Genomic DNA, 132,553 nt, shown 5'->3' on the forward strand with positions numbered 1-132,553 from the left:
ACCCCCTCACGACCCCCTCAGGGGTCCCAACACCCAGGTTGAGAAACACTGCTCTAGATCTTCCATTTTGCCTCTATGGTCAAGTCTCTCCAATGTGATTCTGTGGCCAGCTTCCAGCAGAAATCAACCATAGAGTCATGACAGAAGACCTAGAAATTCTGAGAGGGGTGATTCTACAGGTTTTTTTTTTTAAAAAAGCAGCATTGGGGAGGCCCCGCAGGCTGCACTGGCAGTGGCAGCAGGGCTTCATGGGCCACGTTCTTCCTAGATTGGGAGGAGCCCCTGACTCTGCTTTGCAGAGCCCTAAAGGCTCCACAGAGCACAGCTTGAGAACCGCTGGTTTAGACAAATAATTCTCTTCTGGGTATTATATTTTTGTCAGTCTGTACCTATCATCTCTCTCTGTCTGTTGAGAGACACCCACCTGAGATCAGGCCTCATTTCAAAGTACAAGACCAGAGATTCAGGTTGGGTCTAAGGAAATGGTATTGTATTCCAGGGCATGCATAGTTCAAGAGGCAGCATTGAAGGTCAAAAGGAAAAGAGATGTGTCCTGTTGCCCAAAATAAGGAAGATGTGAAGTTCCAAAGGCAACAGTCAAAGGAGGAAACAAAAGCATAATGAAAAACAATAAGTAAGGCTGTAGATTCCTAAAGGCAGCAGTACAGAGGAAAAGAACAATATCATCAGATGGGTCTTTGTAAGCCTGGCTTGATCAGACCATGAAACGAGGCAAGGCAAAACTTTTTAATAAACTTGAGTGAACCAAAATTGGCCTCTGAGGATCAACCAACGAGAGTATCTACTAAAACATAGTAAAAAAATACTAGATCCTAAATGATATTCTTGCAGCCACCATAGAGTTCTGTTTGCCAAATAGAGAAACCAGGTTAACCTCCAGATGTGCCATTCTACCAGCAGGCTTTCTATTTCAGGCAAGGATTGTATGTCTTGCATCAACCCTGGGACATAAATAAAGTCAAAAAATAAAGTAAATTTACATCTAAACTATGGGAAGATTTTTGCTTTCTAATTTAAGACGACCTTATGACTCAAACACTATTTTGTATTTTATTGAAAGAGGAAAAAATGTTTATAAGCAAAGCAATTAGGAATACTGAGAAGATCACTTTTAAGAACTATAGCCAAAAGGCACCCAAAATTTCTAATAGCACATTGGATTAAATAGTCTTGTAAACACTGGGTAGATGTTCAAAACAAAGACACCGAGCTTGTGGAGAAGGAAATGGTATTTCACCTGGCAATGCCACTCATGAACTCAGTATATCAGCATGTATGGGTGCAGTTTGGAAAAAAATATTGTGGAAGTCACAATCAGGACCAATGAATGTGACTGAGTCCCAGTCCCATGTTCCACAGACTGAAGGTCTGCACAGGGTTATTACCAAAATAACATCAGAGTGGCATAATGGTTACTGTGGGATTAAGACTTGGGAAATCCAAATTCCCTGCTGAGCCCCAGACCTTGAGAGAAAGTTTGAAATACCCCCCACAGGGCTGCTGTGAGGGTAATGCAGGAGAGACTGTACACAGCCTTCAGATTATGAGAGGAAAAGTTAAATATAAATGTAATGAACCAGAAAACCAGAAAACGTTTAGAGGGCTCTGAAATATCTACAAAATTGTAGGCTTTATTTTGGAAGGACGTCAAAGAAGTATCCATAACAATAATTAAGTAGCTTGATTTCATCTTGTTATATGCCTTCTAGGCAATTCTGATTTATGGCAATTCTATTATAGGGTTGTCTTGGCTACAGTAATTATATTCAGAGGTCTGCCAATGCCTTTCTCTAAGGCTGAAAAAGCATAAGTCAGTGAGTTTCCATGGCAGAACAGGAATTCCAACATTATTCTACCAGAGTCCTAGTCCCAATATTCACACCACTACACCACAATAGCTGTCAGATTTCATCCTCTTGATAGAAAGTAGCCATTGGATTAACACAAATAGTATTCTTGAGCCTGATGAAAGTATCAAATTATTTCTTGAACTGTTTCAGACTTTAAAGATGTATCAAATGAAAATATATGAGCCCAAGATACTAGAATAGCAGTTTACAAATAAAATGATAAGAATTTTAGCATTGTGTATTCTTTTGATTTTGTATAATAAAGTGGTGCTGTTGGCCTTGCTGACTCTTCTTCCTGATAGCTTTAGATGTGAGCCTGTGTTGTCTATTTCAAATTGTCAGGAAGAATATGAATTATTTGTAGTTAAATGGCTTTCTTATTCAATTATATCTGTAATGATTTCACTGTCGCACAATATCCAACACAATTGCCATTTGTCCCTAAGTGATTTCTAGAGAATTCTGGTCACCGCAGTAGGAAGCTGGTGAAAAATCTCCATTGTTTACATTCCTCTTGGTTCTGCCATATTGTTTTATTTTTCTACTGTGCATGAACCACCACATTCATTGGAGGGCATAGATAAAATAAGCACAGCAGATTAAGTGGAAAAATAATGTATTAAAAAGCTTTAACTCTTTGTAAAGGAAAAGAACATCCTTACAGAAAATCTGCTATATACTACCCACCTCTAATAGATGCTACTGACAGTAAAAGTTGTAGGTTCTTGTGGCTATAGGGCCATGTTCTAGAGGCATTTCTCCTGACGTTTCGCCTGCATCTATGGCAAGCATCCTCAGAGGTAGTGAGGCCTGTTGGAATTAGGACAATGGGTTTATCTATCTGTGGAATGGCTGGGGTGGGGCAAAGAGCTCTTCTCTGCTGGAGCTAGGTGTGAATGTTTCAACTGACCACCTTCATTAGCATTTGAAGGCCTGAATTCAAATTGTTAAATCACTCACAGTATTTTTGACCTGCCCTTCTTATGAAGAAACCTTGTGTGGTAACATAGTCTGTTCTTTCCACATCACTTTATCCTGACACATTTGAAGTACAGTTACTTTAGGTTGTAGGAGGGACTACCTAAATATTATCCAATTATGTACATGTGCTTATCTACAGACAAAAAAAATGAGTGCACTGACCTCTTATTGGCTGCTATCCAGATACACAGCATTCGTGACAATTCACATCGCAGCCAGTTGTTTGGACTTTAAAACTTTTTTAAAACTCTGCATTCTGGCCAGAAATACACTAGTTGGTGGGAGGTAATGTGGATCAGCAGGCCATGTGATTTTTTTCATCAGAAAGTAAACTTAGTCTGTGGTAGCCCCCCACCCCCACCCCCACCCCCACCCCGGACTCTGGAATACCTTCCCAAAAGAGACTCGATTAGCTCTCACACTTCAATCCTTCCATTCCAACCTGAAAACATGGATGTTCAGGCAGGCCTTTCACCTTAAGTAGGCTGAATGGGCCCATATGAAGCTGATACTTGGCACTTTGTGAATTGAGGGCAGTTAGTTTTTTTTATTGTTGTTTTAAAATTGTATTATTTTGATTTTATGCTACAGGTGTTGACGGGGGTTGTAGTTATAATTCTATGTGACTTGTTTTATACTTTTGTACCGTTTTTACCTGTTGTATGTTATATGTGCACCCTGGAGTGTCTTGTAAGCTGCCCTGAGTCCCCTTGGAGAGATGGTGGCGGGATATAAATAAAGATTATTATTATTATTATTATTATTATTAGTAGTAGTAGTAGTAGTAGTAGTAGTAGTCATGGTTGAACTTATCATTTTATATTCACCATCAGTATTTTTAAAAGAAAATTGTATGCAGATATTGGACTTGCAGATCAGTATAGCGGTCTATCAGTGTTAATGCACCCCCCAAACAGAATGGCTAAAGGCAACTTAGGTTTTTTTTTTTTTTGTCGTGTCAGGAGTTGCTCCTGTTGTGAGAGAATTGGCCATCTGCAAGAGCGTTGCCCAGGGGACGCCCGGATGATTTGATGTTTATTATCATCCCTTGTGGGAGGCTTCTCTCATGTCCTCGCATGAGGAGCTGGAGCTGATAGAGGGAGCTTATCCGCCTCTCCCCGGATTCGAACCTGCGATCTGTCGGTCTTCAATCCTGCCAGCACAGGGCTTTAACCTACTGCACCACCAGGGGCTCCTTGGCAACTTAGGTGGAAAATAGGCATAGTTGCATGCATGATGGAAAGAGGGAAAAAAATGAAGTGACTAATGTCCTGTGGCCGATAATGCAAATGAGAGTTTTCCAAAAGCAAACTTGCATAAAGGTGGGTTCGTCCAGGGGACATGTGGCTACTTGAGACAAACTCACATGAATGTGTGTGCAGGAAATAAGATTTTTTTTCAGGTGTAGACACTGCCAATGTGTTGAATAGTGTCGGGACTATCCTCAGACAGATCACCAGCAGCACTCCTTCTCAAATCCCAAAGGACATAGAGCAGTCATTTGGATACAAGACAGGCTAGTTGGGAGGTGGGGTTCAAAATGAGAAGGTTGTTCTCCAAATATGAATTTTTGTCCCCAGGGTGATATGCTGAAATTAATTAGAACCTAAGATACTTATATTTGCAACATTATATTTGATAATTTTGTCTGAATGCTGTAATTCCTAAATGCATATCTGAGGTTTTATGTTACAGCAAAACCTGAAATCCAAGAAGTGAAAGAAAATTTTATTTGAGAGTGCTACCCCGCCCCCCCCCCCCCCCCCAAACACATCCTCATGCACCAGAAAGAAGAAATCTTGATTGCTTCTTCCTCTTTATCTGGTAGTGACAATGGAATTAAAAATAGATTTAAGAATCTGCTGCCTAACACAGATTTCTTACAATGCACAAGTCCTGAATGATTTGTTCACTATATCATCCTCCTGAATCTGATTAAAGCATTTTGGGATCATTATATTTTGTACATTCGTAGCAGTTTGTACCATTTTCTGTTTGCTTATCTGTTGATCTTATCTAATTCCATTAATATATGAGTATCCTATCGCATTTTGCTTGAAAATCTATTATCAACTACACCTGATAACTCCTCAAACATCCTCAATAAACAACCTAATAGCTTTGCTGGGTGATACTATCTTGTAATTCATCATTCTGTTTGTACAATGCCCAGGCAGTCATCTGGGTAAACTCTGGGTAAACCCAACCATAGGGCCTGAGGGTGCCACTGCATTCATGTACAGGCAGTTCCCAAGTTACAAACAAGACAGATTTTGTAGGTTTGTTAAGTTGCATTTGTTTGTAAGTTGGAACAATACATTTTTAAAGTGTAACTCCAGCCAATATTATATATATATTAGCTTTGAATAGCACAAAAGTTAACACCCCTAGTGATTTTTTTGCCAACTGTGGCCCTGTTCAGAAGATTTCACCTCATTTTCTGTCCTCCTAAGTATATTTAACTAATTGGGAATATTAAATTAATTGGCAGTTATGACTAAAATTATTTGATTAGATTTTCAAAAATTTGGCTTGTTGTGGAAAAAAGGATTGGTGATAAGCTTCAGCTTTTTTGTTTTTGTTGTGTCAGGAGTGATGCCTGGTGTGAGAGAATTGGCTGTCTGCAAGGACGTTGCCCAGGGGACGCCTGGATGATTTTGATGTTTTTATCATCCTTTTGGGAGGCTTCTCTCATGTCCCCGCATAAGGAGCTGGAGCTGATAGAGGGAGCTCATCCGCCTCTCCCCGGATTCAAACCTGCGACCTGTCAGTCTTCAGTCCTGCCGGCACAGGGGTTTAACCCACTGCACTACCGGGGGCTCCTTGAGACACCTTGAGAAAGCTTCAGCTGAGACACCTTTTCCCTGTGATAACTCTTTCAGGAGTGATTTTCCCTTCCTAGGGAAATATCCCGCTCATTTCCTGTTGTCTCACCCATACTTAACTATGAGTCATTTTTAAGTCGGATGTTTGTAACTTGGAGAGTGCCTGTACATTGTTCTTTTGAAATTGATCAAATCAGGTATTCATAGTTTTTAAAAAGCTCATTATCTATTTAGAGAAACAATCAAGTAGCCATAGTTGTTACTTCTATTAGTGATTTTTAAACATCCATGCTAAGTGGCCCAGTATGTTCTAATATTTCAATATGTTGCACTTGTAGAAGCTGTTACATAGGAGATTTAGCCTATGATTTGTTTGGCTCATTACATGACAATCTCAAATATTTCTATTTATTAGTCCCATTGTGCTTGGTAATTTACTAGAATTTCCTTCAGTTGCATTATCTGCAACAACAGCTAAGAAAATTCAGGAAATTGGAGAATGGGGCAGTCAATCGCAAATATCAGTATTTAATTTGAAAATAAGTGAAAAATTTGTTGTGGTTTAATACTTTTGTACAATGAGAACTGTAAAATTCAGCCACCAGTATTTGTCATCATGGAACATGTAACAACGTATACATACAGGATCAAAAGAGAAGTAATGAAATGCTGGTGGCAATATGAGCCCATTGGCAGGTCCTGACTGAGTTAAGGATGCATTGTTTCGCTTATCAGTTCTGTCAAGCTTGTTTTGCAACAGAGCTGTAGAACCTAGAATGTTATTTATGTGACTAGGTTTCTCAGTGTAGAACGTCCATACGAACACCCCCCCCCCCCCCCCAAATATTTGTCATGAAAATGAAATAAAAAGCTTGTTTCTATTTACTGAGATATTCTAGACTGTTTCTCGGTTATCAAATGTTACCAGTGTGCTTTTTGAAAGTAATGGCTAGACATTTTTCCAAATCTTGCAAGGGTGGCATGTGCAAATACATCTGTAACATGTTCTCCTGTGTACACAAGTGTGGTTGGAGGCTTGGACAGCGGAAGCATTAACCTTAAGAGGGCTAAATCCAGATCTCCTCTTGACGTAGGCAGCGCAGATGGAGAATTAAAATTCTTCAAGCCCTTAAGCAAGCTCTGGAAAAGGAACTGTGAAAAGATGGCTTGTCACTGATTAGGTGATAAGCTGCTAACAGAGGTAAGTGGATTTTAATGGATGAAATAGATAGGTCACCACCTTGTAGGTGTAACATCAACAACTCCTAAAACAAGGGCAAACAAGCTATCCAAAGTGAACATTTCAAGTCAACTCCTTTTATTCCCCTACATTTTTGGCCCTCAGAAAGATGCCTATCTTTCCCCATTACCCATGTATTTATTCTACTTCTTAGTCTCCTGTCTTGTGCAACAGCAACCTGTGCTTGCAATATTTCCATCCTGTTTGTCATGATCTTCCCTTTTGACATATTAATTCCTTGCCAATGTTTTCTTAAGGAACTAAAAATTCCACAAACCTTACCTATTATAACTCAGCTTTCTTTCAGACTTGTTTCTTTTATACAAAGTAAATAATATTCCCACAAGAATACTGAAGATAAATGATGCAGATTCAGAACTATGATAAAGTACAGAAAACATCAAAATGACACAATTAGAAAATTTGAGCTTTGATTAAAATATTCTTTACTGGCCATCATATCTTTTCATAAGGAGCATGTGCAACTGTGTTGTTTATAGTAGTTAATATAAAATCAGAACACATAATTGCAGTGACAGAAGAACAACAAAACTGCTGCACTTCCTGTCCATGATTCCTAACTGGCTAGCAATGTAAAGAAAAAAAAAGAAACTGCGGTGACATACACATCTTGGCAACTTCTTCCATTGGTAGGATCATCAGCTGAGGAGTCAGATGCATGAGCTCCTGACCCACCAAAATCAATTTCATTACATTACACAATATGTTGAATAAGTATAGTCTATTAGTAGTTGTTGACTATTTCACAAGGCCATGGTTATTGCTCCAATGTAACTTGAGAATTCTTCCCAGCATGGTTGCAGAATACTGCAGCATGCCATCAAAAATGTTCACCATTATAGTGACATTTGAAGATCAAGCACACAAAATTGTACACAACCAGTCTCCACACTCTGCTTCAAGTATCACTGCCCTGTTATCAGTGTATGCAGCAGCTATCATGTCAAGATGGTATGAAAACAGACTCCCAAACTATCCCACATTCTAGGAACCAAACAGATGTTCCTCATGTGTTAAGTAAAGATGCATGAAGTAGCCCATCACATTATGCCATTGTGTAGATATATTAACTGCTTTGTATATGACCTGGAATAAACATTTTTGCTCTTTCCATGCATACATGTATTAAAATGCACACACTTGCATTTGATTTAAATTTCCAGACCAAAAAGCCAATATAAAACACTAACGTATTCACCTTTTGAATATCACTTTGTCATTGTCCTGTGTCAGCTACACTTGCAATATAATCTTTATCATTAATTACTTTAAGTTTATAACAATATTTCTTTTCCATGGTAGCATGATGTATTTACTCATAAACATCATTGAAAAGTGTTTATTTTCAAATATCTCAAAAAACATACAGACAAACCCTATAAAAAAGCACAACTCCCATCCCAAAGTTCATGCCATAAATCTGGGAACTGAACAAGAAAGTCTCATCCTCGTAATCAGTTTGTTCTACAGCAAAAGGCATGAATAGGCTTTAGACAGTTTTTTATGTTTGGCAGCATAAGGCCAAGGCGAGTCTCAGAAGTCCTGTTGGATGTTTTCTTTGTTGGCTTCCCCATGTTGCTGCTTAATTTGAGAAATTTCATTTTCCAGCTGCACAATAGTTCGTTCAATCTCATAGTTTTTACTGACAAGAGACACCCAACTGGAGGGAAAACACAGAAAAATATACTTAAATCACTGTTTCCTTAAAGTTATGCCATTAACAAGAACATCAGATGGTAGTAAATGGGATGCTAAAAAGATTCTTAATAGGGAGGGAAATGGATAGGATGGAAAAGAGGGCGACAACTAGAGGGGAACAAAACCAAGGCAGATGTTTAACATAAATATATATGTACAGAAAGGAAGATGAGAAAAGACAGGACGAGATGGTTTCAAAATTATTATAAAATCAGTAATGAGCAGAAGTGGAAAGCCATGCAAAGCAGGTGAATGCAAAAACTGATACCTTATCACTGTTTTTCATTCTCATGCTAAAGACCCATTTATCTGCCTGACCTTTGTTGCAGATGTCGTTCTGTTTCTCACAAAATTTGTTTTTAATGTAAACGTGATTACTCATGATTTAAACCAGAAAAAAGGTTTATCACTAGATTATATAGGGCACAGCAGACCAGTGTATAATCCAGTATTTCTCATTAGGCCACATGGACATATTTAAACACACATATGATGCCTGTAATTGCAACTGTTTGGGGTAAGAGCACAAGATGTGCTTCTTGGTACACTCCAATGTGGTACACTCTATGTGTTAGCTCAAGCTAACGTAACTCTGCTTTGTTACTATAGGAAGAATGATATGAGGTATTTTAAAGAAATCTTTTCTGAAGAACTCACAAACTTTCAGCTATGATAGATTTAAAAATATATATTCCTTGAACTTCCTTTTCGCAGTCTGTAGAAACAGCACTGCTTTTCTAAACTCTCTCTCTCTCTCTCTCATATCTATAGATAGATAGATAGATATATTCTATGATAACACACATAAGGATCAGTTCTGCAATGGCACTGTCTTCAATCACAAAACAAAGTACACAAGTCAAGGAATTAGTCTTGCTGCTTCTCAACTGAGTAACACAGATATGTTTATTGAGGAGCTTCTAGAGACAGAAAAAATTGCACTGTTAAGTTCTATCTACTTACGTTGACTCCATCTCCCGAAGTTTAGCACCTGCTGTGAGCTGCATGTTCTTCCGCTGCCAGTTAAGGTCCTGAATGTGTTTTCTGGAAGAAAAATACAATTAAGAAAACCACTGCTAGAAAGTGTACATTCAGGACCCTTCCAGTTTGCCACCTTGACCAATCCCCACACCCAAAGCCATGCTGAAAACCAGTATATTTTGAAAACTAATGAGCAAATTAGAACAATTTGATTTAATTAGATCTAAATGAATGTCTAAGTTTGGTAATACACCTAAGCTAGGGTTAATGAGATTCTAGCCAGTAGAAGTCCAGAATCTGACCTGCACCTACTAGCAGGTTTAGTACATGTCGCAATAAACCAGATAGGAGAACTGTAATTCAGCAACTTCTGGAAAGGTGCAAAATGTGAATACAAAAATATAGAATTCAAGATATATATAGACTGTTCTTTCCCCCACCTCTCTATATATATCTAGCAAAACTGATATACATTGAAATCCTAATTATTCCAAGTCAGACAGAAAAGGCTGAACTTACCTCAAACTCTGTAGCTCTTTCTGTGCTTGTTCAATCATATGAACTAAATGTCTGCAAAATAAAGATTACATAAAATAAATATTTAATAACAAAGAAGTAAAGTAGGCCACTGATGCTAGTCAACCAAAATCAGATTTTGAACTCATTTTCCTGTTTACCTTTAACTGAATTGTACTTTTTTGTACATAGAATGAAAAAAAAATCAAATAAATGTAGTACATTTGACACATAGCAGTCATATTTAAGTTTTATTTAGTTTTTCCATTAACTTGTAATAATAGTGTTCCTTTAACATAATGTCAAATAAACAAACCATTTTATATAGGTGAAAGACAGTAATCACAAAAGCATTATTATAATGCAAAATAACTAGCATTTTTTAAATTCCTTTCTTCTCAACCCCCCCCCCCCAAAACTGGATTTGTGTTCTCACAAATGTTTGTTGAATCTTCCCAGTTTAAACGTGAATTTAATGAATTTAATTTTAAAAATCAGCAACAAGATACTTATTCTTGACTTGAAATATGAGTTTCTAACAAATAAGTTCCAGTCTCAATAACTAAAATGTGTCACACCTTCCATTATACAGCCATGAGAGTACTATATATAAAATGACCCCCTACTGTGGTTTATTATTTTCCAAACTGGCAGCTCATCATAATCATATTGGGGTGTAGAAAAGGCAGCAACGATAATACAGAGAACTGGAAACAATTATAAATCTGGCATGGGAGTCATGTAACTCTCCAAAAACTTTAGGATTTCACACCTTTTGACTATCAATTTGGAAGGTAAATGTATCAAAGGCAGCTGTGGTATATTTGCCTTCCAAAGCTTTTCAAGCAACTCCTGGAGACCATGAAAAACTTACTCATTATATACTTTCCAGGCATTGCAGCCATACTGAGACATCAACTCCAAATTCTCAATTCGAACTGCCTGGTGTTCCAGCTGAGCCATTGAGTTATTAACACATTCTTGCCATGCTGTAATGTCATTCTTCTGCCCAGAAGAGGGTGCAGGCAGTTCATACCTGAAGCCAAAGCAAGAGAAAGACTACTGCCCTCAAACAAAAATGCAAGTATTTGTTTTAACAGATTTGCGACACTAATTCTGATCATGACTCATTTTTATTACAATTTTTTTTACACATTATCAGTTTTGAACAATGCTTTACAAACTAAATATTATTTAAAATTGGAGATTACAGTAACAGACATATGCTTTCCGAATTGCACAAGTATCACTCAAAGCTGACTGTCTTCAACATAACAATCCTTAAGGCACAAAACTTTAGATCTATCCTCTTATTTCAGTAGAGTAGACTGACATCATGAGGCCAGAACTGGAATGCCGCTTTTAAAATATTGTTTCCCAAAGTCTCAGTCTCTATACCCAAGCCTCAGTCTCTATACCAGTGGTTCTCAACCTGGGGTCCCCAGATGTTTTTGGCCTTCAACTCCCAGAAATCCTAAGAGCTGGTAAACTGGCTGCGATTTCTGGGGACCCCAGGTTGAGAACCACTGCTCTATACCCAACATGTTGCCTTAGCATGGATGGTGCACTTTACTTCAGAATTTAACACTTACCTCTTCATACTCAGCAGTTCTATGGGTTGCCGGGCTGCAAGACGCTCAAACTCATTCCGCATTATTTCAGTCTATGAATCAAATTTACAGGATATAGCTGAGACCAGGAAGATATTGCATGGAGATTGTAATTATGACTGCTTGTGAAAAACTTTTGACAATTCTAATTTAAATGCATACATGGACATGAACAATGGCAAAACACTATTTTATCAACCATAGCTACTACTTAAAGTAGGAGAGACCCTTGGTGTACCTTCCTATAGATTCCTGACATAGTTTCAAATGATCCAAAGACTGAAATGCTTTTGGCCTTTATCCAGATAATGGAACAGTACCCAGAAGTTTTTCAAGAGGTGTTTTTTTTGGTTTTTTTTTTTGCATCTCCATACATACATTATGGATACTCTTTCCATTAGAAGACGGTTTGGGACCCACCTACCTTTGTGACTGCATCTCCTACCACAAACCTGCACGATCTCTTCGATCTTCTGGAGAGGCCCTTCTTTTGCCTCTTCCTTTATCGCAGGCTCGACTTGTGGGAACAAGGGAGAGGGCCTTCTCCGCTGTGGCCCCACACTTCTGGAACTCGCTACCTGGGGAGATCAGGCAAGCCCCTACCCTAGCAGCCTTCAAGAAACATCTAAAAACTTGGCTCTTCCAATGTGCCTTCAGAGAGTGACCATTCAACCCATTTGTTTGTTTCCGCCTACAGTTGTCCTCATGATAAAGCACCTTCCCCTGTCCTTTATAGAGGCCAAAACTCCACTGCTCCTCCTTCTTGGGCTCCTTTCTCACAAATACACTTTTTTATTTCTATCTCACCCAGGGTTTTAATTTTTTAACATTTTATCTCATACATCTGGCCCGCCCTTTGTATTTGATTTTACTATGCTATTTTATACTATTTATTTTATTTGTTGTTTTATATATTTTGTTGTAATGTATTTCTCTGTTGTTTTGTGTCTATTTAGGTTGTATTATTTTTGGGCTTGGCCTCATGTTAGCCGCCCTGAGCCCCCTTTAGGGAGATGGTGGCAGGTTATAAATAAAGTTTATTATTATTTATTATCATCATTTGACATTGGTGGCTTTTATATTAGTCAAGTCATGCAGTTTATTACCCTAAAAGTGCCCATTTAAACCTCTGAATTTTCTTACTTTATTATTATAAGACATTTAAGTATTTCATTGAAAGGAAATATTACATCACAAATAAAATCCTTCATTGTCTCAGCAGATGGTTCCTAAAAGGCTTATGCCACAATACTTCACTTCACCTTATTTCTTAATTAGTCACTCTCCACCAAGGTGCTCCGAGCGACTTACAATCTAAAATAGCATTTATACAATATAAAAACATTCAACATAAAAACATTCACTTGTTTCTAAATTGTGTTCGTTTAGGAAATGCAAACGGGGTGAAAATAAATGTAACAACAACAAGGTGCTTAAAGAACCTTTTGGGGAGATGTTTTTTTTCTTTCTTTCTTTCTTTTTTTGCTACCGGGCTCAATTCAAAGTGCTGGTCTTGGCCTATAAAGCCCTAAATGGTTCTGGGCCAACTTACCTGTCCGAATGTATCTCCCCTTATGAACCATCAAGGACCTTGAGATCGTCTGGGGAGGCGCTGCTCTCGGTCCCGCCTTCGTCTCAGATACGTTTGGCGGGGACGAGAGACAGGGCCTTCTCAGCCCCCCCCCCCCCGCTATGGAACGCCCTCCCTAGAGAGATTAGATCTGCTCCCTCCCTCCTCACGTTTCGGAAGCAAGTCGAAACATGCTTGAGCAAGCATTCTCAAACACAGAGTAACGGATATGGATAAATGATATAGGAATGGACCATTGACGATAGAACTGGACAATGCTTGACAATAAGGAGACGCTAATGATGTTGTTTTTATTGTTGTTGTGGTTTATGTAATTGAAATGTTTTAAAATGTTCTATGATACTGTGTATACTGTTTTGTTGGAAAGCTCCTTGAGTCGCTGATAGGCTGAGAAAGGCGGTATACAAATACAGTAAGTAAGTAAATAAATAAATATTTTGTTGTTTTGTGTATCCTTTGTCAAGAGATAAAGCAGGGTATAAATAAACATCGTAGTAATAATATCACACCAATGCCTCCACAATTTCTAAAGAGACACATAGCCTTGCATAGAAGTGGGAATCTTTGGACATCTCCAAAGCAGTGCCTCCCAAACTATTAAGTCTTTTTGATGTTTTGAACTTCAACTCTCAGAAGCCCCTGCTGCCTTGCGACTTGATAAGGTATTCTGGGACCTGAAGTCCAAAACAACAGCTCTCTAAAACAGGCATGGGCAGACTTGGGCCTTCCCTCCAGGTGTTTTGGACTTCAACTCCCACCATTCCTAACAGCCTCAGGCCCTTTCCTTTTTCCCCTCAGCCGCTTAAGCGGCTGAGGGGGGAAAGGAAGGGGCCTGAGGCTGTTAGGAACGATGGGAGTTGAAGTCCAAAACATATGGAGGGAAGGCCCAAGTTTGCCTATTCCTGCCCTACAACAATTAAGAGGTTCTCCTGATCCTTGACGTGAGGGAGGAAGCTGCAAACCGGTCTCCTAGTCAGGCCTTCCTCACCTCAAAAGCGCCGTAGTCAGGCGCCGGCAGGTAACTGAGGTAGTTCTTGGTGGGCCGGTACCGCCGCGTCTCCTCCTCGACCAGAGCCCCGGCCTGCAGAGAGAGACAGAGAGAGAGACAGGAGGGGGTCACCTCCTTGCCCCTTACGCCTCACCCCTCGCCCGCCCACCGGCGCCCCACTCACCGCCTCCCGCACGCCGGTGGCCTCGTAGCCTTGGTCGAAGTAGGGCAGCGCGTCGACGGCCACCTCTCCCGCCACCAGGCCCGGCCCCGACATACTGCTGTGTCTCCTCCTCACGCCGGCGACTCAACTCTCACCGCGCCTGCGCTGTAGCCCGGGCTCTCCACCGCGCCTGCGCAAACGCAGCAACCCGGCGCATGCGCAAAACTCGACAGCCCATTCTTTTTTTTTTCTGAGTTAAGATTTTTATTGGTTTACTAGCCGTCCCCTGCCACACGTTGCTGTGGCCAGTCTTGTGATCTGGGAAATAGAGTAATTAGAAAGTGTTGGTTTCTAATATTTGTAATTTCTTTATGCTTGTGGGTAAACAGTATTTCTTGCTGTATCTTTTGTCAGTGTTGATATGGAGATTGTCTGTTTTGTCGCAACCCCCAATGGGGCTGCAGAGCATTTATAGTAAATGGAATATACATTTTCATTGGTTCCCAAAGACAAATCATTTCATTGGTCTAAGTTAGTTATGCAGTTGTTCATTTGTTTATGATTTTGGTTGACATTATAGCACACGTGGGATCCTAACAATGGCACAACTATAACATAACTATGGTCCATTGTTCTCTGACCATGACTGTATCTTATCTGTTAGTCTATTGCAAACATGGCTTCAGAGAGACTGGGAAACTTGGGGGTTCTAACTAGCTAGCTGGTTTTGTCCGGATATACTGTTATCCTTGAATAGTAACTTCTTCTTTGGAGCGCTGATTTCTCAAACAATCAGCATTTTCTGTGAACATAGGCCTACTGCAGAAATAGGCCAATATGGCAGTAAATCATGACATATGGGCATTGGGATGATCTCTGAAAATTGTCTTTTTAAAACTACGTCCCCTCCAATATCATTGTCCTTCTTTAGGGGTCCATTTCAAATCTATGCTACTATATCTCTGTGTGTGAATCATATTTCTATCTATCTATCTATCTATCTATCTATCTATGGCTGGATGGCTCTTTGTCAGGAGGGTTTTGATTATGTTTTCTTGTCCTGGTGAAGGGACTTGGACTGATTGGACTTAAGTATGGGAGTTCTGTGTGGGAAGGTTGCCCCAGTTCTGTCGTTGGTGGGGTTCAGCATTCTCTTTGATGAACTATAAATCCCAGTAACTACAACTCCCAAATGTGAACGTCGATTTCCCCCCAACTCAATCTGTGTTAATATTTGGGCATATGGAATATCTGTGCTAAGTTTGGTTCAGATACATCATTGTTTGAGTCCACAGTACTCTCTGGATGTAAATGAACTACAGTTCCCAAACTTAAGGTCAATGCCCACCAAACCCTTCTAGTGTTTTCTGTTGGTCATGGGAGTCTTATCTGCCAAAATTGGTTCAATTCCATCATTGGTGGAGTTCAAAATGCTCTTTGATTGTAGCTGAACTATAAATCCCAGCAACTACAACTCCCAAATGACAAACTCAGTTTTTTGGAGTGAAGGACATACATTGGGTTGTTAGGTGTCTTGTGTCCAAATTTGGTGTCAATTCATCCTGTGGTTTTTGAGTTCTGTTAATCCCACAAACGAACATTACATTTTTATTTATATAGATATCATTAATAAGTATCTATATATCACACCAATGCCTCCACAATTTCTAAAGAGACACATAGCCTTGCATAGGAGTGGGAATCCTTGGGCATCTCCAAAGCAGTGCCTCCCAAACTCTTAGTCTTCCTGATGTTTTGAACTTCAACTCCCAGAAGCCCCTGCTGCCTTGCGACTTGATATGGTATTCTGGGAGCTGAAGTCCAAAACAACAGCTCTCTACGACAGGCATGATCATGGAGCCCCCGGGTCATTCTTGTTGCAACAGTGTAGTAACAGTGAAGCTGCGGATCATATTTTAGTCCTTGTGGACCACTGGTGGTCCATGGACCACAGGTTGGGAACCACTGCTGTAAATGGTCAAAGAATGTCTAGACCAGGCATGGGAAAACTTCGGTCCTCCAGGTGTTATGGATTTTGAATCCCACAATTCCTAACAGTCCCAGGCCCTTTCCTCTTCCCCCGAGGGGAAAGGGCCTGAGACTGTTAGAAATTGTGGAAATCAAAGTCCAAAACACCTGGAGGGCCAAAGTTTGCTCTTTCCTGGTCTAGAATGTCTTTAATTCCATCATTAAGTTAATGTGTTAAAGGTTTTGTATTGCCACTTGTACTGTTTTTAGTGTTGTGAGCCACTTTTGACTCTTGTTAAGAGAAGAAAGCGAAATATAAATAAATATAATTATCACCATCAGCTGACAGGAATGTTATTGTGTTGGAAAATGTAACCTTCTTCAAGCCTCCTCTAGTAATTTGTTTATAATCCTGTTGCTTATCTATTGTATGTATGTTCTGATATGTAGCTTTCTTTCCTTGCTCTGTTTTTCCTGATAAGTTGTGGGAGGGGTTGCAGATCACGTGACCCGCTCTGAGACTTCTTTAGACTTTAGGACTACTCAGATGGCAGACTTGCAAACACTTGCCTGCTGTTTATTATGAGAGAGATGTTCTGACCGGATGACACAAAAACTATCTCAAACGTATCTGTAACTGACTGATACATTGTGTACCTGTGTATGCTGAACACATGAAGGTTATGAGTAAAACAAATATGTTATTTATTTATTTTTACCAAAGTCTTATTTTGTCATTTGAGTACATAATATAAAACATGTTGTTTTATGGGAGAGTAGATATGTTTTTGCATATGAAAAATTCATCTGAAGAACTGCTGTTCTTATGCACTGACATATTCCTAACAACTGAAGCCAATTGCCTTGCATAGTTACATTTGGTTGTATACCACTTGAGAAGATTCTACTGAAACAGGTTTTTTGGCTCTTCTTTAAAAGATCATGATCTCTAAAAGGTTGTGCTTTTCTAAAATAATTGAGCAATAAGGAGTATGTTGTGAAATACTTTTGACAACTGGAGAATGATGGTTATTAACTGTTTGACAGATAGTGGCTGCTGAACAGCAATGTACTAAGAATGCATCCACACTGTAGAATTAATTCAGTTTCGCACCACTTAGACAGCTACAGTGCAATGTTATGGAATCATGAGAGTTGCAATTTTTGACAGAAAGACCTTGGGAGAGAAGATTAAGGACTTTGTAAAACTACAGCTCCCACAATTCCATAGCTGCTGTGGCAGTTAAAATAGTGCCAAACTGCATTAATTCTACAGTGTAGCTGTACCCATAGGGACAGAAACAATCCTCCAGCAGCTTGTTCTGGCCCATTCATTGAGTCACATCTATAAAGTTACAAAGAGCCACTTCAAACAATCCACTTCTGTCATCCAATATCATTCATGAGGCAGGCAACAATATTCTGCACAAACTACAGCTTCCAGATATTAACCGATCACCACCCCTTTAAACATTTACGTTATATTTCCAATGAAGTAATGAAGAGTGGCCCCACTCCTGCTCTGATGGGCCTTTTTGGGAGACCAAAGGTGTAAAGAGCACTGGCTTTCAGGACCAAAAGATACAATGCCATACACAAAAATCCAGTACATTTTATTTGAACCAGTTTCAGAAGGAACGTGGTTTATTACAATTCTGTTACTGTACATTAAAGTTTTGGTTTCATCTGTACACCACAGAATATGGCTTTATCCAGAATGCAGAAAACAGGCTGTATAAAAGACAAAGGAAATACAGAGGAAAAAGACAAAACACTGACCAGAAGGAACATGTTTGTTTGTTTTAAATCAAAAGTGAAGGGAAAATAAGGGCACGAGGAACAGCGTGGCTGGAATTATAAAGATTAGGTTACACATTTCAGGGGCTGAACTGACCCAAGGGAGGACCTGAATAACAGAACCACTAAGGTGCTTCTTCCCGCTCTTCTGATCAAGTGCAAGTGTTCAAGTGCTAATACAAACTTTAAAAACATTGACCCAAGTCTTGCTTTCTTAGTAATCTGTTTATGCAAGAGCAGCGGAAAAACACATTCGAAACAAAACTGCAGTATCAAGCTAGGCCAGTCCATGATTCTGAAACACATAAAATTATTTCCATTTTTTGTTTAGGTCTCACATGCTACAGCATGATGCTATGCACATTTACTCAGAAGATAATTGAGATTGTGGTATTTATTCTTAGCTTAAGGCTAAACTCTTACATAGAAGCACTTGCTTGGGTATAAATCCCACTAGATTTAGACAGCCTTAGTGCTGAGTAAATCTGTACAAGAGTGAGTGGTTTGTTTTGCACAACTATACAAAGAAAGAAAACATTTCCTAAATCTCCTGAAACACCTTCTGCCCCCAAGGTTTTGGCAATTCATTCTGGCTGCAATACTGTAAACACAGGTAGAAGTTCAGACTATATGCATTAACTCCAATAATGGTGAATTATCTCTCATGTCTTCATATCGTGAAAAATGTTTTCTCCTTATGTTCTGCAAGAATTATGCCTAATCTCTATGCAGCACCTTTCAGATCTAGGCAATCTCTCTGTACATCAATTCATCACCCAAACTGAGAGGGCCAATTTGGCTGCACTTTTTGGCATCCAATATATCAGCATATCAAAGCGTCAAAACAATTCCTCTTCTATGAACAATTTTGTACTCACTCCAAGGCTGAACAACAGTACTGTGCGTTACACCTGAGTCCATTTGTTACATGTAAACATACAATGACGATCCACTGAAGGTCAAATCCACAGAAGCAACCGGAGTAAGTCCAACAAGAATAATGATGCCATGCATTGTATTTGAGTAAATGCATGGAGTGGTTATTTGCCATTTTAAAACAGTTATTTTATATGGTGTGCAAATCACAAGAACAACTGAAGGGGGCTGTGTTGGTTTGCTTCCTATAATAGTGGCGACAAAAGCTTGTAATATTAGGCAAAGGTTTAGATGAAGAACATATTGTAGTGGATGTTCAGCTATGATAAATCAGTGGTACAATGCACCCAGGAAGTTTTTCTAACCCATTCAGGTTTCACAGCAAACTGGAACTATAAGAAACTCATTTTTTTACAAACTTTCTGCATTAAACAATGAGCTCATTTACATTCTGTATTTTTTAAAAAACATATTGATGGTCCCAGTTGGGATCAAATTGCATTCTCCTGACAGAGGGTATGTCCCTTAACGTAGTAGAGATGATCTTGTAAAAAAGTCAGAGAACACGTATATTCGAAACAGATAACACAGACTAAGTTTTATAGTATAAAAAAGGAGGACAAACAAAGAATTTTGTTATTTTGTTTTCTCTATCTACAAAATATACAGCTTTGCAACACATCACTAGAAGAAGTAATGAAACAGATAATGGCACAAACTAGGCCAATGGCAGAGTGACCTTTACAGGGCTACTTTTGCAGATGAGGACGGAAGAACATCTTCAACAGGTTTGCCTTTCCAGTTTAAGGGAACATTTTCTTGTGAAAAGAATATCCATAGGGCTATGTGACAGCTGTGGGAAAATGTCATATTTCTAGGCACATTCTTCTTTTTTTACTGGTATCAACTTAGTCCTTAAATCACTCAAACAATGGGTGACCTGAGAAAGTCTTTAGGCCAAGCAGCATAAACAAAGACACCGTTCACAGAGTTAACCAAGTTCCTCATTACAGACCAGTTTTACAACTAGAAGCCCAGTTTCTCCCAGTAATACTCCAGCAGGACCAGGCAAAGTAAAGATCAGTAATTCCACCCAGATCTGGTGCACTTTTTTTTCCAGTCGCTTGAAGCTCATCTTGAGCTGCTTCCCAGAAATCCGATCTGACACCACAATGACAGGCAATGAGATACCCCTTGTCATTGCGGATTGGGAACTGAAATCCATGCTTAGCAGAAATTCTGCAGTGAACTTCTTACTTCTTTTGCAGAAACTTCATTTTGTTACCTAAAAATATATAAAATATAGATTTACAAGGTTGACTACATGTTTAATCTTTGCCTTGTTGCCACTTGCACATTATAGAAATACATTTTAATACGTGTATTTATAGAATCTTTACAATAATAATGTATCTTAGCCTGACTTACCCAGACTACGAAGGATTTTATTCATCCCACTTGGCTCAGACTCTGGAATGGTTTCCAAATATTCAAAAGCACGGACCTCAAACAACCCTGCAAAAAGAAAAGCATCACTTAGAAACACACTATATTTCTTTAGTCTGAATTATGTTCATACACATACACTACACAAAAAGGACTTCTGTAAAACAACAGCATGAATCATGGAATTATGCAGCATAAAGTGTGCCAATTATACACAGGCTTCAAGATGCAAATACCATCCTTGTGCATATATATCTATATATCTGATAACAGATATCTGCACATTTTGTAACATATGTTTGTGCAATCCTGAATTTATTGTAACATATGTTTGTTATTTCCACACCAAGAAGGAAAAGAAAGGACTTCTTTCCATCATTCTGATATGTATTTACTTAGCTGAGATTAAAAAAAAAAACCTATAAATTATGTTAATGTGCATAGATATGTAAAACTTTACACAGATTATCTACAATGAAACTCTGAAACAACATTTGTAGACATTTGCTGTGCGGCTAAAGACATGTTAAAAGAAAATAAGGCACCTTTTTTCCTCATGCCTGGAGCAACTTGAGAAACTGCAAGTTGCTTCTGGTGTTAGTGAATTGGCCGTGTGCAAGGACGTTGCCCAGGGGTCGACCGGATGTTTTACCATCCTGTGGGAGGCTTCTCTCCTATCCCCACATGAGAAGTTGGAGCTGACAGATGGAAGCTCACCCTGTTCCCCGGATTCGAACCACCGACCTTTTGGTCAGCAGTCCTGTCAGCACAGGAGTTTAACCCATTGTGCTACTAGGGGCTCCTAATAAGGCAACTGAGGCACCTCAAAGAAGTGAATATTCTACTCAGTAATTCAACTTTTTCCCAAGACAAGTTCATTAAAAATGTTTTTGGTGGTGCTGGCAATGAACTACCAATGTTGTCACGAGTGTATAAAGGTTCCCAACAAATTGTACTGGAGTACCTTTCAGAGGACGTTCTATAAGCATAAAGGCATTTGGGTTTTATACGATTTTTAATTTCCCACGGAGAGAAATGTAAAGCTGAGTTTGGTAGATCTCACCTTTAACGGCACTTTTCCGGAGCTCTCTGTCCTGTATGAAACCAGCAAACATTTGTGTTTCCATGAAAATTTCAAGGAAATGGCGCACATTGCGAGAGGTGTGGGATTTCCGGAAGGGTTCCCGCTGGAATACCCGCTCCCCTTTCTCAGTGACATGCATGTGCAAGGAGTAGTGCCCCACAATCTCCACGAAGAAGCGAACAAAGGCCTCAGATACAAGAGAGTCCAGAGTCACATCACCTATTAGAAAATAACAGAAAAGAATCACATCTCTCTTCTAGAAAGACAACAACCTCTACTCCTTCCCCATTAGTTACAAAACCTACAGAACCTGATCTCTGGGTCACAGCCTGCATATCTGACTACCAAAATAATGACATCAGCAGTCATAGTTGATAAAATAATTGCATCCAAACACCAAATAAAGTACAGACACTTAACCAACATAAACACTGCATGCTGTGCAGGAGAAAGGATGTCTAGAAGCACAGGAAACTACTCCTCTTTTGTAAAGCAACACCACAGTGGGCCTCATTATTCCTATGGGGGTCTGATTCCAGACACCAAAAGTGCAGATGATCACATCCCATATTCTTGAATGGCAACATTTCAAGCAATTTTAATTTTAATTTATTTATTTACAGTATTTATATACTGCTTTTCTCACCCCTAGGGGGACTCAAAGCGGTTTTCAGACCATTAAGAAGGCTTGCGTACTTTAGTTTAAGAATTATTTTTTTTAATGTTTTAAATAAACATTTCCAAGCGCCCCCCCCCCCCCCCCCCCAAATGGGGAAAGTCAGAGGAAGAAAGAAGGATAAAGAAGGTGGAGGTAATGGGGTTATTGTTAGTGAATTAAGTCTTTACAACTATCTAGTGTGGCATAGAGAGAGGGAGGGGGTCAGAAGGAGGGGGAATACTGTACAAAGTTAAAATTGATACATCTAATTCTTCATATCAGTTACAATTTCACACATTCTTCAAAATATTAAAAATTCTATATATTCTCTACAACAGAGGACAAATATTGTCCTCTAACTTTAAGCCCGGTCTTTTTATCTTCTTGTATTGTCCTATGTTCTTCTTGTCTTCTCTCCCAGCTCTTCACCACTAAATCTTTTATTTAATTTTAGTTATTACTGAATAAATCTAACAGTTTAATTTGATCTGTTAGTAAGGCAGTATTGTATAGGAAAACATTTACTATATTTCACTATTATCTTCTCTTTCCTTTTTAAGCATTACACAAATTTTATATATTTCTATATAGACAATCTAAATCTCAGTGGGAGGTACTAATACATCAATCATCTAAAATGTCTTAAATGTATTTTAAGAATTCTTGAATTTACACAGGAACTTTCAAGTCAGAATTAAGTTATACAGGCATAATTCTCTAATGCAGTCACCTTGTGTAAACGTCCGCTCCTGAGACAAGATATCATTCCTTTCTTCCAAAATTTGTATGAGTGCAGCTTGGAGTTTGTGAGGTAGAATTTCACCCTCATCTGAAACCTTTAAAATACAAAAGCAGGAAGAAAAGTCAACAATAACGATTACACTGCTGTGTTTAAAAGTGGGAACAGTGATTCATTTCAGCAGCTACCATGCAGAAGAATTATTCCAACATGTAATGTCAGTGTGTATGCCTTGTGACTATATAAAATGAAAAATAATGAAATTAATTAAAACCAACACACTGCTCCATAAAGATATTATCAGAATTTTTAAAAATTGCAGAAGTAGACTGAACTACAACAGAAACTCACTTCTAGTTGTGAAAATACAAAAACTAAACCAAGTTTAAAATATCTCAGAGATGGTGAAGATCCAAGATCCATATCCTATGATCAATTATTCTAATTTTCCACAGCAGGTCAGAACAATGAGAAGAAAGAGGGGATATTTTGCTTGATCGTACTGATAGATCAGGCATGGGCAAACTTCTGCCCTACAGGTGTTTTGGACTTCAACTTCCACAATTCCTAACAGGCAGTAGGTTGATAGGAATTGTGGGAGTTGAAGTCCAAAACACCTGGAGGGCAGAAGTTTGCCCATGCCTGTGATAGATGATAGCACGATAGCAAAGATACTAGAGCAGAGGTGGGAATCCTATGACCTTGCAGATGTTACCAAACTGTAATTCTCAGAATTCCTCATCACTGATGGTGTTGGCTAGGGCTGCTGGCAGTTGCAGTCCACAACATCTGGAAGATTACATGATTCATGTCCCTTCTTGAGGCCCTCTATAGCTTTTATGAGATTGCTTAAGACTGAAGAACACAACTCAATCAACCACATAGACATGCTGTAGACCAGTAAACTGCTTCCAGTTCTTTCGGGCTATAGAGCCATGTTCTAGAGGCATTTCTCCTGACGTTTCGCCTGCATCTATGGCAAGCATCCTCAGAGGTTGTGAGGTCTGTTGGAAGTAGGAAAAATGGGTTTATATATCTGTGGAATGGCTGGGGTGGGGCAAGGAGCTCTTCCCTGCTGCAGTTAGGTGTGAATGTTTAGCTGATCACCTTCATTAGCATTTGAAGGCCTGCCTGAGCCTGGGAAAATCTAGAAAACATCATTGCCAATGTTGAATCAGCAATTTATCGCCTCCCCGAGGAGGAAGCAGAAGAAGTACGAGCAGAAACAGCAAGGATCCTGAAAAAGGCAAAACTTCCCTCCAGTAACATCACTAGGTAGGAAAGACAAGCCATCAGAGAACTGAATTCAGATCCTGATATCCTCGTTATGCCAGCAGACAAGGGGAATGCCACAGTTATCATGCATACAGAACAATACAAGGAGAAGATCAGAAAACTCCTGGACCCTACTATATACAAAAAACTCAAGCAAGACCCAACTGCCAAAATAACCAAGAAAACCAACACCCTGATTAAGAACTCCTCCATAAACTTTGACATACGACAACAGCTATGTAAATCGGAAGCCCATCCACCCAGGCTTTATGGACTCCCAAAAATCCATAAGGACTCCACCCCACTCAGACCCATCGTGAGTGCCATTGGATCCCCCACATACGACCTAGCAAAATTTCTTGCTGCACAGTTACAAAGCCATATTGGTCTCACTACACACTACATCAAGGACTCAGCCCACTTCATAGAAAAAATCAGCAATCTCAAGCTAAATACAAACGACAAACTGATCAGCTTCGATGTGGTATCTCTATTTACCATGGTCCCGGTAGCAGACACCATGGCACTCATCAACCAGAGGTTCCCAGAAGACATCACGGCTCTGTTTCACCATTGCCTTACCACCAGTTACTTTCAGTGGGACAATGAATTCTACGAACAGAAAGATGGAGTAGCTATGGGGAGCCCTCTCAGCCCGGTCATAGCTAACTTCTACATGGAACACTTTGAAGAACAAGCCCTGGAGACAGCAACCAAAAAGCCCACGATATGGTTCAGATACGTGGATGACACCTTCACCATTTGGAGCCATGGAGAAGAAGAACTCAACAGGTTCCTGGACCATCTTAACAGCATCTACCCAAACATCCAGTTCACTATGGAAAAAGAAAATGAAGGAAGACTGCCTTTTCTAGATGTCCTAGTCATCCGCAAACCAGATCAACAATTGGGTCACACCGTCTACAGAAAACCCACACACACAGATAGATATCTACATAAAAACTCCAACCATCACCCAAGTCAAAAAAGAAGCACCATTAAAGCCTTGGCAGACTGTGCAAAAAGAATCTGTGAACCCCACCTCCTCCAAGATGAACTGAACCACCTCAACTGGGCTCTCCAGGCCAATGGATACTCCACCTCAGACATCAGAAGAGCTGCAAGACCAAGAACAAGCCACAAGAGTAAAGATGAAGATCCACCCAGAGGAAAAGTGTTCCTGCCATACATCAAGGGAACCACTGACCGCATAGGGAAGCTGATGAGGAAACACAACATACAAACAATCTACAAACCCACCAAGAAAATCCAACAAATGCTACGTTCAGCAAAGGACAAGAGGGATCCTCTCACCTCTGCAGGAGTCTACCGTATACCATGCAGCTGTGGACAAGTCTACATAGGGACCACCAAACGCAGCGCCCAGACACGCATCAAGGAACATGAAAGGCACTGCAGACTACTTCAACCAGAGAAGTCAGCCATAGCAGAGCACCTGATGAACCAGCCTGGACACAGCATATTATTTGAGAACACAGAAATACTGGACCACACCAACAACCACCATGTCAGACTACACAGAGAAGCCATTGAAATACACAAGCATGTGGACAATTTCAACAGAAAGGAAGAGACCATGAAAATGAACAAAATCTGGCTACCAGTATTAAAAAACTCTAAAATTATAACAGCTAAACAACAGAGAGGAAAAAACCAGGCACAGATTAGCACCTCCCAGCAACAGATTTTCCCAGGCTCAGGCAGGCCTTCAAATGCTAATGAAGGTGATCAGCTAAACATTCACACCTAACTGTAGCAGGGAAGAGCTCCTTGCCCCACCCCAGCCATTTCACAGATATATAAACCCATTTTTCCTACTTCCAACAGACCTCACAACCTCTGAGGATGCTTGCCATAGATGCAGGCGAAACGTCAGGAGAAATGCCTCTAGAACATGGCTCTATAGCCCGAAAAAACCCACAAGAACCTAGCGATTCCAGCCATGAAAGCCTTCGACAATACATTGCTTCCAGTTCTGTTTCATAAGTTCCTGTTTCTGTAACATTCTCCAGTGTTTTGTCATATTAAACACATCACTTTATGTTGTCAGCATTTATACCCCTGCCCAAAAGTTAGTTCCTCCAAAAAAAAAAAAAAAAAAACTTTGGCCGAATCCCTTCATATTCATTTTAAACTTAAATAAAGCATAAAATCAGAGCCCCAGTTTTTGCTCCTGTGCAATCCATATCACGTCTCTCTCCTTCTGATTTATTCCCTGCTCCTCACACTTCAGTCACTGCCTATATTTTGAATGTGAAATTCCTCAAGGCACAAGTCTGATTTTGGCTTATGTTCCTCTGTAAAATGCTATGTATACTGAAAGAGATCTAAACATTTTCATTTTCTGAAGGCATTGTATTTTCACCTTATGGAAATCCAAAATTCAGCAGGGTTTCAAAATGAAACCGAAAAACATAATGGCCCAGTGTGAGAGCTGCATACCAATTACATCTTATGACCACATGCACACTATGACATCGCAAGTCACAATCCACTTCCTTTTCCATTGCTTTTTAAAATGTCTTGGCAGTACTTCCGAGGTTTTGAAAACTTACCTTGATTTTATTCTTGTTTGCTTGGCCAAACATATTTTATTTTTTTATTTTGTATCAAAAGCATTGCATAACAAATAAGTTTAAAACTGCTAAACTAAAGGGATCACAAGCATCTAAATGGTTTTAGACCAAAAACGGGCAACAGCAACTGCATTGTCTGTAGCTTTAAACAGTTCTTCCTCTGTGCGTGAGACAGAGCATTGTGGGCAAGCATACAGATGCTGAGTTGTTTGTTCTGCTCCACAGTCGCACAAGGTGGAGGATTCTTTTAGCATTGCCAAACAAAGCTTTCACCATAATGGAATTTAAGACATTCACTGATAATTATATAAAAACAACAACCATCTAGAGATAGTTTTATCTTTAACACATGAAGGATCATTGCTAGAACACATGTTTGGTATGCAGAAAGCTCTAGATTCAATCCTTTAAATCTGCAAGTAGCATTGGTTAGGTAAAATCTATGAGAGAGCCACTGTCAGTCAGTACAGGGTTAGATAGACCAAGTGTCTGACTCAATTCAAGGCAGCTTCCTATTTCCCTGTTCAGAGACTAAGCATCTCCAAGGCTAAAAGTAATTCTAAGTTTGAAAGATATGCTAGAACCACAAAGGGGAACAGAACCATTTACTTCTGCTTTTGTGGAATGTTACACAAAAAAAGGTTTGTCAATCTCTGCTTGTTTTGCCTGTGGGAGAGGTGCTTTCAGCTAGCAAATAATACCAGAGATTGACATCATGAGGGGGTTATTTTAAGAATAGTTGTCCACAGGAAGCTCTGACTGTCTAGACAATGAAAGAGGAAAAAGTATTGTGTGAAGGAAATGCAGAAAATAAGGGAGAGAAACAAAAGAGAGAACTTTCTAAGAGCCAAACTACATGTTACACACTATGTGTCCTGAACATGTTTATGATTTTGTTTGTAATTAGAAGAACTGTTTGGAAGCTTTTGTTTCTGGGCAAAATGTGGCCTAATCTGAGCAATGGTTTACAAAGCTGGTTTATTCCAGCTAACCACAGTTAAACATAACCACAACTTCTGGTTTGAACAACACACTACATTGTGGTTGACCGAAAGCATGAGAAGTTCCTGTTTACAACTCTATGGCCATATTGGAGGAGACAACAAAGGGAGTGTGCAAGCTGTATGACATGTTTTTGAACACTAAGGTATGAATGAGTACAATATCTTAATGAATACAATGAGTAACTTGAGCCCAGTAACTTCAGTAGTAATGGGAAATAGCCCTTTCTCACACAAAACACAGCATCACACCTTCATCTAGCTTGCTTCCTCTTCCTATACTTGAATCTAGATAACAGTTTTGGTTATGGCTGTATTATGTCCAAGTGTGGTCATTAGTTTTCTTTCACATATTTATCACCATGACTGAATGGCACCATTAAGGAAATACGTTCAACTTGCCTACAACGTAATCAGTAGAAATAATTTTATTTACCTGTTGCAAAAATCGATCACCACAGAGATCAACAATCAGTACCTACGGGGAAAGGAAAAGATATACTGTTATTATATGCAGGATCAAGTATCTATATTCCTCAAGTCCTCCAAACACACCCAACCACTATGCGTATTCTTGTGGCCAGCTTTCTCTGCATGGTTAAGGGTTGAATAGTAGTTTGACTGTATAAAACAGTTAATCAGAGCTTAAAATACTTGCTTTTGCTGGACAACAAACAAGTCTAGAATCCCACACTCAACAAAATTTAGGAAAGTAACTTCTCTAGGCTGACACCGAGGAGGTAACCCAATGCAACACTTCCTTTTACTACAGTTTTCATTGATGGTTGGCCATCAAAAATGTGGCAAATGTTTATTGTTTTATAACTTTTCAGTTATGGTCCCTTGGGAAGGGAAGGAAGGACATATGACAAGATCATTATGCTCCAAATAAAAAAAAAATTAGGGAATGGTCATCAAATCAACATTTAGACATTTCCGATTTTTTAACAAGTCCTGCTTAAGTTAGTTGCATGATTGGGACCTTGAAAAAAACAGTGCTCTCAGTGAAAAAAGAAAATAAATATTCAACAGGTATATCAATGTATAATGACAATTCAGTGATAGAATAAAAAGAAGTGTGCTAAATTGAATAGTTCATATACATATTGCCATAAATCCTCAGTCTCTGTCTCAACAATACAGTACTGTTCTTGCTGTTATGATGCCAATACCTCTTGCATTCCATTTTAAAGTCTTTTCAGGACTCACCTCTTCTATAGGTAGATCCTGGAGCTGGGGTAAGGAGCAGGAGAGAATCCCAATAAGGAATGGGGTGGGTGAGCAGACAATGTCTATCATGGAAGTTGGAAGAACAGGAATATAGGTGTGTTGCCAAGTGAATGGGTAAAGCGTTGCAACCACAGCATGGCCACATTTGGACAAGGTGCTGTAATCATAAAATGTAATGCAAATATTTATTAATGTATGGTGTAATGGAAAATACCTTTTGACTCATGAATACAATTCATTACACAGAACTAAGCAGTGAAACACAATTGTTCAGATTTTTGGTCAAACACTGCTAGGACATCGCAGTTACAGGCAGTCCCCAAGGTACAAACGTCCGACTTACAATAAACTCCTAGTTTAAAACAGGGGTGAGACAACAGGAAGTGAGAGAAATCTGCCCCTTGGAAGGGAAATCCACTCCTGAAAGAGTTATTATGGGGAAAATGTGTCTCCACTCAAGCTTGTTTATCACTAGTTCTTGTTTCCACAACAAGTCAAATTTCTCAAAATCCAGTTATCAGAAAGTGAGGTGAAATTATTATTATTATATTTATTTGTTTCCCACTTTTTCTCTCCCGAAGGGAGACTCAAAGCTGGCTAACATAAAAGCATTAGCATACAATTTAAAATATACAAACATTAAATCAGAATTAAATATAAAAAGAATAAAAAGTCAGTTAAAAACAATGAAAACATATTCAAAGTTAAAAACCACAGCACCCTCTGAATTGATCTTCAAAACCTTCTTTAAAAGCCTGTCGGAATAAAAAGGTTCTTCTGAACAGGAGCACAGACAGCAAACAAACACCACAGAGGTGCTAACCCTTCCCTATTCTATCCAAAGCTTGCTTGTATGTATGTGTGTATGTATGTGTGTGTGTATGGAGTTACACTTAAAAATGTACTTGTTCTGGCTTACATATAAATGTAACTTAAGAACAAACCTACAGAACCTTGTTCATAACTTGGGGACTGCTTGTATAAAGGTTTCTGAAATTCATAGTACCTCCTTAATATTCCAGAATTTGTATTATCTGAAGGATGTGTTTTCTGAAGTCTGCATATACACCAACAAGAAAAAGTGCAAACGTTTTGCAGGACAAATTGTTCAAAACCAGAAAACAGAACCAAAACTTATTTTCTCACCTTAAACTGTCAGCAACAAAGATTACTCTCCTTTCCAGCAGGAGAGAAGCACAGACTTGGATCAAGTGAGAGACACTGAGACACTTAAACAGATATTCAAAATCAACATGCTCCAACCGGGAGTCTAATGGGCGGCAAAGCTCAATCACCTGAAAGCAAAGAGAAGTAAAGGAGTCACAAGGAATTTTTGAGGTATTTTGTTCTGGTTGCTTTCCAAAGGTACCCAAAGTATTCAATGGAGGCTCAGTTGAGAGGCTGGGACACAGTCCGGAGCTTGTCCCAAAGATAAAGGATGTCCATTCAGTCCATTGTATGTGAATTGATTACACTACAAAACCAATAAATTTTGCTGCTTGAAACAGAGTAACACTCTTCCTGCAACATCAAAACTCAAAGTATTACTCTCAGCCACCCACTTACTTTAATACCTGAAGTAGAAGAATCTTACAACACCTTGCCCCTCTCTTTATAACAATTATCTTAATATACATAAGTAACCATGTCCTGCCTTTTCACAAAGCAAAAGATTTTCTGCTCAAGGCAGCTGTCTCACTCTGAATAACTGTACTGCTGGTCCTGTAGTAAAAGCCAGGGAAATTAGCCTTCTGTAGGGTCAGAGTGAACATTCATTATTCTTTTGCCAGAATGCTAACCATGGTTGCTTCGAGACAGAGGATTCCCAACACGGTTGATCAGAATGCACTGTGCAACTAATTAAACTCTTCATTTTTAATAGATTCTTCATGGAAAGAAAAAAGATAGAAGCAATACTGCTAAAACATGCAGAGGATTGCAAGTGGAAGACATCATCTGGTCACTTGTAAGACTCTGTGAACACAGCAAGGAGTTAACTTGATCAAAGCTTGCCTGGAAGCACACATTGTTTTTTGCTTTACCTCATTTCCAGCTCCTGGCAGGAAGCTCTTTACAGTGATGGTGCGCCCAGGAGCAGGGAAGGGTGCCTCCATGACGCTGCGCATGAAAGGGTGCACAAGGGCTGGGGACATCTCACGCCTCTTCTCCACCTCATCTAATATCTGCGTACAAAGGTTTTATCATCACTGTATTATTTCAGCCACAGCACAAATGAGAAACAGCTTAAAACAGTGGTTCTCAACTGCGGGTCCCCAGATGTTTTGGCCTTCAACTCCCAGTAATCCTAACTGCTGGTAAAGTGGCTGGGATTTCTGGAAGTTGAGGCCCAAAACACCTGGGGACCCACAGGTTGAGGACCACTGTCTGAAAAGATTGAAATTGGTCTTTGGTGGCACTTCTATACACTTTGTAAGTGAGATATGCAGAAAGCAGTTTGGTAACAAAAATGACGGTGTTTACAAAAAAAAAAAAGAAGTAGTAGTGGCTGTTTGACATTTGCCCATTGAATTTGTGGGATTTAAAGACCAATTGAGCTGATTCTAGAGGGCAACTTCAGAAAATAAAATACTGCATGTGACTACACTGGCAGTGCTTGGTGACCTTCAGTGGGGCAAAGAGTCTACTTTTGCTTTTTGCCTGGACTTTAAATAAGATATCCAAAGTGCCAAACTGATTTTCTATATAGGGTTAATCATACTCAACAACTGTTTTAAAGACTGGACTAAAGTCCAAAGAGGATTCAACACCACACTTAACATGAAAACTACTAGTCATTATCAGACTATATTCTCCATATCACACAAAGTAAAGTCTCCTTTTCAGAACAGAAACAGAAGAAGAAAAGACGATCCCTCATAGACCCCGTTTAGGAACCAACCGAAACCCCTGCCTAATCTGTGCAGCATCTACAACAGCCTTCAGCCTGGACCTTTCTGGACATATGGAAGCAATCACGAAGAGTGATGGAAATCAATCTGCCAATGGCTCCAAGTCTATGTATGGCTGGAGGTATGAAGCAGAGCAGGCATTTCCTAGAGTAACAAAGATAACTAGGCTCCCAGGGAGCAGACAGCTGTGGTGTGATGAAATCTCTTCCAAATAGGATACAAACAGGATTTGCAATGCTTATCTGCCAAACACATGACTTTGTTCTGTAGTCTTCCTGAAGTAGCTCCCCCTCTTTCAGTAGGGAATGAATTGAAAACAGGTTTTAAATACACTTCACTAAATCAAGGAAATCACTCTTTCTGTCTATCCCTTTCCAATCACAGTCCTTGAGGAAGACAAAGTGGAAATGACTTTTGACGAACTTTTACTGATATGGCGTTGCCTCCACATTGCTGGAAGTGCTTTGACAGTTGTTTATTTATTACGTTTATACCCCACCCTGTCTCAAGGCATCATATATGTGCTTTATGTGTATAGTCCATCTTTATCCTTTACGACACACCAGTCAGGTAGATGAGGCTGAAAGGCAGTGACTGGCCCAAGGTCACTCAGTAAGCTTCATGGCCGAGTGGGGATTTGAAGCAAGGTCTCTCCAGTCCAACACTATAACCACAACCCAATACAGGCTTACTGTCCTTTAGATTTAGATTTAAACCCTTTAGATTAGGGTCTACATCTCCTCAAATCCTAGAATTGCATGTAGCTACTGCTCTGATTTCAAAAGCCTTCCACAAGCAGCAGAATTTTTGGCAAGAGAGATTTCTTCTTCCCAGTAGGACAGCGGTGAGTGGGGGGAGAACTGGGAAAAGAGGTGTCAGAAATGATTCAAGTGGAAATAGAAAGATGGAATGGCAGAAAAATGTCCTTCCAAGATGAAAGGTAATTTTACTATTTAAGGAGCTGTATTTTCTATGAATGCAAAAGTTGTTCAGTCACCTTGGAGAAAAGGTTGAAGCAGCCTAAGCGGCTCACCATGCAGTATACTTCAGGTAGTCGTTTTCCCTTTCCTTCTGGCTAAAAAGCAACAAGAACAAAAGTTGCATCTAAAACAACAGAATATGCAGGATGATGTGATTGCTCTTACTTCTCCAACCATCCGCCCACCTTCTCCATCAAATAATAGGTCTCCTTTTTCCTTTGTTTTTGATATGCCAGTCTAAAGCAATATTTGGCTTGTATACTTTGACAGCTAATCACTGTTATGGCATTCAAAGCTATCCAGTTCATAAGACTTCTGAGAAGCTGTCACTCTGCCCCTGAAATGGCACAGTTTCCAAACTGGCCCCAAAGATCTGGAGTTACATACCAAGAGCTTTTTGCAATATCCGAACCAGCGGCTGCCGTCTTCACCAGTCAGTACAAAGGAAAAGGTTTCGCTGCAAAAGAAAAAAATATATATTTTACAGATTGATGAAGCAGGTAAGGCAAGAGTAAGCCTTGCCTGCAGAGGGCTCTGTCTTCCCAGCTTCTGCTTAGCACTGGACATACACAACACTGTTTTCTTCCAATTTCCACACACAAGAATTGTCCAGGGGCTTCTAAATGTTTAGAGCAGATATTTTGCAGCCGCACTGCCTCCCAGCAATGCTGCTACAGATAGATCCCAACTGGCCGCCAATAAATGACCTTCTCACCACACCCATCGAGTAGGGACAATGGGGGGGAGAGTAAGCATGATGTGGAAATTTGAGCTGGAAAATATCTAGGACATTGTGGCAAAGCAGTAAACAAAGAACAGAAGGGGCCTAAAGTAACAAGAAAGCAACAAGTTCACATTCAGGTTGCTTTATATGTATATATTTTGTAATTGTATTTAAGTTTCTAAAATGTTGTTTTCTTAATTCAAACCTAATTTATATTCTGCCCCACACTCTAAATTTGGAAATAGCACAATTATATGAAAAGGGGGACATGAAATTATTACTGAAGGTAGATACATTTCTCCATAATTACATGATAATCTCTTCTACTCCTTGTATCAAAATTTGTGATGTACTGTTCAACTTGATTGCCAGATCTCAACCCAGATTCTCAGAAAATAAGATCCTCTGTTTTTAAAGTGACTCACCTTTTTAACTCTGATGTTGGGAACCAATCTTTGGGGTCAGGGAAACAGAATTTGGGGATGACCTTCAACCTTTCTTCAGTATCCTTAGGCTGCCGAAAGGGGTGGTCAGGCTGCAGAAGGGAAAACAAGTCATGTCACTGAACAAATTAGTGTGTGTGTACATGCCTTCAAATCACCCACTGACTGGAGCCCCCGGTAGCGCAGTGGGCTAAGCCCCTGTGTCAGCAGGACTGAAGACCAACAGGTCACAGATTCAAATCCGGGGAGAGGCGGATGAGCTCCCTCTAACAGCTCCAGCTCCTCAAGCGGGGACATGAGAGAAGCCTCCCACAAGGATGGGAAAAACATCAAAACATCCGGGCGTCCCCTGGGCAACGTCCTTGCAGGCGGCCAATTATCTCACACCAAAAGCGACTTGCAATTTCTCAGGTTGCTCCTGACACGACAAAAATAAAAACACCCACTGACTTATGGTAACCCCTTGAATTTCATAGGTTTTTCTTAAAGAATACTCAGAAATGGTTCTGCCAGTTCTTTTCTCTGAAATACAGCCAACAGCAGATGCTATTTCTTGGTAGTCTCTCATCCAAGTACTAATCAAAGTTGAACCTGTTTAGCTCCAAAATGAGACAAAGTTTGTTGCCTGGAAGGTATTTAGGCCCTATACTAAACAGGCACGGGCAGGAAAATTCTTCTTTTCAGGATGGATGCAGCACGAATATGGAAGGCCAAACATGGCCATGGCAAATCTCACCTCCCTATCAGTTTCCTCTACAACTTGCTTGGATTCTTTTGTTTTTAAAAAATCCATTTAAAACAACTTCATTTTTCCCAAGCCCTTCACAATATTTTCCGGATTTTGTAATATTAATGTCACTGCCAGAGTATGCAAGTTAGCTTCAAATCCCTGTTATTTCTATTTCTAACGCTGCTTTTAGTGCAGAACAAATTACCATCCCGATGTGTCCTGACTACTATAGAGACCTGTTAAGGCTTCCCCAGAGCCTGGGTTCACTGAAGTATCCATGCAAGAACTGGCAGATTGTTTGGAAACAGAACTATTTTCAGAGTTGTAATCACTGAGCTCAGATTATAATCACTACACCATAATTACGGGGGCAATGCTTCCTGCTCGATGCCAGCCTATAAGACCCTCCTGTGCAGCTCTTGTTAACATCCTACCAAAACATCTCCCAGGCTGAGTGAAAACAGTCAAACTGGCAAGGTGCCAGCCTCTTTGTCAGCACTGCTACGAAGAGCGCAACAGTCAAGGGAGGCAGTGGGCCATCACTCATTGTGTCTTCTGAGCAATGTAGGCCAACTCATTCCCTCCCCTCCCTGTTTTTGTTATCAACACCCCAGTGTGGATGAAGTCAGTACAGCTCTCGGGATTACAGTTAACTCAGCTGCACTTCCTTCCTTATATCCACCCCCAACTATGCAGTACTAGAAACAAGAGTATGTTTTCTCGAAACAAACTAAAGCGTTTCTCTGGCTTTCCGGCTAACTGCTCTGCCCTCATCAAACATGTGGGACTGAGCCAGTGTGGTAGAGCGGTTCGAGCAGTGGACTTCGATTCTGGAGACCAGAGTTCGAATTCCTGCGTAGCCATGGAAACCCACGGGTCACACTCTCTCAGCCTCAGAGGAAGGCAAAGGCAAACTGAACAAATCATGTAAAGAAAACCTTTAGAGTTGCGGTAAATCTGAAACAACTTGAAGGTACAACAGGGGAAACAACAACACAACTAGGGATGAAATCAGCTCTTGGCAATTCCCGTCACTTCCAGAGCACAGCCCTTGTGACTTTGAAATGATTCTAAGTGATACACAATACATCAGCAATAGACCAGCACCTCAGTCAGTCTTCAGGTGCTCCTTTTTTTTTCAAGGGGTGAGCATAGCGTGCCCCTTGTTATCAAAACTTCTGATCCAAATCCATTTATTATTTATTTATTTACCACATTTGTATACCGCCTTTCTCAGCCTCAAGGCAGTTCACAGTCAAATATTTAATTGTTGTTTTTTTAAAAAAAATGTATTTGCCTTATTTGAAATGTTTATTAAGTTATAACATATGATAGTTAGCCGGCATAAATCCCCATGTGGAGAAGGCACAATAGAAATAAAATTAATTAATAATTATAATGATGGATTCCTCCAGATCCGCTGGACTGCCCTACCAAAAAAGAAGACAAACTGAAGATTATTCCTCTTTTCTGGAAGTATTCAGGGGAGGCAATTCAACATTTAAACATTATAAGGGTGGAGAGGATGACGTTGTTTTACCAAATACAAAAAATATTTATATATATATATATGTAAAAGCTGATTTCTGGCTACCTTTGATTTTACTTTTGGTTTTGTTTTGGCATTTTGGGCTGTTTGTTACACCAAATTAGTCTAGTTGTTTATGTACTTCTATTCATCTCAGGATGTGTGTGTGTATATGCATATGTGGTGGGCAAGAAAGGATGGAATGGCAGAAAATTCTTCTGGTCTTTCTCGCTACCTAACTGTAGCACCGTGGTTCCACCTTAACTACCAAGGCAAAAACTGATGGATTTCTAGGTTTGTAGTTGCAATTCTTGTTCCCTGGCTAAGAATTCTAAATACCCACCAGCCATGTGCATTACCAGTAATTATTTCCATTGACATACGAGGAAGGACACCTTTCTCTTGGCCAAACTGCCATATAGCAAGAGCATGCATGTTTACATTTGCAGAGTGAGGATAGAAGCAAATTGTGCAACTCACCTTGCTAGGAAACTGCTGTATAATCAGAGGGGTATAGGTTGCCTCTGTTGGCTTCCTATGTAGAGACACCACCACAAAGAGCTCAAAAAGCTGCTGCTCCTGAAACTCAATCAAGTCCCGTTCCAGCGTCTGATAGTGTGGGTTCCTCTTCGACTGATTCTGTACCTGCAGGAGGCGTTTATGCCGACCTACAAATGGAAATGCAATTCTTTATTTGCTACAGCAAAGGAGACAGCATAGTTTCCACTGAAGAGACAGAGCTACAAGGCCAGAGCTAACAAAAAACAAACCAAACAAAAATGGAACCATTTAGTACAGTGGTTCTCAATCCTGAGGGTCCCCAGGTGTTTTGGCCTGCAACTCCCAGAAATCTCAGCAGTTTACCAATTGTTAGGATTTATGGGAATTGAAGGCCAAAACACCCAATAACCACTGACTTAGTAGAAGATGTAGCTATGTTGCCCAATCCGAGATAAAGCATACAAACAGCAGCAAAATTCTGCATCAGAGCAGAACTTGTTTTCTTCCAATCATCAGAAAGGAAACTATTATAAAATTGTAGAATTGGAAATGATCTCAATGGCCACTTAGTCTAACTGCTGCCAATGCAGGAATTCACAGCTAAAGCATCCCTAAGGGATTGCAAAGCCTCCCATTTTGTACAAAAAGGACTCCGATGTAATACAAGGCTCAAAATCCCCTAACCAACATGGCCTTATTGGATGGGGGGATTACATGAGCTCTAGTCCTAAAAAGCAACAAGCTGAAATAAAGGATATTTTAGAAACTGTGGTGACACAAACTAAGCAGGATGCAAACAAATGAAGCTTGGGCATTTGTTTAAAACTAGGTTCCTCTCTAACACCTAGAATTCTAGATGTGTTATTGCCTTTGCAAGCCTGTTTGCAAGAAGAAAAGCAAGGGAAATACCATAACTGACTTTCTGATGGTGGATAGTAGTAATATGTTGCTTGGCCAGGCCAGAGGCAGAGCTTTGCTCCGGACAGTTTCCAGGCACAAACATCAGGAAATGCTGGTGCGTCCAGGGCCATTGGTGCCAACTAGTGCAAATGACTCATGATGCAGAGCCAGTTTGGAGCCTGTTGCTCTAGTTGTTCTTCCTCCAGTGTTTACATGCAAACCCTGGATGAAGGGCCCAGCCATTATGTATAATTTCACTACAGTTGCTCCTTCTTTCCCAGCAAAGGGCGTTTCACAATCTTGTAGGAGCAAATACAGTACAGGAATAACTGGGCTGTAGCTCCAGCAGGAGAGTTCTCAAGAGGCAGCCCTGGAGAGGCCCTGAGAAGGGATGGGCGACCAGACACAAGAAAACAGCCCCATAATTGGTTTCACTGTGAAAAGCTTGCTAATCCTTTCACAGAGTCTTAGAGCTGGAGAGAACTTCAAAGATCATGTAGTCCAGTCCCTGAACAGCAAGAAACCCTGCATGTAACCTCCTGTCACCATTTTGGGAGGGACTGCAGAGGAAGTCAGATATTGTGTGTAATATGGTATCTTAATTGCTTTCATGCATTTTGAGAGGGTTCCACATAGGTTTTTCAATGTGGGGAGTAAATTCACAAAAGCTATGCTGATTTGGGGGGGGGGGGGGGGACTGATGGTACAGTCAATATTTAGCTTTATTACATAAGTAATTGAGGAGTCCCCGGTGGCATAGTGTTTCAAACCGCTGAGCTCCTGAACTTTCGGACCGAAAGGTTGGTAGTTCAAATCCAGGGAGCAAGGTGAGCTCCTGCTGTTAGGCCCAGCTTCTGCCAACCTAGCAGTTTTAAAACATTCAAATGTGAGAAGATCAATAGGTACTGCTTTGGCAGGAAGGTAACAGTGCTCCATGCAGTCATGCTGGCCACATGACCTAGGAGGTGTCTATGGACAACACCAGCTGTCTTAGAAACGGTGACAAGCACTACCCCACAGAGTTGGACATGTCAGGGAAAACCTTTACCTTTACTTATGCTGATTCCCCCCCCCCCTTTAAATTGGGGGATTGGCAGTGAGTTCAGAACAACAATTCCTGCTCTGAACCCAATTCCTTCATCCTTTTCTCTTGCCAGTCACCCCAAACTTTTATTTGCCTCACTGCGATGCTAGGAATGCAACCCTTGTGCCAAGATTTTTGTACACAGGGCTGGCAAACAAATTATAATATCCCTCAAGGTGCAGGAAGAAATACACTCCAAAGCCTCTCAAGCAGCCATTCTACATTCATTGTGAGTAAATCAAATAGTTAACATATCATTATGACTTGAAGGGCTCTTGTCCTGCAAATCATCCTAAGTCTAACAGGCCAGAAGCTGTGTGTAACACAGCCATTCCCAACAAGCATGCCCAAAAATGCTCTGGCAGCAATAATTTTGCCCATGAGCTGGCTCTGCCCTAATGACTCACTCATTCACTTACTTTTCGGCAGATTCTCTGGTTCGCTGTCATACCCGTTGGTTTCACCTGAAACGATAGAAAGTTTCCATCAAATTTTGCTAGATGGGTGGGAATAGGAAATGCTGGAAGGTAACTGACAGGCAGGTGATCCATCATGGGCCCATGGCGATGAAAACTGGGCACAGCCAGAAAAAGGCATCTGTTACAACACATTCACCCATCAACTAAAGCTCATTACATGGTTCTGTACAGTCATCTTTTAAGCTGTGCAGGACAAAGCACCAAGGAGGATGCTCCACATTATACATTGTTCAATACTGCTTCACAAATTTGCAATGCTGATTTGCAGGATGCAAGTTACATAAAAAAAAACACACCGCTATTACAGGGCATATTAACCAATAGGTGAAAGGAGAGCAATGTCAGAACAGGAAGATGTAGCTGGTAATGCATATATTTTTAAAATAAAACAAAACATGACACTGTGCGACTTCTTTCTTCTGTAATTTTAGTCTAGAGACCTCAACACCACCCTAAGGTCCTTGAATAAAAGGTGGCATCAAAAAGTAGAAAATATTGAGCAGAGTTTTATGGTATTTTTAGGCAATACCCAGCATTTCAGGGGTCCTGTCTATTATGTTAGGGCATGTAAGAAATCAGTCGGTGAGTGTGTTAACTGTAAAATGCAACGAACCAAGCTGATTGTTTGGGCCACACTAGGGAAACTAGCTCAGCCTGGGAATTTTGGCTACAGTTACATTTTCAGGCTTGAGCTGTGCAAGTGCAAGAGAGAGAATGAGACAGTGTTCTTGCTTCATGAGCTGCTGGAAGGAGACTTTCCACATGGAAACCAAAAGAATGTTTCTAAAAGGACATTGTGTGAGTCAATGCAACTGTTCACATGATTGTATATATGTTGCTCTGCATTACAAACAGTAAACTTCTTGTTCTTTATTGATAATTTGTATGGCATATTTTTCCCTCTGGCAAGACAGTGTGTGGACAGATAAAATATGAACTACTTGTGATTTTCTTTATTCCATGTATTATTACAGTAATTTCTCCCTAATATTAGGTATCCCGTGAGTAGAAATATACACATCTCATTCTCTTTACCTTTGGTAACAGAAACTTCTTTTCCTGTCTGTGACACCAATTTCACCCTTTTCTTCCCTCGTTTGGAGTCAAATATCTCTTGTATCTTCAATACAAGCTGAAATCCAAATAAAAGAGTGGAAATTAAAAGGGGAGGCATGCACGACAAGTGTCCTGGAAGGACTAGAAAGGCTGTCACCCACAGATTTCTCTTATGTAAAACTATGGTAGGAAACTTTACAAGGATGGTAGTCAAACTCACACTAATGCTAAAATGATTGATTCAAAGAGCAATCTGAATAACATACATTGGTATATGAGATCAACACAGGAAAGTATACAGTAATCTGCAATGTTCAGAACAAGTGTTGCATGTGGACACTGTCAACATACATTGTCTACTTTTTTGGGGCATACACTTAGCTTTTTTGCCCACACCACAATTTTTAAGAGCAAGCCAAAAATATTCTATTTTATGCTGAAACCGAAATGCAAGCAGTCCCCGAGTTACAAACATCTGGCTTACACACAACACAAAGTTACAAACTGGGGGTGAGACAATAGGAAGTCATAGAAATCTAAGCACAGGAAGGGAAATTCACTCCTGAAGGAGTTATCAGGGGGGAAAGATGCCTCCAGTGAAGCTTTCTCACCAACCCTTGCTTCCACAAAAAAGCCAAAATGTTCGAAGTTCATTTATCAAAGAGAAAGAAAGTGATGTGAAATATTCTAAACAGACAGCAAAACAAACACCACAGGGGTCTTAACCCTTCCATATACTATACTTGAGGAATGCAAGGCTGGGGAGAAAATTGCTGGAAGAAACATTAACAACCTTAAATATGCAGATGACACCACTCTGATGGCCCAAAGCGAGGAGGAGCTGAGGAGCCTTCTAATCAAGGTGAAAGAAGAAAGCACAAAAGCTGGGTTGCAGTTAAACATAAAAAAAACCAAGATTATGGCAACAAGAATGATTGCCAACTGGGAAATAGAGGGAGAAAACGTGGAGGCCGTGACAGATTTTGTATTTCTAGGTGCAAAGATTACTGCAGGTGCAGACTGTAGCCAGGAAATCAGGAGACGCTTACTTCTTGGGAGGAGAGCAATGACAAATCTTGATAAATTAGTGAAGAGTAGAGACATCACACTGGCAACAAAGATCCGCGTAGTCAAAGCAATGGTATTCCTCATAGTTACCTACGGATTTGAGAGCTGTACCTTAGAAAAGGCTGAGCGAAGGAAGATAGATGCCTTTGAACTGTGGTACTGGAGGAAAGTTCTGAGTGCCTTGGACAGCGAGAAGATCCAACCAGTCCATGCTTCGAGAAATAAAGCCTGACTGCTCATTGGAGGGAAGAATCGTAGAGGTAAAAATGAAGTACTTTGGCCACATCATGAGAAGAAAGGAAAGCTTAGAGAAGACAATTATGCTGGGGAAAATGGAAGGAAAAAGGAAGAGGGGCCGACCAAGGGCAAGATGGATGGATGGGATTCTTGAAGTGACTGGATTGAAGGAGGTGGGGGTGGTGACAATCGATAGGGAGCTCTGGTGTGGACTGGTCCTTGAAGTCACGAAGAGTCAGAAATGACTGAATGAATGAACAACAAAATACTATCCAAAGCGTCCCTCCCTCTATACATACATACATACATGGGTGGAGTTACACTTAAAATTCAACTTAAGAACAAACCTAGAGAACCTATCTTGTTTGTAACTTGGGGACTGCTTGTATGCCAAGGTTTTTAGGGAAATCAATTCTCATTGTTTCAAAGAAAATGTAATTCCTGCATGATGGGATGCAGGAAGAACCACTTCCTTGACAGGATGGAAAAAATAAATCCTTCAGACTTCAATGAATATGAGATGGGAAGATGGCTCCCAGTTCCTAGGCGGGCAAAGTAAGATATATGAGATACACGTCACTTTGAGTGACTGGTTTCTCCTCTCCCCCACAGAGGCATCCGTGAGGGTTAGTAGGAGCCCAGCCTATCTAATACTGTTGAGGTGTCAGGTATCTCAAGCCACAAGCAGAGAGCTCTTTGCCTCGACATGCCAAGTCAAAGCCTGCTGACGTTCTTGTCTCAACTGCCTTACTATTTTGAATGCAGCATCCAGGCTAGTCTTCTCTTGCTGGGCTTTAAGAATGTATTCAGCATTCCAAGCAAAGGCAACAGGGTGGAGCTCAGATCACCACAAATAGCACATAAATACAAAAATGCACATACGCACCAGGTAAATCTACTCATAGCCCCAGCCCTTTCCTTGACCGAAGGAACCCAAGCGAGGTCAGGAGCAGAGAGGCAAAAAGGAACTGCGGAGATCTAGTCTGTTGCCCCAGGACCAGGGCGGCACACATGGAGTGTGACTTGACCTTAGAGCACTACTGCCCTTATGCAGGAAGCACTGTGTTTCCTCCATGAGCTTCCTTCTGCCTCTTTTCCGCTCCTACAAAGTTTTTCCAGCCTTGATCTTAATTCTGCTAAGCCATTGCACAATTTACACAACGGCTTAGTGTTTGTATAGGTAAAACATAAAAAGCATGGCAGAAGGAGATACAAGTGTCTAGGAAACACACACTATGGAGTTGTGACCATCAGCAACACAACTGTGCTTATGAAAATGCTCATCACCTCCGAACACAGTGACAGCAGAGAACCATCAGTTATGAAGCCTGCAGAAGTTTCAAGAATCCACAAGTAGTCAGTCATTCAAGTATGGTGTCAGAATTAGAACTTGGAAAAGTCGTTTATTTGGACTGTTGCTTTCAGGTGCCTCCAGTCTTTATGGCCTGATCAGAATGGTGGAAATAGCAGCACATGCTTTTCAATCTGGGTTGACCCAGATGTTTTCCTGGCTTGTTTGGGCATCCCTCCAGCAACGGCAGCCAAGTCCTACAAGTTCAGGGTGAGAAAATAACATGCACTTCCTCTCTGAGCAAATCACTCCCATATTTTTGGAGGCAATCTGGGGGTCTTTAGGCAAGGTCAATTTGTCTGAGGAAGGTTGCTCATGTGGGATATTTCATCATTCCTGGCTGAATGTTTCTAATAAGCTTTGCATGCTGAAAGTAATACTCAAGTGTATTTACACAGCAAGCTTGGCTTGGGATCTCTGTTAGCCTCCACTTCCCTAAATTTATTATTTTCTCAATCATAACAGAAATGCATTCCCACTAGGCTATATTGCTCAAATAGATGCCAGGGTTGTGAATTGTTATTGTTCAAATGGCTAGATACGCAACGATGTCTGAACTGTGGCTGCTTCTCTACAGTGCTTCCTTACTGGAACTAAGTTAGTAGAACTAGGGCGTATTTGTCCTTCTGAGCTTTGTTAGGAATGACTACGAGCATCTGGAAGATGATCTAAAAAGCATCAAGTAGACAAAAGTCCAATTTCTTCAATGCGTAGGCAGCCTAAAATTCAATCACTTCATGATTCTCTGAGTCCACTATGCATCCATCTCCGCTACACACTCACTCGCAGGAAGGAGTGGCAGGAAGCATGTCAGGAAAATTATTTTCATGTTTTATGAAAGTCTCATTCTTAACAAGCTATTCACCAGCTTTAAGCCACAAAATGGTTTGGAGGTCAAATGTTAAGTCGGGAATAAACAGCTACAAAGAAAGCCCAGGCAGAGCAAAATGAACTTGGGGTCACTTTGATCCTTTGTAAAAAAAACCCCAAAAAACAAAAAACAAACCACTGAACAAATGCAAATAACTGTGTGTATGAATCACACATTGCCCCATATTGCTTGCCCGATACATAGAATGGGACAGCAGCACCCAGATAAACAAAGGGGTGAATTTAATCCCTGCCAAACTTAGTTCCAGATGTTCTCCTGATCCATGGCACTGAAGGAACATTTTCCTTGCCAAAATTCCAAGAGCATGATCTTGACCTCAATAAACAACAAAAACGTTTTTAAGCCTTTACATGGATCAGATAACTTGAAATTAGCTTACAGTTTTTGAATACTGTGGAATTAAAGTTCCAGCTCATTTTATGGGCAAGTTCCAGCACACATCACATACCACACTCCTTCGAAAAGACATCAGTGCAGTGTATATTTGAAAAAGAAGCACGTCTTTCAAAGAAGAAAACGAAAACTTCCACAGTGTGCTAGATTCACCCCAAGCAAAGCCAGGGTCAAATCCCTACTCAGACATGAAGTTTGCTAGATAATCTCTGACAACAGAACTCTTGCAAACTAACTCATTACACAGAAAGAGCAAAATAGTTTTGATGGCCCACTAGAAAAAAAAGACAACATACTTAGATGTTTAGTACAAGTTGAGTTTCCCTTATGCGACATTATTGAGAACAGAAGAATTTTGGATTTCAGGATTTTGCATTTACATAACGAGATATCTTGGAGATGGGACCCAAGTTTATATATGCACAGGCTGAATGTAATTTTAGACAATATTTGTGTGAAACAAACAAAGGTGCCACTATCCCAGCCATTTGTATGGGTAATTTCAAATCTTCACAATTTCAGATTTGGAATTCTGGATGAGCAATGCTCTATCTGCACTGTTAATTAGGGAGTGTACCAGCAAAGAGAGGGTTCAGATGCTTCCTAAGCTTACCTAGTAGACGCATCTTACAAGTGTGATCAATGAAATCAAAAGGATTATAAAACAGAAAGGTACAGGTAGTAGTGTCTGAAAAAATACTCCCCTTTTCTGCAGATGTGCTGGATTGGAGCTTCTGGGACAGTATGTGGGTTTTTGCACTACAAATCCTAGAACTGAGATTCTATAAATTGTCGTTCAGAAAAGGAGAGATTTTTTTCCACACACTACTACCTGGGAATTTATTGAGAATTGATAATCCATAAAAGGGAACTTTTCCACACACTGGAATTGGAAAGTGATCAACAAGAACTACCTCAAAGATGCTTGTGACATTCAGAGGAGAACGATAGGGAAGAGGAAAGAGAACTGCATCTGCCCAGCAACAAAAATATTAATATGTTGTTTTACCCGGGGAAGATTCTTCCTCTTCCTGCTTCCAGCCTCGCCTGCTTTGAAGAACTTCCATTCGGTCAGCGTAACGGGGAGAGTCGTGTCTTTCGCCAGCTTCCCACGCAGGCAGATCCGGGTGGTTTTCAGTTCTAAGGTTTTGCGATGAAGAAAGTGTGGTTTTGGGGGAAGCTGAAGAAAGCAGGGAGAAATGGAAAGGGAGAGTGGAAAAAAAGGAGAATGAGCAAATGCTTTCCTACGAACTGGATGAAGACATGTTCCCACAATTTGTAAAACAGAGTTTTGCCAGTAGACTGCTTGGTTTTTATGGCAGAAACAATATGGAAGAACAATCAAAACAGAGGATGAAATAATTCATGGGGAAAACAGCATAAGCATGGAAATCTCCTTGTCTGTTTTCCTATATTTTACAATACATTTATTTATTATAAAGGCTAAATGCTACAAAATGCCAAGCAAGTCAGTACAAGTGGATCTCATTATTTCTCTCCCTCTCTCTCCCTCCCTCTCTCTCTCAGAGGGATGTGCCTTGTAGGCCCCATGAAGCATATTAATCATCATTTTCATCCTATGCACTACCATTGGCCAATCCTCCCAATAGCTAAATAACTGGGTGCTTTGAAAAACCTGTCCCAACCCACCGAGAGAACAAAATCTCTAAAGATTTCATGATTTTCAATGTTAAGGCTATTGCTGGCTGGCAGGTCATTTTGTATCTAAATACACTTTTCCTCCTAAAACCAGAAATGAACTTTTCCTCACTTCCAGTTTTGAAACAAAATGAGCAGGTGTGTACATGTGCCTTCGGGTTGCCTGCTAGTTTATGGCAACCTCATGAGTTTCATTGGGTTTTCTTAGGCAAGAAATACTCAACAAGTAATTTTGCTAGTTCCTACCTCTAAAAGTAATAGTTTCCCAGAGAAGTGCTAACCAAAGCTGCCTCTCCTTAGTTTCAGATCAAATGTGAGCTGAGTCTTTTAGGGTATTTAGGCTCTGAAAAAGTGGGTAGATATGTTGGACCCTACTCAACTGTCCATCTTTAAACAAAAAATGCATGGTTCTTATGTACCTTATTGGTTTCTTTTTAATTTGGTCTATTTTTAAGACCAGCAGTAGAGGGGGTGATGGCAGTACATTGTGGATTAGAAAGATGGAGGTGGAAAATCAGCATGCAGACCAGTAGTTCTCAACCTGTGGGTCCCCAGGTGTTTTGGCCTACAACTCCCAGAAATCCCAGCCATTTTACCATCTGTTAGGCTTTCTGGGAGTTGAAGGCCAAAACATCTGGGGAACCACAGGTTGAGAACTACTGCTATGGACCCTTGAACATTTCAAATTTCTAATCTAATCCAAACACTACAAAAGTCCCACATCCACAAGAAGGTTTGCAATGGGCTGCACAGAAACCCATGAATCTTTGAGGAGAAAAACAATCATGGGTGGCCTGAAGAAAAAAAGCTTTTATCAAAATTCAACAATGATTCTCACTACTCCCTCTCCTACTTCCATGTGCAAAAAAGCATTCACCCCAAGCTCTTCCTCCTTTTCAACAAACAAGCTTCATTCACTAGGCATAGTGGAAAAATACTGAAGTTGGACAATGCTGGTAGTGAATTTACCTGGTAGCATTGTGATGGTCAGTTTCTTCTTTCAAATTATTTCAAGACAGAATAGTGACTAATTTATCACGTGAAAATCAGAAAGTGAATTTTTGGGGCAGGGAGAGAATTTTGAATCAGAATTTTGTAAAGAAGTGCCATGGAAAAGTCCTTAGCCTAAGTGAAGTGACCATCTAATTGTGAAGGAGTTTCAGACTTATGAACCCCAATGGGAACACGAGGAGCTGTCATACGCAAAATCAGACCAATGGACTGAACAGCTCAGTATGGTTAACATTATTGTTAACAGGGCTCTAGAGTTTCCAGAAGGAGTTTTTTCAACTATTATCTGAAAATTCTGCAAACTCAACTTAGGAAGTCTTATAAGCAGACTATGAGCTATCTTCTTCCCTCTTTCATCTGTAGGCAAGAGTGCTACACAGAGAAGTTGTCAAAATGTGTCTTTACCTTGGGTGGCTTGATGGTGTTACGGGGTGGAGGCAGCTTCCAAGCAGAAGGGATCCTCCAAAGAGGCTTCACTTTGATATCCTCATACAGGTTCTCCTTCGCAGGATCTAGGGAAAAGAAGTGTTTTGAAAGTGAGAGGTGGAGGGAGAGAGCACCAACTCTATCACAATTGCTGGCAAAAAAAAAAAAAAAAAAAGAGGGGGGGAGGGAGGGAAGGAGAGAGAGAAAAAAGGAAATGAACGAAACCTACATCTTACATCAAGTACTGCAAGCAAGAATGAAAGAAGAGGAATACTAGGAAAGGTGATCCTTACACATAACAATAAACAGGATTTCTATGTTATCCTGGTTTATTAAAATGGGCTCCATGTTAGTACAAGTAATTCATTCTGCTCCGATGCTGTCTCTTTCTGCTACATGAGCAGATAAATAAACCAGACATTGAGATTTTTGTGTCACATCTGAAGTGACACCATGATTTCTTGACTCCAAAGACAACAATGTTTGTGAACCAACAGTAAAGTTTGCAGGAGCAAGCAGCTTTTTGACAGTAAACAAAGATAAAACAGGGATCCTGGTTTACTGTTATGTGAAAATTGGAGCAAGAAAAAGTAATGAGGCAACATACACAAACTTTCACCTTTCTCCTCCATCTAGTGCTTTCCAGAAGAAAAAAAGTATTTAGTGGCTACACCAGGCAAACTTGGGCCCTCCCTCCAGGTGTTTTGGACTTCAACTCCCACCATTCCTAACAGTCTCAGGCACTTTCTTCCCCCCCCCCCCCCCAGCTGCTTAAGCTGAGGCTTACAGCTTAAGAAGCTGAGGGAGAAAAGGGAAGGGTCTGAGGCTGTTAGGAATGGTGGGAGTTGAAGTCCAAAATACCTGGAGGGCCGAAGTTTGCCCATACCTGGGCTAGATACATATCAATGATGATCTACAGCTTAACCCTGGCAACCCAAAGAGCCAGTGAAGTGGCAGATAAATGTATTTCAAATAATGTAAAAACTTACCAATAATGTCCTCATAGAGGTTGTCCTCTGACTGTGTGCAATAGAGGCGGATATTTGTGGTGCCATTCAATTCCTCGTGGAGTTTTTGGAACTCCATGGCTGCGAGTCGGTTTCGGTAACCTTGAATGTCCTCAAACTCAAATGACTTTCTGCAAACAAAGCAGTCTTGTAAGCCTCACATGCAACAATGTAGCACAGCCTATCCATCTCCTATCTTCTGTTAAGGCTTTATTGCACTAAAAAGAGCTAATTGAAAGGTTTATTTTATGTTTGGGCACAAAAAATATTTTTCTAGCCATTTGAGTAAAGGTAATATTATACACCATTTGAAAAAGTTCAACTTTCATTGGCCAAGTGTATAATAACAAAACAAAGCAGGGGGGTTATTTTTATTCAGAATCTCTCATAGCCATTCATGCACACTAAATGAATAAACAGCTGTTATTGATTCTATATCAGCATTCCCAATCCTGGTGTTCTCCATATGACCAAGCTGTCTAGGTATGATAGAAGTTACTGTCCAACACATCTGGAAGGCACTAGGTTGAAAAAGACTGTTCTACGCCATGAATAAATACATGTGGAGGAAAGACGTGAAAATACATCTACTTTCACTCAAATTGCAAAAGCCATAATCCAATGGAGATACACTTATGGCAATTCCCTCTGCCGAGAATTAGCTCTAGCTACTCACATCATGTGTTTTATATTAGAAATAGCTGGAAAACAAAACCTCTGTGGCTCAAGCATTTCTTTTGCTTTCCCTTTCATTGCAAATACAACAAAACATTCATGCAACCCAGTTATATGTTTATCCAAGATTACATGTGGCTTCCAACGCAAAATTTGTAAATCTCCATGCAAGAAAGTCAAAGACGATAACACTCTTTGGTAAATAGTGGCTCTACACCTGGAAGTTGGCCCAGAATATTCACTTGCTGCCTAACCTGCCCCTTGCCAAGATGGGAAATATATGCCTCAAGGTGGAAAACATCTTTTTCATTAATATTGATGGATTCTTTTCCCTGCATTTTGACTGCTCTTAATGAACCGGCAAAAGGCTATGCTCTTGCGCTGTTTCTGCCATATGGCTATTTATAGAAGAGATAAAATTAGTGCTAGATCAGTACTGGTGCAAAAAGACTATATCATCAATTTAATAAATAAATGAAAATGAAAATAAACTGATAACCCACCTTTTGGATCTGCCTCGGATTCCCCGGCTGGCCACTTTCTGCTCTGGTTCATGGGAAGTTGCTCGAGAGCAACTGCCATTGCAATGAGGTTCAGGGGGTTTCCTCTCAATGTGGCCTACATTAGAGCAGTTCTGATGGTCCTTCTCAGAATGATAACGAAAAGTCCTTCGTGGTTTGGGTACCGGATTGATGGCTAGTGGCCGCTCCTCATGGCCCTCAACGTCACAGTAGATGTTCTCCGAGCTCTTTGTTGGAGGAACTGTCAGGACCTTCTCTGTTGAACCACATCTTTCCCAACTCTCTTTCAAATCCAAAGCTACAGATGGAAAAGTTTCTAATTGTTTCCAAAGGTCCCGTGAGGTATAGAAGTTTCCTGGTGGCAACCTTTCCCCTTGCCAGTTCGGATTGACCTCTCCTTCAGCCAAAATGCCATTGAGGAGCTGCCCAATCCTTGGGCTCTCTGAAGCCTCTTGGAGTCTCTCGTCATCTTCCTCTGTCACAGAGCAGAGCAGAGAATTTTCCCGGAAATCTAAGCCGAGACTCTGAACATTTGCTAGCCCTATTGGCTTCCTCCTGCTGTCCTGGCCATACTTGACCCCAAAGTCCTTGGGTTTCTGCCTCTCCTCCTGGCAGTCCCCTGTTGTCCGCCCCTCCCACTGCGAGATCTTTTGCTTTATGTTCCGGCAATGGCTGCGAGAGAGGGTTTGCACAGCAGAACGTGAAAAGGTGGCATCTACACTCCCCATGGGGTGCATGGCAGGCAGTCCAGCTACATTTACTCCAGTATGCTGTCTCCCGACTGGATATCAGAGATTTGTAATCCCAAGAATCAAGGCTTTGTTGATCTTCAATCAAATCCAATTGACAGAGTAATCCAAACTTTCCACTGGAAGGTGAAGCATAACCAGAGGCCACTCTGCAGGAAAAGCCAAAGACAGAAAGAACATCCATCAGAATTTGCAAAATCTATTAACCTTTAAAGTGCCACAAATCTTATTCTACCCTCAACCCCCAAAGCTAATTTAAGTGCATTTCCACATGTTGTGTAGCATTAACGACAGTTTACAGCTCAGAATTCATCTGACAGACAACTGCGGCTGACTTCAGTGTCTGATAAGTGAATCAGTACACTACATGCATACTTCTCCCACATTTTATTTTTGGCTAACACAAAAAGGCCAAAAATGTGAACTGTCCCTAAAGACACCTCACTTCTCTCAAAGCTAGGAAACAAAAAGGAGCTTAACACTTCCCAGCTTGTGAAGGAGACTCCACTACATAGTTCAAGGCAGCATATGGTATTTCACTGTCAAACAAATCTTACTGTCAGGATATTTTTAATGTTCAGATGGAACATCATTTCCCGTATAAGATATGCAACCCCTACTTAGCAATACCTAAAGAAATAGTGCACCCACTCTATCTTTTATAGGTGAGTGAATTTTCCGATTGAAAACACGGGAAGGTTACAAATGGGAACCAACCATATCTAGACCTCGCATAAAATTATGCAAATGAGGCCGAATAACCTTTTCATAAAGATATGTCTGAATGTAGTCCTATCAATTTCACAGAAGCAACAAGCAGCCATTTTTAATCGCTTTTTAACACAAACTATGCGTAACACTGCAACACAAGGAAAGTAGCAAAGCTAATCTTAAAGGGAATCAGTACATCTTAATACAAGGCCCGTTATTCTCTTCACTGGACCTTGTTGTCTCTTTTAATATAAGCCAAGAAAATAAATTACAATGCAAAGAAATTTTCACTGTGAAAAAAAAAAACAACTTTAGTAAGTGACAACCCATATCAGAGGGGTTTTAAACCTAAGGATAACAAAAAAGCAAGTCAAGAGAAGCCTGAGTGTAATTTCAGCAGATACTTTTCAATATATAACATGCTCCCTCAAAAAAAGCTACACAGATTCATAATGCTGACTATTCTCAACCTGGTATCATCCACATGAGTTAACCCAGAAATCCCATGGGAATGATGATGATAATAATAATAATAATAATAATAATCTTTATTTATACCCCACCACCATCTCCCCAATGGGGACTCGGAGCGGCTTACATGGGGCCAAGCCTGGACAACATATTACAGCAAAAATAAAACCAAAACATAAACAACAAGCAACAACATCAAAATTACATGAGAAAAAATGAATACAGTAACAAAATAACATTACAATAAACACAATCGCAGTGACAGTGGGCGGGCCACATGTACAGGATAAAATGTTGAAAAACTCTAATGAGATAAGAATAGGAGCAAGTTATTTGCAGGGAGCTCATAAAGAAACACAGGGTTGTGAACTAAACTCCCCAATTGGGGGCGTGATAGGCACCATAGTTCAAGCCATAGTGAGGCCGTTAAGTCTGATTGCTCATAGATCACTCTAACACTAGAAATATCCATGAAAGAATCCATTACTTTCATTTATAAGGGTTTTCTGAAAATACAGAAACTTTTGAGTATCAATATTTGGCTGCCCTACCCTTCTTATTTCTAGAAGAAGATATAAATGAGATGATGGACACAAGGTAAAGAAATCCAGAGATAACAGAAGCACAGGATTAACAGAGAGCATGACAAGAGAGAGCTGGCTGATAGTGAGTGTGCACAGTGTAAACAACTGGTGAGCCTCAACCACATAGCCCAACTGATTAGAAAGTGGATGGGAATACTAGATTGCGTGTGACACACCATCACTCTCATGGTCTCCTTTGGTTCAGCCTCAACCTCTTACTGAAAGGATTAGCACAGTAGCACTTGTTGCCAACGCTGCCTTCCTTTCACAAACAGGAAAACAGGGTGAGACCATGATGCAACCCACCACCCACAGAGACAGAAGGCAGAGGTGGTAGAGGTGAGGCTTGAACCCAACAGGTTATTTGCAGACTTCTGTTCAGTCCACACCCTGCATGACGACAGAGCAATGTAATATTTTCCCACCCTCTGCACAGCTGGCTCTAAGTGTCTTCTCAAGTCCAGAGTTGTTTCAACATTCAATACTGCTGCAACAAAATATACCGAAGTTGGTGGAATTTGTTACAGAACACCCACTGGTACCAACGTCTTTGCCGTTGCCCCTTCAGGGCGGCCTCAGAGTCAGTGCTAGAAACAGCTGCTAATGCCTAAAAAACCCACAACAAGGAGATTTTCCTGTCACCATAAAGTAAGACAGGTGCACCCTCTTCCATACAACTCTTCTGCACAGCATAGATTAGCAAGAGCAAAAGCATGGACACTCCTCACAGTAACAGCTGGCATCAAGTGATTGTGGAACAGCTATTAAGATCACTGGAAGAGCAAGGAGGGGAGGGCTACCTAGAGCAGTCGGGGGAGAAACTATGAATAACACAGTCACCAAGTGGGAACACAGCTGAATATCCCCCCAGAGTCTCATCACTCCACATAGCAGCCTAATTTTGACTTTCTGCTTTAGACTTTATGTAGAGTTCCTGGTCATTTTCCTACAGCTGCGTCATTTATCTTGTCCCTCGCCTCTTCCCCTTTCAGAATCAGACTCTGCCTCATACGCACGTGGTTTATCAGTCAGATTTCCACATCAAGGAAAGTGGGAGTAGACATTGTAAAAGCCTATTGTTCCCCCTCCCCATAAAATACTCCCTGTAAGCTGTCATCAAGGAGAGGGTTAGCATATAACCTTTCCCCTGATGAAACAGATTTCTGTTATCTTGAAAGTTTTGTTTTTGGTTTTGCTTATGTCCTTGAGTTTAAAGTGGCTACAGAAAAAGGAGGAAGGATTTATCATGTAAGTTAACTGCTAAGGTAAAGGTAGGTAAAGGTTTTTCCCTGACATTAAGTCCAGTCGTGTCCGACTCTGGGGGTTGGTGCTCATCTCCATTTCTAAGCCAAAGAGCCGGTATTGTCCATAGACACCTCCAAGGTCATGTGGGCAGCGTGACTGCATGGACTGCTGTTACCTTCCCATCAGAGCAGTAACTAGTGATCTACTGACCTTTGCATGTTTTCAAACTGCTAGGTTGGCAGAAACTGGGGCTAACAGCGGGAGATCATGCCATTACTCGGATTCGAACCTGTAACCTTTCAGTCAGTAAGTTCAGCAGCTCAGCACTTTAACCCACTGCACCATCTATTAATAATACCCTTCATCTTTCCACTTTTCCAAAGGATGGACTTTCAAGATGACATCAGAAATCTAGAGCAATTTCTGACATCAATTTGCAAAATGTCCTGCCATGCCATTGTCAGGCAGAACTAGAACTTACAAAAATAATTTTGGTGACTGCATCCTCCAGAATCCTAATTGTCATGTTTGTTAGAAAATCTTCTGGATAGAACAAAAGATGGAGAGTCATAAACTGGATGACACTGAAAATTAAACTCCAGTTCCTTAGAAGTAAAGAACTAAACTCACTTCAAAACTGGGGAAATGCTCAAGTGTCACATGTGACAGCTGAATTATAATCAGAACCACATAACCAAATAAGAAAATGACTCAGTACTCAAATGTTTCATTAGAGAACTATGCAGCCTACGCAAGTGAGTTGGCCAACAAGCAGTTACGAGCTGTCTTCTCCATGTCAGTTGTCGAAATAACGAAGTTATTTTTGTAACAAAACCATGGTTCTTTATCCAGCCCTCCCCCCCCCCTCCAACCTTGCTTTCTTTTAATTTTGGTGATGAATTTTCAGGAAAAAACTTTGGTCCCGAAATGGTCATTAAGAGCTTAAAACTGCTTAAAATGCCTTAACCCCAGAATGTACACCAAATAACTCCCCCCCTCCCCCAAAGAGGCTCACTGATGCAGCTTGACGGACCAGCATAGCGGGCAAAATGCAGACCAACGCTAGAACAACTGACCACCACCCTCTAAAAATGAATACATTCTCAATGTCTGCAAGATAAAATTCAATAGGTGGATCCTGGACACTGAAAATGGAAGCCAATTAGATCCGCCTTGCACAGCATGCCACTTTCAATCAGATGGACAACAGAGTTTCCATTCAACTCAATAAAATCCAAGTGGACTCATGCCAATGGATCAACCAGCCAGTCCTGCTCAGGTAGACATGTAACACTATATGTATCTTACATCAGCTGGGAAATGCAGGTACATGTTTAAGTAGCCACCCTTTTTGACAAAGTGCGTGGATGCAAGAGATTAGACTTTTTCTCAAAATGTTTGCGTGGCGTATTGAAACATGTACCTGCCAGGCCAACTGCCAAGGAATCAGGCACAGTTTCCTTTTATCATCCTGTTTTCACTTGTACACTGAGGGTATCATACATAAGGAAAGAACATCAACAGTTTAAGATTGCAGATGACACCCTAACATTTGTAGAAAATAGCAAAGACTTGGGGTGACTACTGAAGACAGTCAAGAAAAAAAGTGCAAAGGCAATGTTACAATTGAACAAAATTGATAACCACAGATGATTTGCGTTACTTTAAAGTAGGTAATGAAGGCACTGAAATACAGTAGCTGATGGTTTTCCATACCTTGGTTAGTCATTAATCAGAATGGTGACTGCAAGTAAGAAATCAGAATGGGTCCATCTACACTGTAAAATGAAATATTCCTGCTTCTTGGCAGGGGGTTGGACTGGATGGCCTATGAGGTCTCTTCTAACTCTTTGATTCTATGATTCTAGGACCATATTAATTGCCATGACTCAATACTATTGAATCATGGGAGTTGTAGTTACACTGCCAAATAGTGTTGCCTCACTAAACTACAACTCGGATGATTCCATAGTCTTGAACCATGGCAGTTCAAGTGGCATCAGACTGCATTACTTCTACAGTGTATATGCATTTATAGCATCATCCTAAATTGAAGTTAACTTGAAGGCAATTAACAACAAACACATCAATAATTTGCTATTCATAACAAATGCAACATGTAACAAATTTATTATTACATACTTTATCACAAGTACAAAAGAAAATAGTTTAAGAAGCTGGGAAGCCAAGCAGTTGGGAAAGTCCATTAAGTTATAGCCAGTAGTCAGAGATGATGATAAATAAAGTTCAACACCATCTGGAGAGCTAGAAGTTCCTCAACTCTACCCTAAGGTCAAAGTTGTGGATCTGTGACAGTAATAATCTGGCATTTTTTGTCTTTCAGTAATATCAAGCTTGTTATAGTTGATAGTTACCAATGGTGCTGTGGATTTCAAAGAGGCCGGAATGGACGGCAAAAGAGAGAAATGTGTCAAGTGGAAGGCGAGTCAAGCCAACCTTGGTTGGGACTGCCTTCCATCTGAAAATTGATGTCCTCACTGAGAAATAACATGTGGATCCAGCATATGTTTCTACAGTCACCTATAGACCCACCACCAAGACTCTACACTTGGAAGGAAATAATAATCGGCCACAAGTTATATCCTATGATGATGATGATTTATTTACTAAACCATCATTGAAAAGGCATGTAAAAGAAATATTTTATCTTCTTCTTGTCACAGATGCAGGTGAAACTTCAGGAAAGAATGCTACTGGAGCCTGGTCATACAGTCCAAAAAACTCACAGCAACCCAATAAGAGAAGACTTCACAATGTAGAAGTAATAATATCATGATGGAATAACTACCTCTCAGCCGACTTGCACAAATGTACAAGTAGTAGAGGTGTAGTAAAGAAAATGGGTTAAGCATCCACATAAACCTTTGTTTATTTACTCTTTGTTTGGTCCTGAGAGTGAGAAGTAGAGAGTCCAAATGAATCAACTAAGAGCACCATGCAAAGCTGGTTCAACTTCTGTTGGTTCCAGCACATGCCACAATGAATGATGCACAAAAGCAATGGGGAGCTAAACTTTAAAACAAAAAACATGAGTGAGATAATCCCATCAATCTGTTGCAAATACAAAACAAGAGACAAACAAGAATCTATGTGTGCCTATTAAACATGTATATAGGGTCTTATTGTTTAAAAGCACAATTCTTTTTTTTTTGGCGGCGGGGGGGGGGGGGGGTGGGCTTGTGGAAACAGGGCATGATCCAGCACAAACAGGTTGCACGGACAACCAATACACTGTTATCATTCCATTTTAACCACAATGAGAGCAACCTATGTAATCCTGAGATTTGCAGTTTAAGATCCTCATTCGGAGATTCTTGGTCCCTACTAAACTAAACTAAACTACAAATCTCAGAAAGTTAAAACTGAGAATAGTGCTATAATAGTATAATGTGAGAAGAACCCAAGGAGTTCAGTAGAAAGAAAAAACATTTCCTCACACTTAAGCATATTGGCATATCTCTGTTATCAAGTCCTCTTGCAAAGAAGCTTGTTTCTACAAAGTCTTTCTATATCCAGACAGCCAATTTTCCTCCTAGCCCTCTGTTTATCAGCAAGGTTTTTTTTTAGCAGCATCAAAATTGGGAAGATGATGAAGAAGGAGTTGTCTTTAGTCTTGATCTTGCCTTACTTGGATTCCTTCTGATTGGTGAGAAAAATAAAGTTCTGCTCACAGGAGTCTTACTTGGTCCAAAGTGTTGACAGAGGCAAAGTGGTAAGGGTACAAAATTCATATACCTGGGGAATAAATCTTGTTACGGAAAGGTACACAACTAGTCTATGACTGCTGCTCCTCATCTCCTACCCTACACATACCCCATGTTCCCTGCCTTCTCCTACTAAATCCCCAAATCTCCTGTTTTCTGGGAGTGTTGAAGTTCTGTATTAGGGTGAAGGCAGATCTAACAAAGGAAAATAGCTCACTGCTATGCAAGGCCATCATGAGAATCAAACTCTTAGGTAAGCATACCAGGAAATCCAGGGCTATTGAATGCTATCTACCTTGTCTCAATCTTCCCTTTTGCCTTTATTCCCCTACTGATATCTATTATCCATGGCTGCAACTTGAGGAAAATGGCAAACCATTCCACTGCAAGGTGTCTTGCACCATCTTGGTTATGGAGAATACTGTTGATTGTCTCTATCTAAGGTGGAAGAAGCATTGAATGAACAAGAAGAGTCTATCTCGAACTAGCATTCACTTTGCTGGCAAGATTGTTTGACACTAGTGTGTGTTAAATGCTCAGCTAATCAACACACACAAGATAAGAGCTCAGAAAATTTACTTTTTTGGACTATAACTCCCAGAATCCTTCAGCCAACACTAACAATGCTGCTGAGGACATTCTGGTGTAAAAAAAAAGAGCCCAAATGAAATTTCTCAGTTCCTATACAATATTTCTTTTTATATTACATCTGTTTTCAGCCTACAGTATCTTCACACTCTGCAAAGAACTAAAATTAGAAAGCAGCAACTGCAGATATGTCTGTTGTGCTGACATGCTTGCTGACACACCCTACATCCTGTGTGAATTCTGGCCTTTGTTACCAACAGCCTCAGCTGGAAAAAAAGCTGGATAGGTAAAAAAGGATACTACAAAGTACATCCTGCAGTAAGGTTCCATCTATATTCAGTTCCCTGCCTGCAATCCTTCCAAATTCAAAGCTATGAGTACACAACCGCATGAAGCAAACAAGCATTACAGATTCTCTTTAAGGAGAAGTAAACAAATATTTCACAAGGCCCCAACATCTTATTAATATAGCAATATTTTAGGAGACTACACATAGCAAGACCTTTATGAAGAGAGCTGTCAGACTGCATGCTGTCTTGGAAGACCTACCAACTACTCTGGAAAGAAGTTCCTGAAAGCAAATGGAAAGGGAGATGTTCAGTTTTAATTGGCAAGTCACACTGCTCACATTCCTCTCACTGTATACTGGCAGACTCCATAAGTATGATTCTGGAAGGCAATATACATGTTAGGTAAATTGGTACATAAGTAAGTGGGTGGATGGTAGAAAAGAGTGTGTGAGGACATACTATGGTTAGAAGGTTGTGAGGGAATGCACAACGCAACAATCCTTTACATCTTCCAAGATCCTCCTCTGGCTTGGACTGAACTTTGGAACAAACAAAAGCCCTAGATATAGATACTGATAGGATGTGGTAATGCAATTGTGAAATATCCTACTATTAGACCATCGCTGGTGTTATTTTTGCATTTCTTGCAGCATGATTCATTTTATCCAAATCTAAGCATGAGTTAAAGTTTCAAATTGTTTAAACAGTTTCAACTGATTTCAACGGTCTTGTTCAAACTTGCTAAATTATGTAAGATGCTTTCAGTCTGCATAAATTACTGTTTTATATTGTTTACATTAATTGAATTGATTTTATAGTACATCACTCTTGACATGCTGCAATATAGAGTGGGATATAAATATTCAGGTACATAAAATGAATTTTAAAAATAGGAGCAAGAACTTCTCATCACATTTCCTGATGGATAATTAGAGTTATGCATTCATAACTGATTCATACTCACAATCCCCACATAAAGTGAAAGGAATACCTAGAGATTGTAAAAAATCCTCAAATCCTAATTTAGAAGGCAGCAGTTGCTGCATGTGACAGAAGTCTATTCCCCTCTTGAAAGGGGTACAATAGATTGATGTTTCCAGCTTTCTCATGCAAAAGATCTGTGGAAGGAGGAAGAACTGCAGTAAAGACCAACTGGCTTTCACAATGAAGATCACTTACAGGATGGCATGGAAGCACCAATCTACTGTGCCCAATTGACAAGAGAATAGTCCCTTGCTGCTTACATCAGCTGCTACCTTTTAACTCAGAATGTGGGGGGCATATACCTAACTTGCCGATTTAGAGTCTTCCTCCTCCTCTGGCAGGAAAACACAGCTGACAAGACTGATTTTTCGGAAAGCACAGAAAAGTTACTTTTTTGTACTATGGGTCCCAAATTCCCCAGTCAACATGAACAATAGTGGATTTGATGAGTTATAGTCCAAAAAATAATATTGCAAACCCCATAATATGTATGAGATATTACATATTGGCTTCCTGGGTCAGCAAGTTTCTGGCATAGCTATCATTCAGATCTGGTTCATACTTAGATATAGGAGACCACCAATTAATTCCAAGTGCTGTATGCTATATTTCAGAGGAAGTAAGTTGGAAAACCACCTCTGAATATTCCTTTGTTTAAAATACCCATGATATCTTCATTGGGTTGCATAAAGTCAACAGGTGACTTGAAGGCACATACTCACATCAATGCATCTGCCTAGCTGTTCACTAGCTCAAGACAAGTTATTTCACCTCTTTCAGCGCAAGCTCCTCCACTTGTCTTTAGCATGTTGTCCCTGTGATATGATAAGGTCCGCAGAGATATCACATTCTCTTCTGTCTCTGAAAAATAACCAAATCAAAAAGCTGCCCTTTCCTCCTAATTGAGGCACAGCCCTCTATGGGTGTCTAGTAAATCTCCACACCCAAAGGAAAGAAAACAGTGCTAGTGTTTGAACTTGCACAGGCTTGCAGACCTGGTAACTGTGGTTGTCATCAAGGTAGGTGACTTTTCTCTTAGAAAAAGTCTACTTTCGTGTTCTGGAAAAGTGCTTAGCAGAAACCAGCTAGCACAGCCTTTACTTTTCTATGGACTAGTTGCTGTCACAACATGTCAGCCACATCTCCAAAAGAATTCAGGCTCTATGTAACCCTATCAAAAGTCCATGTTCACTGGTATGCCCATCATTAGGACACAACACACACCAACATTCAGCAACAGTCTCACAAAGGTTTTCTGGAGTCACTAAAATTCAACAGCCTTCTTTCTCAGGAATCACAAATTTGACATGGAATGTTTCACTCTATCAACCTGCAAGCAAACCCCTTTTACACCTAAGCATGGCTAAACCCAAACTACTATTAGACACACATCAAAATAAAAGATCACCCATCAAAGAAAAAGGCAAGGAATGCAACAATCAGCATCCTGTCTCTATGTTTCTCCTGTGTGGTAAAGCCACCAGATACTGTCTGATCTTGAAAACCAAGCAGGGTCAGCCCTGATTAGTACTTGAATGGGAAAGCGCGAGTGAACACTGGATGCTTTAGGCTCTATTTCAGAGGAAGGAACTGGCAAAACCACCTCTGAATATTTCTTACCTAAGAAAACTTCATGGGGTCATCATGTGTTGACAGGTGGCTTGGATACACACCTTTCCTCAATTAGCTTCAATGTGGGAAAGCTTGGGCTATCACTTAAAAAGGTTCCTGAACTTTAATGAACTTGACAGTTTAGGAGAAACCATAACTCAGTGCATGTACAAAACCTGAATGCTTAGCATCCCTAGGCAACAATGGAGAAAACTGGTATCTGAAATTGTAGAAAGTAGGCTTGTGCATTGATTCATTTTGGATGTTTGCCTTCAGCTTGCTCAGCTGGTTCGGACTAACAGCATGGGCTCCGCCGCCATTTTTTTTAACGGCCACAAGAGAACAGTGGTTGTCGAAAACCGTTTGCTTTTGGTTTCTTTCTGTTACACATTGACTGCAGAAGGGAAAGGATCCTAGGATGTGGTTTCTTAAGCCCTTGTCTCCTCTAGAGACAGAAGGCAAGGGACCTCAGGAAGCAAGGTTTCTTAAGCCTTAACTTTAAACCCAGGTATCCTCTAAAGACAGAAGGGAAAGTATCCCAGGAAGTGAGATTTCTTAAAATCGGAATGAATTCAGACATCCTACTGTTTAACAAGAGCAAAGGATTTGGTTCTCCCTCCAAATTAGACTGCTGTAACCAATGAAGTGTAGAAGAAAATCAGGAGTGGATTTGTATATAAAAGAACAGCAACTCCTGTTTTGATACTAAAACATGTTCATGGACTAAACATGAGTCCAGAGACGTGCTATTCCATAATACATGTATGTCTGACACATACACTTCCACTCTCATACACCACTATTTTGCACCTAATTGACATTAGAGTTCTTGTAAACAAAGAAGCAAACAAATCTAGTAGATCTAGCAAGTCTGAATGCTGTCCATTCAATGCTACAGGACTCCAGGAACCAATGATCTAACTCAGTATAATAAAGAATTGATGTTTCTAAATTATTCTTACACTTTCAAGACCATTGTGAATGCACGAGCGGAGTGCCAGATGATGTGCCGCTCCCTGAAAGCAATGGATGGGGCATCTGTGATACCCTGCTGATTCAGAATTGCCTCTTACTCTGCCAAAGACAGAGTAAACTGGGTCAGCCACAGAAATCTGGGTCAGCTAAACAAATGCTGCAGGTCCCTTATGATAAGAACTGTTGTCATTCCTGCTTCAGACCATGGCTCAGGTCAGACAGCCTATAGAAAATCGTGTTCAGCTTTGACTACAGTGTGCTTTTTTTATCTAATTTACACTGTCATGTGTTATGTGGGTTGCTCTTTTTCTGAATTTATGATTTTCAGTACACATGTCTCCTGAAATATCATACAGGAATCTTCAATAACCGGTTTTCCAGATTCTATCAAATTTTTATAACTTGATCCATTAATCAAGAAAATCTCACAGACATGAACTATTATTTATAGTGGCTGCAGAAAGTTCTTTACTTTTGGATGCTGGACTTGGCAAGGCATGAATAGATTTTTTTAATTCTGCTGCCCCATGCATTCCAGTTTATATCTTCTTTCCCACCAATCCCAGTTATATTTTCACAAACTAAACCAGATCTGCAAACAGTTCTAGACTGTAAAAGGACACCAGTATGAGTCCATACTAAAAAAAAAGGGGGGGGGGATATGGGTGCACTACCATTTCACTTGGCACTAATTTTTGCACCACAATTATTATTATTATGTGAAAAAACAGTGAAATGAGAGCCAGCATGCCCATGATATGTACAAGGATTTTATCCCTAGTTAACCTATCTATTACCTTGCCTTCTCTCTTCATCAGTATGCTCAACACAGCTAAGAAAATACAATCCATCAACATAAATACGTATCAAACATGAAGGATCATCATAATGTAAAACTGCAGATCTATATTTGTTCCCCTGACTCTGTTTTTACATATACAAGGTTGAACATCCCTCAGCTGGAATTCCAAAATCAAAAATACTTCAAAATTGGTTGAGATGGTGACAACTTTGCTTTCCGATGTCTCAATGTACACGAACTTTGCTTCATGCACAATTTATTAAAAATATTGTATAAAGTTACCCTCAAGCTAGGTATATAAGATGTATATGAAACATTAATAAATGTAATGTTTAAACTTGGGTCCCAACTCCAAGATATCTCATTATGCATTTATGTGAAAATTCAAGTATTCCAAAATCTGAAGAAAAAATCCAAAATACTTCTGCTGCTCAGCATTTTGGAGAAGAGATTCTTAAGCTGTATTTATTTATTTATTACTTCAGAAATATTGTTTTACACTTGCCTTACCCAACCTGCTAAAAGCTGAATATGGTGGAAACTATATTCCAACAATGAGAAACCAATTATCTTAGCTTATTGGTTCAGTGTAAAGTTAATCAACTAAACAGCATATGACAAAAATAATTAAAAATCCTCTAATCAAGTTCATAACTAAGTAGTTATGACAAAAGATACCAGTTCTCTAACACAGAAGATTTTTAATGCATGAGAATATAAAGTATCAGCCTCCAATTCAGACTGAAATCACATTTGAAATGTAGTGGACATTATATATTTATTACCAATTTTTGCAGCACTTTGCAACATTTTTTGTCTCAACTTGTTGGATTTTCACACAACAGTGATGGCAAATGGATGATGCTACATCAACTGTGAAACTAATTCTCAAGACAGGAATCTGGAGAAGGATTCGCAAAGCAGTGAAGGGAAATATCCCACTTGCAGCAGTGACAGGGCTCAAGGAGAGAGCCTTTTTCCTGACATCTTTGTTCAAATGAGGGAAACTGAGGAATGATCTTGTCACATGACAGGCAATCCTCCTAACCTCTGTCTAGCAGGGAGAGCCAGAACACATTTTAAACGTTTTCCAGACACAAATTCCCAACAGGATTCAATTTCCTGAAGCCACGAGTTCCAAAAGGATAGTGCTGCCAGCATTACTGGCTGTGCCTGCTGCTCTCTTCATTGTTGAGGTCCAGCCCACCCAATGAAAGCGGTCCAGCCTCTGCAAGAACCTCTCTTGCTACAATCCTGCTATCACAGCAGAACGACAGAACAAAAGCATTGGCCCACGTACACACCGTCTCTAGTTTCCAGGCAGCAAAACTGCAGAAGCCAGCGGAACGGACACAGATTCATTCCTTGCATCGATGTTAGCTATCCAAGTCCATTTCTGACATTCTCTTTTCAATTTGCAGCCATGATTTTCTTAACTGTTTGAGAGCAAGCAATTCTTCCTGGCATTTGAGAACTGTGTTCAGTTGAAGAAGAACAAAGCTAAACATTGTTGAATCCCCAACTACTTTCAGAGGTCACCTCCCTGAAGTCCCACTCTGCCTAGATGTATCCACCTCATCTGTTTTGATCCATTGTGCTACTTTGGGAAGGTGGTAAAGTATGTTAAAGACACCGTACTGATTCCCATTTGACATAACTAAATCACAGCTAAGTTACTTTAATGTATGCAATATAACAAGTGATAACTGAACTTGTTTTAATAGTTTTCCAGTACTGACTTGGAAACGATTGAACAAATAAACCACAAACTGATAGTGTTAGACTCATGCCCCTACTAGTTGTATTATATATACATTTTTTTTCTTTAATTAAGAGTATTTATTTATTTATTTATTTATTTTCAGTATTTCTATTCCGCCCTTCTCACCCCGCAGGGGACTCAGGGTGGATTACAATGTACATATACATGGCAAACATTCAATGCCATAAACACACAACACATATAGACAGACAGTCAGAGGCTATTTAACATTCCAACTTTTTCTGGCCACCAGGGGACGGCTTCACCCTCACCGTCCATCTGCGACACTGATGAAGTACTTCCTCGTTCCCGCATGCTTGTTGGAGATTTTTTTATGGCCTTGTAAATTAGTTAAATTAGCCTCCCCACATTTAAGTGGTACCTAAATTTTCCTACTTGACAGATGCAACTGTCTTTCGGGTTGCAAAGGTCGATAACTAGCTACACAATTGGTCGGAAGCTCACTCCGACCTGGGCTGGCTACGAACTCATGACCTTCGGTCAGTAGTGATCTTAATGCAACTGACTCTCAGCCAGCTGCGCCACAGTCCTGGTAAAAGTAAAAGTAATACAGGTTGAGTTTTGAATTTTGGAATACTTACGTATACATAATATCTTGGAGATGGAACCCAAGTCTAAATACAGAATTCATGTATGTTGCATATCACTGCAGGTTGAAGATAAGAGTGAGTCATTAAGAGCAAAACATTTCAACTTCTACTCATTTCTTCTGGGCATAACCTCTCTTGCATTTTTACTCCATTTCAATTTTTTTCCCATGTCAGGGGCAACTAGAGAAATTGCAAAGGTTCTGGTGTGAGAGAATTGGCCATCTGCAAGGACGTTGCCCAGTCGACATCCAGATGTTTTGATGTTTTATCATGCTTGTGGGAGGCTTCTCTCATGTCTCCACATGGGGAGCTGGAGCTGACAGAGGGAGCTCATCCACACTCTCCCTGGATTCGAACCTCCGACCTGTTGGTCTTCAGTCCTTTTAATCCACTGCACCACTGGGGGCTCCATCTCCATTTTAGTGCACTACACTGAAATTCAAGCTATTCGCAATCCCTGACACTTGGGTCAATAATACATTTCAAATGTTATGTATGCTATTGACTATTATTTTTACTGACAATTACATCTTTTAAAATGTTTTAATTTGGCAGTCGCCCTGAAGTTCCAATTTACGGGGAGAAATATTACACATCATAATCACAAGAAGGGCATAAAGCAGAGGAAATAATAGAAAGAAAACACTATATTTATTTCCTTGGCAATAACATGTTTCAGCATGGATAAAAGTTTCCCTCAGTTCCTGTACAGTATTGCTTCGTTTTATCTATATGAGCCTAGACTGCAATTCGTTCACTATGGAAAATCAGAGATAAGGTGTGAAATGCAGCCAACCCAACCTTCAGAGCCAGATCCTTTGCCTCAAGCAACACAGCTTGCCAGATGGTTAAGTAAAGGAACAAAGAAGAGAAGGCGTCAAGCAGCCTTCAGATCAAAGCTTCATTTGAGAAGTATCATCAGGAAGAAAAAAAATTCTCCAAGAGACAATTGCCCTCCACCCTCTCAATGTCCCTTTCCACAGCAGTTTGCACCCACCTGTGAAAAGTCCAGGATTGATAACAAACTGGGCAATCCAGGACTCTCTATCCGTTTCATCCCCTGTAACCAAGAGAAATGCTAATGGCTTTGTATACATTATGATACAGTTTATATTTTGTTTTCTGTATCCAAGTGTGCAGCCAAGGAGGACTGGGGACAACCCATCCAACTCTACTCTGCTATAATTACCAGAAGTGTTGCTAACTTTATTCATGGGCGATAGGGGCTGCAGCTGCTTGCCCACAGAAAAAAAAATACTATGAGCTGACTATAGTTCCACATATTTGGGAACACAGTAGAAACTGAATGTTTACCATTTCTGTTTCACTTCCTATAATATGCACCTTCAATCTAGTATCTATATGTGTTATCAATCAGAGATATGCTCTGTATAACTGGCAACTTGAAAAAGTAACTTTTTTGGCATAAACTCCCAAATCCTTTAGTAAATATGTCTTAGCCTGGACTCTGGCTTCCCTAGGACTTAGCTAAGGAGCATTCATGTAGTGGCTCTTTTCTTCTAGCCTCATTCCCCTCCTTCTATTTGAACTTTATTATTCAGCTCCTACCCTGAAATGAACCTACACATTGAATCTATCTCTTTGGGGAATGGGAAACTGTGGCAAATGTGGGAGGGGGTGGCCAAGTTTCTGACTTTCAGGGGCCATATGGATTGCCCACATTGACAAAATATACAAGTCCTGGTATGTATAATGGCATAGTATAATGGTGCCCTTGTGGATTTAAAAAAAATGTTTTCATGCCATGAATGGCTGAATCCATAGATGCCAGATCTGTGGGTACAGAGGGACAACTGTATAGATTTACATGCGTTGTGATGTGTGATTGGTGTGTAGCAGAATGAAAGGACTAAATCTGAATTCTTTGTAAAATTTCGCAAACCAACATTTACAAAGTTGTATTTTGCCATAAAAATACAAGTCATGGCACCATCTCCATGCAAACAACTGCATGAGAAAATGTTTTTAGAACAGGATAAGCTATGCACCCTTTTATTTTCATTTACATTTAAGCATATGAACCTCAATCCAGGAAATATGCTTTTAAGAGGAGGGGAGAGGACTCTAGAAATATCAATTGAGTTCTCTTTTTTTAAAGCAGTGTGAAATGTAGTGGGAAACAGGTGTAAGGAAATATAAACCTCTGTTACCCATGCACAATTGTGCTAATCTATACCTGAATCCCACACATAAAAAAAGAGGCCCATATGAATCTACATATATAACAGAGGATATAATTTAAGCCGAAAGTGAGAATGAAAGAAGCGAGAAGCCTCTCCCTCTTATGAGAAGTCCACCTTCTTTTGGCAAAACCACAGACATGCTGAGCAGGCTCCACAAGCCACTTTGCGGCAGCTGTTCGTGGTGGCCTCTGTGTGGGAGGATAATTGACTCTGATGGGAAAAAAGGTCAGTTGAGTCGCTTCTTTTGGTCTGCAAGCCACCCATTTCAATCAGCTGTCAAGATCCTGATGCTTTCTTCCTGGCTGCAACTGCTGTCCTTGTTGAGAGTACAATATTGCAAAGCGTGGTAGAACCAGAATGATTCATACATCTTCTATGTCTGGCCAAAGATCTTCAAGCTCTGCTCCAAGAAAACAAAAATGCTGAATCACCAATTCGTATGCAAGGCCCAGCACCAGCAAGTTCCCTCTCCAGCACCAGGCAAATGATAACTTCTTTATGTACTATTCTTGTAAGCCACTCTTCTTTTATAAAATTCTGAACAACTTACTTTTATGTCCCAGGCACTGCCTTACAGCTGGATGGCTTACACCAGGGTTGGAGAAATAATACTCGAGACATCGTTTTGACCGCAACCCTCCAGGAGACTAGAAAAGACCCCCAAACTCACAAAAACGTGACTTTGGAAAGTCATTTTCAACCAAAAATGCCCCCAATATCCCAAACCACTATATGCAAGAGGAGGAAAGAGATGGAAAGATGGAAGAAAGGAGTGTCTCTCTGCCCATTTTTTTTGTTGTTGCCCTCCCGAGCTGACTTCAGGCTGAGCTTATAAGGTGGAGTCAAGGGAATGTGGCCCTCAAATGAAAGAAAGATTCCCAATTACTGTTTCAAAGATATTTAGTATCTGAATTTTGTAGACTTGAATAGACCTCCTTTTATCATCCCAAACATTGAAAGGAGGATGGAAGAGAGAGGCAAAAAGAAAAGAAGCACTTTTAAGTCTAACTGCTTTTTATTTTTGCATTCAAAAAAGTAAATATGTCCACAAAATCTCATGCAAAAATAAAAGCCAGTTAGTCTAAAGGGTGCTCAATGTTTCTCTTTTTCTCTCCACCTTCCTTCTCCCTTTTTACACTGCAAAAGTATAATACGGCAACTTCTTTGAAAACCACCAAATGACCAAGTCAGCCCAATTGCTCTTCAAGGTCTTCTTTTTATATTGTGGCCTTCAAACCCAGCAAAACGTTCTTAAGCCCAGCTGGTACCAATCTGAGACATTATCCCAGTGGAACATTTGCTGTTTATGTGGCCACACAAAGAGTGAAACCAAACACTAAAGATGGATGAATCAAGGAACAGAAATGCTAACGCCAGCTGACAAAAGTATATAACTCAGCTTTGCCGGAGCAGGCAAGATCACAAACTGAATGACACTTCCTATGATGAATCTTTCAAGTTGCAAGAATTGCTAAATGCATAAGCTTGCATCACAGGCACAAGACCACATTGATCATTCATGCTTGATGACAGTCTAACAGCTCAGACTGCAATACACTAAGACAGTTCATCCATTTGTGGGATATCGACCAAAGCAACCACTGAAATAGTCATCTCAATACATATTGCATTGTATTAAGATGACTGGAACCTCTTGCAGCAGGTTCCTCACAAAAATACAGAGAGAAACATGCTTATCTCAAAAAGGAAGCAACAATACACAACCCCATAAAACTGTCCAAAAATTTTCAATCTGTGTTTGACCCTGGAGTTTCAGTTCCCACTCTTGAGTCCTCATTAAATATTTGTATTTGTATACTCATACATGCAAATGCTCCCAGACAAAAAAGAAAGAGGATACAATAATTAGTACATGTAGAGTTGTAGATGGCAAAATCGAACAGGATTTATGAACCCAACATTCACACAGATTCACCCTGATTATGTGAAAAGCTACAATTATTTCAAGGTCACAGCTAAACTAGGAAGAAATACAGGAAGAAGGAGCAGAGTGAGGAGGTATTTATTTATTTTATTTTATTTACTGCATTTGTTGACCGCCGTTCTCAGCCCTAGGGCGACTCACGGCGGTGTACAACATATAAAAACAGTTTACAATAAAGCAATAGCACAACGAAATATCAACATAACTATTAATAATACAACAATAATATAATTACACTAAATCATCCGCACCGTCTCATCGTAGAATCACAAACCAAGATTTTGCTAATCTTGTGTCTATATATGTGTCACCCTAAATTTACCATCAACCTCAACCCATGATCATGAAGATCAGGAACATTGGAAATTTGTTGTTAAATGCTCTCAAATTCACTTATAGTTTGGAGTCTTGCAGTCTCAGGGCTGACTGAGTCTATCCATCTATAATGGGGTCTTCCTTTTCCGCTACTGCCTCCCACCTTATCAGTCTTTTCCAGTGAGTTGTCTTCTCATGATATGTCTGAAGTACAACAGTCTAGGCTTCTTGGAATGAGTTCAGGCATGATTTTCTCTAGGGCTCATTCATTTGTCTTCTGGCACTCTATGATATTCATAGAACTTTCCTCCAATACATTTCAAATGAGTTGATTTTCTTATCTGCTGCCTTTACTACCCACACATAAAAATCAGAAATATTATGGAACGGACAATCCTAACTTTGGTACTCTATTCAATTTTATATCTTTACATATCCAGGGTTGGGAGAGCTGAATAAAACGCACTGAAGTGCAGATTATTAATGGATGTAGCACTTTCTCTATTAACCACCTCCCTCCAAAGAGTGAGAATTCTCCTCACATACACACAGAAACATCATTTTCTCCCATTTTCATTTCCCTCAGGAAATCTTCACAGTGGTTGATTTTTTTCCTATTGGACTGTCTTGAACCGTTTCCTTTTTCTACGCAGAGAAAAAAGAATGGGAAGCAATGCAAAATGTTATTGTTCAGCTATAAACATCTTCAGGGGCTGCCCTTCCTGACAAACCCACCAGATCGTTCTGGGGACAAATACAAAAATCCAAGGACCTTGATATTGAAAAAGCTTCCTTCCAATACTTGGACTTTCATGAAGCCTCCAAAGCAGTAGTCAACAAGACCTTCAACACCAATGTAGATGTCATACATAGAAATTTTATCACTGTTCCATATGATATTGCCATTATAAAGTCCCACTGAGGCCTTAATACAGTTTACTAATACATCTGAAGAAGTGAGTTTATATCAATGAAAGCTCATGCTAAAATAAGAAAAAGCTAATCTTAAGGGTACTGTATTGTTTCTTTTTCTCCTTTTCCTTTCCTCCTTTGCAATAAATTCAATAAGGCACCCAAATAAGTAAATATAGCACTGCTGAATCTAGCAAGCCCATCCTTTTTATATGAGTACAAGAGGAAGTTAGGCAATTTTAAGACTTGGCTAGCAATGCAAGCTTCCCAGAGTTGATGTTTTGTATTGTTTAATTATGATGCTTACATTACTCTCTGGATTGTTTTGATTACTTTTCTGAATCTTTGTTACAAGTATTTTACACATATCACATGAAACAGACAACAAAATTAAGGAATGCAACATCACTTTACTGTGTCTCCTTTAAATAAGTGCCTGGAGTAGTAGTGGGTTGAATGAGGGAATGCAGACAATATGGAGGTGGTTACTGTCAAAGGCCCTAACTTGTGTTTGGATGTGTATCAATTAGCACTAGATGGGGTTATACTTCCCATGAAAGACTGTGTTCGAAGGTTAGGGGTGCTTCTGGACCCGTTCTCCAAATTAAAGTTCAAATCGATGTGATGGCCAGGAAAGTTGGATGTTATGCCAGCTATGTACCTTCTTAGAGACAGACGATCTAAAGGTGATAATACACACACTGGCAACCTCAACGTTGGACTTTTGCAATGCACTCTACACTGGTCTACCTGTGTGTCAAGTTCAGAAAGTTTAATTAGTTCAAAACAGCCAGATTAGTGTTGTTGTTTATTTGTTCAGTCTCTTCTGACTTTTTGTAACCTCATGGACCAGCCCATGCCAGAGCTCCCTGTCGGCTGTTGCCACCTCCAGCTCCTTCAAGGTCAAGCCAGTCACTTCAAGGATAACATCCACACATCTTGCCCTTGGTCTGCCCCTCTTCTTTTTTTCTTCCATTTTCCCCATCATCATTATCTTTTCCAAGCTTTTCTGTCTTCTCATTATGGGGCCAAAGTACTTCATCTTTGTCTCGAATATCCTTCCCTCCAATAGTGAGCAGTCAGGCTTTATTTTCTGGAGTATGGACTGGTTTGATCTTGTGATCCAAGGCACTCTCAGAATTTTCCTCCAACACCACAATTCAAAAGCGTATATCCATATATTAATCCATAATTAAAATTATTGTATTGCTTGCCAATTAGTTTAGAGTAGCGGTTCTCAAACTGTGCTTCATGGAACCCTTATATATGCATAGTACTTTCTCTTATTCTCATTCATAAAGAGTATGCAAAGAGCCAAAGGGAGGAGTTCCTGCTCTGCCAAATAGGCATTTAAAAAGCAAAAGGTAAGGATCCTAGCCCAGGAAAATTATCACAAGCCTATTCTAGGGCTACTTCATCTATGGCAAAAAGATACTGCAATAAAAAGGTGGATATATCTAAACTTTAATTATACTTTCAACACTATGAGTATGGGGAAAAAAGAAGGGTTAATCACATTAAAGCTTCACTAATCTACGCCAACTGATTGTGAGAATAACACAATCACAGATTTCAAAACCATTCCAGCCCATCATTGTAAGCCAATACATTGAAATTGCTCAATGATGCCTCATTCTTGTAGATGATCTGCTAAGAAGGCATGAAAGTTAAACTTTACCTAAAAATATCATTCTCTGTTGGTAAATAGACATATCTTAAGAGCCACCCTGTATCACTCATCCTCAGCAAAGGTGTGGGCACAGGAAGAGTGACTCATCCTGGGCACTACGTTGGGCTGGAACTGGTTTCGGCTCCCATCCCGTGGTTCCTCCCCCAGAATTCATCCTCGGCCAGTAGTGCTCTATTACTGCCATGTAGTAGATGACGTTCTTTCCCATCAGACACACAGTCAAGGATTTAGTGGATTGAACAAGCACAGAACTGTCTCCTTGTGAAAGTATCTGAGAAGAAAATACAACAAAACACCCTACACCAGAGACAAAGAGCACTCCCTGCTTTTACTTTTTCTTTCCTGCTCAGCTCTTTCCTCAGAATATGTCCACTGCTGAAAAATGAAGTACACTGCTCAGGCCCGTAGCCAGGATTTTAATTCGGGGGGAGCTGAGTTTGATGGGGGGGGGGCTGAATCTGAGTGAAAGAGGGTCTACCCTAGCAAACCTTTTGCATCGTTACCCCAATACCTCCATGCATATGGGATATATTGAGCATGGTGATCAGATCATGATATGAATAAACATAACAGTTTAAATAATGTAGCAGTAAGGCCTTCTCACGGACCACCATGAGAGCCCCCCCCTCCCCCCGGCTACATGCCTGACACTGCTTGACCTGTGGAAATCAATAAATGTAGACACTTAAGATTATTCTTAAAACTCTTAAGATTGTTCCCTTATTTCAAAAGGTAAAAGCAGGGAGATCCACAGTCTGCATCTAGGTTATTGTTTTCTTAATCACTGGATGCCTGCTTTTTCACCTTCAGGTTTGTGAAAGGCGGGTTAGAAATATTGCAAATAAATAAATAAATTTTCACCAGGTGGTTGTTCCTTCCTTTATGTTGCTCACCAAGTAAGTTGCCCTTTGGAAAATATCCCAAAATTTCAGCATTTGTGGCCAGCTGAATTTTGGGAAATAAATTTAGTCTAAACACAACACATATTATCAAGTTAACATGGTTCTATACAACTTCCTGGTAAGGCTTCCAGTGGGGGCTGGTAAAAGGATTGATGTCAGGTCAAAGCAAATGAGAAAGAGGTAGGTTGAAGGCCAGAATAACTTGCTTCACTCTGCCCAAATAAAATACATGTTAAGTCCTGCACAATATGTAAATAAGTTAAAATAATGTTCATGTTCTATTACACATTCAGAATTATTTTTCATTATGACAGAAGGCAGAATATTATGGCACAGAATTCTATTTTCCTTACATTACCAGTCCTCAGTCTGTGTATTGGTATCAGATGCTGGTCCCTACAACATTTGTGCGACTATGATAATGAGGCACAAGCTCAGCAGTAGAAACTAATCCTTTTTATCACTGTAAGGCACTCCAGGGCGTGTTGTATTTATACATTAATATACTTCTTGGGTGGTGGAAGTATCGTATGAATTAATAGTTCCATAAAATTTCCCTGGTAAGTTGTCTCTCTTTTTAGCAGCAGGAACTAGTCCTGACCTTTGCTTGTCTATCCTTATTGCTGGATACATGCCGCTGTCAGGGCGGGTGGAGGGTTGCACATCCTCAGTATGAAATTCCAACATTTCCTCAGCCTGAGGTCAAATTGAAATGCTATGTATTTCACAGGTAGCCATGGGATCCCACGAGTGAAATGGCAAATACAGTAGAGACTTGCTTATCCAACATAAACAGGCCGGTAAAATGTTGGATAAGCTAAAATGTTGGATAATAAGGAGGGATTAAGGAAAAGCCCATTAAACATCAAATTACGCCATGATTTCACAAATTAAACACCAAAACACCATGTTTTACAACAAATCGACAGAAAAAGCAGTTCAATACATGGTAATGTTATGTAGTAATTACTCTTTTTATGAATTTTGCACCAAAACATTGCAATGTATTGAAACAGCTGTGGATTTGGGTGGGAGGCAGACTGCGTTGGATAATACAGAAGGTTGGATGAGAGAAGGTTTGATAAGCGAGACTCTACTATACAACCTTACACCAACGACCTTTCCATATTTTCAAGACTCAAAAGAACAGAACCAAGCAGGGTAATATCTGAGATAGTCTAGCTAATAAAAAAGTAAACATACTAGTTTCCAGTTTCTATTCCACAGCAGGTAGAGAAGTTGTACAATAAGACAGAATTATGGAGAAACATTCATTCAAAAAGCAATTTAAAAGTGGTTCCCAAGAAGGAAATTTCTGACATATGAATGGATGAAAAACAGTGTGTGCATGTATATACTTTCACATTGTCTATCAACTGATGGTGACCCCATAGATTTCAAAAGATTTTAAAGACAAGAATAGTGTATTGCATGTTGCTTTCTCTGAAATATAGCCTCAGCACCTGTTATTTGTTGCCGGCCACCCATCCAAGTACAGTCAGCCTCCCACATTCACTGAGGTGTGGGTCACAGGTCCCCCATGAAAGTGGAACAGGCACAAATAAAAACACCCTACTTTTTCAACCCCAGAGAACACATATCTAGGGATCTCTAGGTCCTCTAGAATAATTAAATTGTCAAATTCTCCTAGAGTCATAGAATCATAGAGTTGGAAAAGACCTTGAGAGCCATCCAGTCCAACCCCCTGCCAAGAAGCAGGAAAATAGCATTCAAAGCACCCTCGAACGATGGTCATCCAGCCTCTGTTTAACAGCCTCCAAAGAAGGAGCCTCCACCACACTCTGGGGCAGCAAAGAGCTCTCACAATCAGAAAGTTCTTCCTAATGTTCAGATGGAATGTCCTTTCCTGTAGCTTGAAGCAATTGTTCCACGTCCTAGTCTCCAGCGCAGCAGAAAACAAGCTTGCTCTCTCTTCCTTGTGATATCCTTTCAAATATTTTATACATGGCTATCATGTCTCCTCTCAGCCTTCTCTTCTGCATGCTGAACATGCCCAGCTCTTTAAGCCACTCCTCATAGGGCTTGTTCTCCAGATCTTTGATCATTTTAGCCGCCCTCCTTTGGACAACTTTCAGCTTGTCAACATCTCCCTTCAATTGTGATGCCCAGAACTGGACACAGTATTCCAGGTGTGGTCATACTAGAGGACTTAGAAATTCCTTGAGAAAGTACTTTAATCAAATCAATGAATAATTAAATCCACCAATGTGGAGGGCTGGTTGGATTATCCAATGCTTCTAAATCCACCAATCTATAAATCCCAGGCTTCCACAGACTGTTGCCAGGGCAGTTAAAGAGAAAGCAGTGGAACTCTCTGCGTGGTGGAGGCTCCTTCTTTGGAAGCTTTTAAACAGAGGCTGGATGGCCATCTGTCAGGGGTGATTTGAATGCAATGTTCCTGCTTCTTGGCAGGGGGTTGGACTGGATGGCCCATGAGGTCGCTTCCAACTCTTTGATTCTATGATTCATAGTGCTATCATTTTGTAATGTCAAAGGTGCCCAAAACATACAATTCACATGCTTGTTTGCAAGCAAATCCTGCTGAACTCAGGGATGAAATCATCACCCATTCAGTATATATTTAAAAAGGGGGAAGTGTCATGCTACAGTGGATGAATGAACCACTTTTTCCTGTTGAGACCATGGGCCACTACTAGAAATAAGTGCCAGAAGTTTCCAAAAGGAAGGACTGATTATTAATAATAGAAAGTGCATGTTCACTTGGGAAAAAAGTATGGTCATGATACCTCTGTTCACCATAATGCCATACTGGACAGATTATTTTTTAATAAGTCACCACAACTTGACAGTTGTACTAACAAGAACAGCTAGAGAGCAAAAGTGATTCAGCCAGGTTTTAGACCTCAATCTCATGAGCAAATGTAGTAGTATCTTACATCCTCACAAGAAAGCCAGAAAATACTAAACCAAATTGATCCTCCTTTTGATTAAATCAAACCAGAAAAACAGATGCAAACTAGGAGGTGGAAAGAGCATCCCAAAATGGAAATAACCAAAGGGCCTTGAGTGAGCTAGACCCAGAAAGCAGCTTTACCATCCTAATCCGGAAATGAAGTTTGGGAAAATGGTACAAGAGGAACCCAAATGTCTAAATCCAATTGTTATTTCTAAGGGCGCATCGACACTGTCAAATTAATATAGTTTGGCACCACTTCAACTACAATGGCTCGATGCTATGGAATCCTGGGATTTGGAGTTTGATAAGGCACCAACACCCGCTTGTAGAAAAGGCTAAAGACTTTATTAAACTACAGCTCTCACGATACCATGGCATTGAGTCATGGCAGTTAAAGTGGTGTCAAACTACATTAATTAATTCAGAGCAGATCCATGCCCCTTCATCAAAGAAGACATGGAAGACATAAACAGGGGCTACAAAAAGAGGACAGTTGTCAGTAAACCATTTATATCATGTATTTCCATTAAATCATTTCAAAATGAGTAGAAATAATAAATTGTTCTCTAATACTGCTATTTTTATATTGTATTCTCGAAGACTTTCATGGCCAGAATCACTGGGTTGCTGTGAGCTTTCCGGTCAGTATGGCCATGTTGCAGAAGCATTCTCTCCTGATGTTCTGTCCACATCTACGGCAGGCATCCCCAGAAGTCTGTTGGAAACTAAGCAAGTGTAGTTTATATATCCGTGGAACATGCAAGGTGGGAGAAAGAACTCTTGTCTGTTTGAAGCAAATATTAATGTTGCAAATGGCCACCTTGATTAGCATTTAACAGCCTTGCAGCTTCAAAGCCTAGCTGGTTGCTGCTTGGGGAAATTCTTTGTTGGGAGGTGTTAGCTGGCCCTGATAGATTCATGTCTGGAATTCCCCTGGTTTTTTTTTTTTTTTTTAGTGTTGCTCTTTATTTACTGTCCTGATTTAGAGGGTTTTTTTAAAAACTGGTAGTCATATTTTGTTCATTTTCATGGTTTTATATTGTTTTAATTTGACTTGTTTCTCACTTTTTTTAAAAAAAAAAGTGGCTGTATGGAGAAATGAATAACCTCCAATCTTTATATCTTCACTCCTACAAAAAGGAGAAAGTTGGGGTATAGATCCAATAAATAAAGTATTTAAAATAAAAAGAGAAAAAGCTTCATCCAGAACTTGTAAAACCTGTTCACTGTTACAGAAAAGAAAATAATTACTTGGAAATAAAGATCAAACATTATACCTGAATGATGTAACCTATGAGACTCAGATAAATTAGTCCTGTCCCTCCCCCTAGGCCTTTAATAAACACATTTAATTAACTTTTTCTTTCAGTCCCTTTGATGAACCAGTGCAAAAACAAACTGATGCAGTGAGAATGAGTCAAACTAGTGTCATAATCTAGTGTCAATGGGTAGCAGATTCTAGTCTACCAGAGACATTTGAATTTTCAAACAGGATTGCAGAGCAACGCTGACAGCTAAGTTTCCCCATGGAATAATGGAACTAAAAATGCAATATGAATATTTAGAAGAAATCTCAATTTGAATGCCCTCTGCAATTTTTTAAGCAATAGGTGATAACCACACAGGAATCCAAATATCACATAAAAATCCAAAGGTAACACAGTCCAAAAATAGCCAAAAATAACAAGTGCAGAATAAATCCACAAGCAAAAGGTATACTTAGAAAAACTTGAGCAAGAATCATAAAACAATAATATAGAAACCTTCCTAGATACTTGAATTCAAAACCAAGACTTGACCAGAGACTCAGGCCTTGCTTCTAACTCAAACGCCAATGTTGCCTGAACTGACTTTAAGATAAACACTGGCTATTCATAAACAGTCATGAAGTCATGTCATTTCCCATGATTTTTGTCTATATCTTTCCCATGTAATCTCTCTGACCTACGGAGCCGATTCTCTGCTCTGATCTGTAAACGAAGACTATTGCTTATCTCCATAACTCTAGGTGCTTTCCCTTGAGAGTTTTCCATTTTGCTTAATTCTACTTCACTCGGCCCTTATCTAATGATGTTGTTTCTGGCTCCTGTGACTGACCTTGGAGCTCGGCACCCTTTGAGTCAGTTTCATATCCCTGACTTGAATCTTCAACACTTTGAACCTGGCCTGAATCAGCATCACTGTGAACCTCAGGAAATCCCACAATCCCTTCTGAATCATCAGTGAACCCCTCAGCCCCTGGATGCTGAGCTACAACACTGATCTTGTCTAGCTTCTTCACTGCTGCCTTTCCAAGTCCTAGCCATCTTCTGATTTGATCTGCTGGCATTCAGCAAGGTTTCTGTCTTAAGGGATTTCTGCGTGGATTAAGGCTCCTTCTACACAGCTATATAAAATCCACATTATCTGGGTTGTTGTAGGTTTTTTTGGGCTATATGGCCATGTTCTAGAGGCATTTTCTCCTGACGTTTCACCTGCATCTATGGCAAGCATCCTCAGAGGTAGTGAGGTAGTGACCTCACTACCTCTGAGGATTCTTGCCATAGATGCAGGTGAAACGTCAGGAGAAAATGCCTCTAGAACATGGCCATATAGCCCGAAAAAACCTACAACAATCCAGTGATTCTGGACATGAAAGCCTTTGACAATACATTCCACATTATCTGCTTTGAACTGGATTATATGGTAGTGTAGACTAAGATAACCCAATTCAAATCAGATAATGTGGATTTTCTGCTTTGATAACTTGGATTATCTGTCCTTTCAGACCTTGTTGTGGATTCATTCAAAAGTCCTTAGCCAACATTTTCCCTTGTTTCTCCATTAGGAAAAGCGCTATTGTCATTCTCTCCTAAATATATTAAAAGGTCACAGGACACCGTTACTCCATTTCCTGGTTTTGCTGTGAAACAACTTCAAAACACCATTGCAGGGGGAAGGGATCCACCATTTACACACTCTGACTCCTCTCCAGCTTTTGAATTTTCAACACAGATGACAGACCAAAGGGAACTGGCCTTGCCTTCACCCAGAAAGCTGCCACCTCCTTTTGATCCAAGGCGAGAACTAGTCCCCAGAGAATGGGGACATCTGTATATCAAGGAGTATTTTGGAAATCTGAGTAATTCCACTCTCAAACTTTAACAGTTGTTCATTACATTTTTATGTCACACTGAAAATCAAAGCAAACGTATCCAAATATAGCTTTTTGGCAAATCAGAAACAGAAAACAGGAAGATGAACCAATCATTTGATAACAAGTACAAGATGAATATCCTTTACCCAAAATGTTTGGGATTGATCAGAAGTATTTGAGAACTCTGACGTTTTTAGATTTTGGAATATTTTTATTTATTTGCATATATATACACAATGCATTTGCATATATATACATATATACCAAGTTAAACCACCGAGCTGCTGAACTTGCTGATCAAAACATTGGTGGTTCGAATCTGGGGAGCAAGGTAAGCTCCCGCTGTTAGCCACAACTTCTGCCCACCTAGCAGTTTAAAAACATGCAAATGTGAGATCAATAGGTACCATTTCAGCAGGAAGGTAATGGCGCTCCATGCAGTTATGCCGGCCACATAACCATGGAGGCGTCTTTGGACAATGCCAGCTCTTTCGCCTAGAAATGGAGATGAGTACCACCCCCCAGAGTTGGACACTACTAGTTTTAATGTCAGGGGAAACCCTTACTTATACACATAGCCTGAAAGCAATTTAAAATAATATTTTCTGCATGACACAAAATCTGTATCTACAAAATCACCAGAAAGCAAATTATTGCTATCTCAGCCGACCACGTGGAGAATTTTCAAATTTTGGCATATTTTGGAATTCCGAATGAAGGATGGTCAGTGTGTAATGCCACGGAAATCTTTGTGGACGGTTATAACTTTGTGTTGTCAAAGGTTTTCATGGCTGGAACCACTGGGTTGATGTGAGTTTTCCAGGCTATATGGCCATGTTCCAGAAGCATTCTCGCCTGATGTTTCACCTGCATCTGTGGAAGGCATCCTCATAGGTTGTGAGGTCTGTTGGAAACTAGTAAAAAGAGGTTTATATATTTGTGGATTGTCCAGGGTGGGAGAAAGAACTCTTGTCTTCTTGAGGCAAGTGTGGATGTTGCAATTGGCCAGCTTGATTAGCACTGAATGGCCTTGCAGCATCAAAGCCTGACTGCTTCCCAACAAAGGATTCCTCCAGGCAGGGGACTTCACAACCTCTGAGAGTGCCTGCCTTAGATGTGGGCAAAATGCAGGAGAGAATGCTTCTGGAACATGGCCATGCAGCCCAGAAAATTCACAGCAACCCAGTTATAACTTTGCAGTTCAGGGCTATTTATTTATTTATTTATTTATTTATTTATTTATGTATTTACTACATTTATATACCACTTTTCTCCCCTAAGGGAACTCAAAGCAGTTTTCAACATTATAAAGACAAAATTCAATGCTGAAAACCAAAAGATAATAGCAAGACAATACCTTATAACTATAAATTTACCTGATCAAATTAAAACAGAAACAGAAACGAACATTGAGACATAAAGCAGAAAAAATTAAACATCGATAATATAACAACATTTATATTAAAACCCACCAAGGAGCAACCAATTTGAAAACAGTTATATCAAAACTATGCAAATGTAGTCAACCAAAAGGCATGCTAGCCTTCAAAGCTTCAATGGCCTGCTCATTAGATGAAAGAGAGGTGGTAACTAGCAGGCAGATGAAAGAATGGGATGTTGTATTCACAGCATATGCGTTTGAGGTACGAATGGTACAGAAAGTAGAGAAAATTGTTATCATTTTCATTGAACTTTCTCCCCAACTTTCTCTTTCACTGAGGTTCAAATGTGTATAGGATCCACATGCTCACCAGACAGATACACAAGGGAGTATTCGGTTCAACAAATGGCATACAAACCACACAACCTGCTTTGATTCTTAAGGGCAGCCAGGAGACATCAACAAGAACATCTCAACACCAGGTCTGGAGGTGTGAACTGGTCGTCTAGCCCCGAAAATCAGTTGCTAATACAGTTAAGAGCTATTGCAGGGCAGCTTGGAAGACTACTCAGGATCCGCATCCTGTTTCCCAAAGTGATGTAGAAATCGGTATTTAGAACCAATGATGAACTTGGAGGCTGTGGATCAGGCATGGGAGAACTTAGGCCTTCCCTCCAGGTGTTTTGGACTCCAACTCCCACCATTCCTAACAGTCTCAGGCCCCTTCCTTTTTCCCCCCTCAGCCGCTTAAGCGGCTGAGGGGGAAAAGGAAAGGGCCTGAGGCTGTTAGGAATGGTGGGAGTTGGAGTCCAAAACACTTAGAGGGAATGCCCAAGTTTACCCATGCCTGGTCTACACTGTAGTTTGACATCACTTTATTTGCCAAGACCCAATGTTATAGAATCCAGGAACTGTAGTCTTGAGATGTCGTGAGAAAGGCAATCTAGACATGCTCAGAGGCTACTGCAAAGTCAGAGCCCTTTCACAGCCAGGACTCCACGCAATAACATTGTGGGGTTGGTAATCTGAGAGATATTTAGGCTTCTCTACAAACTACAAATCCCAGAATTCTATAACACTAAGTCTTGGGAGTGCAAGTGATGTCAAACTGGATATTTAGCCTCCTCTACAAACTGCAAATTCCAAAATTCCACAGCATTGAGTCTTGGGAGTGCAAGAGGGGTCAAGCTGGATATTTAGCCTCCTCTGCAAACCACAAATCCCAGAATTCCATAGCACTAAGTCTTGAGATTGCAAATGATGTCAAACTGGATATTTAGCCTCCTTTGCAAACTACAAATCCCAATATTCCATAGCACTGAGTCTTGGGAGTGCAAGTGGTGTCAAACTGGATATTTAGCCTTCTCTGCAAACTACAAATCCCAGAATTCCATAGCACTGAGACTTGGGAGTGCAAATGGTGTCAAAATGGATATTTAGCCTTCTCTACAAACTACAAATCCCAGAATTCCATAGCACTGAGACTTGGGAGTGCAAATGGTGCCAAACTGGATATTTAGCTTTCTCTACAAACTACAAATCCCAGAATTCCATAGCACTGAGACTTGGTAGTGCAAATGGTGTCAAACTGGATATTTAGCCTTCTCTACAAACTATAAATCCCAGGGTTCCATAGCACTGAGTCTTGAGACTGCAAGTGGTGTCAAACTGGATATTTAGCTTTCTCTGCAAACTACAAATCCCAGAATTCCATAGCACTGAGTCTTGGGAGTGCAAATGGTGTCAAACTGGATATTTAGCCTTTTCTATAAACTACAAATCCCAGAATTCCATAGCACTGAGTCTTGGGACTCCAAGTGGTGTCAAACTGCTATAATTCTGTACTGTGGCTCCATCTACACTGCAGAATAGAAGAAGTTTGACACCACTTAGCTCTGCTGGGGTTTGAAAAGGCTTTCTTTGCCAAAAGGTGGAGAAACTCCCATGAGTCCAGAGCATGGCAGCGAAAAGTGGCACAGAACTGTATTCATTCCACAGTCGAGAGAGAGACCCCCTGGGACTCAACTCAAGGCTCCGCAGAAGAAGCCCAGCAGTGCCTCCCCTGGAGTCTTTCCTCGCAAAAGCAGGCAAAATTCCCCCAACGGGGAGTCCCACTCACCGGCTTCCATGGCTCCTTTGGGCTCCCTTCCCTTCCAGCCCGTTCCCCGCCTGCCTCCTTCTTCTTCTTCTTCTGCCCAAAACTTTGCAAAGCACGGACCAAACCCGCTCTCCCGAGTTGACACATGTGCGCAGCGCCCCCATTGGACGGAGCCCCCGCCGCTCCGGCCTCAAGCTCCGCCCCTTGCCGCCTTCAAAGGCCCGCCCACTCTTTCTCCTTCGTGGCAGCCCAAGAGGGGAGGGGAGGGGAAGGGAGGGGAGGGGGCACTGGGTTCTCCCACCTATGTATTCATCGTATACAGAAGCAAACCGAGGGCACAGTGGAATTTAAAAAACTTTAAGTTTTAAAAACTTATTATGTGCTATCTTAATAATAGAACATATTGTATATACATATAATATTTATATTTATATGTATATATTTAATATTTATATGTATATAATATAATATTATAATGTAATACAATATAATATTAATAATAAAACCATGATATTATAATTATATATTTTATATTACATGTAATATTGCTAATAATCTTGCAATATAATGGTATAGTACAATATAGTCATGTATGATACTGATATTGTACTATGCTAATAATATAATATATTGTATTATATTATTATATTGTATTATATTATGAGTCCCCTTTGGGGTGAGAAGGGCGGCATATAGATGTCATAAATAAATAAATTTTACTAGATTTCCTTTGACCAGTAGCTGGCTACTTGGAGTGCCTCTGGGGTTGCTATTATTATTATTATTATTATTATTATTATTATTAAACTTTATTTGTACCCCGCTAGCATCTCCCAAAGGATTCGATGCAGCTTACACAGGCCAAGGCCTCAACAACACAACATAACAATACAATCAAGCAATAAGAAGGTCCTCCATTTTGCATGGGAGTTGGAGTCCAGAACACCTGGAGGGCCCAAGTTGGCCCATGCCTTTGCTAGACGGTCCCAACCCCAAATGGAGGGCCCAAGTTGGCCCATGCCTGTTCTACCACAAACTTGTATGAAGTTTGCCATATAACCCAGAATATCAAAGGCAGATAATCCGCAGTATCTGCTTTGAACTGGGTTATCTGAGTCCACAATGCCATATAATCCTATTCAACATGGAATTTATACATCTGTGTGGAAGGGAAGCTAGACCCAAGCCCTCAAGCAGGCCCGTAGCCAGGATTTCGTTTCGGGGGGGGGGGGGGGGCTGAATTTTTTTCAGGGGGTTGGGGGGGGCTGAGTTGGGGGGGGACTGAGTCTGAGTGAAAGAGGGTCTACCCTAGCAAACCTTTTGTATCCTTACCCCAATACCCCCATGCATATGGGATATATTGAGTATGGTGATCAGATCAAAATATGAATAAACATAACAGTTTAAATAATGCACCAGTAAGGCCTTTTTGCAAACCACCATGAGAAGTTTGGGGGGGGGGGGGCTGAAGCCCCTCAAGCTCCCCCCCCCCCCCCCCCCCCCGCTACATGCCTGCCCTCAAGGGCTTTAGAGTTCATCCCCAGCGCTTTTAATTGCGCCAGGAAGCAAACCAGAAGCCAGTTTCAACACAGGAGTCGCATCTTCCCCTATAATCCTGCCCCAGTCAGCAGTCTGGTGGTGACATCTTGGACCTGCTCCAGTTTCTAAACAGGTTTCGAAAGCACTGCATGAGAGTGCATGACATTAGCAAACATTACAGCATGACAATAAGTACTAATTAGTATTATTTACATATATGAATGACTACTAGCGTTTCAAACTTCACAGATCAATGATGGACAGTTTCGTATTCAAGTCACATGCAGAAAATTATTGAAAATATGGGGCGTTAAATGACCTTTTTTGCTATATGTATATATTAAAGAATTACATGTTTAAACTTGAATTTGGGAGAAAATATCCTAAATACACTTCTAGTGTGCAGGAATTTCAGATGAGGGATACTAAATCTATATTAGCTTTAGAAAGCGATATGATTTAGCTAAAATTGTGACAGTGAGGAAATGAGTAGTCTATGCCTGAATCTATACTACCATTTAACACTGTTTAACTGCATTAGATGATCAGTGTAGACCCATATAATACATTTTAAACAGCATTATATGGGTCTACATCAGTGGTTCCCAACCTTTTTTTGACCAAGAACCACCTTGACCAGAGACCACTCTCCAACATTAGTACCAAAAGGGTTATGAATCAGTTTTTGGTCAACTTTAGAGTCAGTTTGATTATTTGGGGTGTTGCTTTAGAAAATTGCATTGGATAGACCACATCAGTTCTAATTTCTGATACAGAACATATTCCATCCAGTAGTTGCCATCTGTTCACCCACAAAAAAACCATATTTAATAAGTATTGTCGAAGGCTTTCATGGCCGGAATCACTGGGTTGTTGTAGATTTTTTTGGGCTTCGCTTTTCCATTTGCTTCCATATTCTAGAGGCATTCTCTCCTGACGTTTCATCTGCATCTATGGCAAGCATCCTCAGAAGTAGTGAGGTGAGGATGCTTGCCATAGATGCAGGTGAAACGTCAGGAGATAATGCCTCTAGAACATGGCCATATAGCCCAAAAAACTCTACAACAACCCATATTTAATAAGCCTTGGCACTATAAGAGGTTTTGTGAGACCAGTTGCTCTCGTTGCAATGGTGTAGTAACCGTGAGGCTGCGGACCATATTTTAGTTCTTTTTGACTACTGGTGGTCCATGGACCACAGATTGCAAACCACTGGTCTACACTGACCATAAAATGAAGTTCAAACTGCATTATATGGCAGCATGGACGCAATCAAAGAGTAATGGGACTTGGAGATCCCATTATGGACTCATTTGCCATCTTTTCTCTCATACATATGGAGTACGCACTCTGATTACCATGAACTTGATGACATGTACCAGGCAATCAATGGGGTGACAGATGTCGCAGCCAGATCGCCCTCACATCCATGGAGAGACACAGCAGATTCAATCATATCCCACATGAAGAAAGGCTATGTATCTGTGGTGCCCCCGAAGTCGAAAATCTGAACCACACTTTACATCAATGCAACCTATATGAAAAAGAAAGGAAACAATACTTATGGCCTTTTATTTGCAATAAAACAAGCTGGGATACAGCGGCCAAAACCTCATTTTTATTGGCTGGTTATAACCCCACTCTGACAACAAAAATTGCCCTTTATTTGTTTAAAGCTGTTAAAAGGAGATCGGAGTACATAGATCAGATTGGGGTGCAGTGTAGGGGAGACGAGGATAGTTGAGGCATATATCTATGGCTACCTGTATATTTGTATTTTATTTTAAAAGGACTAGATGTATGTTGTATGTTGTGTCTGCACTGTTTGTTTTTGATAAGGCCAACTGGCCAATCAGTAAAAATTGTTGTTGTTGATGACATGTACCTGGAAAGAGTGAACTATCTCCTTATGAGTCAAGACCATATAAGAGTTGTGTTAGATATATGGGTCCGACGATAACCCTTTCACAGGATGCACCTAGACTAGAATTTATGAAGTTTGACCCCAGTTAAATCTCATGGTTCAATGCTATAGAATCTTGGGATTTGTAGTTTGGTGAGGCACCAGCACTCCTTGGCAGAGAAGGTAACACTAAATCTCCTGTTCTTCCATAGCATTGAGCCATGGCAATTAAAGTGGGGTCAAACTGCATTAATTCTTCAGTGTAGATGCACCCATAGTGGCAAGTGTGCCAATGTGCTTTGTTCACCCAACATGGAACATTTTTAATATAACTAAACACAGTTTCCTGATTACAGTGCTGTGAAACAAACCAAATGTTTCCAAGAGTTGATATATGCTCAAGATTGTAATGTTTCCTGACAAATCTCACAACATGACTACAGATTTCATAGCTGGATGATTTTTCTAAAGGTTCAGGACCACAATAAAATCCGTTTGAACTGGATTATATGGCAGTGTGGACTCAGATAACCCAGTTCAAAGAAGATATATGGCTGTGTGGAAGGGTCTTCAGAAAAAATATGTAAGGATTCAATGCCACCTGAGGTCCCTTCCTTCCACACAGCCATATTGTTGGGTTTCATTGAGCCTAACAGTCTGATTCCTGACACATATAATCCAGAATATCAAGGAAGATAATCCACGATATCTGCTTTGAACTGGGTTATCTGAGTCCACACTGTCATATAATCCAGTTCAATGTGGGTTTTATACAGCTGTGTGGAAGGGGCCTGAGGCCCCACCTGTACTGACTATTCAATGCTCTTTAAACTAGTTTTGAAGAAAGTGGTTTTGTTGTGTACAGGAGTCCACAGGAAATCCTGGAACCAATTTGAGGATGGTGATAACTGATAACAAAAAACACTAATATGCGTTAAGGGCTTTTTTTCCATGTGCTTTTGTGGGAGTTTGTTGTCTGGCTATTGCAGTTTGAAGCTATTTCTATCTTCATGAAATGGTCAATTTTGATGGGGCCATAGGCCACCATTTCATTCAAGAGGCACTTAAGCAACAACAGCATGTCCATGAGAGATAATGCAAGGTGGTCATTACCCATTTGTTGCCAAAGCTGGAGTTGCTAAATGACCCTTCCACTGACAAATACAGATTGCAGTGTTGTTGTTCACGCCCACAGGTGACACATCCTATGGACTCACTCACGGTACACTCATTTTTGGGTGGTACAGTGCCCTGGAACCCAATGTGGACCAGGCACCCCTCCCTTGGATGTGTAGGAGTGAGAGAAGCAGAAACCTCTCAAGATGTTTAAAATCACCACATTAGAAGCCGCCAGGATATAAAGCGTGCTTTCAGTCATTGCTCAAGTCAGCAAATGGGGAAACTAATTAGTAGTAAATGGCTGCAAACTCTTAAACACAAAGACATTGGGGAAGGAAGATAACCATTTAGAGGCAGGGCGTGAGATGTCACAGATTAATGCAAATTGCATGGCTAGCTGGCAGGATTCCACTTCTCCGGCTATGGCTACATCCCAAAGTTGTTGTGCAAAATTGTGAGTCACAAAAGCAGGCCTGCAACTCCAGACCTAGGAGGAACCTATTCTCCTTTCTGACCTGCTTAGATTTATGTAAGCAACGTGGCTATTTAATGCAGTAGAAATAATTGGGTTTATCTTGGGCAACAGCCAGTATTTGGGAAAGTTATTTTTTCAGACACACTGGTTGGTGGATTCTGGAAGCTGTAGTCTAAACACTTTCCCAGGCTATACCAACCACCTATGCCATTAATTCCTCTTTATCAGATGAAAATAATTTTTACCTACAGAGAAATGCAATAAGCTGGTTTAGTCTCCGATGACTTCATCACACTAGAGAAAAAAATCAACTTTAAATCCGGTTTCTGCCTCCTGTAGAATTCTGGGGTTTGTAGTTTAATGAGACTGTTAAAGACTCCTTCCTAAACTACAAACCCCAGAATTCTGCAGGAGGCAGGAACCAGATTTTAAGTGGATTTTTTCTCTAGTGTGATGAGCAAGATGCCCCAGAAATGTGGATTAAATGCCTCAGTACTTTGCTAATTTTGCCCTTTCTGTGTTGGTTTTTGCACGCCTTTTGTGTGAAAAAGTTCCTTAAGAACCATGCATACAGTAAACTGTCACTGGTATGTGCAACTACAGTTCAATGTGATGTTCATCATTGTTAGTTAAATCGGAGCTTTCTATTTCCGTTGCGTTTTTCCTTCCTAAGATTACATCTATTGTTATGCCAGCCAGAACAACTTGTAGAAATAAATAAGGAATGTGATATCATGTCTCCGGCACAGTAGATTATTTGCGGTGAACCTGTGGTTCACTAAGTGTACAAAATTGCTTTGAAGAGCAGCACAAGTTCATTGCATTCTGTTTTGAACCAACTGCCTTGGATCTTTCTACACAATCATTTCTCAACCTAGGGGCCGGGACCTCTGGGGAGGTCATGAGGGCATTTCAGAGGGGTCGCCAAAGACCATCAGAAAACATTTATTTCTGATAGTCTTAGGACCCTCTCTGGCAGAGAAGGCTGAAGATCTCTCTGCGTGTTCTTCTCTTCCATAGGTGGTGAATCCTCCTACCAAAACCACCCCTCTGCTGTGATTGGCTGGCCTCTCAGCCAAGGGGAGGGCTGAGACTCCATGTGAGGAAGAGAGAGCAGGTGTGCTCAGCGCATGGCAGCGTGGTGCTCATGTGCAGGTGAAGGAGAGCATGTGAGGGTTGAGGGAGACTCGTACCAGCAAGTCCCTTCAAAACATGGAGGCTCTGTTTGGGAAGTTTGGCCCAATTCTATCATTGGTGGAGTTCAGAATGCTCTCTGATTGTAGATTAACTATAAATCCCAGGAACTACAACTCCCAAATGACAAAATCAAGGTCTGGAAGTCAAACCCTATGAGACACAGCTTAGGGGGCCAGGTATATTTAGACTGGAGAAGGGAATGTTTTGAAGGGACATGATAGCCATGTTTAAGGGTGTTATCCCAAACAGCCCCCCCCCCTCCATTTCTTGTAATACAGAAAGAAAATTATTTGTAATGGAGCCCATCAGATTATGCAGGAGAACGTCCTCCCTGCGCCCATCATGTCTCATCAGGGAAGTGTTTCTGAAATGTCTGGAAATGGAGGAGAAAGGAGATGGGCAGAGATCATCTTTTGAGCTCAGGAATCACAATACAACTGGAGAAAACAGAGGGAAACATATGAGATGGGATCTGTCACATTGGCCTGTGTTGAATCTCTTCAGTGACATGGAGTAAGGAGTGTTTCTATGGGCAGTCTCCTACCAAAGATTGACATTTCTCTCCCGAAATCCTGTTTTGTGAACCTGGCATTTTATTTATTTATTTACTTTACTTTACTTTACTTGTATACCGCAGTTTCTCAGCCCAACAGGCGACTCAACGCGGTTTACAACAAGGATAAAAATGAGACAAAGATATACAATTTAAAACCCTAATAGCATGGTATACAATATTAATATAACAATAAACAACACAATACATCTCATAACTAGAGTCGTGATCCAGTTCGTCGTCCATTTTTCCATTCCTGTATCATAACATTCATTGCACGGTTGGTCCGAATGCCCGCTCAAACATCCAAGTTTTTAATCTTCTTCGAAACACCATTAGTGAGGGGGCTGATCTAACCTCCCTGGGAAGGGCGTTCCACAGACGGGGGGGCCACCACAGAAAAGGCCCTGTCTCTCGTCCCCGCCAGCCGCACCTGTGAAGCAGGCGGGATGGAGAGCAGGGCCTCCCCAGAAGATCTTAGGGTCCTGGCGGGCTGATAGGCAGAGATACATTCAGATAGGTAGCATGGGCCAGAACCGTTTAGGGCTTTATAGGCCAACGCCAGCACTTTGAATTGGGCTCGGTAGCAAATCGGCAGCCAATGGAGCTGGTGCAGCAAAGGAGTTGTATGCTCCCTGCGCTCCGCTCCTGTTAGTATCATGGCTGCCGATCGTTGGACTAACTGCAGCTTCCGAGCCGTCTTCAAAGGCAACCCCACGTAGAGCGTTGCAGTAGTCTAAACGGGATGTAACCAGAGCGTGGACTACCGTGGCCAAGTCAGACTTCCCAAGGTACGGGCGCAGTTGGCGCACGAGTTTTAACTGTGCAAATGCTCCCCTGGTCACCGCCGAAACCTGGGGTTCCAGGCTCAGAGATGAGTCCAGGATCACACCCAAACTGCGAACCTGCGTCTTCAGGGGGAGTGCGACCCCATCCAACACCGGCTGTAACCCTATACCCTGTTCGGCCTTACGACTAACCAGGAGTACCTCTGTCTTGTCTGGATTCAATTTCAATTTGTTCGCCCTCATCCAGACCGTCACAGCGGCCAAGCACCAGTTCAGGACCTCACCAGCCTCCTTAGTAGCAGGTGCAAAGGAGTGACAGAGTTGGACATCATCTGCGTACAGATGACACCGCACTCTGAAACTCCGGATGATCTCTCCCAGCGGCTTCATGTATATGTTGAACAACATGGGAGATAGTATTGAGCCCTGAGGAACCCCACAAGACAAAGGTTGTGGGGTTGAACAGGAGTCTCCCAGTAACACCTTCTGAGACCGACCCTCAAGGAATGAGCGGAGCCACTGCAAAACAGTACCTCCAAGACCCATCCCCGCGAGGCGTCCCAGAAGGATACCGTGATCGACGGTATCGAAGGCCGCTGAGAGGTCCAGCAGCACCAACAGGGACACACTCCCCCTGTCGAGCTCCCGGCGCAGATCATCCACTAAGGCGACCAAGGCTGTCTCAGTACCATGTCCCGGCCTAAAGCCAGACTGTGCCGGATCTAGATAATCTGTGTCTACTAAGAATGCCTGGAGTTGTGAGGCCACCACACGTTCCAGGACCTTGCCCAAAAAGGGGAGATTGGAAACAGGCCGATAGTTGACGAATTGAGTGGGGTCCAGTGATGGTTTCTTCAACAGCGGTTTTATTACAGCTTGTTTTAGGCTGGCTGGAATTGTTTTAGGCTGGCATGGTATTTTTTAAAAAATATTTAATAATTTTAAATACCAAAATTTCAAAATATCTCCACTTTGCTTTTCCAGCCATTTCTCCTTCTTGGGATTTCAAAATGGAGCTACAGCTAGCGTGTGAGATTGGGAGGAAGGAGAGGAACCTAGAGAAAGCAGATCAATGCCTCCTCTCTCCTTGAGAGTCACAGGATTGGAAGGGAAAGTCTGCATCCCCAAAATTGTGTCTTTCTTCCCAGATCAATGCTTCCTGTCTACTCAGAAGTTGCAGGATTGGAAGGAAAAATTTAGTTTCACCCCAAGTTTTCCCCCCCAAGGCTTTCTTTTTTTTCTGCACTTGAAAATTGGATAAGTCTGAAAATGGATAAAAGGCAAGAAAGAACAACATGTGATGGGATCCGTCAGATGATACGATTTGCTTTCTAATTCAACAGGATTTATTGCCATGGATATTTGAAAGGATGTCATATTGAAGATGGTGCAAGGTTGTCTTTTGCTGTTCTAATGACTAATTGATTCAAACTACAGGAGGAAATTCCACCTAAGGCAGTGGTTCTCAACCTGTGGGTCTCCAGGTGTTTTGGCCTACAGCTCCCAGAAATCCCAGTCAGTTGCCAGCTGTTTCGATTTCTGAGAGTTGAAGGCCAAAACATCTGGGGCCCCACAAGTTTAGAATCACTGACCTAAGGACTGGGAATTACTTCCTGATAGCAAGAGTTTTTCAACAGTAGAATATGCTGCCTTGGAGGATGGTGGTGGGCTTTACTCATGACTTGGTGGCCATCTGCCAAGAGTGGTTTCATTGCGTATTTCTTCATAGAAAAAATTGGACTGGACGGCCCTGGTGGTCTCTCTTCCAACCCTATAATTTTATAGCTTTTAACAAGCTTACAAACTTAGGCAATCTGTCCCATGTAATCAATTGCTGGAATGGTCAATAGGTGGCACTGTGTAGTTATGAAATACCATCTGCCTCTGATGAAGCATGGTAGGTGTTCCAGTAACAATAACTGGTATGTTGAAACTAAAATATATATTGTGGTGCAATCTACCACTAAGCTTCAGCAGAGGTATGAAGCATTATCCTGAGTTGGAAGATGGCTATAGAGAAGAAACAGTAAATGACAGGCTGTATAAACCATGAAACGTTGAAAGCAGAATACAGTACTTTTATGTACCCCTTTAATTTCATGGGTGTACCTAGTCATAGAATTATAGAGTTGGAAGAGACCTCATGGGTCATCCAGTCCAACCCCCTGACAAGAAGCAGGAAAATTGCATTCAAAGCACCCCTGACAGATGGTCATCCAGCCTATGTTTAAAGGCCTCCTAAGAAGAAGCCTCCACCACACTCCGGGGCAGAAAGTTCCACTGCTGAACAGTTCTCACAGTCAGGAAGTTCTTCCTAATATTCAGATGGAATCTCCTTTCTTGTAGTTTGAAGGCATTGTTCTACATCCTTGTCTCCAGGGCAGCAGAAAACAAGCTTGCTCCCTCCTATGACTTCCTCTCACATAGTTATATGGCTATCATGTCTCCTCTCAGCCTTCCCTTCTTCAGGATAAACATGCCCAGCTCTTTAAGCCACTCTTCATAGGGCTTGTTCTCCAGACCCTTGATCATTTTGGTCTCACTCCTCTGGACACATTCCAGCTTGTCAATATCTCTCTTCAACTGTGATGCCCAGAATTGGACACAGTATTCCAGGTGTGGTTTGACGAAGACAGAATAGAGGGGTAGCATGACTTCCTTGGATCTAGACACTATACTCCTATTGATATCTGTTCTAGTTATATCAAATTTCATACAATTTTAACTACTGTGGCTCCATTCAAAAGAATAGCGAGGTTTATAGTTTGGCGAAAAAGAAATGAAGATTAAAACAGTTTAACCCTGTAACACAGAGAAGCACTCAAGGTATCTGAATTGTACTATAACTGTAACTGATTTAAATATAACTCGGGAACCCTGTCGGTCTGTTCTGCAAAATTAAACTAATTTAATCTTCAATATCTCTGTCTTTGGAGTATGTTAGGGACTGTAGTTCAGGGAAGTGTGTTAGCACTTCCCAGAAAAAAATTCAGAGTACCTTATCAAGACCCAGGAATCTTTAGGACAGAAGCATGACAGTTAAACTGCTATGAAACTGATAAAAGGCTGGAGTAAAGATACCACATGGCCTAATTTAGGATTATCAGTGCTAACTGGAGTAGGACCAATTGTTGAATGGTGAATCAACACATCGGGAATCATGTGATTCAATGGTGTTACTCCCATCAGAACTAACAATAGGATTTGGACCTTTGTGTGTATGTGTGTGAGAGAGAAAGAGACCGAGTGAGGACCAACAGTGCAGCATATTCACATTTTTGTATGTGTGTCAGGAGTGACTTGAGAAACTGCAAGTTGCTTCTGGTGTGAGAGAATTGGCCGTCTGCAAGGATGTTGCACAGAGGATGCCCAAATATTTTGCCATCCTGTGGGAGGCTTCTTTCATGACCACACATGAGAAGCTGGCAGATGGGAGCTCACCCCGCTCCCCGGATTCGGTTAGCAGTTCAGCCAGCATAAGGGTTTAACCCATTGCACCACCAGGGGCATGAAAATGTATGACACAATATATTAGTTTACATACTTGCAGGCAGGAAAAAAAACATATTGCACTATACTACATTTTTCATTTTGAACTTGTAACTGAAATAGCAATACATAGTGCTCGCTATGCATTTACAACTCAATAGACTCCGGCTGGTTATTTACATAGCTGTAGGTCTGTTGGAAGTCATTCTTTTGGTCATTGCAGAGGTCAGCATTTTCTACTGAACTCACACAATGACCAATCTCCCCAACCAGACAGACCCCAACTTGTTTCTGCTGCAACCTGTTCCACAACCATTTAGTGGGCAACAGAGAATGAGGTTGGGGCTGGCAGAGAAGCATCCAACTTTGTTCCTACAGCTGGATGCACAAGAATGATATTCTTCTTCAGTATATCTTGAAGACCCTGGGGAAGCCATCGGGGGTGTCTTGGCATCCCAGAAATCCCAGCTAGTTCACCAGCTGTTAGGATTGAGAGTTGAAGGCCAAAACACCTGGGGACCCACAGGTTGAGAACCATTGAGTTAAGAGCTTTTACCTAGATAAACTCCTGGATAGGGTGTCCCCAATAGCGCAATGGGTCAGCAGTCCTGCCCTTGTGCTGGCAGGACTGCTGACCAAAAGGATGATGGTTCGAATCCGGGGAGCTGTGTGAGCTCCTATCTGTCAGCTCCAGCTTCTCATGCGGGGACATGAGAGAAGCCTCCCACAGGGTGGTAAAACATTCAGGCATCCCTTGGGCAATATCCTTGCAGACAGCCAATTTTCTCACACCAGAAGCAACTTGAAGTTTCTCAAGTTGCTCCTTACACAGGGAAATGAACCCTAGATAAACCACTGCTTGAGGAAGAGAAAAGCAGAAACACCTTATTAAACACACCACACACATCATTTTCCTTTTCAACAGATGTCTATTTTCTGGAGGAACACAAGTAGAACTCTAACCCACTTTCTCCCACTCTTTTAATTGCATAATCTTGAACAGCAAGGTTATTTCTTCATTTTGTGATAATCTCTGACATAATAAACTGCTGCACTGAGCTTCCTATTCAGTAGTTTTCAGCCCTTCAGCAATAAGGTTGAGCTCATAGCACCACGTCTCATAGCGGTAGGCCATGCGGATCTGAGCCACGTTGGTCTTGCGGATGTCATTCCCCTGTGGCCCCTCCTCTTGGTAAGTCTCTCCCAACATATGGAGTTTTTCCTGCAGAAGGGACACAAGGCATTACTTTCACATCTTTTGCCATTTCACTGACTCCACAAGTTAAGAAAAGGAGCATCCTCTTGTTCCTCCCACTCCTTCATTCCTCTCCAATCTCTTGCCCCCAGGCCCTTGGCACATCCCCAACCACTTAGCCCAATGCCAGTTAGTCAAACAATTAAATAATTCATTTTTATTAATTGTGTTTATACATTGCCTTTCTGCTAAACAGTGCTCTCCAAAATGAGAAATACAAATTGGAATAAATACCAGTCCTGCATATTATGTGAGGGATCCATTTGTGTAATACAATTTTCACATATAATCTGGAACCCAATTTTTATTGTCTAATATGAATATTAACAATGTATTGGGCTTCCATTTGAAGTATGACATTGAAGTATGACATTGAAGGACCTATAGATGGCTAGATAAGGGTCCTCTCTAGGTCTCCCAACACGATCCTGTGGTTAAATTCAGGTAGAACTTCAGCAGAAGTTGACCATAGAATCATGCTGGAGACCTAGAGAGAATACTTCTCTAGGCATTTGTAGGTCTTCCAGTGGAATTCTATGGTATTCAAAGCTCTTTGTGTATAACTGAAACCATGTTCAATGAGCTGACATAATATGTGGGTGTACTGTAAAGAAATCTTTAAAAAACAACAACCACCACCAAAGGTCTGACCAACTAATACAGTTATGGCTAAATGTTGGAAATGCTGAAAGAATGGAGCCAGGCTTTGTTCTTTGGGAGTAACATTCATATTTAAGTTTGGTGTTACCCAAAATGTGTAATATGGTTTTCCTGGTTCTTGGCAGGGAGTTGGACTGGATGGCCCACGAAGTCTCTTCCAACTCTATGATTCTATGTCCTATCTCATCTACCCATCAAATCTCTCAGGATGGTGGGACATGGGATCTCTGTTGAAATTTGCAAATTACAGGTTAACTCAGACAGGAGAAGATAGTCTTTCAGAAATCTTAGCCCAAACTGTTTAGGGCTTTGTGTGTCAAAGCCAGCACTTTGGATTCATTTTATAAGCAAAAGAGATACCAGTTGGTTCAGAACTGGTAATACATGGTCTCTAAATTGTTCATCAAACACAAATTTAGCTGTTCCATTTTCTATTAGCTCTAGTTTCTAAAAACTTTCAAAGATATCCCAATGAAAGACCCGTTAATGTAATTTCTAAGTGGACATCATACCTCATGAGAAAGACCGCTTTGGAGGACACTATTACGTGCAATCTCACACATGTCACAAGTGCTGAGTTTGAACACCTGGGCAGCAATGGCATACTCTTCCATGAGAGGTTCCTAGGGAATGAAATCACTGTAATAAGACAATTGCAAAAGCTGCAACAGTCCCTCTGCCAACTTTCCTTACATGTTTCAGAGCAAATATCAACCCTGGGGAAAAGATCCAACTCCTTACCTTGGTGTAATGGAATTGCATTGGGTCATCAGTGGACAGTGACACCATCAGTCCCTTCTGGTGGAAATCAAGAAGTGGGTTCTTGGCATATTCAAGGAAGAGACTGTTGTTGCTGAGCGGGGACATGGCAATAGGAATCTGGGTTAGGAAGTATAGATACTGTAACACAGGAGTCTGCAAAGGGAAACAGAAAGGATGGATCAGATCCAGGCAGAAGAACCTCTAATGCTTTCCAAAGAATATTCTCAGAGTTCAGCAATTTGACTTGGAGCTTTCATTAGTCATTGCTCTGCAGGTCCAAAGGACTGACCTTCCCAGCTAAATCCCCATTCAAACATCCGTAGTAGGATCTTAACCCTAAGGCAGTGGTTCCCAACCTGTGGTCCATGGACCACCAATTCAAACAATTACACCAATGGTCTTGAAGAAATGCGAGTTCACAGTTACTATTATGGATAACAACACAGTCCAACCAAAAGACATCTTTTCTTGGTCTCTTTGTTTTTAGGCCTGTTCCCTGGGTTATTTGGAGTGCTGATTCAGAAAATTGCATTGGATAGACCACAGGAACAGGCCTAAAAATGAAGACGCCAAGAAAAAAAATGGTTGGGCTGTGTTGACCAAAAACTGATTTGTAATCCTTTTGGTACTAATGTTGGAGAGTGGTCCCTGGTCTAAGTGGTCTCTGGTCAAAGAAAGGCTGGGAACCATTGCCCTAAGGAAACACAGTCTCCATGGAGTAGACTATGCCAAGTTCTCCCATTATTTGGGATGTGAAAGGACTGGGTGGTTCATTATTTACAACCTCAGGAGATGCTTTTAGTTTGGAACTGTAATGAAGTATTAAGCCTCTCCATGTGAGGCCTCCAGTGAACCATGAGCACCGAACAGAAAAGGAAGCCATAGGCAGCTAAAGAGCATATACAATATAGGTACAAGAGGGTACTGCAGCTCACCTTCTTCAGGTTCAAACCATGAGAGATGTTATCCGCAGTCATGAAGGCAGCCAGCAGGTGGGTGATAGCTCCAGCTTCTCCACAGTGAGGACGAAAGAGGAAGGTGTTCATGCCACGTTCCCTGAAAGTGATGAGACAACCATTACTATTTACTGTTGTGTAGGGAATGCTTATTTCCAGAGACCCAATATGCTGGTATCATGCTGAGTTTCATAGAACCTTGACTATATTTACAGAGGAGTAGCCAATTCAGAAAGGAGAAGACTTGGTTGCACTTTCGAGGTTTGTGCAGGTGAGACTTTACTAGAGTACTTCAAAACAGAAGACTTTTAGAAGTACCAATAAAAAGACACTGTTCAGCTACTCCGAATGGGAAAATATGAACAGGTTGTAGGTGGAGGGTGATGCCAACACAATTCCGTGAATTTTGCAGAAGAATTGCAAGACATAAAAGCCTGGTCTCATCCTATTTTCTCTCCTGCTTTCCCTCCCATTTTAAAATGACACTAGCATAAGAGCAACAAGACATATAGAAATATTCCAAGACTGTATTTAAACCAAGAAACATCCAATGTGAGTTTACCTTAAAAGTAGGCAAACTGGTACCCTCCAGATATTTTACTGTACAGTTTCTGCCATTATTCTGAACCACTAGGTATGCTGTGTATTTAATTAAATCCCAGTACCATTGTTTAAAAAAGATAAAATATTTTCAGGAAATTGACATTTAGAGCCATGACAGTTAAAGTGTTGTCAAACTGCATTAATTCTGCAGTGTAGACACATCCTTACTTGTACATGTCTAGTGTATAACAACCCAAATGTGGAAAACAAAAATATCAGAAGGGTGGGTATTGGCCTTATTATTTGAATTCTTTTCTTCTGCCAGGTAACGCTATTAGTCTAGCAAAACCTGGAAAGATGCCTCCAAGGGCTCAGATTTACAGGAGAAAGGATCCAAGCAAACAAGTTTTAGAAATTGAATATGCTCTTGTTGGGGTTACTGGAAAGCCTGATCAGACTCCACAGACATAGGAGAAATATTCCTACCAAAGCTTAGTGTAGAATATTAGAGTATCACAAAGCAACTCCACAACCCAGGCAGAGACTCACCGTCGAAGGTTGTTGAGCACCATGATGTTAGCATACATGTAGTACACGTAATATGTGTAGGATGGATTCTTCTCATGGCTCCATTCATTGGGCTTGGGGCTCTTGGTACAAAACATGTGCCCACTGTGTTTGGATTCATCATCAACGCTGTCAAAACCAGTAATCTGCAAAAATTGTACAGCTGGTCTGTGAAATTCTGTTTCCAGATCCTCACCGAACAACAATCCAAACCTAACAAACTCTTTACTTCCATAATCTAAGCTTTAAGTTAAAAAGTATGGCCAAATGCTGAGGCTGGAATCTACTAAAGGCCTCTTATATAGCACAGTAAGTAAGTAAGTAAGTAAGTAAGTAAGTAAGTACATTGAGATAAATCGATAGATCTCAGTGTTGCTGACAGCTGGTTATTGAAGGCTTCTAATGTTAATTGTGTAACAACAGTAGCAACAGCAAAATTATAGCTTTTCCCCATTGGCCAGATCAGATCTATGTGCTGTTGCTTTGCAGTCACATTGAGCCTGATCGACTTTCTATTGCTGTCCTAGTCATACTATCTGACATGCATTTTCAAAGGATTTACCTTGTTTTTTAACATTAATTTTAAGCTTGGGTCATCTGCCTCACTGTCTCTATAGCAGCAATACTCACATGGCGTAGAAATACACTCATGTCTTTATTGTCCTGTGGGTTGATTGTTGCCTGGAACACTGGTACAAAAATGTTCTCCAGCATCTGCCCAAAATGAGGCAGAAAGTTCTGCTTCTTGAACACATCACTGAGGAGAGGAAGCAATAAAGTCAGAACTGTCTCAGCTCAGCTTTTGCATCAACAATATAAAACATTTTGAAGAAAGAAAATGCAAGTAGAGTGTATATATGGACATCGCCTGATGGCCAACGTAGAAATGAAATAAGCTACATGATGGAAAGCAGAATTGCAGGTAGTATAGTTGATTGGTGGCTGGCACCAGATGGAACTAGGAGATGTTCTCCCTCTGGTCGGAAATGGGAGTATATATATAAGCCTGGCTCCTAATGCTCCCTCTTCAGTCTGCTAAAGACTTCACAGGGCAAGACTGAAGAGGGAGAACCAAAGGAGAAAGAAATGAGTAGTACGTGGGTGTTTGAAGAGCAGTTGTGAGCCAGCAGAGTATGGTAGAGTGACAAAGCAACAGAACAATTGGTGGGTGAATTGACACCTGGTAGCCAAAAGAGAACACTGCCAGGAGTGGTGCTTAGCTACCAGTGGTGCATGCTTCCTGGGCCTGGGAAAGCAGTGCAAAGGAAACTTACAGAACATCTTGTAAGTGCTATTACAGAGGGCAGACCTTGTAAGTCTAAGAGTTTGATAGCTGTAAGCCCTTACAAGACCTCACAGCCTCTTTGCAGGTTTGACCAAAAATGGCTGGGGCTTCCTTATTCCCAAAACATGTTGTGTGATTGTTGCAAATGTGAAGTTCTATAGCTACGAGTCTGTAATGACGGTTGTAGTTCTGCTACTCAATCTTCCAGCTTTTCTTCCATTATGTTCCCAGACGAGGCTATTCGAATAAGAAATCAGAGAAACTGTACATAGAAACAACCCTGTCTGTCTCAAGTGAACACCTTTTCAGTATTTTCCAAAGTTTGGGAAAGTTACCTTTTAAATCACAACTCCTAGAATCCCCCCAGCTAATGGCCATGTTGGCCGGGGAATTCTGAGACTGAATACCAGAAAGTAATGTTTCCAAGCTCTTGGGACCCTGTTGCTTATGGGTCAGAGCAGACTAACTTTGTTTCTTCATATGCATAATCATGTCCACTTTTTTTTTAGATGTATAGTAGGGAGGATTTATTTATGTTATTGCTAGTAATTTAATGCTTCTTGATCACAATTGAGTAGATGTGTAATACACCAATTTCACCCATATATATACTGTTTGTATATGTTAATTACTTGTAAAGGGCTTTGGGAACTTGTTGAACTTGTCACAGAATCTCAATAACAAGCTACTACAATTCACAAGTTAACTAGACCAAATATTTTAATATTCTATTTGTAAGTGCCATCCCCACTCTTCCAGTGATACTGACTAGATTCGGGGCACCTGGATCATCCATTTCATGTTGGGTGAATAAACACGGTGTTCATTGAACCACTTGGCTAATTTGGGCCACTCTTCTGGTGAACGCCCATAGATAGAGAGCCGTGGTTCTGCATACTGGTACTTGGCATCCTCCAGGTCAGAGCCAACCTCCTAAGAGAAAACAAAGGGGAAAGGAATAACGTGTGCATCATTTCCCTCCAAAAACTGACCTTGCCCTTAAATACCAGCCACACAGACACAAACTCTTGCATACCATATTGTCTAACCTTGATGATGGTAGCAAAATATTCACCATTGATGGCATTTTCAGTCTTCAGATAGAGATCACGTAGCTCACTGGCGCCCACAGGGTTATACTTGGCATTGAACTTGTCAAAGCGCTGGAAGGTCTGGCGGCCCTGTGTTAGGAAGAAGCATCATTATAATGATTATCTACACACAGAAAAGAAGATTGGTTGAATACAGAGCTTGGCAGATTAACTATAGACTTCCAACATAAAAAAAGAAAACATAGGGGAGAGTGAAAGGTAGGTCTTTTACATGAGAAGAAAAAAAATGATACTCACTGCATGGACATCAAGTGAGTCCACTGTCAGGTCATAGGGGTCCAGTTTGAGGTGCTCAAAGAGCTGTTTCAGTGTTAATGACTTGTCCTTGGATTTGTACACCAACCTTTCAGTATCAACCCGGCATGTCTTCTTAATGAATCGCAGCAGATGCTTCTGGTTCATGCAAGCTGCAGCATGGATGTGTGTGTCGACCTGTTGGAGAAGGCAGTGCCGGTTACTCCAGACAGCTCCCTCCCCAACAACCCATGGCAATATTTATACTGCAGAAGATTCTGATGAATCCTGATATTGAACTTTGAGTTTTAAATCACTGTCATTCTGTTTAGAGAATCATGAATTGTAATGGATTTGAAATTATGTGAGGGATGGAAAGGATGAAGGCAGTTTACATTTATTTATTATTTATTTATGACATTTATATAGCGCCCTTCTCACCCTAAAGCAGACTCAGGGCAGCTTACATAATGGGCATTATTCCATGCCCATACAACAATAACAATGAAAAAGCAATTAAACAATTTAAAACAACATACGTATGTAAACATTAGGCAACTATTGTGCACAGATCCAAAGCCACATAGTCAGATAATCATATTCATCCATCTAGGGTCATATGAAGGCACTAAGGGATATCTGTGGGATATCTGAAGTAGCAGGATTATTTACCTAATTTTTGAAATACTTATTGGCCCAAGCCACACTGTGCTCAGTGTGTTAATGTCTCCCTTGTTCATCATTAGGTGGTTACATCAGATACATATTCTTTAAAAATCATGGCCAGTGGTCTCTTATGTATAAGTTTCCATATGAAATCAGTTGGCCTGGTGCAGAATGGCAATATTCAGCTCAAGACTGCAGTTACACTGTACGTAAGGTGCTATTGGGCATGAGTCTGCATGCATGTTGCTCATTGACCCTCTAGTCTATCATTCTTCTTTTTGCTACTATTCGCCTATCTACAGAGACTTGCAACAGGACATGTTCTCTTCTACTTCTCTAGATGACAAGACATCACTATGCATTATAGTTTCAGGATTAATGCCTACTACTGATCCCCCACCTTCCGACAATTATAGAAGTCCCGATGGGGGTTTTTCTTCAGCTCCTTCAACTCTTCCATCTCATTCAACATCTCATGCACACAGAACTTGGAGGAAAGGAATTTAAGGCGTCGGTGTGCATATGTTTTACTGAAAAATCAAGAAAAATGACATAACATCTCATAAATCTCATACAGAATATGAAATACTTCACTACCAGCAACAGTGCCTGCCAATGCGATGGACATCTGCCAGCCAGTATTATATTTCCTGCTATCATATGGCAGCTGAATGTAGGTCACATTCCAGAGTGACCAGAAACTCTTTGTAGTTGGGATATACATGTTGCCTTTGCTTCGGTTTTATGCTGGGTGGATATGACTGTTAGACAGAATGCAGCGTATGTTTCATGGCTTTTGAAACACTGAGGGGTGAATGCCCTTTGGATTTTCTGCCTAAGGCACCAAAATCTCTTAGGCTAGCCAAGTTTCTGTGTGGATAGGCCATTTCTGTATGGATGGGCCATGCCACAGGTGAGGCTCTCTAAGACACTTACACAGGCCCCTGAGCTATAAGGGCCAGCAGGAAGTTCATGTCATCAATGAAGGTCTCCAGGTTAGGATAGGGCAGATCCTTGGGCTCACCCCTGGCAGCGGCTGCTTTGTCAGCATAGATGTACACCACACCATCCTTCATTTGCACGTGGTAGCCCAAATTTTCAGGGAGATTGTCAGACCGGAAAGGATCTTCACCATGTTTCACGGCTGGGTTAAACACTACAATCAACAAAAAAAGCACTCGGAGTATAAACAAGGAAGGGAAAGAGTTCAAGGTTTACAATATGCTTCTATTACACTTGTTTGTCCAAGAGAATAACAATCTACTTCTCTGAGAAACTGTTAGAAATATATACAGAGAGATGAGATCTGATCATAGATCTCCATCTCTAAACACCATTTGCCACGTTATCCTCCACTGTGTATGCCTGAGTCTACTTTTAGTACAAAGGCCTTCTCACTGTGACTGGTTCAAATGTGTCCTCCATCTTCAGTTCTGCCCAGACATGTTCTTAATAAAGTAACAGATAATTCCCTATCTACAGTGGTATCTAGTTCACCACAACTGCCTAGTATTCTACTAAACAAGCTGGACTTCCAAAGCCATTATTCATCCACTGTGGTCCTTATGTTTGCTTTTAATGGACTGTCTATGGTTACCTGGCCACAGATCATCATTGGGTTTCCACATTTCATTCTCAATGGTGCGCAGGAACTGGGAGGGAGTCTTGGGGAAACGCTGGAAGGACTTCTGCATATACTTCTCTCGTATGCATAGGGCACGGTATAGGCCACTGCAGACTAATTCAAAGTCCTCCACTGTCACCTGTAGAGGAACTTGATAGAATTATTAGCTCCACAGAGCTGAGAGGGTGGTAATAAAAACACATGCATTCAAAAATATATATACTGAAAACCATTTCAGGGTAAGGTTACACATTAATGCTGTCTCTGACCTCATTTGGGGAAGTGAAGGAATAGCAACAGCTATGAGGATAGAGGAGGCCCAGCACCAACAGACATTAGGGACTCTGTCCCATAACTATACTATAATATATCCAACTTTCCCACCACCATCAGTATGAACAGAAGCAGGGAGGGTGCCTATTGGCTGTCATCTTTTATGTTCTTGTTCACAATTGCACTGGATTGATGCAACATCTTGAGCAATGTTCTCATAAAGGATAGCATGAAACTGCCATGCATGGGAACTTTACTGCACTTCAAAAGAAAAGGAAAAGGAAAAATGAAAAAAGCAGGACTTGGAAAAGTTTTGTTTTGAAAATGACAGTTCACCAAACACCTCAACCAGCAGTACCACTGGCTCTGCTGCTGGAAGTTGTAGTCCAAACAAAAGAACATTTTACAAATTCTGGAGAAACACTCGACACTTTGCAATTCTATGGTACACAAACCTGATTACTTCTTTGTCATCCCACCTTTTTCAGTTGCTTTTAAAATACCCAAGTTTCTTTTTTCTCCTCTCCCTTCCTTCCTTCCTCCAGATTTATTTCAACTGCTGAAAACTGTGTTCAAGAGGTAGAAGCGGAAAAGTGCTATGATATGATGTACCTGCCATTCAATTAATTCAGGCTGTTTGGATGGAATCTTGCCTTCCCCATTAGACTTAAGCAAAAGCAAATTGCTCTGGCCTGTGCATTCTTCCTCATTAATAACTTTGGCCATTTTCACTACATTCTGCTGTGTCTGGCCATGCATGCCCCAGGTGTTATCTGTAATATGTCTGAGGACGCAAAGAAGCAAGTGAAGGATAGAGTATATTCTTGCCCGACATTTCTACCAATGACCCATGGCCTGAGGTTGGCAATGAAAGTTGATCAGGGGGGCCATGACAGGAGGACCCAACTGTTGGAACTATTTTGAGCACCAGAACGATCCTGCTTTGGTTTCATCAATACCCCTTAATCCAGCAAATCCGTCATAAGATTTGATTTATCTCTCAAAAGGGTTCAGGTTCGGTCAGTGAAAGTGCAGCCATAGTTAGCCATTGATCAAGCAGCTTAGGTACTTCATAGGAGATACTATAAACTCTTCTTTCTCCCACATGTACTATGGAAGTTGGAAACTAGTCATAGTTTGCCCGTGGCCTTTCTTACACATTCAGGTCTTCTGCCCATTTTATATGCTTTTGACATTTTGTTTGTTTTGCAGAGTCAGCACATATCATCGTTTCTGAAGGTAATGCTCTGGGTACATATGTTCTATCATAGTTTCCTAATGTTATATACATGTAATATTTTGTTCAAGGTAGAGAGCACATCATTCCTGCATAGGCAGCTAAATGAGTATCACACGCACCAAAAATATATTAACTGTTACATAATCAGTAACAAGTGACATGACTTGTTATATCTCAAAGCCACCGGTGGCGCAGTGGGTTAAACCCCTGTGCCAGCAGGACTGAAGACTGACAGCTTGCAGGTTCGAATCCGGGGAGAGGTGGATGAGCTCCCTCTATCAGCTCCAGCTCCTCATGCGGGGACATGAGAGAAGCCTCCCACAAGGATGATAATCCAAATAATCCAGGCGTCCCCTGGGCAACGTCCTTGCAGACGGCCAATTCTCTCACTCCAGAAGCAACTTGCAGTTTCTCAAGTCGCTCCTGACATGACAAAAGAAAATCTCAAAGATTGGAAGAGTCCGTTTTTGGATTATAGCTCCTAAAACCCTATTGTCCAAAAATGGCTGTGGGGTTTTGAGAAATGTTCAAAAAGTAACATTTCTAAATTCTTCCCTCTGAGTATGTCTTTTTGTGAACTTCTGGTAGGATGCATGGAATGTGGGCTGAAGATCTTCTCTCACATTCACTGAACAGCAACATTATTTAGGGCTTTAAAAGAGTCAACATGGTGTATTGGTTTGATTGTTGGAGACCAGGTTTGAATGCATACTCAGTCAAGGAAACCCACCAGATCACCTTGGGCTGTCACTCTTTCTCATCCTCAGAAGAAGACAAAGACAATCCTCCTTTGAATAAATTTTGCTAGGATCACCATACATCAGAAAGGCTTGACAGTATGCTGTAACAAACAATATAGCCATTCTACTGTAGTGTAGCCAACTTAAAGGGATTCAGGGCTGAATTGTCATTTCATTTGACCTTGCAGGGAAACATCTGCCTCACACTTTACTTTTTAAACAAGTTGTTTTGACCAAAAATATCTCTACTTCATGCCTCTTGTACGGAAGCATATCTAGGCGCTTATAAGATATCTCATTGTTTCCCCTGACATGTCACTAGCAGGAGTACCATGTTAGAATAATCTAGGAAGTCTAGCTAGAAGGAAAACATGGTAGGAGACTACACTGGCAGAAGACACTGACATCTCAAGTTACTGACCCCAGCAGCATAGTCTCCTGTAATCTGCACACGCTGAAATTTGGGCACGGTTTGGTATGAAGTATTTGTAGACATAACCTCATCCAAGGTAGACAATTTGGTTGAAGACTTTCCTATAAGAGGAACAACCAATGCAATGGTTTTCAGTCTCAAGAGCCTCTTCCTCCTAAAATGGATGAGAAAAAGAGGGAAGGAAGTCACAAAATTTCACATTTGTGTTTTACCTAAGGTGCTGCATGCTTTGCACCCTGGGATCTGCATGGCACCATTTATTCAGAATTATTTCTAGGCCTTGATTACCTTTAACTTCTGGCATTTAACTGCGTTATGCTAAGACTTCTTCATGAACTTTGCACTATACATTAAAAAACACTTCCACATGGAAGTAAAGCACACCAATTTCGAGAGAGGATTAAGGATTAATAATTCTGCAGAGAAATAGGCACCACAGTGCTGCACACGGGTACTATAATGAATATGAAAAGTTTTGGAAATAATAGACTAAAGCAATCGTTTCCAAAGATGGTGGTACCTGTGCATCATTTCAGTAATTACAAGGAGATTTCCCATCCGTTACCACAAAGAAATATTCCACTAGTGCCATTCCTTCATGGACAAATAATAGGAATGTGATTATATAAATGTGCAAGAGTGTATGATCATATTTTTTTAGAAAAGGAGATGAAAAGCTATGATTTCAGTTACTTGATTTAAGGCTACTCTCTGGACATCCCCCCCCCCCCCACCCACCCACCCTTCTCCAACCATTTAACACCTGTGTGAGTGCTTTCTGGTGTTTAGAAATTGCCTGATGTTATGTAATAGGTATTGAATACATCCTTCTACAACATTCCCAATGAGATATATTGGTATAATTCCAAATTGCATCAGGTAACGGTTCTCACTTTTTTCCAGAATCACTTTCAGCCTCTTCCTGGATCATGTGCTCTTTATTTTCTTTGTCTGAGATAGGGCAGATCTCTTCTGCATCAAAGGGAGAGATTTCCTGGTGGCCTTCCTCTTTGACCTCTGAAGCAAAGACCTTTTCTGCAAAGGAGCGCATGGCTTCATCCGTTTCTGTTGGAAAAGGGGAGTACATCACCAGTCTAGTCCTATTATCATTCTGGGAGGTTGGGTTGATTGTATGGCTCAATATGTCAGTCTTTATGCACCCAGAGCGTAGGCTCTTGTAGTCTTTGAGCATATTACAGAAATGGAAGGGCTAAATAAGTGATCACATATGCTATGAACTGGACACTCACCTGCACTACAATTCAAGAGAAACGTAACTAGCGGAGAGTGCAGCACAAGGCCTACAAAACTATGGGCTTATATATAATGAACCATGTCACTGATTCATCACCTATCTCAAAAGAACCTGTTTTGAGTGGCACTTGATCCCCAGGATTTTAGACAGTGATATAACTTATTTCAATCCAAAATCCTTTAACTAGGGAATGAAAATTAGAAGAGATGGAGCACACATGACAAACAATAGAGGGATGGATGGCTCGATAGATGGATAATGGAAATGAAAGCTGGCAGACATCTTTTTGATGTGTATTCCTTGCTCTAGATCAAGTTTCCAATTGTGTAGCCCTCCAGATATTACTGATAAGGACAGTGGTAAGGACAATTAAACTGAGTGGAGATTTGTGGGTTTCACTTTCCCCACCCAATAATGTACATGGCATTGCCAGAATGTGTGTGCTCTGACAGGGGCCATAGATAGGACCTAACCACCAATGTTAAAGTTGGTTAGGCTACAAGATGGTGAAACATGACTCAGAAAAAATGATCTTACCTGTACTGCAATTCCTCACAGTTGTCTTAACTCCATTCTCTGGAGATCAATGTTTAAGTGTCAGATAGCACAGTTCTGCCACAAAATAAACCCACTTGGTTTGTGGTGAAAATGTTAGGAAAAAAGTGCAAAGATCACAGTTGTTTCTCCTCAGAGAACCAAATGTGCAGGCTCTGAAATGCTCAAAGATAGTTATGGAATCAGACCTCCAAAGAGCAGATATGACTTTTTAAAATAGGGCAACTCCATGACATTTCAGGCTATGGTAGTGGGACAAATTATTCTACTCAGGTGACATCAAAGCACTTTCTGGAATGGGGTATTTACAGATTGACAGTTTGATCTTATGCATGCATGTCCATGAGAAAATCTCCACTAAGTTCTGTGGGACTCATTTCTAAGCAAGCATGCATAGAATTGGTAATTTAAGTGCCTTCAATGGGTTGAAAAGGAATTACAAAAATCTTCTGCATTATCTTGTATAATACTACAGCTATTGCTATGATTACTATGATAGAGGTGATGGACAAAACCAAACAGATGGAGCATCTTCTGTCTGGAAACCAGCTTTCATAGCTGACATGAAGAAAACAAGACAGTAACATAGTTCAGCTGAGAGATGCATATGGAAGACACAGGATAGGCACAAGAGGTAATGACAATGGAATGACAATGGAATGAGAAAACGTGAGCTCATGCTAATGACAGATGCATGCAATGCTACATTTCAGACAAACAGTGCATGAGGGGGAAAGAACTCGGAATGGACTCCAGACCCACCCTCGATTAGAAGGTATCTTGCTCTGAGCTCCTGCTTAGCAACACACTATTTCTTCAAAGCATCCACAAATTTATGAACTATGTTCCATAAGGATGAGAAGCAACCCAGATCCCTCAGCATCAGTGTCTTTTGCACACAATGGCTACTGGACAAAATAATCAATGCTCAGCTTACACCCATCAATAGCCAGGCAACTGAGAATGATAGCTATTTCTCAGTGAAGCAACCTTTGCCAATGTCCAGTATCACACTTCTGCAATAACCCACCAGAAGCTCAAAATCAGATGCATGAGTCCAGTATTAAAACACACCTATCACCAGAAAGTTCAATCATTCACTTTTGTTCTTGTTTGCCAAGGCACCAGACAGGTTGCTACCCATTGATTAAGGTTCCAGAAATCCAGGATTTCGTTAGAGCTGGAATCCAGCTTTTATGCTTAGGGGCACAACTGAATAAAGCTGACATTGGTATCTGATCCAACGCCAACAAATGGCTTGGAACTGATTAATTATGCACTCTGTAGAGTAGCCAACCATTGTAGAGTTTTAAGGGAAAAATTAGAGAATTTTTGGCTCTCTAGAAGTTTTGGCTACAACTCCTATCAACTAACAGTTTAGTACTCTGGAGTTGAAGCCCAAACTATGCAAAGGGCCAAAATGACTCTATTTTTCTTATAAGGAAAAGTCAAGAGTAGCTGTGTGGAAGGGAGAAGAGACAATGTCTCAGCTTCAAAGAAATTTCTAGATAAGCATCGAACACACTTCATCTAAGCTTCCTAAATTTATTCTGATACGTAGACAATTGGAGGAATTTAAATGGGCCACTCATGTAGCAGTCAACTGAACGTGGCTACTTTATTTACTTTTCCATCTAATGGCAACCCAAGGGTACCTTCCTATCTTGTTGATATACTCCTTGGGCAACTCAATATATGGCCCAGTTTTGAGCAGTGGAGGTAGGAGAAAGCACTGTCGGACAATAGGGCAGTTGTTGGATATTTGCACATGGTTGGTGCTTTAGTCTTTGTTCCACTCCTGCTTTGAAAATTCAAGCACATTTCTGCAAACAAGTTATACAATACCAAGAAGTCTTGGAAGATTTCTCCCAAGCTTGTGAATATAGATGCCACCTAACATGCTGGCCCATTATAGTATCTTTCTGCCATGCCCCATGCAAGCTTTCATCCTCTTTGAAAAAGCTGTTGAGAAATGGGCAATCTCTGGGTTGCTCTGATCATTTGTCTAGTAGTGGATACTTCACTTATCAACTGCTTGACAAAATAGCAGATGGCACAAGAAAGGCCTAGAAGTACTCACGTTTCTTGTCCACTGTTTGAGATTAAAATAAACAGAAAATGCCATCAGAACACAAGGTGAAATACATGATAAAGGACTTACCTATTGTCCATATTTACACAGAGGAATGAAGTTGTATTTGCCCAGTTACAGTAGAGAAATGTTTAGACAATTGAGAAATATTTCTAAACCTTGTTTGGAGCCCCCTCCCAGAGTTCTTGATATATCCTTTTAATTTTGCAAACAAATTTCATGGGATTTGCATTTTTTTTATCTGTATGGTTTTTTTGATACAAAGGAGTACACGGAAAATGGTGACAGAGGTCTGTGGCTCTTGGCCTCCCTTCAGCCTCATCATGGTATGAAGGCTGAAACATTAGTGACAGTAAATCAAACAGATAATTTGTATAATTTGTTTAATTAGTATGTAAATCAGAATAATTTGCATACTTTGTGAAATATTTACATATTTGTGCCCCAGATTTGGAAGGGCACGTTCTAACAATATTTTAGAGAAGTTTTTGGCTATCCCTATGACAATGACAATGCAAATAGTCTGCATAAGTAATTTCACTCTATAATTATCTCCAGTTGCTGGACTGAATTGGCCCCTTTACCATCCAAAATAGATACCCTTCTAAGCTTTTCATTCTTCACTGACAATTTATGTGTTATTCTGATCTCATGTCGTGCTTGCTTGTTTACCTCCTTATTCCCTATTGCTGTGGTGTTAGAATATCAGGACGTGTAACTGAGAACCTTAAAATGTAACTTTGCTTTGCATTATAAACTTTTTAAAAATAAAAAAGGAAGCAAACCTTTGCATATTAGAAGGACTGTAGCAACAAAACTTTCCAGATTGCTCCTTTTTTAAAGAGGAGTTTATGAAAGTGTATGCTGGAACTGAGCTGTAGCTAATATTAAGTATAACTGCCTTACTCAGGGGCAAACTATTGCATTATTAGCAATAATAATAATAATCATCATCATCATCATCATCATCATCATCATCTTTATTTATATCCTGCCCTATCTCCTTGTAGGGACTCAGGGCAGTTTACAACAGGCAGCAGGAAACATTCAATGCCATAAGGTGCTAACAAACAACAAAACAACCAAAGCCACCCAAATAAAAAAACAAATCCAATTCAAAGTAATAACAAAGATATTACCACAAACATTCTCTTGAAAATTATGAGAAAGCTACCTATTCATATGACAGATAAGTATTTAACAATGATCTATGCATATTTTTCTTTCTTATTTAATATTGAATGTACTTTTATACCAGGGGGTGAGTGCTTTAGCAACAATTTTAAGATACTGTACAAAGAGAAAATTAGCTATTTCAGTAAAATATTATTTATTGATGTTTTATGTAGTAGAGAATGTAACTGTGTTGGCGTAAAAATAGGTGCAAACAGACAGATCAGATATTTATTCTTAATATGTAGGCAGCTTTTTTATTATTGCTATCATTTTTGCATCAAAAAGTATATGTAATCCAAAATTCTTATTCCAGATGCTTTACCACGAACTTCTGGTCTATCTCTGGCATATACTCTTTCTGGAAGAAATTATTCAGAACTTTTGGAAATTAAGAAAGGGCATTTCTCATCCACTTCAGATATAGCTTTTATGCGTGACTGAATAGTCTAGCCAAAGATCAATTCCTTGGCTACAAATGATATCTGAAGAAGCTATTAAAAGTTAAAATACCATCAATATACCCCATATTTGGCACACACCAAAGTCTGGGGATCTGTCTGCACACTTTTTATGATGTATGCAATTTAAACTTTAGGGTGGGAGCAGTTCTGCTGATCTGAGTTCCACTCCATGTGTTTCCCATAAATGGCAAAACAGGCATTTAGCTAACTCTTCTCAGATTGTTAATTTAGGAAAGATGGCAGCCTGGCCAGCCCATTACGCAAGTCCTCTTTTTCATGCTCAGAACTGCTTTTTGGTTCTCTTCCACCGCAAAAATCCCATAAAGATTTGTCTTGTGAAGTTATTTCTCCAGATTTGGCTACCACGACCTAGTTCGTTATAAATAGGACGGGAGCCTAGATATTTGGACTCCATGTCTGCCTTATATTCCTTGACGGTGGTGGCACAGACCTACCTGGCATTTTCACCTGCGGCATTTTTTCTACCACCCTCAAAAGAGTCCTGAGAAACTGACTGTAGAGCAGGCAAGTGGGAGAGTGAAGCTGCAGAGCCAGCCAACGCTCATTTTACTATTTATCTGTGTTCATGTAACCCTACTCCCCTTCTCTAAAAGGAGTGGAGAGATAAGCAAGAGACTATTTAAAGCAGCAACCAGGCAAAGTTGTAACAGGTGAAGCTGTATGCTTGGGGTTCAGAGAGAGCCAGAGCCAGACAGAGAGAGATGGGCAGAGAATGAAGATCCTCCAGTCCCCGCACAAATGAGACAGTGTTGCCAGGATAGGGTCTAGTCCTGGGTGTTCTTGACTTGGCAGCAGTTATTGGCAACTTTCTTTGTTCCTTGGATAGCGCTCAGATTAGCACAGCTTTCCTTTTCAATGAATGTGCTACTCTGAATTTGTGTCACATTGGATCAGATCTATTCTGCATGGATTCCCTCCCTAATGCAGCCTTTCTAACATTCATTTTAAAAGTAATCTTTTTGCAACCTTCTATTGCAAGCTGCATTTAATTGCCCGAGGGAGTCTGGGAATTTTAGGGTTTTGTTTTTTTGTTTTTTTTTTTAAAAAAGGGAAATCCTAACTGTGCTTTTTTGTATTGAGCCAGAACAGTGGTGAAGACTGTACTCCCTTAAAGCAAAGATGCACGTGGCAAATAGAAAATTGTATTGCAGTAACATAAACCAAATATAAGAGGTAGATTCTTTACTTATTAATAAAAGGTTATCTGATATTTGATAGAAAAGAATATTTCACCACATATAATGTACTACAGTGAATATTTTATTACTCAACCAAACTTGATAAGCACGGCACATGAAACAAAAGACCCTGTCCAAAGAGACCTGCAATATAATTATCTCAACTTGATGTCCAGTTCTTTGTTAACTGCACATTGGGGAAACAGGATTCTGTAAAACATGGAAGACACTGCAATCTGGATCCTGCAAAATCCTGTGAATGATGCAGGTCATTATGCTAGAAGCAAAAATGAAGACCCTTCATTCAGTTTGTCTGAATTCCCTGCAGTGTTTCCTGACTTCTGATGTACAATCCTGAACACAGATAGTGGCCAAGCAATAAAATATCTATTACTAATTTACCCAGGTTCTGCAGTTACTTATCATCCCCTTCCAGACTAGAAGTGTGTTTTAACATTAGCAATCCCTCATAGGAACACTTAGGGCGCTTAGCCCTCTACAGCTATGTATAAAAGCTACATTTGCTTCTAATCTTTCTGTATTGAATGTCACTGGTATTAAACTTGCAATTGAAACCAAGGCTGACCTTCAGATTTTATGGCAGTTACTTATCTTTGGAGCCCTTGTGCCCTCTTTTACCCAAAAGGTCAAATTAGCCCACAAGGTTCCTAAGGGTAGGGTCAGTAGAAACATGGTGAGTAGAGAATGTGTGGAGAAGAGCTGATAGCACTTCCTGAGGCTTGTTGGCTCACGTCTTGGAATAAGAACATTTTCCAAAATGATATGCACATATGTGTTAACTTTACATGAAAATGCAGAATTACAAATCTGTAACAGCAGGTGCCTTATCTTTTCTTACCTTGCAACTATAGGCTCCTGCTCATTTCATGAGTTGCATCCTGTTGCTGTTGGCTCTTTGACTGAGAAGAAATTCTGGTTGAAACTGCTGGCAACAGAGGAAACAAGGGACTTCCGCTTGGTCAGAGCTATTCACACAAGGCACACGTTCTTGGCTGGAAACAAGAAGGCGACTGAGGACAACCTTCATTCAGATGCCTCTAGAAAAATGCTTCTTGTAGGACTCTGGGAAAGAGATTGCAGCTTGCAAGGGGCATACTTCACCAATGAGAGTAATGAGTTGTAGGTTGTTTTTTGTTTGTTTTTAAACTTTAAAAAGGTGATTCAAGAATGACTTTCCACATTAATTTGTATAATAGAAGACCAATAGCAAAACAACATTACTACATCTTGACCCAGTTTTCTTCCTTGCTATTTAGAGGGCTGCAAGATTCAAATGAAGAGAAATGATATCAAAGAAAGTTACATAGATAAGAAGTACTGTATGTGCAACAAAGATTTTGAGATTGAAGTCAATCTCAAACTGAACATGAGTCAGCACCACAATACAGCTGCAAGTGGTTAACAAAACCACAATCATGACTCATAAACATTCCACTTTGTCCTACTGCCCATTTAGATCTTGTCTGGACTACTGTGTCCTGCTCCACTTTAAGGACTGCAATTCTAGTTCAACAGATGGTTTGCAGAGTGGAAAGAGTCTCATGCTGGCAGGATTGGAACAGGGTATGTTAAGGCTGGAAACAACCAAAGGGCAGCATCAGCTCAACACAAAGCACATCCTCCTCCAGTTCAAGGTGGATAATACCAAAGGGTTTTCATACCGTTTGTTTCATTCGGATAGCATAAAATGACACCCCCCCCCCCCCGGTACGAAAATATCAATGAAAAGAAAGTGGGAATGGTAACAATATGGTCACCTGATTTTCAGCACTCAGCTGCAGGCCCTGGCAGGCATGGGTGCTTTCTGGGCCTGCACACCACAAATACACTCTCTTTCCAAGGAGCTGTAGGCCCAATGCAAATACTTGTTACTCTATGTTCTGTTTTAGATATGAGTCTAGAGTCATTGATCATATCAACTCCTGAAGAAGGGGATTTCTTTCCCGGAAACAGGATACAAAAAGACCCAGGCACCCCTGTTGAAGCTCTTGGGACTTTCCTTACGAATACTTCTTTTGAGAGCGGTGCTCCATTATCACTGGACTTTACTAGATTTTGATACTATTTGGATTATCCTCACAAAGATGTGCACATAGCCTCATGCCTCATCATTTGCTTACTTCTTCTGAAAGGTTTTTTCATTGAACATGTATCCCTGAAACCTATATACATTGGGATCTGATTCAGAACTGTTATGTTTGAAAGCGGTTGCTCCTTTTCAATTTGTTTTAAGCTACTGTATTGAGCCATGTACTGGGAATTTTGGTAATATTGTATACTATATGCTCTTTAGATATACTTTCTCCTTAATTAGATTACTTTGCGTTTGTTCAGATTTCTTACAAGTATTCTGAGACACTGTATAGTATGTATTTACATTTGTTTGTCCTTATGTGTGTTTAGATTGTATGCCTTTAGCAGCGTTAGCTATTTTTTGTTTGACCTGTAAAGCACTATGTAAATAAGCAACCATAACAACAATGCCGAAGCGTAGATTGTAGACTCAGATGAAGGTACTGAGTGACATAACATTATCCTAGGCTAGTCCAAACTGCAAAGCTTGGTGAGATTCAAATGCTCCCTCAGTCATGAGGTTCACTTGGTGACCTAATCATTGCCCCTTGGCTCTACTTATCTTGCCAAACTGTTGTGAGGATAAAACTGAGAAAATAAGGAATTATATGATGTCTTAAGATATTCAGTCTTAGGAAAGGTAAGATGCAAAAATACTAAATAAAATTTGACTTTGAGTTACATTAAAATACAGTCCTGCAGATATGAAAGTAAGTCTTAATTTATGAAAACAAATGTATTCAGAACTTATATTTGGGAAACAATCAGATTACAGCCCATGTTAACACACATTTACAAATGCTCCAAATACACAAATAGAGTAGTTGTTGTATCACCAGAAATGGACTCTAAAAACTTTGAAGCAGCAGTTCTTGTTTAATTCACACTTGACTGTATCAAATAACTGGGTGATTGAGTTTCCCCTGCATGACACTGAAAGCCACCAGCCGGTGTATTTAGGGAGTTGTAAACACTGGGTGATGGTTGCATTTTGACCCCTCATACCAGTGTAAACCACCTGTGTATCTCTGCTGCAGAAGGTATAACGTTTTGTCCACACACATACTTCTGACAATCTTATGCACGAAAGGTTTATAATACTTCATATTTGCTATTATGTTTTTATTTTTCTACCTTCTTAGAAAACCAACATACATCACTCTTTTCTGCTTTTTTAACACTACTACTAAAAACTAAGTATTTTCAACAAGGATAAATAAATATATGCTTTCAAGAAAACTCATTTTTGCTTTAATACTTCTCTCTATTTTGCAGAACTATTCTTCAGTGCCTTTATCCTTATGACCCCTATGACAGGCATGTAGAAAATAGTAAATCACAGAAAATTGTAAAAAAAAATATGACAAAAGAACCTAGGAATGAAGAGCTCATGCAACTAGACAAGGAACAGTACATTGCACTAAAAATGAAAGTCTAACAGCATTTTATGTTAGCTAGTGAACATTAGGAAATTAAGGGGTAAATAAGACTCATGCATACACTACCACATTCTAGAACATGAGGTGGAATTAACTCTCAACAGAATACAACTTGCAGCTCAGTTACTCAGTACAGACACATAGACAAAAGAATCATATATATGAATTTCAAGAACAAAATTGTCAAAGCATAGTTATAACTATTACTTACTATTACATTGGAACCGACATGAGTCCTTTGATGGTGCTTAGTCTAGCAATATTAACTGTAGTGTTTCAAGAGGGCTTGGTAATTAGATTTATGGTTAACGAAAGAAAAACAATGGTACCATTAGAAATTGTGTGTCAGAGCATTACCCAAGCAAGTCACCTTATCTGCTAGCCAAATAAAAAGAAATGGGAAAAGATGACTAAATTCCAGAAAACTAAAGAATTCCAGCTCAGCAATCTGGCACCAATAAACAGGCACAACCAGACACATCTTGCAGTCTGCTCACAGATACAAGCAAATTGTGCTTCAGTGCATAAGAACAGAACATGGTGGCATTAGCTTAGGTCCATTGTGTTTTTGCTGGCCAATGCCAAAAGAAGCAGTAAAAGTGTCATGAACTAGATGCCTTAAAGGAGCCAAACAAGGAGTTTATTAGCACAAACAAAGTTTATTAGCACAACAAAAATAGCTTAGAAACACTTAATTCAGTGCTTCTAGCAATAACTGAAAGCAAACTGCTGTGCAAAAAACGTAACTTAGCGGATAATCCGGATTATACTGGAATATAATCCGGGATAACAAAAAGTTCAAGCAAACTGCTTCAAAAACAGAGTTCAATAAACACAAAGAAACAAGGTGGAAGCAAGCAAAATCGTCGTCGAAAAAGAAGTTCCAAGTCAAAGCACGTCCAGAAGAAGATGGTTAAGTCCAAAACGTGATGTCGTTGTCCAAAAGCAATCCGAAGTTAGAGGGTAAGTAAAAGTCAGCACTTATGAGATTCCAGTCAGTAGAAGAACGGAAACACAGCAATCTGCAGTCCCAGGACCCAAACTCAAGAGTAATGGCAGCAACAAAATCCCAATCACAAGTACAACACTTTGCCTACTGCAAAGTTCCCATAGTTTGATACCTACTTTTATCCTATAACTCATTATCAGATGATGAACTGCTCTCCACCCTGTCTTCATCACTCTCAGCTGCCTTAGCTTCCACAGCTGATCACCACTGCCCGTCTCTCCAACTTTTCCATCGTCTATCAAGACTTAGATCACCCCATGTATTACCAGCTTGCCAATCCCCAGAGAAACCTTCAAACTCATCACTAGATGTTGGTTGTGTACATAGTTCTCTGATTTCCTGCACACGGGTCCAATCCAGCCCATCCTCCTCTTCGTCACTACTCCCAGTCCCCTCACTTCCAGTGAACCCCATAAAATCTTCCTCCTCAGTTGGAGCATTAAGTATTTCATGGATACGTTTCCTTTCACTTTCTTCATCTGACTCTTGCTCCCGAGTAACCCATTTCAAACCTCTGCCCCCTTCTCCCTCCTCCTCCATTTCAGAATCTGAGAAGCCTTCAAAGGAATCAGTATCTGTAGGTGTCATGAATATCTCCCTTATTCACTTCCTTTGCTGCTCCTGCTCCAACACCTGAGCAGCCCTCTTTCCCCTTCTACTACCAGTTGTAACTTGACAAGCACACTCTACTGCAACAAAAAGTATGGAGCCTTATATATAAACACAAAATTAAGAACACAAGTGAATATTTTTATAGCACTGAAACACCCCCAAATTCAAATCCATTAGACAGCAAGACATTTCCAACTGCTTTCAGCGCTGATAAAAGAAAAACATGTCACGTTTCACCCTGTATTTACATCGTCTTCAAACCTACACCAAGGACTTTGAGGGTGTCATTGTTTTTATGGCTAATTTCATCACTGCAGAAGAGTATGAAAGCCAGTTAACCTTGATCGTTTTCATCCTAACTGCCTTGAACTGGGATATGGTAGGAGAGTATCATCCATAGCAACTAGATTCAGACTATGTAACAGGTGTTAAAATGGCTAATACCTTAATGTGTGCCTCTCAGATGCATTTTCATATCCAGAAAAGACAGCCAAACATGACACTAAATCTCCCAGTTTATGCAATCACATCCTTTACACTGCAGATGCCACAGCAAAGGGAGCTTCTAAGACTGAATGGATTTAAATTGCTAGAGTTAATGTAAATACTACATTTCCTCAGATAGTAATTCTTTCACTTGAACAGCAGGAGGGAGTTCTGTGTTCCCAGGAGGGAGTTTCTCATCTGGTCTCAGCCACTGATTAAGGTGCTGGGTTTTAGCCTGCCACTTTTGGACTCTCACTTGCTAAGGTGTTCCTACAAGTGTCTCTGTAGATCTTAGGAAGCTGTTTCTTGATTTAAGGCATTGGCATGCTGGCTGATATCTGAACAGTGGATGGGCCGAAGATGTCAATGCTTTGGCCCTTTCATTACTGGTTGCTACTTCCCAGCAGATGTCAGGTGGTGCGATACCAGCTAAACAGTGTAATTTCTCAAGTGGTGTTGGGCATAGAAATCCTGTGACAATGCGGCATGTCTCATTAAGAACCACATGCACTGTTTTAACATGGTGACATATTTTCAACACTGGACATGCATAAGGACAATCCATACTGTATGCTGCTTAAAACAAGCAGGCAACATTTGTGAGACAAGAGCAAAGGTACTTTTCAAAGTGTACTCTGCCATCCCTTTTCTTAGGTGGTTACATAGTGGTTTCTCTTTCGCCTTGGCACGTGTGCAGTAAAATGGCAATGAAAGAAATACACTGGTAAAGAACGTACAACACTGGGTGCCATTTTTACTGCAATCTGATCTGAGTTCAGTAAGTTTATAAATGCAGTAACATTAATAGATAGCTTACAGGGGAGAGAGGGAAAAGAAAGAAAAGATGGGACTGAGAATGGAAACAATCATCCAGAAATGGTGCTTTCATATGATCTCACATAATCTCAAGTGGTACCTTTTTGAATAAACGCACTTCACCCATGCTAGCCATTAGATAATGCATGCCACGCATAAGACAACCGTGTACACAAATAAGAATCAGGACCACGTTTTAAATATTTCAGATAAACGGTGCTCCTCTACTCAATCAACTACTTCCTGAGGAAATCCCACATGCCATCTTCATTGAGGCACAGGATCGTGGTCTGGGGAAAACACAGCATAATGAAGACTCTAGCTGCAAGTTCTATGTGGTTGTATGTACAAAAGAAATTCACTTCCTCCTTCAAGCAATATCAGATAGTTTTGAACATCAAACCGACTGCATGCTCTACAATTCTGTCCTGCTCTAGCTTTTTACTCACAGATCAACTGCTCAGCAATTACCTGGAGAGAGAATTCAGTGTATGTGATGGCAATCAAGTGTTCTTCCACATCATAATGTTTTTCACAGATTTAAAAAAAGAGAGGCTTTGCTTGACAAAGATGAATAGCAACATTTAATTAAAAACAAAACAGAAGTGCATAAATAGCTGTGACAACTCCCTCTTCCCTATTAGGCCCTCATAGAACCATGTTTTATATTTGGCATTGGAACAGTTGGAACATGTAGCTTCCACAGCTGTTAACCGGCCTTGGTGGGACACACCGAAGGCTTCAAGCACAGTCAAGAAAGCTAAATGGAATGTATTTGACACTGGAGGAAAGCAATCAACTGCCATTCTATCCACTCAGTGTGTTACAGATCAAAGTGCTTTCGATCAGTGGTGAACCGAAGTCTTTGTGCACAATTCACAACTGGATGTGAGAGATAGCTCAGTTGCAGACAGTCTGAATGCAGAAAGTCCCATATGAAATCTCTGACAAGTCCTGTTAAGAGGAATCATTCAGCAGAACCACTGCTCATCAATAGTAGACAATATTATGTTACACAGAACAATGATCAAAGGCATCTATTCAATATGGGCCTGCTAAGACCCCACACATCCTTGCAACCTGCCAAAGTAGGACAAAACATTGCTTGCCTTTGGAAATAGGCATTTGGTTATCAAGTATCGTAATTCCTTTTGTTATTAAAAAAATCCCAAGGGTTTTCAAAAGGCCGTAGTAGGTTGATGTGCTATAAGAACATTTTAGATACACTGTGTAAAGGAGTGTAGCAAGTATTTCCCTCTTTGGCAATGTTGTCTAGGAAATCAGGTATAGCATTACCACACATTGCACACAGTAGTAGACTTTCATCCAGTTGAGTTATAATTCGCTTCAGCTTTTCTTAAAAAAAAATAGAGAGATGCTTTCATAGCATTTGGCCTCGACAGTTTCACACATGATCAGTTCCTCCGGTTAAACCTACCAGAGTGAAAAAAAGGGGGAAATCCCATCACACAACAATTGTGATTTTCTTTGCTTGCTCAGCTGAGAAAAGAGGTAGATGTTCAGAGACATTCTCTTTTGGTGCTGATAAGTGAAGAAAAAAAATAGTACGGGTCAACAGGCACCAGGATACTGGCCAGGCATCATCATGAAATGCAACACATTGGAATGCAGGTTCAAACTTTAGCTGCACTTTGGACTGTTTTTTCCGGCATCTGAAATAAATAAATACCTCCAATTAGTTTTACTTGGCTACATGCTCCTTAATATTAGCAGAGTGTGGTTAAGAATGTCCCAACGCAATACAAGAAGAACATTTCCTCTTTAGGGCAGAGATTGGTTGCTGCAAATAGGACTATGGGTCAAGCCCCCCTCCCTTCTCCAGCTCATCTAGTCTATCCCTCAGTACCCCCACCTTGATCTGCAATCCCCCTCAAAATAGTGGCCGGAAGACATGTTGCATCACTTCCCATCACCATTTTGAGAAATGTTGAAGAGAAAAATGTGGTATTTAGCATAGTATGGCATTCTGTGGTACTTGTGGAGTTTTTGCATCATGTGCCTGGAAATCAGTTTGTTTATGGGAGTGGTAGGGGGCTTCAGAGTTTAGGACCTCATGCATACCATGGGCATACTTTGCCCACATCTGATTAAAGTCATGTTACTATTAGAAGTCCTCTATTCAGGTAAAACAAATTTGACAAGTTGAAGAGATCTGGCTTCTATTACATTGTCTAATAGCCTGCAGTACCTTGAAGAAATATCCTCTGCCTACCATGAAAGGAAAGTTTAAAGGTTTCTACCAATCCCTTTTAAAAATCTGAGCACAACGGAAACTTACTCAGTATCTCATCAACTAGCAAGATAAAACCATGAAACCTCACATCCCCACAAGGCACTCAGCTACGTTTTTCTAGACAGCCTACTGCTATCACTAGCCACTTATGCATACTTTACAAAACATGTACTACGGGCAATTATGAACCTAACCATGGCAGTATGAAATTTCCTCTCCAAAAGTCTCATCTTTGCCAAATGAAGTTTAACAAGTCTCAGCTCACCTAATCACATCACTTGGCACGACAACCCCATGCAGCCTTGATTCCCATCTTCACTACTGTTGAGTCTTTTCATCCGATATTGACGGATCTCCCTTACCAGTGTGTAAAAGGCATCTTCAACACCCTGAATGGGAAACACACTCAGGTCATGCTTTCCTGGGAATACATTTCCTTGTAAACTTGTCCCTTCTTCAGCTCTCTGGAAAAATCCCATGTCAAATTTTCAGTGATGTTCTTTCCCAAATCTGGGTCCCTCGACTCTACGCTCCTCTAGCACATACAGTATTATGTATACCAAGGAATCTTATAGCACCTTTGAATCTAAGAGAAATAAGTGTATAGCACCAGATTTTGTGGATACCACCTACTTAATTTCATGCATGACTTACAGATAGTGCTTACAAAAGCTCATGCTTCTTTCTCCCAGTTAATCCCAAAGGTGCTACAAGAGTTCTTTGTGTGCAGATACAGACTTACAAAGCTATATTAAAAGTTGAGTACCGTATATACTTGAGTATAAGCCAATACAAATATAAGCCGAGGCACCTAAATTTACCACAAAAACTGGGGGAAACATATTGGTTCAAGTATAAGCTGCGGATGGGAAATACAGCAGCTACTAGTAAATTTCAGAAATAAAAATAGTTAATAAAAATTACATTAATTGAGGCATTAGTAGGTGAAATGTTTTTGAATATTTACATAAAGCTGTAATTTTAAGACAAGACTGTCCAACTATTCTAACCTTCTTCAATGTAAATGTGCTTATGTATCCTTCCAATAATAATAGAGAGTAAAATAATAATACTAATAATAGAGTAAAATAATGGAAATGTAATAATAACAATAATAATAGAGTAAAATAATAACAATAAATAGAATAAAATAATAAATGTAATAAAATATAATGATGTAATAAAATGGAATAAAAATAAACTAAAATAATAAATTACCTTGCTTGAGTATAAGCCGAGAGGGGCTCTTTCAGCCTAAAAGAAGGGCTGAAAACCTCTGCTTATACTTGAGTACATGTGGTATTCTTTATCCAAAATGCTTGAGAGCAGAGACATTTTGGATTTGATTTTTTTAATTATTTTGTTTCTGCCACATTAAAGGTGGGAGAAAATTGCTTACTGGCAAAACATTTTTGATTTTAGAGTATTTTGAATTTCTGGATAAGGAATGCTCAACCCGTACTATCAAATACCTCATACTGCTGGGTGATTACATTTACGGTAAGTTCGAAACATATTAAAAGCACTCCAAGAAAGAAAATTGGAGAATTCAGGAGAAAAAAAAGAAATATCAATCTTCTCTCTAGTTGAAAAATTCCACTAGTCTCTGGGACAGAAAAGTGAAGACAACCACTGCTCTAAATTGATTTATCTATAGGGGGGGGGGGAACACTAGCAAAACACAGGTCTGCAAATAGCACAAGGCACCAACCAAAGTTAAATCAGTGGTCCACACTTCCTACAAATGACAAACTTAAGCAGGGTGATGTTCCCAGAAGCAGGCTCCATCACTCTATGGGCTTCACAATCAGATTTGTCTGTGTATTATAGCAGGGCTGGCAAATCTCTTATGACTGAAGCAGGAGTACAACAACTTACTTACCTGTCTCGTTTTGGCAGATGTCTCAATGAAGGGAATCCCATAGCTCTTGGCTACTTCATGAGCCTGTTTGGTATCTACTGTTCGTGTTGGCAAGTCACATTTGTTTCCCACTAACACCATTGGTACATCTTCAGAATCTTTTACCCTCTTTATCTGCTCTCTGGAGAAAGAGATGTGAAGGTGGGGAGAACACAATCTCTGTGGTTACGTCTGATAAAGTCTAAATTGCTACCATTCAATAGCAACTGACACGACCGCCGCCCTGACTTTTCTATCTTGGGATAGTGAAGTGACCTGCAGTCCTGATGGAAAGAAGAGGATACTATCCCAAAGCAATACTATAAACTGGAGGGAGTCAAAGTTCTTCTAATAATATTACATTGATGATTTTATGTAAACTCCTATGTCCTTGATAAGACAGTGTTTGAATGCTGGATGATGACTCTGTAGAATAAGGGTCAAATCCCTGTTCAGAAATCCACTGTGTTACCTCAGGAAGCCACACTCTCTCATCCTCAGAGGAAGGCAAAAGCAAACCTCCTCTGAACATGTATTTCCAAGAAATCAATTAAAGCCAAAACTTGGAAACGATTTGAAGTCACACAATAACAAAATTCCTTGATAAAAAGGGGGCATATAAATAAAAAAAAATGTTCCAGTATGAACTAGGAAAATGATGAAGGAACTAGAAAAGTACCCTCAAAGCCTGTGTGTGTGTGTGTGTTCATTTCTTCCTCTTGCCAGGATATTTATCACAATTGTCTCTTGTTTCTTTAGTATTAGTCTGCAGAATTTGAACAGATAAGGGCTTTTGGTTGATAACTAAACACACACTGAAAAAGACTTTCTGGTAGTTACTAGTAATTGCTAAATGTAATTAAGAAGGCATGGCAAATGGTTCAATCATAGTATGCTTTAACCAACTTTGTCCTGTCATCTTACCTGTAAAGATTGATATCTGCAAAAGATTTGCTGTTGTTAATGGCAAACACGCACAGAAAACCTTCACCAGTTCTCATATATTGGTCTCTCATGGCACTATATTCCTCTTGTCCCGCTGTATCCAGGATGTCCAGCAAACAAGTCTCTCCATCAATCACTACCTGCTTACGATAAGAGTCCTATGCGAAATCAAAGGCAGATTCAAAATCAATCCTCCAATTACTTCTTATAGCACATTTAAATACGTTTACTTCTCAAAAAATGAGAAAAATCACTTGGGAGTCAGGGCATATTGTCCAAGGCACAATGTAAACAAAGCTCCCATTGTCAAAGAATTAGGACATACAGTGTTCTAAATGTGTTTTGGGAACGAATAGGTGTATTGTTGTTTGGTGAATAATCTTCAACAAATTTCGAATCAGTACAGATCACAGTTTCCATTTTGAGTATTTCATGGTTTTAAACAGCACAACAAAGATAGATTTACGATAAGACTGCAGAAAACAGGTCTCTGATAATGGAGTGGTCTGTCTGACTGTTCTGCAAATTTCTACTCCTCGTTATTTAATACAGCGACAGGCAAGTTTATGTGGGAAGGAACTGCATGAAAGATTGTACCCTGCTACCTCTGTACAGAATAAACAGGAGTTTTTTATTTTTAAATTGCTACAAAGCAGCTACAAAAACCCCATACATTGCTTTAAGCACGAAGAAGGCACTCCCACCACATCCTGTTGTTAAGGGGGGGGGGAGATGGGGGAGGCAGCTTTTATAGCTGCCATACTCCCCACATTTGGGAGTCTAGTAGTAGGTATGGAAGTGGCAGCAAGGGGTACAAAACATAGTGCAAGATGCCTAACTGTTAAGCACTGCTGTTTTCATTCATAGCATCGTCTGTTCTAACTTTACATATGACCAACATGGTATTGAGGATACAAACTTAAATATAAACTCACCTCTATAGTAGGATCATATTCATCAACAAAGTGATTCTGGATGAGCTGGATGGTCAAAGCACTTTTTCCAACACCACCAGCACCCACCACCACAAGCTTGTACTCAGTCATGGCCCTCCACACGGACCTGTTGACAGAATGACAAATTAGCAGAATCAAGAGTTTCAAAACAAAATAAAAATAAAACAAGACTAAGCAAAATCAAAGAATTCATGGGAGGTAATTAGGGACCTAATTTTCAACTGTACAACAACGATGTTGCCAGACTAAGGATGGAATCATACAAATTCAAACCACCAATATATGTGTGTGTGTGTGTGTGTTCATTCGTTCATTCATTCTTGGGTAAACACACTTAGGTATGAATTCTACACTGAAAGTATGTTCATAGTCTATTTAATAAATGCTCATTCCTCTTCCAAAAAGCTCTTGAAAAGGATACTTTGGTTTAAATCTACTCTTGCCACAAAAGTGAATGGTGACTATGGGGACATTGTATCACTACAAAGCATTTCATAAGGTGGTTGCAATGGCAAGATATTACAAACCCACAAATAACTTGGAATTTCATGGAGGTTGAAGCATTTCTCCTCAATACATGTGAACATAGCATTTTGGCAAGATTTGTTCTGAGCGGGTTTGTCTTTACCTTCCTCTGAAGCTGAGAGAGTCTGACTTGCCACTCAATAGGTTTCCATGAGTGAGTAAGGATTTGAACCCTGGCTTGTGGAGTCATAGCCCCCTTCTAGACTGTCCTTATATCCCAGGATCTGATCTCAGGTTATCCACTGGATTATATGAATCTCCACTGCCAGATAATCTGGGATAAGCAGATAACCTGGGATCAGATCCTGGGATATAGGGCAGTGCAGAAGGGGCCATAGTCCAACGCTCAAGCTGCTGTACTGTGCTGGCTTTCCACTTTAATCATAGCCTCGCTTTATCACATATAAAACGTTCCGTATGCAAGGGATAACCACAGCGGTTGGCATTTATGGGGAAAGTCAGAGACATGGGTATTTCACAGCAATCAATGTGTGTGCATCTGGGCCTTAAAAGTAATCTGTCAACTGACGCCCCTTCTACACTGCAATATAAAATACAGATGATTTGCTTTGAACTGGATTATATGGCAGTATAGACTCATATAATCCAGTTCAATGCTGATAACGTGGATGATCTGGATTATATGGTAGTGTAGAAGGGACCTTAAGAGTGACCCCATAAACTTTATAGGATTTTCTTTAGGAAGGTGATTTTGCCAGTTCCTTCCTCTAAACCAGGGGTCCCCAAACTAAGGCCCGGGGCCCAGATACGGCCCACCAAGGTCATTTACCTGTCCCTCGCTCAGGGTCAACCTATGTCTGAAACGACTTGAAAGCACACAACAACAACAACAACAACAACAATAACAATCTTATCTCATCAACCAAAAAAGCAGGCCCACACTTCTCATTGAAATACTAATAAGTTTATAGTTGTTAAAATGGTTCTTCATTTTAATTATTGTATTGTTTTTAAGTGTTTTTTCCCCACTACAAATAAGATATGTGCAATGTGCATAGGAATTCTTTCATTTTTTTCAACAAATTATAATCCGGCCCTCCAACAGTTTGAGGGACTGACCTGGCCCTCTGTTTAAAATGTTTGAGAACCCCTGCTCTATATTATAGCCTGGCATTCATGGGCAGCCCCCCATCCAAGGAGTAGACAGGGCTGACCCTGCTTAACTTCCAAGGTCTGATGGGATCTGGGCAGGACAGTTACCAAGACTTAGGTTCAGAGCAGGAACGCAGAATCAAAACACCCCTGACAGATGGCCATTCAGCCCCTGCTTAAAAATCTTAAAAACTAGGTGCTAGAACAGGCATGGGCCAACTTGGGCCCTCCAGGTGTTTTGGACTTCAACTCCCACCATTCCTAACAGCCTCAGGCCCTTTCCTTTTTCCTCTCAGCCGCTTAAGCCTGGAGGGCCCAAGTTGGCCCATGCCTGCCCTACAACAATTACGAGGTCCTTGAAAGACTGAGGCGACCTTCCCTCTTTCCTCCCTCTCTCCTTATTTCTTTCTGAGTCTGTCAGCTCTGAAGCGCCTCTCTCTCACCTCTCAGACAGGCTCCGTGGGCTCGGAACGCCCTTCCACAGATCGGCCCTTCCGACTTTCCGTAGACTGACGTCATCACCCGACGCCGGAAGTGTTGGGCGCTGAAGCCTACCGGGAAAGGCAACATGATGCCCTCTTCCCTGAGTGTGTCCTGGAAACTGGGTGCGCCCCCTTTTTTGTCACAAGGGGGAAGTAGATGTTCGAGCCTATTGCAGGTGTGGTTTACAGTTCCTCATGCTGTGGTGACCCCCAGCCATACAATTATTTTCGTTGCTACTGTTATGAATCGTAATGTAAATATCTGTTCTGCAGGATGTAGTGCCATTCACTGGACCAAATTTGGCCCAAATACCTGATATGCCCAAATTTGAATACTGGTGGGGTTGGGGGATTGATTTTGTCATTTGGGAGTTGTAGTTGCTGGGATTTATAGTTCACCTACAATCAAAGAGCATTCTAAACTCCACCAACGAGAGAATCGAACCAAACTTGGCACACAGAACTCCCACGACCAACAGAAAATGCAGGAATTGTTTGGTGAGCATTGATCTTGAGTTTTGGAGTTGTAGTTCACTTACATCCAGAGATCACTGTGGACTCAAACAATGATGGATCTGGACCAAACTTGGCACAAATACTCAATATACCCAAATGGGAACACTGGTGGAGTTTAGGGGAAATAGTATTGACATTTGGGAGTTGTAGTTGCTGGGATTTATAGTTCATTTACAATCAAAGAGCAATCAAAACCAGACTCTTAACCATATAATCTGAGATTGCTGCTACCCCTTCGGAGTATACCTCGTCCTCTCCTCGAAGACCTTTCGTGACCTCATGTCCGAACAGTTTCTCCTTCACAAATAATCTGCTCCATCCCTATCTCACTCCGTGATTTTAGTGATTTTAGTTTCTTAGATTTAGTGTTTTATTCTGTACATGTGGCCTGCTCACTGTCACTGTCACTATCACTGTGTTATGATTGATTTTAATTTTATATTGTTTGCTGTATTTTTATGTTTTATGTAACTTATCAAGTTATTATGTGTTTTGATTTTAGTTATTGTATTGTGTTGTTGCACTTGGCCTCATGTAAGCCGCCTCGAGTCCCCATCGGGGAGATGGAGGTGGGGTATAAATAAAGTTTATTATTATTATTAGACATACCTGTTTCGACAGGCCTTTGATTGTTGATATTGCTGTTTTTAAATTGTTTTAAATTGTTTTTAAATTGTGTTAGATTTTAGTCATTCTTGTAAGCCACTCCGAGCCCCAGGGGAGTGGCGGCATATAAGGTCGAATAAATAATAATAATAATAATAATAATTATTATTATTATTATTACTAATCTCATCAATGATAGAATTGGGCCAAACTTCCCACACAGAACCCCCGTGATCAACAGAAAATACTGTGTTTTGTGATGATCTTTGGCAACCCCTCTGATACTCCCTGTTTGGGTATCAGCCAACACACCGACGACGTAAGAAATAATTCAGTAAATCAAGAAATAATTTTCTAAGCTCTACAGAGACACTCATTGGAACACCTCAGCAAGCAAGAGTCCAAAAGTGGCAGGCTCAAACCCAGAACCTCAACCAATGGCTGATACCAAATGAGAGACTCACCCCTGGGCACACAGAGGACTGGGCAACTTGGAAGGTGCTGAACAGACTGCACTCTGGCACCACAAGATGCAGAGCCAATCTTAAGAAATGGGGCTACAAAGTGGAATCCATGACATGTGAGTGTGGAGAAGAGCAAACCACAGACCACCTACTACAATGCAACCTGAGCCCTGCTACATGCACAATAGGGGACCTTCTTGCAGCAACTCCAAGTAGCCAGCTACTGGTCAAAGGACATTTAATAGAATACCAAGTCTGCAAACTTTGTGTTTTTTTTAAATGCAATACAACTGTTTTGGTTCGCTCCTGACACCATAAATAAATAAACCCCTTTGACACCTCCTCACAACCCCCCCCCCCCCCGGGGTCCCAACCACAGTTTGCGAAATGTTGATTTAAATATAAATATAAATACTGTCGTCCTGAGCTGCTGTGAGGAAATGCGGCCCTGGTGTTAAATAAAAGCTTTGAGATAAAAGTTTATTCCCATGTATGGACCCTTTAGCAACCAATCTTAGCTATGGTGAATCTTTAAAGCATACAGTAATCATTTGAATATAAATACATTTATATTGAATACACATATCACACTAAGGATGTGATAAGCTTGTTTTCTGCTGCTCTGGAGACTAAGACATGGAGCAATGGATTCAAATGGCAGGAAAAATTCCTCAACACTAGGAAGAATGTCCTGACCACAAGAGCTGTTTGGCTGTGGAATATGCTGCCTTTGAAAGTGGTGGAGTCTCCTCTGCAGAGGACGGGTGGGAATGCTTTGTGTTTTTGCGAATGGCAGATTGGGGTTAAGCTGGATGGCCCTTGTGCTCTCTTCCGACTAGGGTTCATGATTTTATCATTTTGAAACACATTTGCAAATCTGGCTTACGTGTTTTTCTTATAATTCTGCAATACCTACTGTTGGAATCTTTAATCCCATTAGAGGAAAAATGACAAAAATATTAAATAGAATCCCAGAATGTATATGTGTTGGGGGTTGCCACCTTACGAAACTTGGCAGAAAAAGTTAAATGCAAAGATACATAATGGGCGATTCCTGGCTCAACAACAGAACATATGAAGAAAATCTTGGGAGTCATGGGCAACAAGTTAAACATGGGCCAACAATATAATGTGGCAGCTAAAAAAGCCAATGGGATTTTGGCTTGTATAAATAGGAGTATAGTGTCTAGAGCTAAAGGCTACTCCTCTATTCTGCCTTGGTCAGAACACACCTGGAATATTGTGTCCAATTCTAGGCACCACAATTGAAGGGAGATGTCAACAAGCTGGAATGTGTCCCGAGAAAGGCAACTAAAATGATCAAGGGTCTGGTGAACAAGCCCTATGAGGAGCAGCTTAAAGAGCTGGGCATGTTTAGCTTGCACAAGAGAAGGCTGAGAGGAGACATGATGGTCATGTATAAAAATGTGAGGGGATGTCATAGGGAGGAGGGAGCAAGCTTGTTTTCTGCTGCCCTGGAGACTAGGATGTGGGACAATGGCTTCAAACTACAGGAAAGGAAATTCCACGTGAATATTAGGAAGAACTTCCTAACTGTGTGAGCTGTTCAGCAGTGGAAATCTCTGACCCAGAGTGCGGTGGAGGCTCCTTCTTTGGAGGTTTTTAAACAGAGGCTAGATGGCTATCTGTCAGGGGTGCTTTGAATGCAATTTTCCTGCTTCTTGACAGGGGGTTGAACTGGATGGCCCACGAGGTTTCTTTCAACTCTACGATTCTATGAAACTCAGGCTAGGGTCTTTTTGTGCACTGTGAGAAGGATCTGTAAGTAATCATTGCCACCCTTTCAAGTGTTAAAGGTTTCATTCATGGGCGGTTTGTGGTTGCCAAGATAAAACAATTTCAAATCAGGTAAATCTTTTTGAAACACTCTGTAGCTACACCCATTAGTTAATAAAGTAACCTTATTCTGGACTGGCAAACTGGTTCAGTTAGGCCAGTACAATGCCAGGCAGCAACCATCCAGTCTCTGGAAAGGGTGGCAATTTCAAGTAAGGATGCACAAGTCCAGTCCTATAGGTTTCACTGTTAACCTATAAAAGCTATGAGCTCCTTTTTTGATCGAGCATGGATGGGAAAGATTTAGCCTTCCTACATGTTGTAACTATTTTGGAATTATTTTAAGAAGCCTCAGACAGCTTGGTTGATGGTAAAAGAAGATATACGTAGTTCAGAGGACTGAAGTTTTTTCTCACTTCTCAAGAGGGCATTGGCTTTCAAATGGGGAACTTTCCCACACTTTAGCTCTTGTCTTATTTTTTCACAAGTTCCCCATCACCACTTCCCCATGCCTATTGTGTGAACAAGGATAAGACGGCCTTTGAAGTTTTCTCCAGCTGTGATTCTTTAGAACTTTTCTTCTGTGCATTTTGCTCTAATAAATGTTGCTCTAATATTCTGGAATTCCTTGGAATCAATACAACTCCTACAATGTGTGCCCGTGCTGCTTAGAAAATATAAAAGCAACACTCCATATAAAGATATTTATTTTCTGTAGCACACAGTACTTTTATTTAAACAAACATGTATTGTGGACAGAAGAAAACTGACAGGAAGAGAATCAGATCATATGAAATGGGGTACCAAAGCTGTTCTGTGAATACCATGGACCTACAGTGGCAAACAAATGGGTTGTAGAACATGGCGTTCCCATGAGGAGATATGACTCACTAGAAAATAATAGTATTGCTTGGTAAGGTGGAAGTCAGTAGGCAAAAAAGGAAGACCATAGTACAGATGGATGGACTCAGTCAAGGAAGTTCTTGCCCTGAGTCTGCAAGACATGAGGAAGGTTGTTTATAATTGGGTAACTTAGAGGTCTCTCATTTATAAGGTCACCATAAATAGAAGTCCACTTCATGGGAGTTAAGAACACAATAGTGCCACTCAAATAGTTGGGTCTGATAACAATTGCCAGTCTACAGTTTCGAAGAGGAAAAGAAAGAATTGTAGCAACTGGATATGAATATAACATCAGACTTCCACTACAAGCAAAAATGACCCAACCTTGGAGGGGGGGGGGGGGGAGAGAGGCCTCATTACAGATGGATTACAGTAATTTGGCAAAAGAATCCATAATTCTAAGTTTACAGGACCAGAACAAAGCTGTTAGTGACTGGGGCTCTTGGGGTATATTTCATTCACAGAATCACTGTAAAAGTTGACAGCAAATACGAGGGCTGAATGAAAAGTAATGCCTCCACCTTTGTTACTCTGGTTTGGATGGGAATACTTTAATAAATCAAACGCAGAAATAATCCTTAGAGTGTGCTCTTTAATTACCACTATTCATTTTTCCACATAATCACCAAACAGCTGGATACAATTGGATACATTTCTGCCAACGATGAACAAGTTATTTGAAGCCGTCACAGAAGCCCAGTTTCCGCAACCCACCGTGCAGATCTTCCGATAGCCAAGCAAAGCAGTAAGGTGAACCACACGTTCTTGTAAAATGCCGATTATGCTTGACATTTCTGAGTGATACAACGATTGTCTTGAATCAATCTGTCAGCCTTTTGCTTGTGAAACTTGGTGGTTGCTGTCACAGGACGTCCAACTCATTTGTCACGCAAGTCAGATGTTCCCACCTCAACATCTTTAAACTTACTTGCCCAATGACGCACAGTACTCACATCTACACAATCACCATAAACAGCTTGCATTCTCTGATGAATCTCCTTTGGGGTAACACCTTCTGCTGTCAAGAATTCAATGACTGCACGTTGCTTAAGTCGTATTGACCGACCGTCTGTGCAGGGTTCCATATTTCACACTTTAACAACACAACCGTTCAATGCTAAGGCTT

The 132,553-nt window shown here is 40.5% G+C and overlaps 4 protein-coding genes across 7 annotated transcripts; all 4 read right to left on the reverse strand.

Moving 5' to 3' along the window:
* Positions 1–8,261: 8,261 nt before the first annotated feature.
* On the reverse strand, positions 8,262–14,650 carry BCAS2 (BCAS2 pre-mRNA processing factor). The gene is made up of 7 exons (XM_060772578.2): positions 14,507–14,650; positions 14,323–14,415; positions 11,726–11,796; positions 11,008–11,169; positions 10,137–10,187; positions 9,600–9,680; positions 8,262–8,598 (listed from the first exon to the last, which is right to left on the reverse strand). Exons 1-7 carry the CDS (start codon positions 14,597–14,599, stop codon positions 8,472–8,474), a joined length of 678 nt encoding a protein of 225 aa, XP_060628561.1. The 5' UTR covers positions 14,600–14,650; the 3' UTR covers positions 8,262–8,471.
* Positions 14,651–18,045: 3,395 nt separating this feature from the next.
* DENND2C (DENN domain containing 2C) lies at positions 18,046–82,508 on the reverse strand. Its single transcript, XM_060772577.2, has 19 exons — positions 82,381–82,508; positions 49,713–50,628; positions 48,517–48,665; positions 47,507–47,613; positions 45,441–45,611; positions 40,470–40,566; positions 39,375–39,419; positions 36,951–37,138; positions 34,195–34,304; positions 33,433–33,502; positions 33,063–33,140; positions 31,199–31,339; positions 30,303–30,451; positions 29,136–29,313; positions 28,363–28,404; positions 23,045–23,150; positions 21,636–21,875; positions 20,555–20,641; positions 18,046–20,411 (listed from the first exon to the last, which is right to left on the reverse strand). The coding sequence occupies exons 2-19, from the start codon at positions 50,465–50,467 to the stop codon at positions 20,380–20,382; spliced, it is 2,745 nt and encodes a 914-aa protein (XP_060628560.2). The 5' UTR covers positions 50,468–50,628; positions 82,381–82,508; the 3' UTR covers positions 18,046–20,379.
* Positions 82,509–94,331: 11,823 nt separating this feature from the next.
* On the reverse strand, positions 94,332–113,475 carry AMPD1 (adenosine monophosphate deaminase 1). 4 transcript variants are annotated; one of them, XM_060772574.2, is made up of 16 exons: positions 111,767–111,853; positions 109,663–109,674; positions 106,666–106,837; positions 105,761–105,926; positions 103,060–103,225; positions 102,399–102,618; positions 101,863–101,992; positions 100,800–100,994; positions 100,500–100,631; positions 100,220–100,383; positions 98,796–98,922; positions 98,148–98,311; positions 97,035–97,155; positions 96,079–96,252; positions 95,850–95,960; positions 94,332–94,644 (listed from the first exon to the last, which is right to left on the reverse strand). In XM_060772574.2, exons 1-16 carry the CDS (start codon positions 111,786–111,788, stop codon positions 94,486–94,488), a joined length of 2,235 nt encoding a protein of 744 aa, XP_060628557.2. In that variant the 5' UTR covers positions 111,789–111,853; the 3' UTR covers positions 94,332–94,485. The 4 variants fall into 4 exon arrangements, with proteins under 4 accessions (XP_060628557.2, XP_060628559.2, XP_060628558.2 ...); XM_060772576.2 differs by lacking the exons at positions 109,663–109,674; positions 111,767–111,853 and adding an exon at positions 113,370–113,475; XM_060772575.2 differs by lacking the exon at positions 109,663–109,674.
* A 6,047-nt stretch (positions 113,476–119,522) lies between these two features.
* Positions 119,523–127,199, reverse strand: NRAS (NRAS proto-oncogene, GTPase). Its single transcript, XM_060772573.2, has 6 exons — positions 127,103–127,199; positions 125,001–125,127; positions 124,045–124,223; positions 123,103–123,262; positions 121,486–121,609; positions 119,523–120,639 (listed from the first exon to the last, which is right to left on the reverse strand). Exons 2-5 carry the CDS (start codon positions 125,109–125,111, stop codon positions 121,490–121,492), a joined length of 570 nt encoding a protein of 189 aa, XP_060628556.1. The 5' UTR covers positions 125,112–125,127; positions 127,103–127,199; the 3' UTR covers positions 119,523–120,639; positions 121,486–121,489.
* Positions 127,200–132,553: the final 5,354 nt, after the last annotated feature.

Source organism: Anolis sagrei, chromosome 4 (genome assembly GCF_037176765.1).
Source record: "Anolis sagrei isolate rAnoSag1 chromosome 4, rAnoSag1.mat, whole genome shotgun sequence".
Classification (NCBI taxonomy): Eukaryota; Metazoa; Chordata; class Lepidosauria; order Squamata; family Dactyloidae; genus Anolis; species Anolis sagrei.

What these genes read in the sequence shown, in the direction of transcription:
- BCAS2 (XM_060772578.2), bottom strand. Translation starts at nt 14,599, where the DNA reads ATGTCGGGGCCGGGCCTGGTGGCGGGAGAGGTGGCCGTCGACGCGCTG. An exon ending in CTGACTACGGCGCTTTTGAG is followed by an intron (nt 11,797 to 14,322) that starts GTGAGGAAGGCC and finishes TTTGATTCATAG; the next exon opens with ACTGAAATAATGCGGAATGA. An exon ending in AAAGAGCTACAGAGTTTGAG is followed by an intron (nt 9,681 to 10,136) that starts GTAAGTTCAGCC and finishes TTTTTCTTCCAG; the next exon opens with AAAACACATTCAGGACCTTA.
- AMPD1 (XM_067468099.1), bottom strand. Translation starts at nt 106,964, where the DNA reads ATGCTCAAAGACTACAAGAGCCTACGCTCTGGGTGCATAAAGACTGAC. An exon ending in ACTTCTATAATTGTCGGAAG is followed by an intron (nt 100,995 to 101,862) that starts GTGGGGGATCAG and finishes CTTCTCCAACAG; the next exon opens with GTCGACACACACATCCATGC. An exon ending in ATTTTGCTACCATCATCAAG is followed by an intron (nt 100,384 to 100,499) that starts GTTAGACAATAT and finishes GTTTTCTCTTAG; the next exon opens with GAGGTTGGCTCTGACCTGGA.
- NRAS (XM_060772573.2), bottom strand. Translation starts at nt 125,111, where the DNA reads ATGACTGAGTACAAGCTTGTGGTGGTGGGTGCTGGTGGTGTTGGAAAA. An exon ending in GCAGATATCAATCTTTACAG is followed by an intron (nt 123,263 to 124,044) that starts GTAAGATGACAG and finishes CTCTTTCTCCAG; the next exon opens with AGAGCAGATAAAGAGGGTAA. An exon ending in CATCTGCCAAAACGAGACAG is followed by an intron (nt 121,610 to 123,102) that starts GTAAGTAAGTTG and finishes TTTCCCATTCAG; the next exon opens with GGTGTTGAAGATGCCTTTTA.
- DENND2C (XM_060772577.2), bottom strand. Translation starts at nt 50,467, where the DNA reads ATGCACCCCATGGGGAGTGTAGATGCCACCTTTTCACGTTCTGCTGTG. An exon ending in AGAAGTTTCTGTTACCAAAG is followed by an intron (nt 39,420 to 40,469) that starts GTAAAGAGAATG and finishes CTATCGTTTCAG; the next exon opens with GTGAAACCAACGGGTATGAC. An exon ending in CCGGAAAAGTGCCGTTAAAG is followed by an intron (nt 20,642 to 21,635) that starts GTGAGATCTACC and finishes TTCTTTTTGCAG; the next exon opens with GGTTGTTTGAGGTCCGTGCT.